Source organism: Salvelinus namaycush, chromosome 20 (genome assembly GCF_016432855.1).
Source record: "Salvelinus namaycush isolate Seneca chromosome 20, SaNama_1.0, whole genome shotgun sequence".
NCBI lineage: Eukaryota > Metazoa > Chordata > Actinopteri > Salmoniformes > Salmonidae > Salvelinus > Salvelinus namaycush.
The window spans coordinates 16,387,238-16,531,416 of record NC_052326.1 but is presented as its reverse complement, the minus strand read 5'-3'; the positions used below and the strand labels follow the sequence as shown (position 1 = coordinate 16,531,416).

The 144,179-nt window shown below is 43.6% G+C and overlaps 6 protein-coding genes and 2 non-coding genes across 10 annotated transcripts in view; 1 reads left to right on the top strand and 7 right to left on the bottom strand.

Annotated features, from left to right (window-relative positions):
• The first annotated feature begins 22,349 nt into the window (after positions 1-22,349).
• Positions 22,350-27,549, top strand: LOC120065609 (netrin-4-like). The gene is made up of 10 exons (XM_039016667.1): positions 22,350-22,365; positions 24,317-24,786; positions 24,887-25,228; positions 25,318-25,444; positions 25,743-25,931; positions 26,198-26,414; positions 26,517-26,644; positions 26,765-26,833; positions 27,075-27,245; positions 27,413-27,549. Exons 1-10 carry the CDS (start codon positions 22,350-22,352, stop codon positions 27,547-27,549), a joined length of 1,866 nt encoding a protein of 621 aa, XP_038872595.1.
• A 4,212-nt stretch (positions 27,550-31,761) lies between these two features.
• Positions 31,762-40,255, bottom strand: LOC120065703 (mitochondrial intermembrane space import and assembly protein 40-like). Its single transcript, XM_039016783.1, has 3 exons — positions 40,109-40,255; positions 37,044-37,142; positions 31,762-32,872 (listed from the first exon to the last, which is right to left on the bottom strand). The coding sequence occupies exons 1-3, from the start codon at positions 40,128-40,130 to the stop codon at positions 32,436-32,438; spliced, it is 558 nt and encodes a 185-aa protein (XP_038872711.1). The 5' UTR covers positions 40,131-40,255; the 3' UTR covers positions 31,762-32,435.
• A 310-nt stretch (positions 40,256-40,565) lies between these two features.
• LOC120065082 (protein transport protein Sec61 subunit alpha) lies at positions 40,566-58,959 on the bottom strand. 3 transcript variants are annotated; one of them, XM_039015791.1, is made up of 14 exons: positions 58,842-58,959; positions 58,369-58,480; positions 52,839-52,947; positions 50,221-50,288; positions 50,073-50,138; positions 49,789-49,867; positions 46,537-46,668; positions 46,311-46,420; positions 45,778-45,931; positions 44,368-44,528; positions 43,923-44,120; positions 41,916-42,107; positions 41,741-41,817; positions 40,566-41,645 (listed from the first exon to the last, which is right to left on the bottom strand). In XM_039015791.1, exons 3-14 carry the CDS (start codon positions 52,843-52,845, stop codon positions 41,459-41,461), a joined length of 1,431 nt encoding a protein of 476 aa, XP_038871719.1. In that variant the 5' UTR covers positions 52,846-52,947; positions 58,369-58,480; positions 58,842-58,959; the 3' UTR covers positions 40,566-41,458. The 3 variants fall into 3 exon arrangements, with proteins under 3 accessions (XP_038871719.1, XP_038871720.1, XP_038871718.1); XM_039015792.1 differs by lacking the exon at positions 58,369-58,480 and having other exon boundaries at positions 58,842-58,915; XM_039015790.1 differs by lacking the exons at positions 58,369-58,480; positions 58,842-58,959 and adding an exon at positions 54,031-56,826.
• A 15,800-nt stretch (positions 58,960-74,759) lies between these two features.
• Positions 74,760-81,378, bottom strand: LOC120065608 (inositol hexakisphosphate kinase 2-like). The gene is made up of 5 exons (XM_039016666.1): positions 81,153-81,378; positions 77,372-77,576; positions 76,637-76,791; positions 76,076-76,251; positions 74,760-75,923 (listed from the first exon to the last, which is right to left on the bottom strand). Exons 1-5 carry the CDS (start codon positions 81,376-81,378, stop codon positions 75,360-75,362), a joined length of 1,326 nt encoding a protein of 441 aa, XP_038872594.1. The 3' UTR covers positions 74,760-75,359.
• A 29,642-nt stretch (positions 81,379-111,020) lies between these two features.
• Positions 111,021-111,093, bottom strand: trnaf-gaa. Its single transcript has one exon. It is a non-coding gene; the product is annotated as a tRNA-Phe (tRNA).
• Positions 111,094-111,203: 110 nt separating this feature from the next.
• On the bottom strand, positions 111,204-111,276 carry trnaf-gaa. Its single transcript has one exon. It is a non-coding gene; the product is annotated as a tRNA-Phe (tRNA).
• An 8,969-nt stretch (positions 111,277-120,245) lies between these two features.
• Positions 120,246-121,729, bottom strand: LOC120065607 (G-protein coupled receptor 22-like). Its single transcript, XM_039016665.1, has 2 exons — positions 120,807-121,729; positions 120,246-120,720 (listed from the first exon to the last, which is right to left on the bottom strand). The coding sequence occupies exons 1-2, from the start codon at positions 121,727-121,729 to the stop codon at positions 120,246-120,248; spliced, it is 1,398 nt and encodes a 465-aa protein (XP_038872593.1).
• A 15,829-nt stretch (positions 121,730-137,558) lies between these two features.
• The window catches only part of LOC120065081 (cell death activator CIDE-3-like), a 7,346-nt gene continuing 725 nt past the window's right edge, over positions 137,559-144,179 (bottom strand). The window contains exons 2-6 of the mRNA XM_039015789.1: positions 144,175-144,179; positions 143,825-143,975; positions 142,615-142,764; positions 141,553-141,740; positions 137,559-138,311 (exon numbers count right to left, since the gene is read on the bottom strand). The exon at positions 144,175-144,179 is cut by the window's right edge and continues 73 nt beyond it. Of these exons, the coding sequence (XP_038871717.1) occupies positions 138,110-138,311; positions 141,553-141,740; positions 142,615-142,764; positions 143,825-143,975; positions 144,175-144,179 (696 nt within the window). The 3' untranslated portion in view covers positions 137,559-138,109. The remainder of the gene's footprint in view (positions 138,312-141,552; positions 141,741-142,614; positions 142,765-143,824; positions 143,976-144,174) is intronic.

The window sequence follows — 144,179 nt, the reverse complement described above, 5'->3', positions numbered from 1 at the left end:
CCTTCTCCCAGTCCCTCTCTCCCTGCAGTCCAGCGCCGCAGCAGCCATCCCCATATTAACCAGCTGGCTTACAATCAACCACGATGCCCCCTTCTCTTGCATCTTTCGCCCAGGCTCTCTCCTTGGCTTCCACCCGCTCTGCTTTATTTCGCCTCTCTCCTGCTTTTACAGCGCTGGGCTGTAGTGGGGGTCATTCCTGCATGAATGTGACTCCCATTTTACAGTAATGAGAGCAGCATGTGCCGCTGCTAACTTTAGCTCCTCCTGATGACCAGATGTTGGCTGGTGTGATCAAACACTGCCGACTCCCCCCTCAGCAGTGTCACATTGTTGGGGGAACCATAAGAACTGAGTGGTCTCAGTTACACACTTACCCACACCTCCTATTCCTTATAAAACCTACATGCCAACTACAACTGTGGACACACCCTTGTGTGTGTGGATGCACATTATGTTAGCATGCATGTGTGTGTAGCAGGACATTAAGGAAATGAGGCATGTGTTTGAGTTTCCCAGTCATTCCTCTTGTAATCCTATAACATAGTATGCATGTTGTTTTAATGCATGTTGTTTTAAATTCAGACCTAAACAATGCTGTTTGTATTTCCAGTCAGGGGAACATTGTGGACAGTTTGTAGGCACCATTTGCATATAAAACACTTCTATACTTACAGACTGAAGCGGAGGGGTTCTTTAGTACTAATAGAGATCCCTTATCTTGGGGGGGTGGGGGGGGGACTGATGGGAATACGTGTGAGCATACCACACCTGGACACACTTTAGAAAATGGTCACACCTTGGATTTTACGACATCTTAACTATTTGCAACACATCATTCTCAAAGTATTTCTTGTCTTTATGAGGCGTGCACTCACAACAACAACACCAAATGCACTAGCTGAATGTCATATATGCTACTTAATAGATTAAATTGATACACCGTTAGAGAAGCAAATGTCACTAACACTGCAGTGTTTTATGGCTGTGGGTTTTAAGAAAGGCTGTCCTGTAGAGTGTTGGTACTGACGACGGGCAGGTTGGTGAGGGGGTGTGAAATGTGACCTCCGTGCCTCCTGGGGGCATGAATTGGTTGCCTTGGGTTGGGGCAGGTCACAGGTGGACGATTGGCATGCTCGTAACCAGAGCATATAATGGGTGACAACGGGGCTTCTCCCAAACCTTGCACCTAGTTCCAAAACAGCTGCGTCAGGTTTCTCCTCTTCCTTTGCCCCTTTCTCACTGTGACTTTTAGGGGGAACCAAAGTCACGTTAAAGCTCAAAGATCAGAAGCATTCAGCGGAGATGGCTGAGTCACTGGCTTGCTCGAGCTCCCGCTCTCCAATGCCGCCTCTAGGGCGCATCACGTCATGCCATGCTTTTTTCGCTATACTCAACTTGAGTGGGTTGAGCCACTGACGTGATCTACCTGTCCGGTTTTGCACCCCCTTGGGCTCGTGCGGTGGCGGAGATCTTTGTGGGCTACACTCTGCTTTGTCTCAGGTAGTAAGTTAGTGGTATATTGATTTCCCTTAGTTGGTGTGGGGGTTACACTTTGGCGAAGTTGGTCGGGTTATATTCTGCCCGGTTGGCCCCGTCCAACTTGAGAGTAACTTTGGATGGGGCCACAGTGTCCTCCGACCCCCCCCGCCCCGTCTCAGTCCGCAGTATCTATGCTGCAATACCCTATGTGCCGAGGGGCTAAGTTCAGTCTGTCCTATTAGGTTACTGTGTGATCTCAAATTCTCCTGTCCTATTAGGTTACTGTGTGATCTCAAATTCTCCTGTCCTATTAGGTTACTGTGTGATCTCAAATTCTCCTGTCCTATGTGGGGTCCTGTGTGATCTTAGGTATGCTACCTATAATTCTCCTTACTCTCTCTCTCTCGCTTCCTCTCTAGGTCTCCCCTCCCAGAGGATCTGAGCCCTAGGACCATGCCTCAGGACTACATGGCCTAACGACTCCTGGCTGTCTCTGTCTCCAGTCCACCCGGACGTGCTGCCCATCCAGTTCTTCTGTTCTGCCTGCAGCTATGGAACTACTTTGTCCCAGACCTGCTGTTTCGTCTCACTCACTGACTCACCTGCTGTCTTGACCTCTGAATGCTCTGCTAGGAAAAGCCAACTGACATTTACTCCTGAGGTGTTGAACTGTGTACCCTAATGAGTACACATTTTGAAGATTAGGCCAGATCAAATGGCCATGTACTCTAATAATCTCCACCCTGCACAGCCAGAAGAGGACTGGCCACCCCTCAGAGCCTGGTTCCTCTCTAGGTTTCTTCCTAGGTTCCTACCTTTCTAGAGAGTTTTTCCTAGCCACTGTGCTTCTGCATTGTTTGCTCTTTGGGGTTTTAGGCTGGGTATCTGTATAGCACTTTGAGACAGCAGCTGATGTAAAAAGGGCTTTATAAAATGCATTTGATTGATTGAAAGTTGTCACTGATCCAAAGTTACTGAGTGCACTTTGTGTGTGTGTATGCATTTGTATGCGTGTGTGTCTTAACTGTGGACATGCTAAATTTATTGATATGCACTCCAGTCTCTGTCCTATCTGACCTCTAACCTAGCACTCATGATGCTGGGAGACCTTGTGCCACTGTTGTCCACTACCATTTATATGACATATCATTTCCTTTTTTTTCACCTTTATTTAACCAGGTTGGCTAGTTGAGAACAAGTTCTCATTTACAACTGCGACCTGGCCAAGATAAAGCAAAGCAGTGCGACAAACAACAACACAGAGTTACACATAGAATAAACAAGCGTACAGTCAATAACACAATAGAGAAAAAATATATATATATCTATATACGGTGTGTGCAAATGAGGTAAGATTAGGGAGGTAAGGCCAGCCATAGTGGCAAAGTAATTACATTTTAGCAAATTTAAACACTGGAGTGATAGATGTGCAGAAGATGAATGTGCAAGTAGAGATACAGGGGTGCAAAGGAGGAAAAATAAATACAATATGGGGATGAGGTAGTTGGATGGGCTATTTACAGATGGGCTATGTACAGATACAGTGATCTGTGAGCTGCTCTGACAGCTGATGCTTAAAGTTAGTGAGGGAGATATGAGTCTCCAGCTTCAGTGATTTTTGCAATTCGTTCCAGTCATTGGCAGCAGAGAACTGGAAGGAAAGGCGGCCAAATGAGGAATAGGCTTTGGGGGTGACCAGTGAAATATACCTGCTGGAGCGCGTGCTACGGGTGGGTGCTGCTATGGTGACCAGTGAGCTGAGATAAGGCGGAGCTTTACCTAGCAAAGACTTATAGATGACTTGGAGCCAGTGGGTTTGGCGACGAATATGAAGCGAGGGCCAGGCAACGAGAGCATACAGGTCGCAGTGGTGGGTAGTATATGGGGCTTTGGTGACAAAACGGATGGCACTGTGATAGCAAACTGGATGCAGTCTGAGTAAAGTGTTGGAGGCTATTTTATAAATGACATCGCCGAAGTCAAGGATCGGTAGGATAGTCAGTTTTACGAGGGTATGTTTGGCAGCATGAGTGAAGGATGCTTGGTAGTTGGTGAACCAGGCAAGGCAGTCGTTTGAGAAACCAAGGCTGTTGAGTCTGCCGATAAGAATGTGGTGATTGACAGAGTCGAAAGCATTGGCCAGTTCAATGAATACGGCTGTACAGTATTGTCTTTTATTCGATGGCGGTTATGATATTGTTTAGGACCTTGTGCACCCATGACCAGCTCGGAAACCAGATTGCATAGCGGAGAAGGTACGGTGGGATTCGAAATGGTCTGTGATCTGTTTGTTAACTTGGCTTTTGAAGACCTTAGAAAGGCAGGGTAGAATAGATATAGGTCTGTAACACTTTGGGTCTAGAGTGTCTCCCCCTTTGAAGAGGGGGATGACCGTGGCAGCTTTCCAATCTTTGGGGATCTCAGACGATACGAAAGAGGTTGAACAGGCTAGTAATAGGGGTTGCAACAATTACGGCGGATAATTTTAGAAAGAGAGGGTCCAGGTTGTCTAGCCCAGCGGATTTGTAGGGGTCCAGATTTTGCAACTCTTTCAGAACATCAGCTATCTGGATTTGGGTGAAGGAGAAATGGGGGAGGTTTGGGCAAGTTGCTGTGGGGGGTGCAGTGCTGTTGACCGGGGTAGTGGTAGCCAGGTGGAAAGCATGGCCAGCCGTAGAAAAATGCTTATTGAAATTCTCAATTATCATGGATTTATCGGTGGTGACAGTGTTTCCTAGCCTCAGTGCAGTGGGCAGCTGGGAGGAGGTGCTCTTATTCTCCATGAACTTTACAGTGTCCCAGAACTTTTTGGATTTGTGCTACAAAAACGCAAATTTCTGTTTGAAAAAGCTAGCCCTTGCTTTCCTAACTGCCTGTGTATATTGGTTCCTAACTTCCATGAAAAGTTGCATATCGCGGGGGCTATTCGATGCTAATGCAGCACGCCACAGGATGTTTTTGTGCTGGTCAAGGGCAGTCAGGTCTGGAGTGAACCAAGGGCTATATCGGTTCCTGGTTCTACATTTTTTGAATGGGGCATGCTTATTTAAGATGGTGAGGAAAGCACTTTTAAAGAATAACCAGGCATCCGCTACTGACGGAATGAGGTCAATATACTTCCAGGATAACCGGGCCAGGTCGATTAGAAAGGCCTGCTCGCTGAAGTGTTTTAGGGAGCGTTTGACAGTGATGAGGAGTGGTCGTTTGACCGCAGACCCATTACGGACGCAGGCAATGAGGCTGTGATCACAGATCCTGGTTGAAGACAGCAGAGGTGTATTTAGAGGGCAAGTTGGTCAGGATGATATCTATGAGGGTGCCCGTGTTTACAGATTTGGGGTTGTACCTGGTAGGTTCATTGATAATTTGTGTGAGATTGAGGGCATCTAGCTTAGATTGTAGGATGGCCGGGGTGTTAAGCATGTCCCAGTTTAGGTTACCTAACAGTACGAGCTCTAAAGTTAGATGGGGGGCAATCAATTCACATATGGTGTCCAGGGCACAGCTGGGGGCAGAAGGTGGTCTATAACAATGGTGAGAGACTTGTTTCTGGAAAGGTGGATTTTTAGAAGTAGAAGCTCGAATTGTTTGGGCACAAACCTGGATAGTATGACAGAATTCTGCAGGCTGTCCCTGCAGTAGATTGCAACTCCGCCCCCTTTGGCAGTTCTATCTTGTCGTAAAGTGTTATAGTTAGGGATGGAAATTTCAGGATTTTTGGTGGCCTTCCTGAGCCAGGATTCAGACAGGGCTAGGACATCCGGGTTGGCAGAGTGTGCTAAAGCAGTGAGTAAAACAAACTTAGGGAGTAGGCTTCTAATGTTAACATGCATGAAACCAAGGCTTTTCCGGTTACAGAAATCAACAAATGAGAGCGCCTGGGGAATGGGAGTGGAGCTAGGTGCTGCAGGGCCTGGATTAACCTCTACATCACCAGAGGAACAGAGGAGGATTAGGATAAGAGTACGGCTAAAGGCTATAAGGACTGGTTAAAGGCTATAAGGACTGTAAAATGAACAGGTTTCTAGGCGTGGAAGAATAGATTCAAGGCATAATGTACAGACAAGGGTATGGTAGGATGTGAATGCAGTGTATTTAAATCTAGGCATTGCGTGCCGATGAGAGAGGTTTTGTCTCTAGAGATATCATTTAGATCAGGTGAGGTCACCGCATGTGTGGGAGGTGAAAAAGGGCTAGCTAAGGCATATTGAGCAGGGCTGGAGTCTCTACAGTGAAATAAGACAATAATCACTAACCAAAACAGCAATGGACAAGACATTAGCAAGAGGCATGCGTAGCCGAGTGATCATAGGGACCAGTGGGAGGCTAGGTGAGCTGGAGACACGGCGATTCAGACAGTTAGCAGGCCGGGGCTAGCAGAAGGGCCTCAGGGGGGACGTCGCAACTGTTGTAGCGCCCTCGGATGGTTAGGTCGGCAGACCAGTCGTGTTGGATTGGCAGGGCTCCGTGTAGGCAGTAAAAGGGTCCAGGCCAATTGGCAAATAGGTATTGTAGCCCAAGAAATTGGCTGATGGTCCTCTTCAGCTAGCAGTCCGATATGCTCTAGAGAGCTGGCTGGCTCTAGAGAGCTGGCAAGGCTAGTTCCAGGCTCACTGGTGCTTGCTTCGGGACAGAGACGTTAGCCAGGGGGGGTAGCCACTCGCATAGTGGACCATTATGGACCAGACATAATCATTAATATCCTGGATATCCTAAAGTCATTGGAACAAAAACTCATTGCTGTGAGAGGCCAGGATAAGAGAGTGTATCTAAATAGATGTGTGTGTGTACAAATGTATGCATAAGTCAATGTGTGCACTGTAGGCATAGTGTTTGTTAACATGTGTGGGCAGAAAAAGTCAATCATGCTCAATCAGACTCAGAATAGACAGCTCAGAATATGTTTGAGTTTGGAAACATGGTTATGTGTGTGTGAGAGAGTCAGTGCATGTACTATGTAGTAGGCATGTACACTGAACAAAAATATAAACTCAACATGCAACAATTTCAAAGATTTTACTGAGTTACAGTTCATATAAGGAAATCAGTCAATTGAAATAAAGGCATTAGGCCCTAATCTATGGATTTCACATGACTGGGAATACAGATATGCATCTGTTGGTCACAGATAACTTTTTTTTAAACTTTTTATGGCTGCAGGGGCAGTATTGAGTAGCTCTGTTTAAGGTGCCCATTTCAAACGGCCTCGTACTCAATTCTTGCTCGTACAATATGCATATTATTGTTATTATTGGATAGAAAACACTCTCTAGTTTCTATAGCCGTTTGAATTATGTCTCTGAGTGGAACAGAACTCATTCTACAGCACTTTTCCTGATATGGAGTGAGATTTCAGAAATCTTGGCCCCTGCTCCCAGGTCAGTTCATAAGTCCCTGTGAATGCTATGATGCTACAAACACTGCCTACGCCTTCCTCTAGATGTCAGTAAGAGGTGACAATTTGAATGGAGTCGATTGCGCAATCAGGGCCTGTATAAAAGGCCAAAGACCGGATGTACCGTTCTTTTCCTGCTGCGCCTGACGCACGATGTACGTCGGACCTGCTCTCTTTCCAAGCTTGGGTTTAGCCAGTAATATTTCGCCGGTCATGTTTTTACTCGTTATAGGTGTTAAAAACATCATAAGGTAGTTAATTTAAACCGTTTTATAGCAATTTATATCCGTTTAGTGCGATTTTGAGGCATTGCTTTGTGTTGCACTTTGAAGCGCCGGGCACATTTCGGGGTCCCGGTCGAACGTTAGTGGGCATTTCGACGGACAAGAGGACATCTTTCGACCAAAAGAAGATTAGACCCAAGAAAGGATACATTGCCCAAGATTCTGATGGAAGATCACCTCATAGTAAGAAATATTTAAGATGATAAATCGTTGTTCTGTCGAAAAAATTTAAACGCATATTCCGCCATTTTCTTTGGTATAGCTTCGCTTGGCGAACCCTGTATTGCACAGTAAGGATAATTTTAGAAATGTAATTCAGCGATTGCATTAAGAACTAATTTGTCTTTCGATAGCTGTCCAACTTATATTTTTTTAGTCAAGTTTATGAATAGTTATGCATGAGACAAGATCACTGTTAAAGATGGCGCCCGACATTTTCAGGCTAGTTTTGCTAGTATTGTCATTGTATAACCACGTTTTTTTGTGGCTAAATATGCACATTTTCGAACAAACTCTATATGTATGTTGTAATATGATGTTACAGGAGTGTCATCGGAAGAATTCTGAGAAGGTTAGTGAAAAAATTAATATATTTTGGCGATGATTACGTTATCGCTCTCTTTGGCTTGAATCAATGCTCTGGTAACGTTTGCACATGTGGTATGCTAATATAACGATTTATTGTGTTTTCGCTGTAAAACACTTAGAACATCTGAAATATTGTCTGAATTCACAAGATCTGTGTCTTTCCATTGCTGTGAGCTGTGTATTTTTAAGAAATGTTTTATGATTAGTAATTAGGTAATTCTCGTTGCTCTCTGTATTTATTCTAGTCGAGTTGTGATGGTGGGTGCAATTGTAAACTATGATTTATACCTGAAATATGCACATTTTTCTAACAAAACCTATCCTATACAATAAATATGTTATCAGACTGTCATCTGATGAGGTTTTTTCTTGGTTAGTGGCTATCAATATCTTTATTTGGCCGAATTGGTGATAGCACCTGATGGAGTAAGAAACTGATGGAGTTAGAAAAGTGGTGTCTTTTGCTAACGTGGTTAGCTAATAGATTTACATATTTTGTCTTCCCTGTAAAACATTTTAAAAAATCTGAAATGGTGGCTTTATTCACAAGATCTGTATCTTTCATTTGGTGTCTTGGACTTGTTAATGTGTGAAAGTTAAATATTTAAAAAAAATAATAATAATTGAATTTCGCGCCCTGCACTTTGAGCTGGATGTTGTCATAGGTGTACCGACCTCGGGCTTGCAGCCATAAGAGGTTTTAAAGTAGGGCCGTGGATCAGAAAACCAATCAGTATCTGCTGTGACCACCAAACATCTCCTTCGCATAGAGTTGATCAGACTGTTACTGTTGTCCCACACCTCTTCAATGGCTGTGCAAAGTTGCTGGATATTGGCGGGAACTGTAACATGCTGTAGTACACGTCGATCCAGCGTATCTCAAACATGCTCAATGGGTGACATGTCTGGTGAGTATGCAGGCCATGCAAGAACTGGGACATTTTCAGCTTCCAGAAATTGTGTACAGATCCATGCGACATGGGTCCGTGCATTATCATGTTGAAACATGAGGTGATGGTGGGGGATGAATGGCACAGCAATGGACCTCAGAATCTCGTCACGGTATCTCTGTGCTTTCAAGTTGCCATCGATAAAATGCAATTGCGTTCAATATTCCGTAGCTTATGCCTTCCCATTCCATAACCTCACCACCATCATGGGGCACTCAGCAAACCGCTCGCTCACACAGCACCATACACGCTGTCCGCCATCTGCCCGGTACAGTTGAAACCTGGGATTCATCCATGAAGAGCACACTTCTCCAGCGTGCCAGTAGCCATCGAAGATGAAGATTTTCCCACTGAAGTCGGTTACAACTCTGAACTGCAGTCCGGTCCAAACCCTGGTGAGGACAACAAGCACACAGACGAGCTTTCCTGAGACGGTTTCTGACAGTTTGTGCTGAAATTCTTCGGTTGTGCAAACCCACAGTTTCATCAGCTGTCCGGGTGACTGGCCTCATAAGATCCTGCAGGTGAACAAGCCGGATGTGGAGGTCCTGGGCTGGCGTGTTTACATGTGGTCGGCGGTTGAGAGGCTGGTTGGACGTACTGCCAAAGTCTCTAAAATGACTTCTGAAGTGGCTTACGGTAATTAATAATCAATTCTCTGGCAAAGCTCTGGTGGACATTCCTGCAATCAGCATGCCAATTGCACGCTCCCTGAAAACTTGAGGCAAATGTGGCATTGTGTTGTGTGACAAAACTGCACATTTTAGAGTGGACTTTTATTGCCCCCAGCACAAGGTGCACCTGTGTAATGATCATGCTGTTGAATCAGCTTGTTGATATGCCACACCTGCCAGGTGGATGGAGTATCTTGGCAAAGGAGAAATGCTCACTAACAGGGACGTAAACAAATTTGTGCACAAAATTTGAGAGAAATACGTTTCTTGTGCATATGGAACATTTATGGGATCTTGTATTTCAGCTCATGAAACATGGGACCAACACTTTACATGTTGCGTTTATATTTTTGTTCAGTATATGTTTGTTAACGTGGCTGGGACGATCAGCAGTGCGTCAGCTGCATTTGTAAAATAAGTCTGCCAATCAACACAAACCTCTTCAATCAAAACCGCTCTTCTTAAATTCCCGTCATTCTTTCTTCTTATGAATTCACACACACACACACACACACACACACACACACACACACACACACACACACACACACACACACACACACACACACACACACACACACACACACACACACACACACACACACACACACACACACACACACACACACACACACACACACAGAGAGTGCAGTATTACTTTGGTAGTATGCCTAAGTGTTCCACAGTGGCCCTAGTCTGTCATCCTGCCTCATCTGGCCTCAATCAGTCACTGGCCTGACAGCTTAATCTGTGTCATTCATTCTCTCAGATCAAAGAACCTCACTGCAATTTCCATCCATTACACCCACGCGTAAAGACAAACATACATGTAGAGTACACACACAGGTAGATACAAACAGACACACACATAAATGTGGACATAGGTAAGCGAGCAAACACTGAATTCAGATATGTGATGCAGGCATCCCCAGGGAAGAGCATTTCATTCACGGAACAGAGGAACAGAGGAAGCACTTGCAAGAGGAGACAATTGACCACTATAAAACAAACCTGACCCACTGGGCACACACTGGTCGAGTCAATGTTGTTTCCACGCCATTTCAATGAAATTACATTCAACCAATGTGGAATAGACGTTGAACTGACATCTGTGCCCAATGGGTAAGAATGACAATTCCCTCTTTTATTGGACCTGAACTAGAACTTTGGAAATGAAACCAAACTTAACAAATCTACTTCAAACCAGGCCCGACTGACACTATGTTAGGGTTAGATATGCAGAGAAACCCTATCTCTAGTTGTTGGTAAAGCCCACCTCAGTGAACTACCTCCCTGCCTGCCCTGACGTCCACTGGTTCAGGGTGTAGGGTTTCACTATAGTGCAGTGTTTAAAGTATCATAAGCTAGATGATAATGAATGCACATGAACCTTTTTGACCGACCTAGGCTCTTAGTGACACCCCAGATAGAACTGTATTGACACCCCAAGAAAATATGACTCTAAGACCAAAGACAATATAGTATGAAGATATGCCAAAACTGCTTCTCCAATAGAAATCCCTGATCACACTTGTAGTTGTAGGCGATGCCATGGAAACGTTAGCTAGCATAGCTCATGCGCAGAAACAGTAATGTACAGGCCATCAAATGAAACCCAGCTAACAACAAATGCTGCCACTTTATATAATGTTTACATACCCTACACTACTCATCTCATATGTATATACTGTACTCTATACCATCTACTGCATCTTGCCTATGCCGTTCGGCCATCACTCATCCATATATTTTTTTTTACATATTCTTATTCATTCCTTTACACTTGTGTGTATAAGGTAGTTGTTGTGAAATTGTTAGATTACTTGTTAGATATTACTGCATGGTCGGAACTAGAAGCACAAGCATTTCGCTACACTCGCATTAACATCTGCTAACCATGTGTATGTGACAAATAAAATTTGATTTGAAATGTTGCCACAACCTTCGAGACAGTTCCCTTAAGAGTATCATTAGGCCATTAACTAACGTTTTCATAGGAATGTTCCCATGTTGTGCAAGGAATGTTTCCAAGAGACAATTCCTTAATGTAAAATAGAACATGGTTGGCATGTTCTCAGAATATAAGATATTAATGTTCTAGACACGTCTCATGATAATGTTGCAATAACATTCCTGTGTCCAGTTTTCTGAAAGCTAGGAGAATATTCCATCAATGTCCCACCAAACATACACAGAACATGGTTTCCATGTACTTAGAACATAAGATAATGTTCTAGACACATTTCATGTGAAAATTGCAAGAAAATTTACTCACACACAGTGCTTTTAACATTGTGTTTTCAATTGACATACTTGACACATGATTACATTGTGCATTTTAACTTATAGAGTAATTATTATGTCCTCTTCTGGGATTTGAACTCACAACTGCTTGGTTCAAGATACTCTGATTCTCCAGCTATGCCACCATGTCTGTGTTAGGTATCAGTTACTCTGACTATTCTCTCATCATTGATTTGATTTACTTATCATTGATTTTATTTCAGCAATTGAAGGTCTTTCTGTATAGTTGTGTAAAGTTGGTGGGACATACAGTGCCTTGAGAAAGTACTTACCCACCTTGGCGTTTTACCTATTTTGTTGTATTACAACCTGTAATTTAAATAGATTTTTATTTGGATTTCATGTAATGAACAAAATAGTCCAAATTGGTGAAGTGAAATGAAAAAAACTGAAAAGTGGTGGGTTCTCATATGTATTCACCTCCTTTGCTATGAAGCCCTTAAATAAGATCTGATGCAACCAATTACCTTCAGAAGTCACATAATTAGTTAAATAAAGTCCACCTGTGTGCAATCTAAGTGTCACATGATCTCAGTATATATACACCTGTTCTGAAAGGCCCCAGAGTCTGCAACACCACTAAGCAAGCGGAACTATGAAGACCAAGGAGCTCTCCAAACAGGTCAGGGACAAAGTTGTGGATAAGTACAGATCAGGGTTGGATTACAAATAAATATCAGAAACTTTGAACATCCCACGGAGCACCATTAAATCCATTATTAAAAAATTGAAAGAATATGGCACCACAACAAATCTGCCAAGAGAGGGCCACCCACCAAAACTCACGGACCAGGCAAGGAGGGCATTAATCAGAGAGGCAACAAAGAGACCAAAGATAACCCTGAAGGAGCTGCAAAGCTCCACAGCGGAGATTGGAGTATTTGTCCATAGGACCACTTTAAGTCATACAGAGCTGGGCTTTATGGAAGAGTGGCCAGAAAAAAGCAATTTCTTAAAGAAAAAAATAAGCAAACGCGTTTGGTGTTTGCCAAAAGGCATGTGGGAGACTCCCCAAACATTTGGAAGAAGGTACTTTGGTCAAATGAGACTAAAAATTGAGCTTTATGGCTATCAAGGAAAACACTATGTCTGGCACAAACCCAACACCTCTCATCACCCCAAGAATACCATCCATTTTTCATCGGCAGGGACTGGGAAACTGGTCAGATTTGAAGGAATGATGGATTGTGCTAAATATAGGGAAATTCTTGAGGGAAACCTGTTTCAGTCTTCCAGAGATTTGAGACTGGAATGGAGGTTCACCTTCCAGCAGGACAATGACCCTAAGCATACTGCTAAAGAAACACTTGAGTGGTTTAAGGGGAAAGTTTTAAAAGTCTTGGAATGGCCTTGTCAAAGCCCAGACCTCAATCCAATTGAGAATATGTGGTATGACTTAAAGATTGCTGTATACCAGCGGAACCCATCCAACTTGGAGAAACTGGAGCAGTTTTGCCTTGAAGAATGGGCAAAAATCCCAGTGGCTAGCTGTGCCATGCTTATAGAGACATACCCCAAGAGACTTGCAGCTGTAATTGCTGCAAAAGGTGGCTCTACAAAGTATCGACTTTGGGAGGGTGAATAGTTATGTACGCTCAAGTTTTCTGGTTTTTTTTTGTCTTATTTCTTCTTCAAAGTGGTAGGCATGTTGTGTAAATCAAATGATACAAACCCTCCAAAAAATCTATTTTAATTCCAGGTTGTAAGGCAACAAAATAGGAAAAATGCCAAAGGGGTGAATACTTTCGCAAGCCACTGTATTAACCTGCTGTAATGGTATTCCTGAATCACTGTGATCAATTAATTATTTTCTTAGAACATACTTTTAACAGAGCTGAGATGTACTTATTTAAGTTCATTCACCCTATTGCTTACACCTATCAAGTTGTTTCAGATTTACACAAGTGCCTAGGGAGGAGGGGTTATGGTTGCTTCTAGACAGGGCCTAACTATACTCGCCCAGTAAGCATATGCCCCCAGAGACACCCCTTATTGGGAACGTGTTTAGAGACTTTGTCATTGGTGCTGGTGACCTGGGTTTGTGACCTGCCAGGGGAGTCACCCTACTGTCACATTCTTAGCAGTTAATGTCATTATTGCTGTTTTTAATTGCATTTATCAGACATTTCAAAGGTTTATATGGAAATGTCGTGAGAACACTTGGAAATATTATTTATGAATCTTCAGTTACTTGAGACATTCACTGGAATCTTGGTTTTGCCTTTAGAATTTGAGAAAATTAACAACTAAGGATGAACTTTTTACTTTTCCCATTGACTTGCTCAACCCCCAAATCCGGTCTGGTGTGTTGAGTCTGCTTCGCAACACGTTGCTGGTTTGAAAACTCTGTGTTATGACCCTCTGCAGCACATATCTACTATGTTTCGAAGGTTACCCATACCCACACAGAACTAAAACATTTCAACAGGATGATTGAACTCTGACCTCAGTGCTCACCCGAGCACAGCCCACAAAAACCATGGTCTTCACATGTCTCCGTTAGGCCAGGAGACATTATGTGGCCACCCACCCAGTCAGCTCAAGCCTATAGGCCTTACCACATTTTACTCTATGGATAGTCAACAGTAAAAATAATAATAAATAAGATGTTTTTGTAGCGTACACCAGATAGGTGCAGTGAGATGTGTTGTACAGTAGAGATGAAAAAATGGGCACAGAGTGAACAGACAGAGCCATTTCCCCTCTTATCTTTATACTGAATATAGTATAGGGAAATGCAGTAACAAAGACCGACTGTTGAGTAATAGATGAATGAATGTACAAACAAGGGGGACAGACAAAAAAATAAAGTCTTTGATAGTGCCACTGACAGGACAGGTAAAGAAAACATCAGAGAAATTGATCCTTAGAAAGAGACAAATGAGGAGACAGAAAGCGAGATGGAGACTGACACCCACTCCCCCGACACATGAATGTATGACCTGCCTGCACAAACATTGATGATTATAGGGGCAGGGAGATCTCTGATTCTCTGACCCTGCGTTGGTGACCCCAGTCTCCAAATAAGAGAATGAGCAGCAATTAGAGGTAGGGGCATTGGTCAGGTAGCTGACCTCTGGGACCCTGCCTGGCTGGTATTTGACTCCTCATAGCTGGGGGATGTGATGAACTGAGAGACATAGAACAAAATGTATCCCAGGAACAAAAGGGACAAAAGAGCATCTACTCCATGTACCATTTCCCCGTTGACTGCTGTCAGAATGCTGTGTTTGCCGGTGAATTTTATTTTTTGCTTTCTCTATCTTTTCACATTGTAAACAACAGTTTTATTGCCTGTGTGCTGGCACCACACTAGTCTCCTTTTTCATAGTAAATTACTGACAAGTCAATTAACATTTCAATGTGTTCTGCATTTCAAGCTTAAATGAGCAGCCAAATATAGATGGCTATACGTGCAGCTTTAAACATAGTTTATAGCTCTCCCTCCCATCCAGTTAAACTCTCTCAGCTGTCACCTCTGTGAGCTGAAATTAACATAAATACAACACCATTCTGAGATCCAAACCATCATTGGATTTACAACAAAACTAGCAGAATTCTGAAGTAATTAATAAACCATCCACATTTGCCATGCAAAACACATCCCAAAATATGACTGGTGTCAAAATGTTTGTTAACATTGCAGTAACATCATCGCAACACCATCAATTCCATTTGCAATGCATCCACTCTCCATTCTCATTCAATTACTTGATCTGAATCTTGGTTCTGTTAAAGAATTGCCACCAAACTTACTCAGTACGTAAGAAAATATAAATATGGAAATGATTAGAGGATATGTGAACATAACACAAATCATCAAATTTGCGCACAAAAAAACTATTAAAGATCACACACACACACACACACACACACACAATCTTACACTCTGTGAGAGAATCTGAATCTCTTTTTATTTAATTTTTTTACAACATAAGCCATTCTAATAGTCTGTCAAAAAGATGACAGTCATCCCGATTCTACATCTGTATGTCACTAACATTACCAGCTAACAGCTAATTCCTCATAAACAGGATTAACACAATCTCTCATAAAGACATTTTTGACACACACTGCAGCTTTGGAGAGGGAACAAAGGAGAAACAATGAGATGTTGAGGATGGAGAGAAATACGCTTTTTGCTGCCTGGCGGGCTGCCAAACTCTATAGTGGGTATTAGAGTGGAGGAGGATGAGAATGAAGTGAGATATTACAAGTTGGGTAGATGAAGAGAACACAAACTGAAAACAAATATTTGAAATGGTGAGATATAGTTAGATGGTAACCACTGAGAAATGTATTGGATGGGTACTTGGAATAAATAAGTTGGGGGAAATGAGCTGCGTTTGAAAACTCAAACTCATAATGAACCTACTGCACAACCACTTTGTCCACAGCTGCCACATAAAGACTTGCGTGCCATTTTATTACTTGATTGCTCTCCAATTATGTCTGAATTACATAACTCAATGATATGTCAGATATTGAAAATTATAGAGGCCTTCATGCACAGCCATTCTGTTTAATATAAATGTCCTTATTATGCCATGTTGGTTCCCATTTGTGTTCACTGCCTGGAAATGCCATCAGTCTGGTCCGTACATAGTTTGTATGGTATTAAAGGCATTTAGAGGAATCAATTCCAATGTTGTGGGTCTATTCAACTTCTACAATGAGCCATACACCTGGAGACATTATGTTTGTTTGATTTACAGTACTGAGCGTGTGTGCCACAGTGCCAGGAGCTAGGAACGTATCAATAAGTTCAGCAGTGGACTGTTCATTTCCTCACATGCATGTGGTTTAAAGGGAATTGTGTATACTTAACAAAAATATAAAATGCAACATGCAACAATTTTTATGATTTTACTGAGTTAGAGTTCATATAAGAAAATCAGTCAATTGAAATAAATTCATTAGGCCCTATGTATGGACGTACTGCCAAATTCTCTCAAACGACATTGGGGCGACTTATGTTATGGTAGAGAAATTAACATTGCATTTTCTGGCAACAGCTCTGGTGGACATTCCTGCCGCCAGCATGCCAATTGCACGCTCCCTCAAAACTTAAGACATCTGTGTGCATTGTGTTCTGCACATTTAAGAGTGGCCTTTTATTGTCCCCCAGCACAAGGTGCACTTGCTAGCTAATTTGTCCTATTTAGCTAGCTTGCTGTTGCTAGCTAATTTGTCCTGGGATATAAACATTGAGTTGTTATTTTAACTGAAATGCACAAGGTCCTCTACTCCGACAATTAATCCACACATAAAACGGTCAACCGAATCGTTTCTAGTCATCTCTCCTCCCAGGCTTTTTCATCTTTGAACTTACATGGTGATTGGCATCTAAACTTTCATAGTATTACCACGACAACCGGCAAAACAGTTTGTCTTTCAATCACCCACGTGGGTATAACCAATGAGGAGATGGCACGTGGGTACCTGCTTCTATAAACCAATGAGGAGATGGGAGAGGCAGGACTTGCAGCGCAATCTGCATCAGAAATAGGAATGACTTCTATTTTAGCCCTTGGCAACGCAGATGCTTGTTGGCGCGCGCGAGCAGTGTGGGTGCAATAATTGAATAACATATATTCCTACATTTATTTTACAACGCGATGCGAGCGGTGTAGTCAGGGTATTAGGCTAATACAAAGTCAGAGAAGCATGTGGTAGAGTGGATAGAGAATATATTCAACCATGCATAAAGTCTAGATAAGTTATTGTAGTAGGCTATCAAGCCCATCCCTCAAACTTGTCTGGTTCATATATATATACGTTTTATTAGTCGTATGTACAGGACACATACTGTACACACCGTCTAATGAAATGCTTAAGAAATAATTAAATATTGAATACGAACATAAAGTTAATGGCTCAGTGGAATAGAATAAACATTTAAGCATAAGTATGATACAGAAAGGGACAACTTATAGTCCAATATTTACACATGTTTTGGGGAAGGGGTGTTTAAATTGTGCAGTATTTAGCAATAATAATAAGTCTGGTAGCAACAGTTGTGATGTGTGTAGCATGAATGTATGTTGTGTGTGTGTGTGTGTGTGTGTGTGTGTGTGTGTGTGTGTGTGTGTGTGTGTGTGTGTGTGTGTGTGTGTGTGTGTGTGTGTGTGTGTGTGTGTGTGTGGACGAGTGAATGTCTGTGTGTGTGTGGACGAGTGAATGTCTGTGTGGGTGTATGTGAGTGAGTGCATGTGTGCTAAGGAGAAGAGACTCAGAGCAGGTGGTCAGTCCAGTTCAAGTCTGAAGCAGTCTAATGGCTTGTACATAGAAACTGTTCCTGAGTCTGTTGGTATCAGACCTCATGCTCCGATACTGTCTGCCCGACGGTAAGGGAGTGAACGGCTCGTGGCTGGGGTGTGTGGGGTCTTGATGCTGCGGGCCTTCCTCAGGCACTGTTTTGAGTACATTTCCTGGATGGGTGGGAGTGTGAATAGCGATGGAAATGGTATCTTCCGTGGATATGTTGGAGCGGTAGGAAAATTCGAGAAGGTCCTGTGTGCCTGGCATACTGGCCTTGATGTGTGCCACCACCAGCCTCTCGAAGCACTTCATGATGTCTGTGGTGAGCGCGACGGGGCAATAGTCATTTGGGCATGTCACCTGGTTTTTCTTGGGCACTTTGACGATGGTGGTCTCCTTGAAACAAGTGGGGACAAACCCTTGGACAGGGACAGGTTGAAGATATCTGAGAAGACGCCCACCAGCTGGTCAGCATATGCTCTGATGACACGGACAGGGATGCCATCTGGGATGGCGCCTTTGTGAGTATTCACTCTTTTGAGGGTTTTCCTCATGTCAGCCTCGGAGAGCGAAAGCACCTGGTCGTCCGGAGCAGCGAGAAACTTCTGGGATGGCTCTGTATTGTCTGCCTCGGAGCAAGCATAGAATATGTTAAGCTCATCTGGGAGGGAGGTTTCAGTGGCCATCACAGAGCTGGATGTGCCTTTGTTGTCTGTGATAGTCTGAAGTCCTTCCCACATGTGTTGCGAGTCTGAGTTGTCAAACCCTAATGTTTTGCGGAGTATGTACCTGCTTGCCTTGTACGCGTCGCATGCCACTGAGTAATCGGGGTTTGTTCTGCTCACAGAATGGTGCAGCATATCATAGTGTGACAATGAGCTATCAAGCCATAAGAATTGAGTGCCCTTGGGTTATTTTCGCCAGCGGTTCAGGTTTCTTCAAACTGGGCATCAAAGAGAACTGTAATAAGGAATTACTGTGGCTGAAAAAAACAGGAGGAAAAAGTAGATAAACTAATTTCCTTCCCTGCCATTAAGGAGGCCCTGGTTTGTGTGCTGTAAGGCTGCTAGCTGGTATGCGCTCTGCGGCTGGTTCACATTAACCATGTTCATGAGCCCTTGCAAATAAGCCAACCTCACACACTCTACTCACGCTCATTTACGGAATCCTCGTGGATGAGTCTGGAATTCAGTCTGTGTGCCGCCAGACGGAAAAAAAAGCCTATCCCATGCAGGGCAATTTTGGTCGATTTTAAAATGTTATTGCACAGCCTGGTCTCACAGACTAGACGTAACATTGTAAACATACATTTGAGACACTAATTAGTATTATATGGTACGTTTGGTATAGTTACATGAGACAGAAGGTTACTTAAGGCAAAAGCAAATGTAGGGTGGATGGTCAAGGTGGATGGGTGGGCGTATAACGCAAACGTCTAGGAATCCAAAGGTTGCTTGTTCGAATCTCATCACAGACAACTTTAGCATTTTTGCAACTACTTACAACTTTTTAGCTACTTTGCAATGACTTAGCATGTTAGCTAACCTTTCCCTAATTAACCCTGATCTTAACACTAACTAAACCCTAACCTTAACCCCTAGCCTAGATAACGTTAGCCATCTAGCTAACATTAGCCACAACAAATGGGAATTCGTAACATATCATAAGCTTTGCAAATTCATAACATATTGTACGAATTGCAATTCGTAACGTATTGTACGAATTGCAATTCATAACATATCATGCGAAAGGAAGATGGACATCCACAAATTAATACAATATGAAACGTAACATAGCATACTAAATGGAGGGAAACAGATTTACATCTGTGTTACATCAAACCCTGAATCCAGGTTGTCATGTTCTGTTGGATGAAGAGAACAGGGTCACTACATGTGTGTGAAAGGGGTTGGGTAAGGGGTTGGGTAAATTACGATTATTCTGCCAGCAGCACAAATTATGATGTCATATTCCTATGGTAATGAGGAAACCTTCAAAATAAATGCCCGCATTTCAAAACATTGCAATCTGGATAACTCATTCAAAATCATTTTAATCAATGACCACTTTAATTGTGCCAACAATAAAAAGCAATACGTTTTTTTATGAACACAAATAAAAAACATGGTTAAAAAACTCAAATTAAGACCAATAATAGAATGCTATGTTTACACTGGTATGCCGAGAATATTGGGCTGTAGAGAGAAACTTTTCTACCCGTCTCAGCTAAGGTGGGGCGGGAAATACTCAGTAGGGTCTATACTAACCAAACATGTTTTGTTTTGGAGGGGGACTATGTAATGCATATTCAGCAGCACTTTGTTCTCCACTCCCCCCATAGCCCCAATGCAATAAACTGTAATAGATTGTACATGGGATATATATTGACTTGTAGAGAGAACTGTTCTACATGTCTCAATTAAAGTGGGGTGGAAAATACGCATTAGAGTCTTTACTAACCATATATGGTTCGTTTTGGAGGAGGACTGTGTCGCAAGGCCTGCGGAAGGCTTTTTACTCTGCCTCTTCCATATCTCCCAATACAATGCACTGTAATAGACTGAACATGGGATACATATTATCTTGTAGAGAGAACTTTGCTACCTGTCTGAAATATGACTTGGTACAACTATTCATTTTTGTACCCCCGGCTATACATTGCTTCCTTGCACTGACTGCAATTTGGAGAGCATAAACATTGAATGTGGAGGAGATCATTGGCAAAAAAAAATGTGCAGGTAGCATTTCATTGACAAAGATTCTATAATTTCACACATATTGCTGTTTTGAACCAATGGTTTGTGTAGTCTGTCCTGTTTTCACTGCCTTTCTTTACATATGGAAAAGTGATGATTCCTAGAAAGAATTGCACAATAGGGATTTGATTCCTTTACTTTTGCTGCAAATAAGCCCTTCCAGCTATATGCTTGAAGATTCCTGACACCTCCTTGTGAATGGACCTTTTCCCATTCATAAAGGGTCAGTGTAAACACTGACTTGGAGTTTCTCGCCTAAATTCATCAATAGCTGCTTAAGCTGACAAAAACACACGGGAGTGTGTCCTTGCTTATTTGGATCATTGGCTGTTTATCTACTTCATCCTCAGAATCATTTGACTCAAGTGTTTCCTTGCTTATCAGTGGTTCTACATCTGTGTTTTGGAGTCATCTTCACAATAATTTAGTGTGTACATGTTCCTTATCGGTTAAACTACTAACTGACAAGTGCTGCTGGATGTGTACTACACAGTCCCACTCAAAAACGAACCATATTTGGTTAGTAGAGAACCTACTGAGTATGATCCACCCCACTTTAGCCGAGACAGCTAAAAACATTCTCTCTGCAAGCCAATATGTATCCCATGTACAGTGTATTGCATTGCAGTGAACGGAGTGTGTGGAGTAAGGGGTCACTAGCACTTTGTATTAAAAGCATTACTAAGCACAAGAGACCAATTTAAGTTTTGCAGACTCTATTGAGTAATTCCAATAACATATATTTTGTATTTGACCTACACAATAGCTTTCAACATTTCAGTATTTGTGTAAACTTTCAATATAAATTGTACGAAAAATACAATATTAAAAATAAAATGTCAAATTATCCATTCATTTTTTAAAGTTGTTAGCATGCTGTGAAAAACAATTGTGCTGCACTAATGTTAAAAATATTCACAAAGTTTAGCATGTCTTTGCAGGGGACTCTTACTATGAAAAAATACAAATAAATCCTCGATCGTGCTGCCAGCATAATATCCGGCTGCTATGAGAACGGTCATGGGTAAATGCTTACCAATCTCAGGGCGTGTGTGAGCCCATTTAAACTCTCACTCAAGACAACACTTGACCGTAGGTGGCTTCGGCATAGGCTACACACATAGGGTCCTGCATAGAGTGTAGAGGTGTAGCAATAACATGACAATGTCTTGTGCGAGGAAACATGAGCTGGTATCGTTGTTGACATGAGGGCATGCCTGACTTGTCCCTAGGTGAGATCTGTGCGACAAGGACCAACCGCGCACGGAACACTTCGTCATTGATTAATGATAATTGTTAATTCTCTGAATGCGAATACAATCATTTCCCCCATCATTATTAATGACAAGATGTCAAACAAAACATTCGGATGACTCGAACTGCGCCTCGATAGGATTTCAAATAACAGGGATTTGGGCAGGTATGCGCAATTTTGATGTTCTCATTGGAATGCGCTCATTTTTGGTATAAACAAAAACATGTGATGCTGAAGCGCATCTGCACTACCGGCGAGAATAATTCGACTATTTGACTGTGCAGTTTTCTTGTCATTGGATTGGTGATAACTCATCCAGCGGGATTCTGAGCCTGTGAAACCACTTACAGGTCGTCTTCGATTTGAGATGCTGGCGATTAACTGCGCTTTAATTTTAGCGCTCATGCAAAGCGGGACAGGTGAGTGGCCATCATCTTGATATTAATTTGATATAACGGGATGCAGCAATAGGCTATCAGCCAACTAGCCATTTTATAGGCTATATCTGGAATTCAAGATCACCATACATAGGCTATTTTGACTCTTATGAATAATATCATAATAGGCCTATGGTATTTCCCCATTTTAGATTCGATTTTTCCCATAATATAGGCCTAATGCTTATGTTGGCTACACCTATATTCGGCGCTATTATGGTGACGACGCAGTGGATAGGAATGTATCATAATACATTCCATTGTGGGATGAATTGGGCACACAGTGCTGTGCCACCAGCTGAAGGTTCCGTAATCTGCCCTGTTCTCTTTACAGTTATGAATGGCACATTTTATCGATAACTGGAAGCCTATCACCCTGGCCCGATCCTTGCTGATATGCTGCCATAGGCGAAGCGCCCAAAAATACCAGAACAGTTTTCCCTCACGCAGAAAAACAGCTGTCTGTCTAGAACTCACGTGCACTGGAAACTGAGGCCCCGGAATAGGCTACAATGTTGCAAGTTTGCTATAGCTACAGCTTCCGGCCTGACCCAGTTGATTGATTTGGTACAAGGTTGCAATTCACTAGATAGTTAAAGTCAAGACAAATAGAAAGGAAGGCAGAGGGGCGAAGTAGAGGGATAAATACGATTGCAAGAACCTGCATTTTCATCAGGATATTTTCTGTTTTTATTTGTCGGCTTTATATATTTTTACTTAGTTGACAATGGCTTACTTATAGGTTATAGGCTTACTGAATTGGCCTAAGCTATCTCTGAGTTCCATGCGCTCATTTCTTTAGCCACCAATGGCCCACAGTGTATCAGTCCATATGGCAGAGAGCACTGCATCAGTGCGTCTATATGTCCGAGGCTGGTGCTCTTGCATTCGTTTAATTTCAACTTGATATATTTATCATTTTAATTCAGATTTGTATTAATAACCACGTGACAATGATTTTGAGAAACTAAACGTTATTATTGAAATGCGCATATGAACATTCTAACTGGCACGCAGATCGGTATAAATGGTAGGATCAAATGTAAGCTTCCCCAAACATGAAACTAAGTATGTTAGCTACCCAGGTTTTCAGGCATGGCATTATCTTGTAAAATGCTGTTCATATTTTATTCTTAGCAATCAACAGCTCATAAAATGACGAATAGGCCTAAACTTGAAATTGCTAATTCTCATGACAATTTAACCCACTGCGCAAACTCTATGATAGTCTTGAGTAGCATAATTACATTCAATTGGCTATTGTCCATTTTACTTTGACCTGTCATGTTTTTAGAATATGGTGTGTCTGTTAACATGTTAATTCATATTCACATCGAAGCGTATTTTTATTTAATGGTGCGCCATTTAGGCTATTTGATCGAAAACACGCATTATGTAAAAAGTGTCTGTTTCATGACATTGTCATAAATCTGGTCGCCCTGTAGTCTACAGAAAAGCCCAAAGAGACTATATACTCTTTCTATTGTATAGGCTATATGATTTATGTTCGATGACGTTGACAAAGCATTGGTGGAGCGCCACAGTGCTGCGTCTCTCCAGCAGCACCATGGAGAGGCACGCTGAGCAAAGACGAGCTATATATTGTGCGCACCAGAGTTTGGCAAAGTGGGCCGATTATCATGGGGCGGCATCTGCGCTCACCTTAATAGCCCATATGCCACTGGGTGAGAGAAGTTTTCATTGTTTTGGGGCAAAATTATGTGAGGGGTTATGTGTTGTTGTGGGTGTTGTTCAGAAAATGCCGCACTCATCAATCTGCTGTCACCTGATTTACTCTGATATTATTGGGTTACCGTGGATGACGCAACCTGAGATGCACCTCTTGTACATTGCCTCCTTTCCTGCTGGACACTCTGAGTGCATTGACACAGATCTCTTATTTTAAATTTCTCTCCATCCACCCCATCTTCAGCCTCCAGGTGTGTAGACCATGCCTGCAGTCCTCCCGTGGGCAACCTGGCCAGTGGCAGGACCCTCACATCCCTCTCAGGCTGCTGTGGGAATGGGTCCCAACACTCCCCATGCCCCACTCCCCTCCACCCCTGTCCAGTTGACCTTCACCCGCCTGCCAACATGGTGGATGATCCCTTCCAGCACCCAGCCACCTGGTGGGCCTCGGGCATGGGCACTGACCAGGAGGAGGAGGTCCGTCTGGACCTGGAGACTCGTTTCTGTCTGACCCACGTGGTGCTGCTGTTCCACTCACCCAGGCCCGCTGCCATGGCCATGGAGCGCTCGCAGGACTTTGGTCGGACGTGGGAGACGCTCAAGCTGTTTGCACAGAACTGCAGTCTTGCGTTTGGTCTTCCTGATGACACCGGTCAGCCTGGCTCGCTGTGTACGTCCCGGTACTCCAGTGCCAAGCCGTGCAGCAGGGGAGAGGTAAGGCGACAGAATGTCTCATTTCTTTTGTGGTGTAAGACACAATTTTAGAAGCACAGTAGACAAACAGTATACAGTAGACCCTTATCTTTCTCAAAAGGTAATATTCCGGATTCTGAGCCCTGGTGGATTAGTTGACCCCTACAGTCCAGAGGGCCTTTCCCAGCTGACCCTCACCAACCTCCGCCTCAGACTTCTCAAGGCCCAGACCTGCCCATTATCTGTCGCACCTTCCACCTCTTCTTCCTCCATTGGACTCTCCTACCCTCCTACGGACCTGAATCTCCCCATCCTCCCTTCCCCCCAGCCCAGCTCAGAGCCCCCTGCCTCAGCTCCCTTTGCCATTTACACTCTCCTGGCTCGAGGGACCTGTCTCTGTCATGGCCATTCAGAACACTGTTTACACAGTGGTGAACAGGACAAACTGAAGGACATGGTGAGTGTGGCCTGCTCAGCCTGTGTGTGTGTGTGTTAAAAATGCTTCATTATCTAAGCTTGTCCTTTGTGTTAAATAGCCCTGTTTTGTTGCAGGTGCCTGGCAGGTGTGTGTGCACTCACCACACAGCAGGAGAACACTGTGAGAGGTGTGCCCCTCTATACAACGACCGTCCCTGGAGGGCAGCCAACGGCAGCAGTGGGGAGCCACACCCGTGCCACAGTGAGTGCCCTACTAAGATGGGTCAATGGCCAGGCAGTGTTGGGTTGCCAACTCAAATCAAGCTCATGTTGAGAGATCATAGAAATACTTCAACACTGTTTATATGTCAGTTATTACGTTTCATTCAAACATGAATAAAATCTCCTGGAAAAGTTTTGCTTGCAGGGAGGTCAAGACTCCAAGCCAAACCGGGAGTGTTGGCAAACCTACCGTTGGGTGTCATCTCATAATCTATCCTTCCAGTTGACTAACCCCTCCGTCCTCTCTCCCATCCCATCGTTGTCTCCCTGTGCTCCAGAGTGTGAGTGTTACGGCCACGCGACGAGCTGTCACTTCTCCCAGAGGGTGTGGCTGTCCTCAGGCGCCACCAGTGGGGGCGTCTGTGACGAATGCCGACACAACACAGCAGGGCGCAGGTGCCAGCGCTGTCGCCACGGTTACCACCGCCACCCGGCCATGCCCCTTGGCTCCTCCCACATCTGCACACGTAAGTCGGTACAACCTATGGACAAGTGAAAGAAATATAGAATAACGTGTGAATGCTACATTTCATCTGTTGTACATTAATTGTTGTCCCACATGTCGGTGAATTCCAGTTATACATCATGTATAACAGTACTTGAAATTGCAGGCATGGGTGTATATTAAAACATCTGTCTCCCTCTAATGGTATGGATTTGTCACAGTAGAGCGAGACGAGGGAGAAATATGTGTGTGTGTGTGTGGTCTTAAGTCTTTTTCTCTCTTTCACAGGTTGTTGGTGTGACCCACTGGGCTCATTACCAGCCAGCTCTGGGGAGGAGGGCCCATGGTGCCACCCGAGGAGTGGACAGTGCCACTGCAGACCTGGTGTGGGGGGAACAGGCTGTAGCCACTGTCTCCCTGGGTACTGGGGCTTTGGGGAAGAGGGGTGCAAACCCTGTGCTTGTCCCCAAAACTGTGACCCCCACACTGGGCTTTGCCTTGACAGGTAAGACATTTTTTTCTCTACTAAATCCAACATTTCTTATGTGGCTTTCTTTCCTATTACCAGTTTCATCTGACCTCCGTATTCTCGTTGTCACATCAGCAGCTATGCAAATAACCAGGTTTTCAATGTCCCAATGGGGGGCAAGATTCCTGACATGGACCATGCCTTGACCAGTGAGGGTGAGGCAGTGTGGTCAAAGGAACTGGCAGTCTCTGCCATGCACTACACAGGTGAATGATGATGCACACTAGCATTAGAGTTATGCACATCACTACTTAAAGCTTGCTGTCATGGGTTTGAGTAAACATATTCATGTACTGCTGACAATGTCTGTCTATGGCTCCTTCCAGGGAAATGCAGCTGTAAGGAAAGAAAGTTGAGGAGTGTCTCGGATCTCTGTAAGACCAAACATGCCTATGGTAAAATATTTTCCAAGGCTCTCACATACTAGACATCTTACAGTATTTTCATTTTTCGCCTCACTCTGTAATGGCCTCTTGACCATTGGTCTAGTCAAGTGATATAAGCAGTGCATATAGTACATGGCGTTTAAATTCCGGTGAGGATTTTTGCTGCATTAGGCATACATTCCACAATTCTTTGATTTAGCTGGGTGTAACTGTTTTCAGTGATGAATGTCTCCATGTGTGTCTGTGGCAGTGATCAAAGCCAGTGTGTTGTCTGCTCATGACAAGGGGAGCCACGCAGAAGTACAGGTCAAAGTTCGCAAGGTCCTGCGGTCAGGACAGGTGCCTCTCTCCCATGGCACACACAGTCTCTACCCCATATCCTGGACTATCCGGGGGTGCACCTGCCCCATCCTTAATCCAGGTAGCCCAACATATACATCACCAAACAGAACAGAGTAGTGTGCTACTATATTCAGTATGTTCTAAATATTGTCCTTATTTTTCCACAAGGTTGGGAGCTACTCTGTTCACTCTGATATAAGTTCTAATTAACAGGATTGAGGCTGAACCCTCTCCCTCTTCTTCCAGGGGTGGAGTACATGCTGGCGGGTCCAGAGGAGGCAGGGACGGGACGGCTGCTGGTCACCATGCAGAGTGTGGTGGTTCCCTGGACCACCCAACTGGGGGCCCACATATCAGAGGGCCTAAGGCAGGGCTGCCCCTGAACACCCTCTCCAAACCCATAACAGAGCACCCTGAATGGAAATGGACCAGGGGAAATCACTGGTTCACTAGATCATTCAGGAAAGGGACAAACTCAGTGGATAAGGCTTGACCAAGTGTCTTGACCAATAATTGCTGTGGAAAATCGTGCCCATATAAGACTACAACCCTGCCATATGATGCAAAGAGGATGGACTGGATACTGGAATCTTTAGAGCCATTCTTATGAAGATGATTTAACTTGAGCCATCCCACATACAGACAGACAAACATCCCCCTGGAATCTACTTGACACAACAAACCCTAGTATACCAGCTTTTCAGACTGGGTATATCCAAAGCCATGCCTTTAAATGCCTACCAGGTTCTCAGTACATTACAGGGCTGCTTTTGACTGCTTTTAGTGTACTGTATTTTTTTCAGTGTCCAGTTCCAATCATTTATTTTTCATGTGAAGTGTGCTAATGAAAAATGCAACAAATACACATACTTATTTAAATATTGAGGCACATAAGGCATCCACAGGAGAGTGCATTGCTTCCAGTCTGCAGCCTTCTTGGTGAGGGTTCCCCAGGTCAAAACAAACTCCACCTTATTTTCTATTGTTCTTCTCCATGTCTCTTTTGGGCGTCCTGTCTTTCTCTTCAGCGTAGTGCAATCGCAGGGTGCACGTCTGAAGGTAGTCTACACACGTCCCAGCCATCGCCATCTTTTCTGCAACAAATAGGGCCTACAGAGTACATAAAAAGATAAACCTGGGAAATGTAAGTGTTAGGAACATGTAGCTAATATCTTAATCTGAAAAGATACAAGGTTCAATGTATGTGGTGCAGTTTTACCGAAGAATGAACAAGATCCCAGAGGAAGAATCACTTTCAAAGCATCATGGTCCAGTCGTATGTATGAAGCTCTAGTTTCATTTGTGTTTGAACAGTATTTAAACATATGGTTAGAAATGTTTGAAAGAAGTAATAAGACATTGTTCAGTAATAACTTTAATCAGGACAGGTAAAAGAGAGTACCAGTGCATTAAGGCTTGAAATTACATGTTTCAAAAGCAGGTGAAGGAAGCACCTTCACTGTGCTATGACTAGAGGCCGCTCTATGTACTCAGTCTTTCTTCATAAGAACATGAGTTGTTGATAATAGCGGCCAGCACCAAACATATTTGGCCTTCCAGGACCTGTGGCACCTAACCAGAAGAGTCATATCTCAAAGGCTCAAATCCTGAGATTTAAACACACTGTATCTCACATTTTCACATGAATCCTGTATTGATGTCACTGCATTACAAACACGCTAGGGCTGTCCCTGACTAAAACAGAATATTGGTCAAAATGTTAAAAGGTGTCTTTTTTTGACACCTTGTTTCAAGTTCCTTGCAGACAGGCCACGTATGGCCAATGTGATTTATAGGATATTTATTTGTATCAAAATACGTTCTAACTGCAGGCTGCAATGTTTTTATTTGTCGGCTTTATGTATGTTATTTTTAGTCTACATAGTTGGCAATGGCAATATAAGTTACTTTTAGAATTTTGATTAACCATATGATAATGATTTTGAGATACTAAGACTTTATTATAAATGAAACGAAACTGTTCCACGACAATGAGACTTCTGAAAATAATAACTGGAAGGCAGATCGGTAGAAATGGTAAGATAAATTGACACTCCAAATTGAAAAGGTTGCTGACCCGTGGTGTAGACTCTTACCGGCAACTTCAGGAGCGACGGTCATCAGCAAGGGGAGGAGGGTTGGGAACAGTTTTTTTAAGACAATCACAAATACTATCAGGTCCTCATATGGGCACATTTATAGGTCTACATTTGTGTGCAAGCCAGGTAGCCTAGGCCTACTTCTATGCATAATCAGGCGCGCATCATTAATGAACATTGACAGGAGCGCTACAAACAAAAGACAATCCAAACATTGATAACTCCGTAAATTGAATAAAATAAACCAAAACACGTTCCTCACAAGTGTAGCTTAGGTTGTGCGGTCCGCAAATAACGTATCCACTCCGACAATGATACATGTAAAATACCTCAATATATTGAATGCATTAACAGAAATTACCTTAACCAAACAAATATTGTAGATTAGAACGGTAAATGTACTATTGGTGAGCCATCCCCGTGGCCTTCGCAATGGATTAGTCCACTAAGGCCAGCGTGAATCAGACGGGTTTCTCGTGTGCCATAAAACAATGTATATTTGCGACTGCTCGACCAACAGCCTATCGACCAGTTGACTAAATGTGGTCAGCCCTAAAACACACATCTCAAGTTAGGATTTCGCCCCAATGTTCCAAAGCGCCCCCTCTGAGTATTATTGTCACTGTCAATGACCAATACATTTCCAACAGCTCCCTCTTTCATGAGACTATTATGCAACCCATAACCAAATCCCAGTTGGCACGCAGTGTTTAATTCTCTCCTTCGAGGAAATTATTGCATAGATAATGGACTTCCACTGTATTCAGGTATATGGGTTAAGAAGGGTGGTCATTGGATGGAAAAATCTATTAAGTAATAGAGGTAAAAATCAAAACACAGGTTGGTGGAAAAACATCATGCCAACAGCAACATTCAGGACTTTTGACAAAACTTAAAATTGAAAAACAGACATGTCACATGATCTTTGGGAAGCAATTTAGTACACAAGAGTAATCAAGCTTTAATCCTATCTCTGTCTCTTACCATGATCTGTCAAACACAAACATGTAGGGTTGGGAGGTATCCAGATCTTCATATCATACCATCCTTCTCTCATAACGGGATATATGGTATTACATGTGTAGCACACAAGGAGGCGCAAAAACAAAGCAAAAAATTAAAAAACATGGGCGTCTAACAAAATTAGCACACGTAAATAGCGAATTTCAATGAGGGGCTGCTGACAAAATCTGCTAACGGGCGCCAACGAAAATAAAGGAATTGAAAAGACAGGCAATCCAGCTCATAAAGTTATACATATATAGGTAGGAGCTACCAAATGTTATTTTTTGTGAGTTTTGACATTTACAAGTGAATGTGAGGCACGGTGCAAGTTAACAAAGTTTTGATGCATGCTTGTCTGAAGGAAGAACAGTACTGTCTCTGAAGCAGCATGTGTAGTCTGCACATTGTGTCTGTGTGGAATCTGGAGTCGCTAGGGCAACTGGCCTGCCTGCTCTGAGAAGAGGGGAGAACACAGCAGAAAGCTAACACAATATGATGCCCCATCACTTTATTAATTCAGCCACTTACTTAGATTAACTAGCAAGCTAAACTTTGGGGTCACTTTAATTTTTTAAATATTTTTTTACCTTTATTTAAACTAGGCACGTCAGTTTAAGAACAAATTCTTATTTACGGCCTACCCCGGCCAAACCCGGACGACGCTGGGCCAATTGTGCGCTGCCCTATGGGACACCCAATCACGGCCGGATGTGATGCAGCCTGGATTCGAACCAAGGACTGCAGTAATGCCTCTTGCACTGAGATGCCGTGCTTAAACCGCTGCACCACTCGGGAGCCAATTTAATGCTGAATTTAAATTTAAAAAAGAAATATCTTGCAGCGTTTTATAAACGCAGACGTAAAATGCTACTTAATGTAATTTCTGCTCGGCATCAGACTCATTTTGTGCTTCAATTGCACTTCTCCACTCGGATGATAATTCACGAATGGGCATTATATTAGCAGACAGTGCTCTGACTGATGTGTAGCTACTTTTCTCGGTGTAGCCAGCCTACTTTTCTTCGGTAAAAGATTAACTACAATATTAACTTTAAGCAAAACATTAGGAAATGTAGCTGGCTACATTCTTTCTATGATAAACAGGCACATGATGGCTATGCATAATTTTTGCAAAAAATACCTTGCTTTTTCATTGCAAGCTCATTTACTTGTGTGGCTGCCAGCCAAATAGCGTTGCACTACTTTTATCATCTGATTACAATTAAGCTTTTATTCTGCCTAATGTGTTGCACTAATGTATTTTTTCTGAAGGAAAACTAAAGTTGCACTTCCCTGATCACTCTATTGAAGCAAAAAAACACGACTTTCAATATAAAACGCGACCCGTCAATACACAGCTGGACTTACCTGCTCCCGCTTTCTCCAGTTGTGCTATTTACAAACAAACAACCACGTGATTGGCTCAACTGTTCTGGGGAACTATGGTAAGCTTCATAATGTGAAATAATGTGACCGGTGAAATGAAGAACGTAATCTGATTTATCTCCAAATGTATTGCACAAGTTGACTGTGGGTATTTACTTACAAGGTAGCAACAAATATTAAACTGTATTGAAAATCGTCAAATAAATAGTTTAAATGTTCAATGCTATTAACAGTATTGAAAAAAACATCACGACTATTTCCAAATACCCTGGTATATGGTATGCCGCCCAAGCCTAACATTAAGTCAAGTGATCACAAACTAGTCTGACCAGTAACATTGACAGTAGGTTACACACCTCCAGTGTAGAATTAACATAGAATGGCACAAATTATCTGATTTGAAGCTTGATAATAAGCAGCTAAATTGTTTTGGATGAGAATCCTTTAACTAAAGTCCCCTTCAGCGAACAAGTCCTCCTCTACAAACTCACCACTGTAGGAACCTCAGGAGCTCAACAACCACTGGATAAAAAAAGCATAATAAAAAGATGTGTATTTCTTTTGTATTGTCGTCCTCCTCTTACAGCATATTCCCTGTAGGAGACTTAACTCCTCTGCAGTTCTAGGCCCCCTTTAAAAGTAATTCTCCCTCGTGATGAATGTTGAACCAAGAAAACAGGTCTGAGGCATCAGTTGACAGAGCTGATCTCCCCAGAGAGTGGTCTGTGCACGGCAGTGGTTTCAGGGAGAGACCGGGGGATGGTGGAAGGTGGGTGATTTTAGCTGGCAGCCTGGCTGTCTGTGGGTGGTGTATTGTCGAATGACGGGGCAGACTCAGGTGTTGGGGAGGACAGGGTAGAGTCACTAGACGCCACTGGTGCTGGGGACGAGTCCTCTGCGGGCTCAGGTGCAGTAGAATCAACGGGGGCAGAGTCCTCAGCGGGGGCAGAGTCCTCAGCAGGCGCAGGGGCTGTAGCATCAGCCCCTCCCGCGGCGACTCCCTCGTTCTCGTCCTCCTGTGGGTAGAGCTCGGGGTACTTCTGCATACACTCCTGCATAGCGCGGAAGTTGTCGATACACTCTGAACCTTTCACCTCCTCATTGCTGTAGTGGAAGCAGGAGAAGGCCTCCTTGAACTGTGTGCCACAGGGCCCGCTAGCCATCCCTCCCAGGCATGGACAGTTCCAGTTGATCTCCCCACTAGGCAGAATCAGGCCTAGAGGAATAGGGATATAAGAGGAAAGGGCAGGGGGATACCTAGTCAGTTGCACAACTGAATGCATTCAACCAAAATGTGTCTTCCGCATTTAACCCAACCTCTCTTAATCAGAGAGGTGCAGGGGGCTGCCTTAATCGACGTCATCGGCGCCCGGAAAGCAATTGCTGTTGAGGGTTAACTGCCTTACTCAATGGCAGAACGGCAGGTTTTTTCACCTTGCTGGCATGTACAGTGCATTTGAAAAGTATTCAGACCCCTTGACTTTTTCCACATTTTGCTAAGTTACAGTTTTATTCTAAAATTGATTAAATAGATTTTTCCCCCTCATCAATCTACACACAATACCCCATAATGATTAAACAAAAACTGGTTTTTAGACATTTTTGCAAACTTATACAATTTTAAATAAATAAATAACATTTACATAAGCATTCAGACCCTTTACTCAGTACTTTGTTGAAGCACCCTTTGGCAGCAATTACAGCCTCGAGTCTTCTTGGGTATGACGCTACAACTTGGCACAGCTGTATTTGGGGAGTTTCTCCCATTCTTCTCTGCAGATCCTCTCAAGCGCTGTCAGATTGGATGGGGAGCATCGCTACACAGCTATTTTCAGGTCTCTACAGAGATGTTTGATCGGGTTCAAGTTGGGGCTCTGGCTGGGCCACTCAAGGATATTCAGCATTTCTCTACGGCTGGCCATGCTTTCCTCCTGGCTACCCCAACCCCGGGCCAACAGCTCCGCACCCACCGCAGCTACTTGCCCAAGCCTCCCCAGCTTTTCCTTCACCCAAATCCAGATAGCAGATGTTCTGAAAGAGCTGCAAAACCTGGACCTGTACAAATCAGCTGGGCTAGACAATCTGGACCCTCTCTTTCTAAAATTATCTGCAGCCATTGTTTCAACCCCTATTACCAGTCTGTTCAACCTCTCTTTCGTATCGTCCGAGATCCCTAAAGATTGGAAAGCTGCCGCGGTCATCCCCCTCTTCAAAGGGGGTGACACTCTAGACCCAAACTGTTATAGACCTATATCCATCCTGCCCTGCCTTTCTAAAGTCTTCGAAAGCCAAGTTAACAGATCACTGACCATTTCGAATCCCACCGTACCTTCTCCACTGTGCAATCCGGTTTCCGAGCTGGTCACGGGTGCACCTCAGCCACGCTCAAGATACTCAACGATATCATTACCGCCATCAATAAAAGATTGTACTGTGCAGCCGTCATCATCGACCTGGCCAAGGCTTTCCACTCTGTCAATCACCGTATTCTTATCGGCAGACTCAACAGCCTTGGTTTCTCAAATGACTGCCTCGTCTGGTTCACCAACTACTTCTCAGACAGAGTTCAGTGTGTCAAATCGGAGGGCCTGTTGTCCGGACCTGTTGTAGTCTCTATGGGGTACCACAGGGTTCAATTCTCGGGCCGACTCTTTTCTCTGTATATATCAACGATGTCTCTCTTGCTGCGATTGATTCCCTGATCTACCTCTAAGCAAAAGACACCATTCTGTATACCTCTGGCTCTTCTTCGGACACTGTGTTGACATACAACACTCCTTCCGTGGCCTCCAACTGCTCTTAATCGCTAGTAAAACCAAATGCATGCTTTTCAACCATTCGCTGCCCGCACCGGCCCGCCCGACTGGCATCACTACTCTGGACGGTTCTGACCTAGAATATGTGGACAACTACAAATATCTAGGTGTCTGGCTAGACTGTAAACTCTCCTTCCAGACTCATATTAAACATCTCCATTCCAAAATTAAATCCAAAATCGGCTTCCTATTTTGCAACAAAGTCTCCTTCACTCACGCCGCCAAGCATACCCTAGTAAAACTGACTATCCTACCGATCCTCGACGATGTCATTTATAAAATAGCCTCCAACACTCTACTCAGCAAACTGGATGCAGTCTATCACAGTGCCATCCGTTTTGTCACCAAAGCCCCATATACCACCCACCATGTATGCTGGCTCGTTGGCTGGCCCTCGCTACATATTCGTCGCCAGACCAACTGGCTCCAGGTCATCTATAAGTCTTTGCTAGGTAAAGCTCCGCCTTATCTCAGCTCACTGGTCACGATAACAACACCCACCCGTAGCATGCGCTCCAGCAGGTATATCTCACTGGTCATCCCCAAAGCCAACACCCCCTTTGGCCGCTTTTCCTTCCAGTTCTCTGCTGCCAATGACTGGAACGAATTGAAAAAAATTGCGGAAGCTGGAGACTTATATTTCCCTCACTAACTTTAAACATCAGCTATCCGAGCAGCTAACCGATCGCTGCAGCTGTACATAGCCCATCTGTATATAGCCCATCCAATCTACCTACCTCATCCCCATATTGTTTTTATTTACTTTCTGCTCTTTTGCACACCAGTATTTCTACTTGCACATCATCATCTGCACATCTATCACTCCAGTGTCAATTTGCTAAATTGTAATTACTTGCTACTATGGCCTATTTATTGCCTTACCTCCTCACACCATTTGCACACACTGCATATAGACTTTTTTTCTCTATTGTGTTATTGACTGTACGCTTGTTTATTCCATGTGTAACTCTGTGTTGTTGTTTGTCGCACTGCTTTGCTTTATCTTGGCCAGGTCGCAGTTGTAAATGAGAACTTGTTCTCAACTAGCCTACCTGGTTAAATAAAGGTTAAATAATTTTTTTAAATTCAGACTTGTCCCAAAGATACTTCTGCGTTGTCTTGGCTGTATGCTTAGGGTCGTTGTCCTGTTGGAAGGTGAACCTTCGCCCCAGTCTGAGGTCTTGAGTGCTTTGGAGCAGGTTTTCATCAAGGATCTCTCTGTACTTTGCTCTGTTCATCTGTCTCTCAATCCTGAGACTCACAGTCCCTGCCGCTGAAAAACATCCCCACAGCATTATGCTGCCACCACAACGCCTCTCCCCTATTTGACCTAGATAGTTTGTGTCTGCATTGATATGTAGGCTACGTGTGCCTTTTTAAAAATGTATGTAGTTCTGTCCTTGAGCTGTTGTTGTCGAATGATGTTCTGTATTATGCCATTCTGTATTATGTTTTATGTTTTGTGTGGACCCCAAGAAGAGTAGCTGCTGCTTTTGCAACAGCTAATGGGGATCCTAATAAAATACCAAAATACCACCAGGCTTCACTTTAGGGATGGTTTTGGCCAGCTGATGAGCGGTGCCTGGTTTCCTCCAGATGTGACGCTTGGCATTCAGGCCAAAGAGTTCAATCTTGGTTCCATCAGACCAGAGAATCTTCTTTCTCATGGTCTGAGAGCCTGGCCACTCTACCATAAAGGCCTGATTGGTGGTGTGATCCAGAGATGGTTGTCCTTCTGGAAGGTTCTCCCATCTCCACAGACGAACTCTGGAGCTCTGTCAGAGTGACCATCGGGTTCTTGGTCACCTCCCTGACCAAGGCCCTTCTCCCCCGATTGCTCAGTTTGGCTGTGTGGCCAGCTCTAAGAAGAGTCTAGGTGGTTCTAAACGTCATCATTTAAGAATGATGGAGGCCACTGTGTTCTTGGGGACCTTCAACGCTGTAGACATTTTTTGGTACCCTTCCCCAGATCTGTGCCTAGATACAATCCTGTCTCGGAACTCTAAGGACAATTAGAGAGTCTGACTTCAACCTCATGGCTTGGCTTTAGCTCTGACATGCACTGTCAACTGTGGGACCTTATATAGACAAACGTGTGCCATTCCAAATCATGTGCAATCAACTGAATTTACCACAGGTGGACTCCAATCAAGTTGTAGAAACATCTCAAGGATGATCAATGGAAACAGGATACCCCTGAGCTCAATTTCAGGGTGTGAATACTTATGTAAATAAGGTATTTCTGTTTTAAATGTGTAATATCTCTCTCTACACACACACACACACACACACACACACACACACACACACACACACACACACACACACACACACACACACACAGTGCCTTCAGAAAGTATTTAGACCCCTTGACTTTTTCCACATTTCCATATTAGATTAAGGCTGTAACGTAACAAAATGTGGAAAAAGTGAAGGGGGTCTGAATACTTTCCGAATTGACATAGTTGTAACTTCAGAATTCACCTCTTTAGTATCTTTGTAATGACTACACTACTGTTGAGTGTTTTATAATCCTTCTACATCCCTGACATGAATTCACAGCCCACTTACCCTGGTCTTCGTAGGGGTCATTGGGGTCATCTGCAATGAGCTCAGCGTTGCTAGGTGCTTCATGGTCTTCCTTGGTAACGAAGATGATGCAATCTTTACCTGGCAAGGTGAACACACAGGTGAGAGGATGGCATGAAAAGATGCCATCTCTAAGGAAACAACGGGCACTGAGCTATGACCATGACATACTAATTGCATTTCCCCTTCCTTGTCTCCAGGCTGGCTTTATTAAAGCAAAGTGGGAGACCAATTATACAAATTCATGGTTATTATGGTCTGACTGACCCAATAAACACACAAATGCATTTATCTATTGGATCAAAGCAAGTGGTTGGCTATTAATATGTTGGCCATAATAGCTGCTAAGTTAACAATTCGACAACAGCTGTTTTTCACCAGAGTTCTGTAAACAGAATGCTGAATCAATGCCCACTAACTATGTTTAACCAGCAGGGTCCAGATATAAACAAACTGAACTGTCACCTGACATGACATGCGCTTCGATTGCCAGAAGATACCGACCCTACTGTTATGCTTGTTTACACTGAGCTGCACTGAGGTCGGAACGCAAATCATGGTTACATTAGGACACCGTAGGGCCGGCGCAAGACGTGGGTCGGAAAACGTACCTCAATGCAGGGATGGGATATGCCACTGTACTCAAATTTGACCTTTATCCACACTGCTCTATCGAGAAGATTTAAATACTCTATTTTCTCTGAAAACCCTTTTCATCCTCATGCTAGCTAGCAGTAGCTACAGCTGCCATTATGGAATGGCATGTTGCGTTAAACAACAAAGGAGATGATTGGCTGACAAAGCCATTCCAAAATGGCTGCGGTGGCTACAGCTAGCGAGCATGAGAATGAAAAGGGCAGTTTTTAGAAAAAAACGAGCAGTATTTCAATCTTCTTGACGGAGCAGTGTGGATTTGGATAAAGGTACAAATTGGAGTACAGTGACATATCCCATCCCTGCATTGAGGTACGTTTAACTATCTAGCATGCTCTGCACATCTGTCTGTAAGTGTAACTCGGGAAGTGTAGTTTCGTTGACTGGAGGTACCCATAGCGGTACGGATATGTGAAACTGCTATAAAGGCCTTTTCACACTGCATTGTTCTTAGCCCCGGGCTATCATAGCCATAGGCTAGACTGGCCCTGGGCTAGCTTAGCCTGTGTTCACACAAGCATTTGTTAACCCTAGGCTAAGCTTTAGCCCTGGGCTAAGTAATCACACTGGTATTCCACAGCCCAGAGCTAACGGACCAACATGTGACCAATGTTATAAGCAATACGGCATTTATTAACACATTATTTCATCTTGCATCTAGCCTAGCATTTGATTTCCAACAGTGATGGTTTGTATAAACTTCGCCATCTGCCTGTCTGACCTCAGAAACAATGTTTCACTTTTGAAATTCAATCTCACCCCTGTACAGAGACTGGTGTGCATGAACGAGGCATCAACTTTTCTGATCTAGGCTGAATCATTCAACAATATTATCATCATGGATATAGCCATTTAAAAGTAAATGGAAAATCTATGAAAACAGACAAATGAAGCATTTGCTGCCTTTCCATTTGTAGTGTTTGTATCTTTAGTTTGATAAGTGAAAAGACATTAGCCAGCCAGCCATAATAACCATGTATGTTAGGCATAGCAACCAATGTTTTTGCATGGATTTGTTTTTTGTCCTCAGATAGGATTAAATTGTATGAATTGACTTGTCAAAATAACAGTGCAGCTTTTTTGATTGGACTGGGCATTCTAGTAGTTGTTCCTGACACTGATTCACACTGGAAAATCCCAAAAAGTCCTCCGGAGCAGGGACAGCTAGTCCTGGGCTAAGGTTGGTGCCCACTTTAGAATGTGCAAGTGTGAAAACCCACTTAGCCCCAGGCTAACATCATCCTTAGCCCAGGGCTAAGGAGGCTCTTAGCCCTAGCCTAAGGTGCCGTGTGAACACACCTTAACATGCTGACCAGACCGTCCGCGTGCATGTTGATTTTCTCCACCCACACCAGACGCGATCAGGACACAAGTTGAAATATCAAAACGAACTCTGAACCAACTATATTAATTTGGGGACAGGTTGAAAAGCATTCAACATTGTCAATTCAGCTAGCTAGCTGTTGCAGCTAATTTGTCCTGGGATATTAACATTGTCCTCTACTCCGACAATTAATCCACAGATAAAAGGGTGAAAGTTAGTTTCTAGTAATCTCTCCTCCTCCAGGCTTCTTCTGACTTTATATGATGGTCGCAACCAACTGTAAGGTGCATTACCACTACCACCCACGTGGGTATATGCTCCTAAAAATCAATGAGGAGATGGGAGAGGCGGGACTTTCCGCGCATCACAAATAGAACTAAGTTCTATAAATGCCTGGCTACGCAGAATATCATGAGCAGTGTGGGTGCAATGATTGAATAACATGTATGTGTACATTTATTTTGCGCACGCAACGCGAGCAGTGTGGTCAGCATGTAAGTGTATCTTTAATTTGAAGGATTGGTTCTTGCTGATGGAAGGTAAAGGGCCATATGTTTCGAAAGCCATATTGCAAGCAATGATTGACATTTATAAATGTTAAAACAGTGTCGGGGATGTAGTTCACACACAGGGTAGTCGTGGGCAAAGCGAATGGCTGATTGCCACCTAGTCATAACTAAATGGAACCATGATTGCGTTCTGACCTTAGTGTAAACAAGCGTAACGGCAGGGTCGGTATCTTCTGGTAAGCGCTTTGACAGCTCTGCCTGAAGTCATCTACTAGCCTTGCAATTTAGTTATCTGGCTAGCGTGGACGTTAATGTGTTCGTCTCGCCTTCCTTTACAAATCAGATTAACCCTGAGAATCTGATTGCCCCATTTATAGACCTCTTCAAACCCTATAACTGACTGCAACTAAGCTACATTAAATTACTGCACCAATAAAGCTGGAACAAGGACCGCTGACCTGCTTCGCAAGCTAACTAGATACCTAACGTTACCATGCTAGCCCCTTCAATGACATTCATTGGACAAGCGAAATGAATGAAAATCTAAGGTGCGCTATTACCCTCTTGCTCACAGTACGACATGACAGACGGTGGTGATATCCGTTGGTCCTCTACTTATATCAGAAGCAACGACGGTTTTTGTACAACAATTAGCTGCAGTGCACATAGCCATGTAATAACCGCCCGGCTTCCGTTTCCTTGACCCCTCTTTGCTTCGATTTCTGGACGCAGTCTCATGACGTCATCTGGGCAGCCACTGGTGATTTGTGCAACAGATCGAGGTAGATCTAGGTTCAGATTACACAACCCCATAATGAGGATAAAAACAATGAGACTGGACCAGTGGTGCGGGAAACTCCTACCCACAGTACCAGATGACTTTGGCAGTACTCTACCAAAGAGAAGTGAAACCTATACTGCACTCATCTGGCAGTATGTACCACAATAATATTGGTATATACCCTGTTTGATGCATATTGTAGTGTGACTTATGCCATGTGAAGGTTCAACACAGAATGTTGTTTTCTAGCTTTTATTGAAAAATATTGGCCTGAACAAAGACATAGGCCCTATGTCCATGGTAGTGTTTTATTTGGGGGTCACTGATGGTTTTCAGTGGGGGATGAGGATCTATAAAATAAAATCCTAGTCAAATGTCATAATTATGTCCAATACAGAAAGTAAAAAACACTAAATGAAACCCCATTCCATTCCTACCAAACCCATCGTCATCCAATGACATCAGCAGTTTCTACCGCGATTGTCTGGGAATAAAAGACCACAACACAAACACTTTCCTTTAGGACCCAGACACAAAGTACTAACATATGCTATTGATAAGACCAGCATGAATACAAATATATTCCATGATTAAACATTTTTTTAAAGTAAATGAAAATCAACAAAGCTCATTGGAGATTCCCAGAGCCATTTAAAGAATGTACAAGTATATTTATACTTTCTTTACCCCAATGTGGCTCTTCAAACCCCATGCACAGCTTACAATGACCTGAAATGAACATGACATGACTTTCTTTCCACTCTCCAAAAATGTCCAAAAATGTCCAGCTTGTTGGTTTAAGAACAGACTCCTTTAAAATGGTGTCAGTCTTCAATTTCCTTGAGCAAGCTTCTATAGAAGAGAGGGTAAATGGTATTGAAAAACAAAACAACGGGACAGAACAGACGCAATTCCATCCTGAACACTGGGTCAAGTACCATCTATCTTTCCCAGTGAGATCCAGTCTGCATGAGCCCTCAAGAGCTTCTGGGAACACAAAGAAGCTGAGAAAGAGGTCGCAGAGGCAGAATGTACTGATTTGTGCGCATTAGATACAATGCAAAATAAAAAGTAAGTAATTTATAAAGGGTGGAGGCTGTGTGTCTGTGGTGCCTGTTGGAGGGTGTTTCTAGAATAGCAGCGCTCCCATGCTGCCCATTTCACTCTGCTCCTTGACGAAGATCTCAAAGTACTGGTAGATGATGGTCACTGCCAATAGAATTCCAGTACCCGAACCGATGGCGCCCAGAAAGTCCGCCATGACGGACAGCCCACCTATGCATAGGCCACCGAAAGCTGCAGCCGTGGGGATGTACCTTCACAAAGAACACAAGATTTTTGAAATGTGTAGAAAAACACACAGCAATTAACACTTGGGCCAGAGTGCAACCAAAGGTGTGTATGTTTTTACCGGTTGAGCTCGTGCACCATGGAGGTCTCTCGGTGTCCCCTCATCACCATCTGCTGTTCCTTCAGCTGCTTAGCCACCTGTCAGACATGCAGAGTTAGCAACTACCACACATACTTCAGTGTACCTACAGTAAGTGCATCTGTAACAGATGAAGCAAATACATCAAGTGACTCACATCTTTGGCCGAGGATCCTGAAACCTCGATCCATGTCTTCGAGAAGAAGGCACAGGAGCCCAGCATGAAGACTATGTAGATTGCAGCATGGATGGGGTCATCCAAAACAGAACCAAAGGACTCCGGGGGAGAGAGGTAGTAGCAGAGACCTCCAACTGGGTAGGCACGAGCTGGTCCTCCAGTGGAAGTATCCTATACAAAACACAATCAATTAAGTATAGATTCTCCATGTAAGCATAGCCCAATCAGGGCTGTTATGAGTAAAACAGGGTTCAAGACTGCGACCATTGAGTCACATTTTGCAACCATTTAGCTGTGCGAGTTACATGTTTTCTACATTGCAACCTCACTCAAAACATCTCTTTTGGATAAAAGAAAACATCAACATTATGCAACCCCAAATTCATGACAATCACTGGAATAGGTTGCACATCAAAATCTTTAATTATGCATTCCTGCTTGGTACTGCTGAGCGATTAGTGCTTTTTGAAGTCTGTTCGGTTTGAGTATTAAAATCCGTTTTCAATTTTGATAGTTTTTTTAAACATTAAATGCACTATGCATTATGTGGGTTGAATACAATTCCCATGATAGTAGTTACTTCATCACTTACTAACCATAATTTATTCACATCACTTTAATAAAATATTTCAGTTGTGTATATTACATTTGTTTTAGTTGATGACTATTTCACCCCAAGTCATCTCTATAGAGCTACTGCCTATGCAGTCTGAAAAAATCACCATCTAAGTCATTCTTCAAAGTAAATCAATAAGGCATACTTTTATGACTGTTGAATACCAACTATCAATCACTTAGATCATGTATTTTTCAGGTCAAGATAGAGCAGTTGCTTAGCGCGCTGTCACTCTCGATTATGACTTCCTGTCTCTTTTACATAGCAGGCGTAAAAGAAAGACTGGACAAATGCAGAATGGACTACTGTATGTTCATTGTAGGTAATTACCAAGTTTTTTTGCACTAAAGTATGTAGAATATTGGCCTGTTGGAAACCACGTCATACAGTTCAGGCTTGATCTGATTTATCTCTACAGAAACTGGCCATTGAGCTCACAGAAAGAAAACCGCGCCCACTAATCATAACTCCTTTCTATGTGTATCAAAATGACGATACTTTCCTTGAATTTCATTGTGAAAGCCTAACACTGAAATATCATGTGTGATGCACATCTCACCCATATTGCGATTTATAATGGACTGTTTTTGGATTGCGTAAACAGTAATTGTGTGATGGTGAGGATGCAGGGTTGTGCTTGCTGTAGTTCCTCACCAGCACAGCTAGGAGAGCTCAAAAGCACCTTACTAGTTGAAGATTCTTGAGTCATAAAAGGGCATTGAAATTACTTAGGAACTGTGCACAATTTGGAGAGGTGTGGCCACTTAGAGATTTTTTGGTCTTACGTTCTACCCTACATTTTCCAGGAATATTCTTATGTTACTGAATGTATCAGGAGTATTTTCAGATTAAAATGCACATAAATACATTTTCCAATAATCGGCAAACTATTCCCTTTCAATTGCTACCATGGTTATGCATTACCCATTTTTTATGGGCGTGCGACCAAATCTTGGGCTGGTGCCACCAACTGAAAAACAGAGGCTTGAGTGCGACCAGGGGAAATGTTAGTCTGGAGCCCTCTTAAAACCTTCCGAAGGCTAGCTCTCTTACACAGGATTGCTGAAAGAAATGTCTGATCTGTCAACACTACCAGTGTGCTGTCATAGTAGTCCAAAACATGTGATCATAACCACCACTATGGCATCAAACAGACTTCATTGTTTACAGTCACACACTACTAGACAACACACAGAAGTATTCAGTACCGTTTTAACCGCATGAAGGTTAAAAGTGATGAGAAAAAAATAACTAAGTGGATGTACATTTTTAAATAGTACTGGTGTAATGAACATGGGTGAGGCAAGTCTCCACCTCTGTGTAATGAACACAGAAGCGACACTCAAAGGTCATTGTGGACAGGTACTTACAGACCAGGTGCCTAGCAGGTTAACCAGAAAGTTGCCACTGAATCGCGTGGAGAGCATCTGAGAGATGACGTACAGGTTGGACACAAGGGCAGACTGGAGGATGATGGGAATGTTGGAGGTGTAGAAGAGCTTGATGGGATAGGTGTTGTACTGGCCACGGTAACGGGCAGACTTGATGGGCAGGTCCACCCTGAAGCCCTGGAAGGAGGAGGCGAGAAGTGTTCAAGACCTTTCAAAAACAACCACGGAAATCCAATGGGATTCAACGTTTGTCTTCAATTATTCTATGCATGCAGCTTTTTGGTCTGAACATTTATGTTCACATTGTCAACAGATCCAATGGTCATAAAGGTCACTCAAGCAATGAATTGAAAGCCATTTGTAAAACCAATCAAATGACAGCCAAGACAATATAGGCTATAAAGCAGGTTGTCTGTCCACTGACCTGGAAGTATATCACTACAGCAAAGACGAAGACTGTGGCGATGAGGTTCAAGAGGTTAGGCAGGTTCTGACGGTAGAAGGCCTCTCTCAGGGCGCGCACCTTGTCTGTGCGGGTTGCCAACAGGTGGAACAGGGCAATGACAGCACCTTCAAACTCCGTTCCTGAGACAAGAGACAAGGTTACCTAACTAACAGCACAGCAGGGGGAACAACCCTGACTGAACAAGAGCACATTGTAAATACACATACACTAGTTACACAAAAGTATGTGGACACCCCTTGAAATTAGTGGTGTCGGCTATTTCAGCCACACCCATTGCTGACAGGTGTATAAAATCGAGCACACAGCCATGCAATCTCCAAAGACAAACATTGGCAGTAGATTGACCTGTACTTAAGCGCTTATTGACTTTCAACATGGCACCGTCATAGGATGCCACCTTTCCAACAAGTCAGTTCATTACATTTCTGCCCTGCTAGAGCTGCCCAGGTCAACTGTAAGTGCTGTTATTGTAAAGTAAAAATTTCTAAGAGCAACAACGGCACCACCGCGAAGTGGTAGGCCACACAAGCTCAAAGAACAGGACAGCCGAATGCTGAAGCGCATAAAAATCGTCTGTCCTCGGTTGCAACACTCACTACTAAGTTCCAAACTGCCTTTGGAAGCCACGTCAGCACAAGAACTGTTCATCGGGAGCTTAATGAAATTAGTTTCCATAGCTGAGCAGCCACACACAAGCCTAAGATCACCATGCACAATGCCAAGCATCAGCTGGAGTGGTGTAAAGCTCACCGCCATTGGAGTCTGGAGCAGTGGAAATGCGTTCTCTGGAGAATCATGCTTCACCATCTGGCAGTCCGATGGATGAATCTGGGTTTGGCGGATGCCAGGAGAGCGCTACCTGCCCCAATGCATAGTGCCAACTAAAGTTTGGTGGAGGAAGAAAAAATGGTCTGGGGCTATTTTTCATGGGTCGGGCTTGGCCCCTTATTTCCCTTCACTAGAACTCAATGCTACAGCATACAATGACATTCTAGATGATTTTGTGCCTCCAACTTTTTGGCAACAGTTTGGGGAAGGCCCTTTCCTGTTTCAGCATGACAATGACCCCGTTCACAAAGTGTCGTCCATACAGAAATGGTTTGTTGAGATCGGTGAGGAAGAACTTGACTGGCCTGCACAGAGCCCTGACCTCAACCCCATAGGGCCTTCCCTTTGGGATGAATTGGAACACCAACTGCGAGCCAGGCCTAATCGCCCAACCTCACTACTGCTCTTGTGGAGTGGAGGCTGTTATAGCAGCAAAGGGGGGGACCAACTCCATACTAATGCCCATGACTTTGGAATGAGACGTTCGACGAGCACGTGTCCACCTACTTTTGGTCATATGTAGCCTTAGTGCTTACCTACCTCTCCCAGTGTTGACAGTAGTGGGACTGAAGGCCTTCCAGACGATGGTCTCACAGATGTTGGTGGCAATGAACAGGGAGATACCAGAGCCTAGACCATAGCCCTTCTGCAGCAGCTCATCCAGCAGCAGCACAATCAGACCTGCCACAAACAGCTGGGGAAGAAGGAGAGAGCTTAAAATAGGGAAGGGAAAGGGTATACCGAGTCAGCACAACTGAATGCATTCAACTGAAATGGGAGAGGTACGGCGCCCGGGAAGCAGTTGTGGGTTAACTGTCTTGCAGAACGGCAGATTATTCCACCTTTCCGGCACAGGGATTCAAACCAGCGACCTTTCAGTTACTGTCCCAACGCTCTTAACCACTAGGCTACCTGACCAGGCGGATGAAAGCAGAACAGACTGTTGAGCATGGCTGATTGACAGATTAAAGAAATGGCTGCCAAAGGGTTTTAATAGTGAAAGTTAGGTCTCTGTACCTAAAGGGTACAATTAATGAACTGTTTATATGAACTGGGGGGGGGATCTAACTAACCTGAATGATGATGAGCAGGCAGATCCCAGCACCCATCTCTGAGGGGTCTCCGTACATGCCAGTCATCACGTAAACAATGGCCTGCCCAATGGTGATGATCATGCCAAACACTGCAGAGAAAAAGGAAGACGGTTGCATTCAATATCCTTGGACTGTTGTGAGTGGAAAAACACTTTGCAATGGGATACTGAATACACCCCAGCCTTATGACAGGCTAGAGACCTACATTTCTGTGCTCCATTGAAGAGTGCTCTGTCCTTGGGGGTGTCTCCAACCTCAATGATCTTGGCTCCAGCCAGCAGCTGCATGATGAGACCAGAGGTAACAATGGGCGAGATACCCAGCTCCATCAGAGTACCTGTAGAATGGTGGAGGATCACAGTACAGTCCAGTCAACCATTATTATGAACCAACACTGTTGTAATGGAAAAGGGGATTCTAACAAAGGCAAAGCTCTGAATACAGTGATATCAGCTAAAGAATGTCAGCTTTTGAAAAGACTGCTTGTCAAAAAGAGATAACATTTAAGTCATTTAGCAGACGCTCTTATCCAGAGCGACTTACAAATTGGAAAGTTCATACATATTCATCCTGGTCCCCCCGTGGGAATTGAACCCTGGTCCCCCCGTGGGAATTGAGCCCACAACCCTGGCGTTGCAAGCGCCATGCTCTACCAACTGAGCCACACGGGATCAGATAAGACCTGATAACATCACAGGGAAGAATTATTTCTCCATGTAAGAGGTGGGAACCAAACAGTGAAGGTGTAATAGATGCTTCTAACATGATCAGTAGCCAAGATTGAGAGCCATTAATAAATGGAGGGAGACAGGTGTCAATATTTGTTTATTTAACTAGGCAAGTCAGTTCAGAACAAATTCTTATTTACAATGACGGCCTACACGGGTCAAACCCGGACGACGCCGGGCCAATTGTGTGCCGCCTTATGGGACTCCCAAGAACGGCCGGTTGTGATACAGCCTGGATTCGAACCAGGGTGTCTGTAGTGATGCCTCAAGCACTGAGATCCAGTGCCTTAGAACGCTGGGTCAATGAAGTGAGCCCATTGTTTAGCTTAGCAACAACCAGGAAGGGTAAAGCTTTAGAACGCTGTGTTTTGTTTGAAGTTAAATGCTATATTTCTTGGTTAAGATCATATTCATGCCATCTTAACTGGCAGTACAATAGATTATTTAGTAAGTACAGCACTTCTAATATCCAACTTGAACTTGAAGAATGTATTTTCTGTACTATAAATCTTTAGTAGTGCTGAGCGATTTACCGTCATTTCCTTTTTTTGGTTATTAAACAGCTAATTAACCGACAGCTGTTCAATTCCTTGAATTCCATTTAGTTGAGGGTTTTGCTGAGCCCAACGCACCATTTCTCTACAGAGAAAAACAAATCATGACAAGAAAGATGTGGCGCACTGGGCTGAAGGAAGTTGTAGTTTCCATAAAGCAAATATTCAACCTAGTTCAGCGCAAGAACGCATATACTTTTAACTATGTTCAGTTCGTTTCACACAGACCTCATGAGGAATGTACACAACAACAGAGGGATGGAGATATACTTACAGGAACTGTCTCATTTACTTTGAAGAACTAGTAAAAGGATTCTCAGACAGCTCTGCAGCATGCTTGAGCAGGCTAGCCTAGCAAAATAGGATGACTAAAGACAGTACAGTATTTGGGGAGCACAGAGCTGTTTGACTGCTACTGCCTGAGCAGAGATGAGATGATGACTTTAAGGAATTAAAAATAAAGTCAAATAAAAACAAAGTAATATACACATCTGAAATATTTTATAGTAATTTCCTATTGATGTCTATCCAATGTGGACCTGACAGAGACAATCAAATATTTTAAATGTTTTGGCAATTGAATGTTAATTATTTTCTGATTAGAAATTTAACATGAAGAAAAAACATTTGAATGTCATTTCATAATGCATTGTGATTTTTTTTTAAATACCGAAATTCGTTATTATTTTTTGTTTAAATCAAACCGAAATGACAAAGCACTAATCACTCAGCACTATTAGCTAGCTGCCTATTACTAGCTGGTTGGATGGGCAGCTAGTCAGGTTGGTACTGCATTGTTAGGTAGCATTAAAGATCGACAAACAAGGCAGAACATTTCATACTCCTTGCTGTCCCCAGTCCACCTGGCCGTGCTGCTGCTCCAGTTTCAACGTTTCTGCCTGCGGCTATGGAACCCTGACCTGTTCACCGGACGTGCTACCTGTCCCAGACCTGCTGTTTTCAACTCTCTAGAGACTGCAGGAGCGGTAGAGATACTCTTAATGATCGGCTATGAAAAGCCAACTGACATTTACTCCTGAGGTGCTGACTTGCTGCACCCTCGACAACTACTGTGATTATTATTATTTGACCATGCTGGTCATTTATGAACATTTGAACATCTTGGCCATGTTCTCTTATAATCTCCACCCGGCACAGCCAGAAGAGGACTGGCCACCCCTCATAGCCTGGTTCCTCTCTAGGTTTCTTCATAGGTTTTGGCCTTTCTAGGGAGTTTTTAGCCACCGTGCTTCTACACCTGCATTGCTTGCTGTTTGGGGTTTTAGGCTGGGTTTCTGTACAGCACTTTGAGATTTCAGCTGATGTAAGAAGGGCTTTATAAATAAATTAGATTTGATTATTTGATATGCAGGCCAGATAAAGCTAGCTTGCAAACTTCGCTAGATTGGGTTATGAAACTAATGCCTAATTCGAAAATAGTTACCCAAATAGATCGCTTACCATCTTTGGGTTGCTTGAAAGTTGTCATGTTCAAAACGCACACACACTTTCTGCAGTGAAGAGTGACAACGCTTCTGCCTAGCTTCAAGCTATATAGCTAGCTAGGTATACATAACACTTGACAAACATTCGTTTCAGTATTCTCTTCTATTAGCTAGCTACTAGTAGTAACTGTAGCTACTTAGCAGCCAATATCATGACTGGCTGGCTATCCAACCAGCTAATCTGCACGATATATTTCCAGTCCAAGCCTCCAGAAATACACTGCAGTGGAGAAGAAGCAAAGCAAAAACTATGATAATGTTCCCACTCACTACAGACCCAGCAAATGTGTCTGTTTTTACAATGGCACGGGACACCAGCATGCATGCAGTTATTGCATTGAATTAGCATTTTACCACCTTGGCATTGTAGCTTGAAATAATTAGACTTGCTGGCTTTACACATCATATATCAGGTATCAACTCGGTTATAGATAGAACACTTGGTTATTTAAAAAATATATATATTTAAGCCATTTAACGCAGCACTAAAATTAATGCATTTCAATGAGAAACCCCTTTTTTTTTTTTTAAACCCTTTGTGGGCGGGGCCGAATCTGTTACTAGGGACGCACAGTTCAAACGTTTAAACTTGTCTTCCTCCATATGGACTGATGATTACAGACACAGGCAAGCATTCAAACTAAGTAGAACCAGATTGTTTGTTTCTCACCTCTGTTGGAGGCCAGGATTACTCTCATCCAGTAGAAGGGATCTGCAGAGTCCGAGGACATGATGCCAAAGAGGGGAATCTAGGAGGACAGGAGACAAAGAGAAAGAATGAACCAATACACTGTACCCACAAGAGTTATAACTACACTCATTGAGTCATCATTACCTGTGGCCTTAACCATATTATCAGCTAGTGATAATAAGACCAAAGACAGGCAGGGCTTCTCTGCAAGAACCATACAATATATAGAATTACACAGAGACAGATGCTCAGCAGATACTAACCTGGCAGCACACCAGGAAGATGAAGAGAGTGATGGCAGTCCATAGTACTTTTTCTCTGAACTGAATCTGTAGAGGTAAAAGAGGGAGGTTTTAGAAACATCACTAGAGCTAAGATTGTGAGGAGAGGAGAGATTGCGGTATACTATACCTTTCTCTCTGGTTTCTGAATCTCGGGTAAGACCGCACAAAACGGCTTTATGACTTCCAAAAATTTGACTGTAAAAAAAAAACACGAGGTTGGTTAGTTTCTTTGGGGGGAAAAACTACATACAACATACAGTAAAATAAGTTGTCCTAACCAGTGCAAGATAGTTACACTTTATCAGGATGAAACGTCATCACTCCCATGCATGCAAAAATTAGCCTCCACTCACATTTACAGACATAGTCAATAAGCTACTAACTAGCTAGTTAGCTAACTAGCTATATTGTATGTGGGAACAAACTAGTGGGCCTATAGCTAGGCTGATGAGAGCAGATTAACAGAGGCAATAGAAATACATTATATCTGCTAGAGGTCGACCGATTAAAAATCGGCATAGCCGATTAATTTGGGCCGATATCCAATTTTCATAACAATCGGTAATCGGCATTTTTGGACACCGATTATATTGCACTCCACGAGGAGACTGCGTGGCAGGCTGACCTCCTGTTACGCAAGTGCAGCAAGGAGCCATGGTAAGTTGCTAGCTAGCATTAAACATATCTTATAAAAAACAATCAATCTTAACATAATCACTAGTTAACTACACATGGTTGATGATATTACTAGTTTAACTAGCTTGTCCTGCGCTGCAAATAATCAATGCGGTGCCTGTTAATTCATCATTGAATCATAGCCTACTTCGCCAAACAGGTGACGATTTAACAAGCGCATTTGCGAAAAAAAGCACGGTCGTTGCACCAATGTACCTAACCATAAACATCAATGCCTTTCTTAAAATCAATACACAAGTATGTTTTTTTAAACCTGCATATTTAGTTAAGAAATTAATGTTAGCAGGCAATATTAACTAGGGAAATTGTGTCACTTATCTTGCGTTCTGTGCAAGCAGAGTCAGGGTATATGCAGCAGTTTGGGCCGCCTGGCTCGTTGTGAACTGTGTGAAGACCATTTATTTCTAACTAAGACCGTAATTAATTTGCCAGAATTGTACATAATTATGACATAACATTGAAGGTTGTGCAATGTAACAACAATATTTAGACTTATGGATGCCACCTGTTCGATAAAATACGTAACGGTTCCGTATTTCACTGAAAGAATAAATGTTTTCGAAATGATAGTTTCCGGATTTGACCATATTAATGACCTAAGGCTCGTATTTGTGTGTTTATTATATTATAATTAAGTCTATAATTTGATAGAGCAGTGGTAGGCAGCAGCAGGCTTGTAAACATTAATTCAAACAGCACTTTCCTGCGTTTGCCAGCAGCTCTTCGCAATGCTTGAAGCACAGCGCTGTTTATGACTTCAAGCCTATCAACTTCCAAGATTAGGCTGGCAATACTATAGTGCCTATAAGAACATCCAATAGTCAAAGGTATATAAAATACAAATGGTATAGAGAGATAGTCCTATAATTCCTATAATAACTACAACTTCTTAACTGGGAATATTGAAGACTCATTAAAAGGAACCACCAGCTTTCATATGTTCTCATGTTCTGAGCAAGGAATTTAAACGTTAGCTTTCTTACATGGCACATATTGCACTTTTACTTTCTTCTCCAACACTTTGTTTTTGCATTATTTAAACCAAATTGAACATGTTTCATTATTTATTTGAGACTAAATTGATTTTATTTATGTATTATATTAAAATAAGTGTTCATTCAGTATTGTTGTAATTGTCATTATTACACACATATTTTTTAGATTGTCCAATAATCGGTATTGGCGTTGAAAAATCATAATCAGTCGACCTCTAATATCTACTGTAGCTGGACAGCTAACCTTAGTTCTTCAAAGAAGTTGACATTCATTGGGAATGCCAGTGGTTTATTCAAAAAAATGTAAGCAAGCTAGAAGCAAACTAGTCATAATTAAGCAATAAGGCCCAAGGGGGTGTGGTTTAGGGCCAATATACCACGGCTAAGGGCTGTTCTTACCCACGACGCAACGAAGAGTGCTAGGACAGACACAGCCCTTTGCCGTGGTATATTGGCCATATATCACAAACGCCTGAGGTGCATTATTGCTATTTTAAACTGGTTACCAACGTAATTAGAGCAGTAAAAATAAATGTTATCATACGGTCTGATATACCACGGCTTCAACCAATCAGCATTCAGGGCTCGAACCACCTAGTTTGTCTGATGTCACTGTCATTGCAAAGACTTGAACCAGGCAGTATCTCTGCGCACAGGTACTGACACTGTTACAGCAGACTATGCTAGCTAGTAACATTTCCTAGAATGACAAAGACTGTAGAGGGTAACTAGTTAGCGAATGTTGAAGGTGCACACAGCAATCTAAAATGTCCCAACTAAGTGCCAAGGGTCAACAATTTGTGGGCACTTCATGAGAAGCGTTAGGTAAAGTCAGCAGCGATTGTACGTTAGCTGCCTCCTGCCGTTAGCTTCCCATTCCGTTAACTAACGTTATAATATTCTTCATTTTACGTTAGCATTGCCATTGGCTAGCTAGTAGCAAGCTACAATACATGTCCGTTCACAGTCAATCTAACTAGCTAAACGTTAAAAATATACATTTAACATGCAATTCACAGATACATCGACAGACGTTAGAAAAAAAATAACTCACTGCCCATGGTGTCCTTTATCCGATTCCTGTTGTGTTAAACTGGTGCCACTTGAAGGATCAGCACAGTTTGCGTGGCACCATTGAACCGTTTTGCGCAGAAAAGAATGCGCTGTAAAGACACGTCATCAATGAAGCTCCTACTACAGGTCAGATCTTGGTGATTCTTATGCCGCGTTCAAGAATGTCTGAATTTGAAACTTGTGGTGCTTTCAATTCAACTGGGAAAAGGGAAAATACGAGGTCAAATCATGATGTCACTGATTTTCAGGTCGGAATGACGGAGCTTTAGAAATATGTCCGATATTCCGACTTCTAATTCCGAGTTGGATGACCGTTCAAAACGATTTTTCCCAGTCGTAGCACGTTTTTTTTTCAAGTTCCCAGTTGTCTTGAACGGACGGAAGTCGGAGATTTCAGAGTTCCCAGTAGTTTTGAACACGGCATAATTCTCATAACCTGCTAAATTAATTATCCTAACCTGCTGCCTAAATTCTCCTAACCTGCTGCCAAATGTCAAATCTGACAAAAATGTATCCCATCTAGTCAAAACAGATAAATCTCAAATATGCGTTTGATTATGATAAAAGAAATTACACATGCAGTAAATGCAAAACTTCAGAATAACTACTGCTAGGTCATTACAATTTATAAATGATCACATGAGACTGCTCATTCAGTAGTTTAATTTACCTTCACTGAAATTAAAATGCATGATCATGAACAAATTAAAATACTGTTTATTTGACTTCAATGATTTGGGAATGCAGAAAATGCTTTAGTTAACACTTACTGCCATCAGGGGTCAGCATTATACAATTTTTTATCACTGCATGTTATTTTTTGTACAGCTTTCAGTTGGCCCTAGAATGACACTGTATCATGCAAGCGCAGAAAAGTGAGCAACTGGTAAAGTGACTAAGTAAATCAATTATGTGCAAAAAAAAAAATTGGACATTGATTAAGTGTTTCTCTATTAGACCTAGAGTCGATTGAGGCACCCGTGAATAGCTCCCTGTGTGTTTATGCTATTGATTTATCTATTGTAGTGGCTGCAGCTTAAATCACCTCTTTCTGCCGATATAAAGTTTGCCCCTTTTCCAAAACATGGGGCTTGTGATATCAGCTTTTTTCTACACATGACACACACGGACAAGAAAATCATCACGAAATCGTGTGTAAAACCCAAACTCACCACCTATCGAAAGATGAGACTCTCAGAGAAGGGGGTAGCTGCATCCCAATATGGCGACCGAAGTATGGGCAAGTGGGTGTGTCGACAGGAAAGTAGTGGGTGTGTCGAAAACGAAGGTTACGTATGTAACCACGGTTATGTGAGCTATATGCACCACTCCAATATATTGGCATCACTCCGCAGCAGAGGGATACATCCGAGGTGAGGATTTATAGATTCACTCGTACACCTGTGTCACGGCTGGGGTACGCCCCTATATATAGACCCCATGGCTGCGACACACATTCTCTACATCATTTCTGAGGCGCCTCGAGCACCGTAGAGGATTGGAGTGATCCATATAGCTCACATAACCTTGGTTACATATGTAACCTTCGTTATGTTTCACTATATTGGATCACTCCAATATATTGGTATACCCGTACCAGATTTATTCGGTGCTAGAGGGACCTGGCCAGCCAGCGGCTAATTCCCAGCGCGGGACCGAGACGCAGGGGCCATCAATGTGGAAGAGGGGTCCTGGCACAGTCCCCGGAAGGGGAGGCGATGCCCAGGACCGCTGAACCAACCTCAGAGGGAGGTGCCACATTTACCCGATAGTACCTAGCAAAGGTACAAGAGGAAGCCCAGCTGGCCGCAGCACAGATATCAGCGAGGGGCACTCCTCTCAGTAGAGCCCAGGATGCAGCCACACCTCGTGTTGAATGTGCCACCACAGATCGCAGCACTGGCTTGCCAGCCAGGCGGTATGCTGTCGTAATTGTGACCACAATCCAGTGAGAGAGCCTCTGCTTTGATAACCCAGCCCCCAGGACTTTCTCATCATAGCGGACTAAAAGCTGGTCTGTTGTTCTCACTGACCATGTCCACTCCACATAGGCAGCCAGTGTCCGCACAGGGCACAGCATGCCGGAGGGAGGCCCAGAGTCCCCTGCCACTCCCGGGGGGTCGTAAGCAGACAGGATAAAAGGGATGTTCACATGCCTGTCTGACAGAACCTTCGGGAGGAATGAAGGGTTGGAGAGGAGAGATATACTCCTCCCCCCGGGGTCCATCCAGTAGCACTCAGAACTTACCGAAAGAGCATGGAGCTCACCCACCCTCTTCATGGAAGTAATCGCTACCAAGAAAGCCACCTTCATAGAGAGGTGTTTCAGGGAGGCAGACTCCAACTGTTCGAAAGGCGGCTTTGCCAAAGCTGCCAAGACCACATCCAGATCCCAGCTTGCCATTGAGCGGGTGCTAGCTGGACACAGGCAATGAAAACCCTTCATAAACCTGGAGACCAAGGGATGGCACCCCACTGGGCTGTCCATCCACCCCACATGGCAGGCAGATATAGCGGTCAAATACCCTCTCAGTGTAGAGGCTGCCAAGCCCTCATCCAAGTGAGACTGCAGGTATTGGTGGACATACTGCACCCCGCATGACTCGGGCACAACCTCAATACCAGTGCACCAAGAGCAGAACAACCGCCAACGCAACTGGTATGCCGCGGTAGTAGCCGGTGCCCTTGCGCTCTGCATGGTGTACATTACGCCCTCCAGTAGTCCTAACATGGACCATTGATGCCGTTCAGCGGCCAAGCCCACAGACTGAGGCGGTGCGGTCTCGGATGCCACAGAGTTCTCCCGGCCTGAGACAGCAGGTCGGGTCTCAGGGGCAGTTGCCTAGGTGTCCCAGACAACAGGGACAGGAGAAGGCTGAACCAGGGTCGTCTGGGCCAGTATGGGGCCACCAGCAGCAGACGATGATCCACCATCCTGGTCCTGTCCAGCACAGCCTGGATCAGGGGAAAAGGGGGGAATACGTAAAGCTCCAGCCCTGGCCAATCGTGAGCCAGAGCATCTAAGCCCAGAGGCCCTGTTTGCTCTGACATGGAGTACCACAGGGACAGTGTGCATTGTCCAGGGAGACAAACAGGTCCACCTGCGCCCTCCCGAACTGGGGATGTAGGCTCCAGTCCCAAGGTGGCGGGCCCTCCCTTGAGAGCATATCCGCTGCACATTCAGGATGCCAGGTATGTGCACTGCGCGTAGAGACGCTAGATGTCCCTGAGCCTAGAGAAGGAGCTCCCATGCCATAAGATTGAGGCGGTGGGACCTCAGTCCACCCCGATGGTTGATGTAAGCCACCACTGTGGTGTTGTCTGTTCTTACCAGGACATGTCTTCCCTTCAGATGTGGAAGAAAAGGCCGCAAGGCCAGTAGTACAGCTTGGAGCTCTAGTGTATTGATGTGCCTGCCGCTCCAAGGGGGTAGCCAACAGCCGCTGGCTGACCTGCCCTTGGTCACACCCCCCCAACCGTTCTGGGAGGCATCCGTGCTGACCAGCTCCCGGCTGCCCAACCTCAGCATCTCCACCCCACCTAAGAGAAAGGAGCGACAGCGCCACCTCAACAATGCCCTGAGGCACTGTGCGGTCACCCGCAGCTGGCGGTGACGCTTCGGGTGCAGCCAGTGTGAGTTGAACTGCCGTTGAAGAGGTTGGAGATGGAGCAGAACCAGGGGAATCAGCAACGAGGCAGCCGTCAGCAAGCCCAACAGGCATTGGCAGGTCAGGGCGGATTCCACCCACTCCTGCCAAAAAGGTTGGCCACCGTGGTGACACGAAGGCCCCTGAAGGACGGGGGCTGGCACCGGAAGTGGAGTCAGAACCCCTCGAGCATTGTGGACAACACCCAGGGGGACTCCACACCCTCATCCCCATTTGCCCTTTGAGACGGGGAGAAGCGGCCGAGGGCTGCCGGGGCTCGCCTCTCTAGCGCCCCGAGCGCCTGGGTCCCCCAGGCACGTCCCTATGGCGGTGACACTTGACAAGTCGTTGCACCACCGCACGCTGTGACACTCCCTGCTGTCGTCCCACAGCAAGCGATGGGGCAGGAGAGGGACACCCCCCCCCCCCCCGTCGTTCAGGTGCAGGTGGGTGGCGAGGGTCCGTCTGCCTTGGACCTGGGGCCTGAGGAGGTGGCATGAACCGTCTCAGGGTCTCCCAGTCCCTACAAACTTTATCGGTCTGCTCCAGAATGTCATCAACCCCTGGGCCAAACGTCAGCCCTGGGGTGATGGGGAGAGTGGCAAACGTGCTCTGGAGAGCAGCTGGTAGACGGGATTCGGCCAGCCAGAGATGGCGCCGGGAGGTAACCACCTGCGCCATGGCCCGTCCACATCCCTCTGGAGCAGGGAGCGCAGGCAAGACACCTCCATCACTTCCTGGAGGAGCTCCTCTGTGTCCTCCTGCAGCCGGGGCAACAGAGTCTGCAGGTAGGCCTGCAGTACCATAGTCGCGTTGGTAAGGCGGCTTTCAAGTTCACATCAAAAACCCTGGGGGGGTCCTGGCTTCAGTTGCGGGTTCCACCCTATAATCTCCCGGTCCGGGAGGACGATGGCAGCTGTCATGGTGTCCATGGTCGGGTACTCCCGGAGGCCGAGTGACTCTGCGCCCGCTACATAACTCCATAGTCCAGTCTCTGCTGTGAATCGGGAGCATCACCTGGCAGAGGCCCAGCTCTCCTGCAAGGCCTCGCGGAACTCAGCAGAGATGGGGACAGATGGAGAGTCATAACTGTCCACCAGTTTGATGTCCAGTGCAGTTGCTACCCGAGTGAGTAGGCTCCTCATAGCCTCTCGAACCGGTGGGGGCGATGAAGCCCCGCTGCCGGCTTCTGATGGCCTGGTAGCCCCGCTGATGGTGGTGAACAGTGCCAGCATCGTTCCCCAGGAACAGCCTATCACTGGCCAAAAGAGAACAGCTGTCGTCTCCATTGAAGCCATCAACCTCCTGTTGCAGGGCATGCGCCCTCCGTTCATGGTGGCCCCGACTCCTGCCCCCGTCCAGGCCTGGCAGGAGATGGGCTCTGCCAGCGGTGGCTCTGGCCATGCTTCCTGGGAGAGGTACTGGGCCCAGTAGAGGGACTTACAGCTCACTGGCGCATCAATCCTTAGGGATGGAGCTCGTCCCCAGCCTTAGCCTAGCCGACCCACTTGCGCATGGCCTCCAATCGCGCCAGGCGCAGGCGTTCTGCGAACACAACACAAAACAGGCATCCAGTAGGGCGCTCCACCGCCCTCTCGGAAGCCACAATCACACCTGTCACAAAGGGAAGCCATAAGCTCAGCCATGCCAACAAGGCCACGGAGTAGGGGTCCGATACCATGGGAGAGCTTATGTCATGACCCATTTGGAGGAATAGGAACCCGGTGAGGGATAAATTATCCAGTACCTCTAGAAAAAACAGGTTAGACCCGCGTGGGAAAAAACGGGCATACAAAAAAAACAGCAACCAGGTAATGGATTAGATTTATTCATTTTTTTGTTTTCCGCCAAGTGCAATATTACCTAGCCGGTTTAATCCAAGCAGTAAAAACAGCCATATGATTGAGTAACTCCGTTAAGGAACTCCAGTTAATGTCTCAACGTAGTGGAAAGCCCACCATGATACTCTTACACTCTGCAGGGGAAAGAACAAGAAAAAAAACCCAGCAGGGTAATTAGCAGAGAACCCACGCCTATTGCGCAGGGAACAGCATGTTAAAGCAATTCACAGCACACACATAGAACAAGCCAGCCGACAAGTTGTGTAAGGTAAATTACAGTTTGTGGCAGCATGAGCCACCATACTAATAGATGCACACGGAGTCGTAGTGTAACACTAACGAAACACAAGTACGACAAACCATGGGCAGAAGATACAGATCAACCGCACACAGCGAGTGGAGCACTCAAGAGGGGCTGGCCATGTGGCATGTGGCCAGCTGCTCCAGGCTGAAAACAGCTAGTGAGTATACTTTCACGCAAGATATTACACTTACCAGTGACACCAAGCGAACTTCAGAAAGTTTGTACCTCAAACCATACGGACGTCTGCCGAGAAAATGAAAGAGAAAGTGTATCACGGCCATGGGGTCTACATATAGGGGCGGACCCCAGTCGTGACACAGGTGTACACGGGAGTGAATCTGTAAATCCTCACCTCGGATCTATCCTTCCGCCGCGGATTGATACCAATATATTGGAATGATCCAATATAGTGAAACATAACACTCTGTTTTGGTTAGATGGTTTTGGAACAGAACATCAACAAGGAGGCATCAGGCGACGTGTATTCGGAACTAGTGAGGAAAGATGGCGGAAGCGGATGATAAAGTCGATTCTGAATAAAATGGAAGTAGAATCAAGGAGAATAGACCTGTGTTCGAATACTCATACTAACAATACTATTTGTGATGTGAATTGAGTATATAGCATGCTTATTGGTCAAAGTATGGATATAGTTAGTATGCCAAAAGTTCCCAGATGTCGTACTAAATTAACCAAAATACGAAGTATACACGCAGAGGACACTATTTCCATACTTTTAAGGCCCATAATGCAATTCTTCAGAAAATGGCCGTGGCTTCACAATGTTTTCAGATTTTAAGAAAATGGCGGAAAATATGCAGCCGAAGTCCGAAGTGAGCGAATACAAATTCATTGAACTAACTAATGACTCCTGAGTGGCGCAGCGGTCTAAGGCACTGCATCTTAGTCCAAGAGGCGTCACTACAGACCCTGGTTTGATTCCAGGCTGTACCATAACCGGCCGTGATTGGGAGTACCATATGGCGGTGCAAAATTGGCCCAGCATTGTCCGGGTTAGGGTTTGGCCGGGGTAGACCTATATCCATCCTGCCCTGCCTTTCTAAAGTCTTTGAAAACCAAGTTAATAAACAGATCACTGACCATTTCGAATCCCACCGTACCTTCTCCGCTGAGCAATCCGGTTTCCAAGCTGGTCACGGGTGCACCTCAGCCACACTCAAGGTACTAAACGATATCATAACCGCCATCGATAAAATACAGTACTGTGCAGCCGTCTTCATCGACCTGGCCAAGGCTTTCGACTCTGTCAATCACCGTATTCTTATCGGTAGAATCAATAGCATTGGTTTCTCAAATGACTGCCTCGCCTGGTTCACCAACTACTTCGCAGACAGAGTCCAGTGTGTCAAATTGGAAGGCCTGTTGTCCGGACCTCTGGCAGTCTCTATGGGGGTACCACAGGGTTCAATTCTCGGGCCAACTCTTTTTTCTGTATATATCAATGATGTCTCTCTTGCTGCGGGTGATTCCCTGATCCACCTCTACGCAGACGACCACATTCTGTATACATCTGGCCCTTCTTCTGACACTGTGTTAACTAACCTCCAAACGAGCTTCGATGCCATACAACACTCCTTCCGTGGCCTCCAACTGCTCTTAAATGCTAGTAAAACCAAATGCATGCTTTTCAACCGTTCGCTGCCCGCACTCGCCCGTCCGACTAGTATCACTACTCTGGACGGTTCTGACCTATAATATGTGGACAACTACAAATGCCTAGGTGTCTGGCTAGACTGTAAACTCTCCTTCCAGACTCATATTAAACATCTCCAATCCAAAATCAAATCTAGAATCGGCTTTCTATTTCGCAACAAAGCCTCCTTCACTCACGCCGCCAAACATACCCTAGTAAAACTGACTATCCTACCGATCCTCGACTTCGGCGATGTCATCTACAAAATAGCTTCCAATACTCTACTCAGTAAACTGGATGCAATCTATCACAGTGCCATCCGCTTTGTTACCAAAGCCCCAAATACTACTCACCACTGCGACCTGTATGCTCTCATTGGCTGGTCCTCGCTACATATTCGTCGCCAGACCCACTGGCTCCAGGTCATCTATAAGTCTATGCTAGGTAAAGCTCTTATCTCAGCTCACTGGTCGCGATAACAACACCCACCCGTAGCACGCACTCCAGCAGGTATATCTCACTGGTCATCCCCAAAGCCAACATCTCCTTTGGCCGCCTTCCTTCCAGTTCTCAGCTGCCAGTGACTGGAACGAATTGCAAAAATCGCTGAGGCTGGAGACTTATATTTCCCTCACTAACTTTAAACATCAGCTATCTGAGCAGCTAACCGATCGCTGCAGCTGTACATAGTCCATCTGTAAATAGCCCACCCAATCTACCTACCTCATCCCCAAATTGTTTTTATTTACTTTTCTGCTCTTTTGCACACCAGTATCTCTACTTGCACATCGTCATCTGCTCATTTATCACTCCAGTGTTAATCTGCTAAATTGTAATTACTTTGCTACTGTAACAGTATAACTTTACGGCCGTCCCCCGCCCCGACCCGGGCGCGAACCAGGGACCCTCTGCACACATCAACAACAGTCACCCACGAAGCATCGTTAGCCATCGCTCCACAAACGCCGCGGCCCTTGCAGAGCAAGGGGAACCACTACTTCAATTCAAGGTCTCAAAGCGAGTGACGTAACCGATTGAAACGGTATTAGCGCGCACCACCGCTAACTAGCTAGCCATTTCACATCCATTACACTACTATGGCCTATTTATTGCCTACCTCCTCACGCCATTTGCACACACTGTATATAGACTTTATTTCTTTCTATTGTGTTATTGACTGTACGCTTGTTTATTCCATGTGTAACTCTGTGTTGTTGTTTGTGTCGCAGTGCTTTGCTTTATCTTGGCCAGGTCGCAGTTGTAAATGAGAAGTTGTTCTCAACTAGCTAACCTGGTTAAATTAAGGTGAAAAAAAAAAAAATCATCATAAAATAGTCCGTCATTGTAAATAAGAATTTGTTCTTAACTGACTTGCCTAGTTATAAAATAAAATGTTGAGCAATGTAATAAAGTAATGACTTTTGAAATAAGTTACGTTACACATTATGTTGGTTGACAATTTGTTAGCTACGCTATCCTTACGAACCGCATAGCATTACAGCAGTATGTACTGGTATGTTAGCTAGTTACCTAACGTTAGTTGGATACTAATACATCGAACTTGGCAGGCAGTATATTTACTATCCAACATTTATTGACTTGATTATTCACATCATTCTTAGCAAAGTGGTATAGTCGTTGTGCGTTTCAATGGACATTGTTAATTCTGGCTATCTACTCCGATTTCAGAGCGCTCTCGCGCACTGTTGAATATGGCCAGTGTCACTTTTTGTCCAAAATACCAAGTGTTATGTTTGGGGCAAATCCAATACAACACATTACTGAGAACCACTTTCCATATTTTCAAGCATACTGGTGGCTGCATTATGTTATGGGTATGGTATGCACGTAATCGTTAAGGACTGGGGAGTTTTTTAGAATAAAAAAGAAACAGAATTGAGATAAAGCACAGGCAGAATCCTAGAGAAAAACCTGGTTCAGTCTGTTTTCTAACAGACACTGGGTGATACATTCACCTTTCAGCAGGACAATGTTTTAACCTAAAACACAAAGCCAAATCTACACTGGAGCTTACCAAGAAGACAGTGAATGTTCCTGAGTGTCCGAGTTACAATTTTGACTTAAATCTGCTTGAAAGTCTATAGCAAGACTTGAAAATGGTTGTCTAGCAATGATCAACAACCAATTTGACAGAGCTTGAATCATTTTTTAAAGAATAATGGGCAAATATTGTACAATCCAGGTGTGCAAAGCTCTTAGTGACGCATCCAGAAAGACTCAGCTGTAATCACTGCCAAAGGGAAATCTAACATGTAGTGACTCAGGGGTGTGGATACTTATGTAAATTAGATATTTCTGTATTCCTTTTTTAATACATTTGCAAAACTGTCTAAATACATGGTCCCTAAGAACACAGTGGCATCCCTCATTCTTAAATGGAAGAAGTTTGGAACCACCAAGACTCTTCCTAGAGCTGGCCGCCCGGCCAAACTGAGCAATCGGGGGAGAAGGGCCTTGGTCAGTGAGGTGACCAAGAACCTTATGGTCACTCTGAAACAGCTCTAGAGTTCCTCTGTGGAGATGGGAGAACCTTCCAGAAGGACAACCATCTCTGCAGCACTCCACCAATCAGGCCTTTATGGTAGAGTGGCCAGACGGAAGCCATTCCTCAGTAAAAGGCACATGACATCCCGCTTGAAGTTTGCCAAAAGGCACTCTCAGACCATGAGAAACAAGATTCTCTGGTCTGATGAAACCAAGATTGAACTATTTGGCATGAATGACAAGCACCACGTCTGGAGGAAACCTGGCACCATCCCTATGGTGAAGCATGGTGGTGGCAGCAGCATGCTGTGGGGATGTTTTTCAGTGGCAGGGACTGGGAGACTAGTCAGGATCGAGGCAACGATGAACTGAGCAAAGTACAGAGAGATCCTTGATGAAAACTTGCTCACGAGCGCTCAGGACCTCAGACTGGGGCGAAGGTTCACCATCCAACAAGACAACGACCTTAAGCACACAGCCAAGACAATGCAGGAGTGGCTTCGGGACAAGTCTCTGAATGTCCTTGAGTAGCCTAGCCAGAGCCCGGACTTGAACCCAATCAAACATCTCTGGAAAGACCTGAAAATAGTTGTGCAGCAATGCTCCCCATCCAACCTGACAGAACTTGAGAGGATCTGCAGAGAATGAGAGAAACTCCCCAAATAAAGATGTGCCAAAAAAAAAAATATATTGTTTAAAAATATAAAAGATTCTTAAGACAATATGTGTGGGCATAGGCAGACGTTGCAATCGGAGTATTTACATTTACATTTAAGTCATTTAGCAGACGCTCTTATCCAGAGCGACTTACAAATTGGTGCATTCACCTTATGATATCCACCTTATGCATTTTATGCATATTCTAATGAGATTCAATAGGCTTCATCTGTCGGTGCTGCCCAAAAAGTTTTCATGTAGGCTACACTGTTGTGCGAATGTCCCGCAAAATCATCCTTTTGTCCCGCATTTGGGTATTTTAAATGTGGTCACCCTAACCCCAATGTATTTTTGTTATAGGGTCTGTGAAAATGCTGGAATCAGGTCTTTAGGTGGCTTTTAACCATGTTTTTATTTTACCCTTTACCCCTTTCAGATATATGGAAAAGCTGGTGTAAAAAAGCTTATGGTAAATTTGTGGGATTTTGGTTTGTGTATGAAATGGATAAGAGACAGTACTGGTGCATCAAAGCCAGGACCGAAAGACTGAGAAACATCTCCAGGCAGTCGGACTCTTGAACAGCCATTGTGCCATCTCCTGTAATAAGACACAAAGATGGACTCACTCACATAAAACACACACACACAAGCTCACACAAGCTCACACACACCTCATACACACGCAGACTCCTGTACTCACGTACACTGTAAGACTTTTCTGTAATTTTCAACAGTTAAACACTGTATAATGCACAGTAAAATACTGTGCATGTGTTTTACAGCAATAATGCTGCATTATGGTTAAAATGCTGAAAAATACCATTATTATCTGTAATTGGAAGCCTACTGTAAAAATGTCACCAACATACTGTATTTCTTTACAGTAATAGCTTATGCCTGCTGTAGATACAAATTATTTGCTTCAGGCGCCAACCTCATGCTGTCAGGTGAGACACATGAAGCTCAGACTATTTGAGTAAATATCTTCTTGAAGCGGCTATGAAGTGGAAGAATATTTTGAGAAGCTGCTGGGTAGGTACCTTGACTTGTTTCCAAGTATCTTTATTGCTAGCCAACGTTGAATTAATGCATCTTTTCTTATTTAACCTAGCTAGCTGGCTATCTGGCTAATATTTACTAGCTAGCTAGTTCAAGTTGAAACAAGCCATTCCGGTCTGCTATTACTTGCTCAAAAATATCTTGCTGTGCGACCTAGAAAAAAAATCACCCAGATAATTATTGATGTGATAATAGGCTTCGCTGTACCGCAGCCTCTGAGTGCCATTGAGAGTAAACTGAGCGCAGATTCGTGACCGTTATGTTTTCACCATTACTACAGAGGAAGTGGCTTGTTTCTAGCAGTTGAAAATATATGACCCACTGAGACACATCTGGCAACATAGCCAGAGTAGGAACGGATATGAGGTAACCCACTGGGCACACACTGGTTGGATAAACGTTGTTTCCAAATCATTTCAATGAAATTCCATGGAACCAACGTGGAATAGACATTGAATTAACGTCTGTGCCCAATGGGAACCCCTTCCATGATTATCATTAGCAATGGACAATGCAATAACAAATGAATAACATTGCAAATGCATTTTGCATAACATATTGCCTTTACAACCCTCAAAGATGTCCCTTGTTCTGTCAGCTATCCCCTCTCCAATCTAACCCAATCTGTATGTTAAGTGATCTGATGGCCTCATCCATCTTGATCAGCTACTGCTGTCACTGTATCTGCCTCCATCCTCTCTAATAGATTAATCAGGGAAAACATATATATTTTTGGAACTTCCATCAGTACAATTCTTACCTGCTTCTCCATGAGCTGATTGATTGAACATTGCGATTATACATAAAATACACGTATATTTATGGCGCATATTGTTTCAAAAATGCATTACTGACAGCAACATAACAGTCAGCAACATGGCAGTCAGCAACATGACAGACAGCAACATGGCAGTCAGCAACATAACAGTCAGCAACATGGCAGTCAGCAACATGACAGACAGCAACATGACAGTCAGCAACATGACAGACAGCAACATGACAGACAGCAACATGACAGACAGCAACATGACAGACAGCAACATGGCAGTCAGCAACATGACAGTCAGCAACATGACAGACAGCAACATGACAGTCAGCAACATAACAGTCAGCAACATAACAGACAGCAACATGACAGACAGCAACATGACAGACAGCAACATAACAGTCAGCAACATAACAAACAGCAACATGACAGACAGCAACATGACAGACAGCAACATGACAGACAGCAACATAACAGACAGCAACATGACAGACAGCAACATGACAGTCAGCAACATAACAGTCAGCAACATAACAAACAGCAACATGACAGACAGCAACATGACAGACAGCAACATGACAAACAGCAACATGACAGACAGCAACATGACAGTCAGCAACATGACAGACAGCAACATGACAGTCAGCAACATGACAGACAGCAACATGACAGTCAGCAACATGACAGACAGCAACATAACAGTCAGCAACATGACAGACAGCAACATGACAGACAGCAACATGGCAGTCAGCAACATGACAGTCAGCAACATGAGAGTCAGCAACATGACAGACAGCAACATCACAGTCAGCAACATGACAGTCAGCAACATGACAGACAGCAACATGACAGTCAGCAACATGACAGACAGCAACATGACAGTCAGCAACATGACAGACAGCAACATGACAGACAGCAACATGACAGACAGCAACATGACAGTCAGCAACATGACAGACAGCAACATGACAGACAGCAACATGACAGTCAGCAACATGACAGACAGCAACATGGCAGTCAGCAACATGACAGTCAGCAACATGACAGACAGCAACATGACAGACAGCAACATGACAGTCAGCAACATGACAGACAGCAACATGACAGTCAGCAACATGACAGACAGCAACATGACAGTCAGCAACATGACAGTCAGCAACATAACAGACAGCAACATGACAGTCAGCAACATGACAGTCAGCAACATGACAGACAGCAACATGGCAGTCAGCAACATGACAGACAGCAACATGACAGTCAGCAACATGACAGACAGCAACATAACAGTCAGCAACATAACAGACAGCAACATGACAGTCAGCAACATGACAGTCAGCAACATGACAGACAGCAACATGGCAGTCAGCAACATGACAGACAGCAACATGACAGACAGCAACATGGCAGTCAGCAACATGACAGTCAGCAACATGACAGACAGCAACATGGCAGTCAGCAACATGACAGTCAGCAACATGACAAACAGCAACATGACAGACAGCAACATGGCAGTCAGCAACATGACAGTCAGCAACATGACAGACAGCAACATGACAGACAGCAACATGACAGACAGCAACATGACAGACAGCAACATGACAGTCAGCAACATGACAGTCAGCAACATGACAGACAGCAACATAACAGACAGCAACATGACAGTCAGCAACATGACAGACAGCAACATGACAGTCAGCAACATGACAGTCAGCAACATGACAGACAGCAACATGACAGACAGCAACATGACAGTCAGCAACATGACAGACAGCAACATGACAGACAGCAACATGACAGTCAGCAACATGACAGACAGCAACATGACAGTCAGCCACATGACAGACAGCAACATGACAGTCAGCAACATAACAGACAGCAACATGACAGACAGCAACATGACAGTCAGCAACATGACAGACAGCAACATGGCAGTCAGCAACATAACAGACAGCAACATGACAGTCAGCAACATGACAGTCAGCAACATGACAGTCAGCAACATGACAGTCAGCAACATGACAGACAGCAACATGGCAGTCAGCAACATGACAGTCAGCAACATGACAGACAGCAACATGACAGTCAGCAACATGACAGACAGCAACATGGCAGTCAGCAACATGACAGTCAGCAACATGACAGACAGCAACATGACAGACAGCAACAGAACAGTTAGCAACATAACAGACAGCAACATGACAGACAGCAACATGACAGTCAGCAACATGACAGACAGCAACATGACAGACAGCAACATGACAGTCAGCAACATGACAGACAGCAACATGGCAGTCAGCAACATGACAGTCAGCAACATGACAGACAGCAACATGACAGACAGCAACATGACAGTCAGCAACATGACAGACAGCAACATGACAGTCAGCAACATGACAGACAGCAACATGACAGTCAGCAACATGACAGTCAGCAACATAACAGACAGCAACATGACAGTCAGCAACATGACAGTCAGCAACATGACAGACAGCAACATGGCAGTCAGCAACATGACAGACAGCAACATGACAGACAGCAACATGACAGACAGCAACATGACAGTCAGCAACATGACAGACAGCAACATGACAGTCAGCAACATGACAGACAGCAACATGACAGTCAGCAACATAACAGTCAGCAACATAACAGACAGCAACATGACAGTCAGCAACATGACAGTCAGCAACATGACAGTCAGCAACATGACAGTCAGCAACATGACAGACAGCAACATGGCAGTCAGCAACATGACAGTCAGCAACATGACAGACAGCAACATGACAGACAGCAACATGACAGTCAGCAACATGACAGACAGCAACATGACAGTCAGCAACATGACAGACAGCAACATGACAGTCAGCAACATGACAGTCAGCAACATAACAGACAGCAACATGACAGTCAGCAACATGACAGTCAGCAACATGGCAGTCAGCAACATGACAGACAGCAACATGACAGACAGCAACATGACAGACAGCAACATGACAGTCAGCAACATGACAGACAGCAACATGACAGTCAGCAACATGACAGACAGCAACATGACAGTCAGCAACATAACAGTCAGCAACATAACAGACAGCAACATGACAGTCAGCAACATGACAGTCAGCAACATGACAGACAGCAACATGACAGTCAGCAACATGACAGACAGCAACATGGCAGTCAGCAACATGACAGTCAGCAACATGACAGACAGCAACATGGCAGTCAGCAACATGACAGTCAGCAACATGACAGACAGCAACATGGCAGTCAGCAACATGACAGTCAGCAACATGACAAACAGCAACATGACAGACAGCAACATGGCAGTCAGCAACATGACAGTCAGCAACATGACAGACAGCAACATGACAGACAGCAACATGACAGACAGCAACATGACAGACAGCAACATGACAGTCAGCAACATGACAGTCAGCAACATGACAGACAGCAACATAACAGACAGCAACATGACAGTCAGCAACATGACAGACAGCAACATGACAGTCAGCAACATGACAGTCAGCAACATGACAGACAGCAACATGACAGTCAGCAACATGACAGACAGCAACATGACAGACAGCAACATGACAGTCAGCAACATGACAGACAGCAACATGACAGTCAGCCACATGACAGACAGCAACATGACAGTCAGCAACATAACAGACAGCAACATGACAGACAGCAACATGACAGTCAGCAACATGACAGACAGCAACATAACAGACAGCAACATGACAGCCAGCAACATGACAGTCAGCAACATGACAGACAGCAACATGACAGTCAGCAACATGACAGACAGCAACATGGCAGTCAGCAACATGACAGTCAGCAACATGACAGACAGCAACATGACAGTCAGCAACATGACAGACAGCAACATGGCAGTCAGCAACATGACAGTCAGCAACATGACAGACAGCAACATGACAGACAGCAACAGAACAGTTAGCAACATAACAGACAGCAACATGACAGACAGCAACATGACAGTCAGCAACATGGCAGTCAGCAACACGGCAGTCAGCAACACGACAGTCAGCAACACGACAGTCAGCAACATGACAGACAGCAACATGACAGACAGCAACATGACAGACAGCAACATGACAGTCAGCAACATGACAGACAGCAACATGACAGTCAGCAACATGACAGACAGCAACATGACAGACAGCAACATGACAGTCAGCCACATGACAGACAGCAACATGACAGACAGCAACATGACAGTCAGCAACATGACAGACAGCAACATGACAGTCAGCAACATGACAGACAGCAACATGGCAGTCAGCAACATGACAGTCAGCAACATGACAGACCAATATTGACACTAAGACTGATGTTGTTGTTATTTTTCTGTTGTATCTGTTTGTCCTTGTGAGGCTGGCCCCAGAGGGGACACGCTTCCCTCAGTCAATGGACAGAGATGTCTGAGTGGTTCACTCAGTGTTGTCTATGATCTTATGAGTAGCTGACCATTACACTCACATACTGGACAAGTAGGCTACCATACAACAAATACATTTATCTCTGCCAAACAATCATACAGGCCCCGAAGAAAAATCTGCATGAACTCTTAACAACAGAGAAACACACATCCATACAGAGAAATGTGCAGACGCGCAGTAGAGACTTGTGGGAACACACAGTAACGGGAGTGGACAGTTAATTTGCAACTGCTCCAGATTAAACTGTTCTTTTCCTTCTTATTTTTAGAGGCAGTTAATGCATGTCAATCCCTGTTCTTTCAGTGTCGTTATTCATGTATTGGATCTATAGAACATCATGTATTGTATCGTTTTCCATGTGATGGAATTTAATATAATATAATTCCTTCAAAAATCAACATTGCCTTTGGCTTCCTACAGATGACACAACGAAACACATCCTTTATCACAGAGAAGTCTTTTGTGTACTCTCTATGAGCAAGAGAGAGGAGAGTTGGAAAAGAGCATCTCCTCTCCTGTCACAGCCTCGTTCTGTTTATGTAACCGACTGTCCCCCCCTCAGGCACTGACTCGGGTTGAATTAACCTCTGTCAAAACTTGCCAAACATAACCACACGCATGCACACACACAATCCATTTTGAGAGGCGAAAGCGGCAGAGCCACAATAAATGTATGTAAGCCGTTGCAAGCCTTCGCATGTCAGACAAATTAGGGATTCTGTGGCTGTCTGTTTGAGAGGAGACAGATGGACTGAGTGGGAGATGGGACTTATAGGGAATCGGTGTGCTTGTGTCTGCCTGCGTCCATCAACCTATATACTCAGTCCAAAAAAGATGAGCTGTACAAACCTGTTTGTGTTTATTTCCCTTGATGCCATTTGACATTTGCATGCTTTTTGTTGTGCCTAGCTTGGTCTTCTCAGAACTCTTAAACACTCTTAATCTGTGTATGCGTTTGTGAGTTCTGGCAGGCTGTTGAAGTGTGTTTGTTTGTGTATGAGATGGGTGTTTGTGTGGGACTCAATTGGAGGGCAAGAGGAATTAAGCTTAAATTTTGCAGCATTCTGGCTCCTTTCGATTTCACCAAACAGAAACCTAAGTTAGCTGGGGTGAGTATTTTAAGAATGGCCTTAGGCCTAGATGCTGAATTTGAGCGCATGCTTTCAGAGGAGACAGAATGAGGTTGGGAGAAAAATAGGAGAGCTAAAACTCTGATTCCAAATATAGGTGAATCACATGGTAGTCACTGGAGAATGACACATAAACAAATAAGAAATAAATACTTTTGTTTGAAATGGAGCTGAGTGTTTGAAGGGGATTGTATTTGATCATTTGGGGTATGATGATCACAAACATCTGAGATTCTTGAACACCATTTTATCCTCAGCTTCAGAGAAAACCTAAAAATACTATGCTGCTGTTGCCATAGTGATTTTGTACCACTGTTAAGCAACTGGACCACTTGCAATGGCAGCCTGAGCAGAGTTAAAAGAAGGGCAAGGGTATGAACAACACACAGTCTAGAAGATAGAACAGTCCACTCAGTGGCTTCACTGTTACATTAACATCAACTACAGTCCCTTTTCAAGAGACTGGAGGTATGACAGTTTATACTATCTCTATCAAATCACTCAATCTCTCTATCTGCAATCTCACACAGGAATGGGACTAGATAAAACACATCAAATATTTTAGTATGGGGAGAAATGGAAAGAGTGATTTCAAGCAGTGAATGTGCTTGTGTTTGTGCGTGTCTGTGTGCATTTGTGTGTACGTGTACTGCCTGTGTGCCCCCTGCCCTGATCCACCCAGCTGTTTACCCTGAGATTGGAGCTGTGTCCTCTGGGTCACATCAGCTCCACATACAGTGCAGAGGTTTAACATGGGACTCCTACCCCACATACAGAGGTTTATTAGCAGGACACTGCCCCTTTAAATTAGTCAGACTAAGTAGAGAAACAAGAGACCTGTAGACAGAAGACGGATGCACTGACCGACACAATGGCTTGTGCGTATTGCAGAAAGCATCTCTGGTTGTCAATGTCCACCATATGTTATTTATTGAAGCACAGCACATAGACAGAGTTAAAGGGGAAGTTGAGCTGCTAGGCAGATAATGGTCTATCACCGCTGCGTACACAGGAGAGAGAGAAGAGCTTTGAGTGCTCAGTGAGTGGATCACATGTCTCCAGAAGTCTGTGACTCATAGCATTCCTCCCGAGACTGGCTGATTGACTCTCCTCTCCTCAGTCTCGTTTCCTCTCGTTCTGCCTCAGACTGGTTAGGACCTGATGGTGGGCTGCCCGAGACACCATCCCCCCCAGCTCTGGATGACATCACTTGACCTCTTACCTCGCACCATCACACACACAGTCTCTGTATTCCTTTCTGGATCATATAGCTGTCATGTGGCGTTTTGTATCATTTATTTAGGTTAGCTCCAGAGAACCCATGTTTCTCAGCAACCCAATGTGATCATGATAAATGTTCATCTGACATTTTAATAAACTGAAAGTGATACTCTGTTATTTAGATGGGATTCTAGCCTCCATTCTTAGATGTGATCTAACAGAGCAGTCTGAGCCCTGTGATCAGGTCTTTCCCCCTGACCCAGCAGGTGGTAGTGGGACTGCATCATGGCTGACATTATGGAGCTGCAGTTCTCATACTTTCCAAGCGAATCATGGATTAAATTGTTTTATAAATACGCTGGCTCTTTGAGAGGCATTCCCCGTCATCATTCACATTAACTTTCCTTCCATCAAATGTGTATAATCTAAGAGCTTTGCCAGCTGTCTATTATAGTCAGGGTTCATTCTAGTTTGCAGGGTAAAAACACGAAGACCCAATACAACCAATTGGACTCGGTGTGCCAGAAGGGGACTTGATTTTGTTGGTGCCAAAAAAGATCCAAGTGACATTTTCAATAAATTATACACGTTTTTCCATCCATTACATGTCAACATTGTATTAGCTGAAAGCTATTTTTAGAAAACATGTGGGGCAAGAAGCAGTTTTAGAAGCAGTAAAAACTTGCAATACAAGTTTTGTTTTTGTACTCTTGTACAATGTTGAACATGTCTGATTGTAGTGAGAATGATCGTAACTGTATAATACAGTATTAGCACACAAAGAGAACAGAGCAGAACAGTACATTTTACCACAACCAAAACAGTTTTTATTTCCCCTCCAACAAACTGTGGACAATCCAGATAATATACAAGATAAAGGTACAGTTGAAGTCCGAAGTGTACATACACCTTAGCCAAATACATTTAAACTCAGTTTTTCACAATTCCTGACATTTAATCAGAGTAAAGATTCCCTGTCTTAGGTCAGTTAGGATCACCACTTTATTTTAAGAATGTGAAATGTCAGAATAATAGTAGAGAGAATGATTTATTTCACCACATTCCCAGTGGGTCAGAAGTTTACATACACTCAATTAGTATTTGGTAGCATTGCCTTTAAATTGTTTAACTTGGGTCAAACGTTTTGGGTAGCCTTCGACAAGCTTCACACAATAAGTTGGGTGAATTTTGGCCCATTCCTCCTGACAGAGCTGGTGGAAATGAGTCAGGTTTGTAGGCCTCCTTGCTCGCACACACTTTTTCAGTTCTGCCAACAAATGTTCTATCGGATTGAGGTCAGGGCTTCGTGATGGCCACTCCAATACCTTGACTTTGTTGTCCTTAAGCCATTTTGCCACAGCTTTGTATGCTTGGGGTCATTGTCCATTTGGAAGACCCATTTGCGACCAAGCTTTAACTTCCTGACTGATGACTTGAGATGTTGTTTCCATATATCCACATCATTTTCCTGCCTCATGATGCCATCTATTTTGTGAAGTGCACCAGTCCCTCCTGCAGCAAAGCACCCCCACAACATGATGCTGCCACCCCCGTGCTTCACGGTTGGGATGGTGTTCTTCGGCTTGCAAGCCTCTCCATTTTTCCTCCAAAAATAACGATGGGCATTATGGCCAAACAGTTCTTATTTTGTTTCATCAGACCAGAGGACATTTCTCCAAAAAGTATGATCTTTGTCCCCATGTGCAGTTGCAAATCGTAGTCTGTCTTATTTATGGCGGTTTTGGAGCAGTGGGTTCTTCCTTGCAGAGCGGCCTTTCAGGTTATGTCGATATAGGACTCGTTTTACTGTGGATATAGAAACTTTTGTACCTGTTCCCTCCAGCATCTTCACAAGGTCCTTTGCTGTTGTTCTGGGATTGATTTGCACTTTTCGCACCAAAATACGTTCATCTGTAGGAGACAGAACGCGTCTCCTTCCTGAGCGGTATGACAGCTGCGTGGTCCCATGGTGTTTATACTTGCGTACTATTGTTTGTACAGATGAACGTGGTACTTTCAGGTGTTTGGAAATTGCTCCTAAGGATGAACCAGACTTGTGGAGGTCTACAATTTGTTTTTATGAGGTCTTGGCTGATTTCTTTTGATTTTCCCATGATGTCAAGCAAAGAGGCACTGAGTTTGAAGGTAGGCCATGAAATACATCCACAGGTACACCTCCAAGTGACTCAAATTATGTAAATTAGCCTATCAGAAGCTTCTAAAGTCATGACATAATTTTCTGGAATTTCCCAAGCTGTTTAAAGGCACAGTCAACTTAGTGTATGTAAACTTCTGACCCACTGGAATTGTGATACAGTGAATTATAAGTGAAATAACCTGTCTGTAAACAATTGTTGGCAAAATTACTTGTGTCATGCACAAAGTAGATGTCCTAACCGACTTGCCAAAACTATAGTTTGTTAACAAGAAATTTGTGGAGTGGTTGAAAAACAAGTTTTAATGACTCCAACCTAAGTGTATGTAAACTTCCGACTTCAACTGTACCTGAACATGTCAAATAATAATATTAATTCATATTATTCTAACAAAATGAATAATATACAATAACATACAATTATTTAAATGCATTTAAATTTTATTTAAGAAACATGTCAAATAAATAAAGACATAGTCCCTGTATGTAATCTAATTGCTATCTGAATATACCATAGTATATTCTATGAATGCAAAAGGAGAAGAATAGAGGGTGGCAAAATAAACTGGTTTAGAAGAAAAATGGAAGATGAGATGTTTTCTCTTTCCTCTCATCAACTTTAATATTTCACACACATACAGCAGTTTCTCTGTTTGCTTTTTCAAATACATCTGCCCGATCAGTAGCACACATCAAAATAAGTGCATGTGTGTGTGTGTGCTTGCATAAGGCAGGCACCTTTACACAGTTGGAATCCATGCTTGCAGTCTTGGACTTAATCTCAAACTTCCTTGTGTGCCTTTTTCCCAAAATAAATAACTGGGTAAAATAACCAACTTCGTAATAGGTAACAGAGTAAGCAGATAATGGCGACAACTCACTGAGTCAACTAAAGAAGATTGCAAATGTCTCTTCAAATGTAACCTTCATGGCCCTTTGTATCCCTTATGGATACAAACAAAAACACCCAAATGAAGGACTCCTGTGGAAAAACTGGCTACAGCAATGTTCAGTGTGCCCCTATGGCCAGCCTCTGTAGTCCAGTGTGCTGCTTCTTCTATGAGTCCAAAAGAGAGAAGAGAAACTGTGTGTGTGTGTTTTAGTCTGTGCAGTGGTCCTCCAGCTGGGATATGATGGTGATGAGGTTCTGCAGACCGAAGATGTAGCCACTGTCCTGGCCCTCGTGCACCACACTGTCCTCCACATAGTCAGGGCACGTGGTGTGGGCAAAGTCAATCATCCTCACGTCCACCGCCGGGCCAGGGCCTGTATCAGATCGGGCTGCCAGACGTCCACCACCAGTGCTACCACTGCTACTGCTGCGGGGAAACACAAACGCACTTGCCTCTTCATCTTTCTTCACTTCCTCCTCTTCTTCCTCCTCAGACAGACCGTCCTCGGGGCCTCTGCGTGCGTGTGTGCGGGGCGGCTCACCGTCGTAGATGATGAGCAGGGAGGAGGAATAGAAGCGGTAGGACTCACAGCCCTCCAGAGCTGCCTGCATCTCCCTGAGCCTCCGCAGCACCGGGGAGAGCAGCTCACGCCGCAGACGCCGCCCGTCATGGAAGAACTGGAACAGAGCCTCCTTGAAGCCCGACAGGGTTAGTTTACGCCCAATGTACTTATCCATGAACATGAGCTGACCCGAATCTGACTGGTATACCTGAGAGAGAGGTAGGAGATGGAGGGGTTCAGAAACACATTTCTTCCCTTTCATTCTGAACTAGAACTAAGCTATGCCTCCCCAATATATAATTTCAGACTCTTCAATTCTGCCCCATCCCCATCAATAACACAAGTTAACATTGTGCCCACCTGCATGCCACAGAGGCGTACTCCGATGGAGGCTGAGGTGCTTTGCTGGCACTTGCGGATTTGCATGACCTTCTTCTCCTCGGACACGTTGTCACCGTGCTGCCGCGTGCCCATCTTCAGGTCCAGCACGCACGGAACCGCGTGACGCCACGTCAGGTTCTCCAGCAAGATGAATTCTGGGAAGGAGTCCTGAGTCAAGGAGCCTCTGGTTACAGGAGAATCACATCATATTCCTAATGCACCTGGTTGGAGACTTAACTCTCCGCTAATGTAGTAGGAAGACCTGAATCCCTATCAGCAGACACTAATTCATCAGATGGACCGGACACCAATCCATCTTGAGCCTTTCCTCACATCAATCCACTTCACTTACAAATACACAGATGTCACAAGTGGATTATCTGTGAGATTGTAAAGCTACTTTGGGCACAAGATTCTGCAGAGTGAAGAAATAGGCAGTACTACACAGTAATACGTTTAGGTACAGTTCATGGACAAACTTTGCAGGCAGGTGCAGGATGGCCTGATGTTCAAAGTGGTTGTTCCACGCTGAAAGGATACTGTACTGGTTGCGGTGCTTGGCGTTCTCCTTCATCCTCTGCAGGTGTTTTTGTTGGAGTTTGAGTCTCCAGGGGTTGTGTTGGATGGCGTTTCTGCTTCCCAGAGGCACCTCCTCCTGCTGCAGCCACTCCAACACCTCCCCCTCGGGCTTATGACTGGGGGAAATAGGAAGAGAGGGGAGTCAGGAGGGGTGGAGAGCATCAAGCTTACATTCTAGAACCTACAATGTGTCTCAACATACAGGTAACAGGTAACTTCCAAAATATAGGAAAATGTGCGATACAAAGTATCTTGAAAGCAGGTGCTTCCACACAGGCATGGTTCCTGAGTATATTAAGCAATTAACTTCCTCATCATGGGCGGCTGGTAGCCTAGTGGTTAGAACGTTGGACTAGTAACCGAAAGGTTGCAAGATCGAATCCCAAAGCTGACAAGGTGAAAATCTGTCGTTCTGCCCCTGAACAAGGCAGTTAACCCACTGTTTGTTCTTAACTGACTTGCCTAGTTAAATAAGGGTAAAATAAACATGTTTATGGTCATGTATAAAAATGCCCAGTTGCTCATTATTTTGACTAGAAGAGATCTCAGTGACTTTAAAAGAGGGGTCTTAAATGACCATTGGGGTTTTAAAGTGTGTGTATTTGTCTCAGTCACCAGTTACCCTGTATGTCTCTTTATTGGTGTATCTCTGTAACAGTGTTTCAGGTGCATCCGTCTCTCTCTCTCATCTCTCACCTCTTGTCCTTGTCTTTGCGTGAGTCCAGCAGACTCTGGGCAGACAGCTGCTTGATGCCCCACTGGAGCATCTTGCTGTTGGGCTCGCCATTGACCGATGGGTCTATATTCTCCAGGTCCCCCACCCCAGAGTCACTTTGCAGGGGATACGCTATGAGACACAGGTTGCCCTCCTCATCCTCCTCAAAATTCACAGATACCACACCTGAGGGACAGAGAGAGACAAAAAGGAAGAAGAAAAACCGGTAAGACATCAAACTCGTAGAAATAGCAAAGCAATGGTTATTTTGACTCTCTCTCTCTGTAATACTGTATTTGAATTCCCAAGCAGGAAATAGAATAAACTGGGAAGTATTTTTCTGGGCAATTCCACGGTAACAGAATTGCGCTGAGACTAAGATTTTTCACTTAAAATATATGCCAAACAAAAACCATTGACTTCAAAGTTAAACAAACCATACAACTCACAAGGACTACTTTTAACACTTTACACTGAAGACTTTACAAAAACACGTTTACTGGAAGAACTGTGCAGATTCAACGTTTGGTCACAGAATTCCGGTAAATCTCCCTCAGTTTTTTATGTGACCACGTTTTCCAAAAACTCTGAATGTCATTCTCTTCATGGTGATGTTTCCTAAATAGGTACACAAAGGTATAAATATGCATAATCCTCCTTTGCATATTTGGGTATTATTCTACACACTATTTGGGTATAGCTCTGCCCCCAAACTAGAACAAATTTGTTTCGGCCGGACCAAATCATAAACCAGGTTTCCATCCAACCTTTTTATGCAAACAAAGTACATGTCGGATAAAAAATGTCACGACAGGCCTGATGGAAACAGCAAATTTGTGGGTGGGATCTTTTTGTGTCGGTAAAATGAATGATGCGAGAAATGATGGTGGAAATATTATATTGATATAATAACCATAATATCAAAGTAAACGTGGAGTCACACGATATTGTGTGGTCCTCCCACTACGACTTTGGGAAAGCATGCAGTTTATTAGGCTACAGATTAAATAAGATATGTGTTGAAAGTGCACAGTGACGAGCTTGACGCTCCTTTCCAATAAATATCGAGGGTCTTATTCTGATGATCGACGCGTGGCTGCCGTTTGACAAATATAAATCATCTCGTACTCATCATGTAGGTAGCCTGCCCGCACTGTATCTGTGAGCTGTTGTCTAGAGCACACTGCCAAGACCAGAGATTCGCTATATAAACGCAACATTTCTTCTGACAAAACCATCAGTGGAGTTTAAATTCAATGGAAACCCATTGTATTTTTTATTCGGTACATGTGAATGTAACCGCAAAAGTTATTTATATGTGCACTACGTCATCACATAACGACTGTTATCTGCAACAAGTCAATTTGATTGAAACATCTCTGGTGGGAAAATGTGCATATTGTTTTTGTGGATTTTAGAATATCAAAATCAGTCACCAATTGGATGGAAACCTTGCTAGTAGAGTCTATGTTTCACAAGTTTGGACATCAAAGTACAGCACAGTAGAGCTCAGTAGAGTATCCAGTACAGTATAGTTCTGTACCGTAGAGTACAATACATTGTACTGTCCTCTACTCGTGTGTTCTACTGAACTCTACAATACTGTACTGAACTCTAATTTTCTTTACTGTACTCTAATGTGCTGTACTGTCCAAACTTGTGAACCCAATTGTGGTTCGTAACTATTATGATTTCCCATTGTAGCCAATTCAATTGCAGAGATTCCGTTACCGATTTTTTCAAAAATTTGTAGTTATCACTTAATAATTCATGAACAAAATTGATATCAGTAAAATCACAATAACTAGTGGATAGGTCTACCTTTACTTGTTAAGTCCGTGAACTTTCATTATCCTCCCTCATGAGAGAGACCAAATTAGATATGTGGGTTTACTTATTTACTTATTCCAATTTTTTGGGATAGAAAATAGCATTTATTTTTTTATATATATGTCTTAATCTAAAAAATATATAGTCTTAGCTTTCATTTGACATGACACTATGAACTTCACATATTGGTGCTCAATGATCCTTTTACATGCAAATGACTGTCTCTTACCCCCAACTCTTCTTACTCTCCTGCCTTTCTAAAGTTCCAGAGCTGTCTGCCCTGGTGTCTCTCAACCTGATAGAGATCAAAGGACCTGGACAACTCCATAACATACACACACACAGATCTCCCAACTCGGATCTTGAGCAAGCGAGAGAGAAAGAGCAATGGAGATATGGGACTTGGGGAAATCAAATTGAGGCTGTGTCTATCTGGAAATCTTGTTTATATTTGTGTACAGTATGCTGTTGTGTAAACACACACAAACTCCCAATATTATACTATCAATCATGCAGAAAAGGAAAGTCACTCCGAACACAAACCACCAAAGCTCGAGCAGATGCAATCAAAAATGCTATTGATTTGAATTGATTTAAACTGGTTTATCAAACCATTATAGCAGTAATATTATTAAACAGTAGACGACAGAGCAACATTTTTAAAAACATCTTAAAAACACCATAGAGTACCAACAAACACAAATCATGTAAACCTATGCATATTGCCTTACAACAACTTGTGCAATAAGAGAACAGAACAGCAGCATGCAGTTTGCAGTCTCTGTAGATGGACCAGATGGATGAAGTGAAAGCCTATTTCAGCCACTCAATCTCTCACGCCATTCTACCCATCCCGCAAGTGCATCATTCTAACCCCCCTCTCTCATGAGTCATGCCCCACCCTACCCTATCCAGAATCATCCCACCTCTCTCACCCAGCCACCCCAACTCTCTGTGGGGATGCATAGGACACAACAGCTGCAAATATTAACATGGAAAGGTACTGTAGCTCAAAGGGAAGATTGAAGATAGAAAAGGGAGATACAGACTGGGATGAATTGGATCTCCTCTTCCTTGTGTACACACACAGGTTCACCTTTCACTTGTCTGTCAGGGACTAAAGACAAACAGCTGCAGTGAACCATAACACAGTGTTAGATAACCCACTGTTAAAGGGCTAGACAGTGGAGGGGAGACGCAGCACTTGTGGTCGAAGGGGAGAGTTAACCAGATTCGGAGGACTTTAGGACCCTGCAGGTCCACACTGCCTTCTGAATCTCAAGCCTTAGATACTGATGTCATGGTATGACAGATTCACCCCTCTCCTGTTAGAATGCATATTTGTGTGTGTGTGCAACTAAACCTGTCTTCAGTTAATGCATACTATACTACATTCTACCTGCTCTGTATGCTCTCTGGGCAGAGAAACACAGCTCCAACCTGTTTCTGTGTGACTGCACAAAGGGGCAGGGCAGGACACCCTGGTGGTGCTCCAATGCTACAGCGCCCTCATGTGGCCAGGTCCAATAGCACCTGCTACCACAAAGCATCCTGGCTGGCCTGCAAAGTCCTACCCTGGGCCTTGGAGAATTTACAAAACCCACCTGATCCTTCTGTGGAGGGGCACAGTCAGACTTCCTGAAAACACCCTAAAACCGTGGGCTTACATGGACTGTGAATAATGAAAATTGCATAGAAAAAAATGCATGCACCTGCAATAACCTACCCTCTTTTCCAACCGCCTTCCATACCAATCAAGAGATAGTGAGAGAGAGGATGGAATATGGAAAGAGAGAGAGAGAGAGAGAGAGAGAGAGAGAACACAGCAGCACAACATTAGCCCAGTCACACAGTAGATGGATGCGGTGGAGGTTGGGGTTAGGAAAGGGAGATGCATTCAACTGAAATGTGTCTTCCGGAGTAGTCTCTTACCTCTGTACTGGGGGGTGAACTTCCTCATGGCGCTGGGTAGGCTCTTGTAGAACTGGTGCTCTCGGGGGATGAGGGGCTTGCAGATAGTCTGCTCCCCGAAACGCAGCACGCAGCAGTGGCCCCCCACCTGGTGCATGAAGGGCTCAAGCGGGACCCCTTTCTCCAGATAGTGTTGTAGCTGCTGCTGCGTCTGCTGCTGCTTGGCCTGCATGGTCTGAGCCTCCATGACCGGACTCATCCTCCACTGACCCTGAGTACTGCGACGCCACATGCATTAGTCTCCCTCCTCAGGGGGACAGTGCAGCAGGGCCACAACGGGACAGTCGGACAACCACACGCAGGCCGCTGGGTATGATGATGTTGTTGTCATTTATTTTGATCCCTCCTTTTCTTTGGTTCCCTCAGAGGAGGCTGTGATTATCTCTCCTCTGTGCAGGAGGGATTTTGCAAGACAACAACAAAGAGGGAAGTAGGAAGAGAGAGAAATATCATCTCGGCGTTTGTTGATCTTAAATCCCTTTTTTCCTCCTGGCCTTAGAAAGTAGGTGGCAGAGAGGTGTAGGAACAGACAGTCCTTTGTGTCCTGAGGGTGAAAGGAAGGTTTGCACAGCTGCTTCTGCTTTCCAGAGTCTGGTCTGCCTGACTCCACTGAAACCCTCCTGACACTGAAAGCCTGCACTTGCTCTGACTGGTAACTCTCACAAGCACAAACACAGACCCGCCCACTCAGCCCACTTCCACCAATCACAAGCAGGAGCAGGTTGTTGGGTGGTAACCCTTCGAGGGAAGAGAGCGTGCAAACAAAGAGGGATGGAGGGGGCTTGGGGAGGGGAGAGAGAAAAAAGGAAAGAAGCAGAAAAACAGAGTCTGAGGAGGGATGAGCTGAACTGAACTCAGCTATTTCTCTCTGTGTAACAGACGTGTTTTAACCTTAACAACCTCACACAACAAACTGCATTTCCTCATTCAGACCAACAACTGAGAGGGTGAGACTGGTGATAAAATAATGCAGAACCAGTGCCCACATATTGGCTACTGCCATTTGACATTCGCAAAGACAGAATGCCACAAACACACTCGTAAACACAGTAACAATGAGTTTTCAATCAGAGAAATAACCTTGAGAGCAACAGAATGTTGATTATGGAACAAACAGCGGTCTGGTATGATGTAAATAACGGTATCCGTTAAGGTGAAGGTAGTCTTGAGGGCAAAATAGAACATGGAATAAAACAGTGTTGTTCTCGTCCAGTTTACTCTGCAGATAAACTGTCAACATTGCCTCAGCTACTAGCTAGGCATAACATGCTAACTGGGGGCCCTGTACAGCAGAAAGAGTCAGTGGATAGAAAGAGAGCGACAGAAAGAGAGGAGATGGGGTTCTTGTGTTTCCTGAGCTGCAAGATGCGGACTGTAATCCTTCCCTTCTTGAAACAGATTAGCGTAGGCTACCACAAAGGGAGAACATACCAACTCCTCATTCACAGAATGGCCAGTCACTACAGGACAGGTAGGGAGTGTGTGTGTGTGTGTGTGTGTGTGTGTGTGTGTGTGTGTGTGTGTGTGTGTGTGTGTGTGTGTGTGTGTGTGTGTGTGTGTGTGTGTGTGTGTGTGTGTGTGTGTGTGTGTGTGTGTGTGTCTGGCCCAGTGGCAGAGGAGAAGATTTACACTGGCTTGTTCTCCTGAGACCACAGGCAGCAGCAGCAATCCCCAAAGTAATCTCTCTAACCCAGCCTCCTGGAACACTCCAGGGAGGAAATGGGCCACAGTAAGAAAGAAAAGGAACTAAAACACACAGACAAACAGAGGCTGACGCCACAGGGCACAAAGGGACTATCAGGTAGGCATTAACTCCTTGCCACCCTCATTGGCACCACACACCCACTGCCTCAGACACATGCATTACCCAACACTGATATAGCAATACGTCTGACACTCTGGCCATGTCTTGACCATTCATCTCTGACCTGAACATTGGTCAATATCCATGCCAATGGTAGCCTATTGCCAGAAGACATGCTGACTTTGGCCTAAACTTTGCAGACACTTGCAAGACTTTAGGGAGGGGCACAAGAATGTCAGAGAGGAAGAGAGAGGTGCCTGTAACCTTGCTATAGAGCAGTAAAGCAAGGTCGTTGGCCGTTAGTGAGGTGGGTAGAGCATTAAACAGCGTGTTCCTGAAGTATGTGCCAGAGGGACACAGAGACACAGAGATCCACTGACAGACCAGGCCATAGGCTGAGAACCAATAAGAGCAGCGGGGCAGTCCTTTTCACCTCCACACATCTCCATAAAACGCACACACAGAGATGTCAGACACAGTCCCAAATGACACGTCTTGCCAATAATGTCTGACTTCCTGGCAAATAACATTCTCACACTAATAGTTATTGCCAGCACTGCAGAGAAGTGCACTTTGGCCTGAACTTGAGAGACTTGCAAGACTTTAGGCAGTGCTACAACAATGGACCCATTTTTGAGGGAAATATCCCCAGGAGTGGTGGGGCAGTATAGCATGCGGTGGGTGAAAGGTGGGTAAGGTTTGTTTCATGCCCACGTCATGCCAGGGCAAGGTCAGTTCCAGGCATTAGATACATAAGCGAACTCAGTCTGGGTCTCAACTTACTGTTGAGAGTAAGAAGAGTAGAATACACCAGCTACAATTTCGAAATTTGGTTGTGCATCAGCAGTTTTCCTCTTGTTATGTCAGTCACTCAATTAGCCATGACAGCTAACAAGTTTTTGATTGGTCAATTAGTCTAGTAGCTAGCCAGCTAAACGTGTACTAATCATGGCTGAATACCGACCGGCACGCAGGGCACGTGTACAGGGACCTTGACCTCCAGGGGGCCCCCGTTTTGCTGGTGGCACATAGCTTCTCATTTCTCCTAAGTGGAGATTTTCTCTTTTCTCCCTCAATCACCTGTCCATCTCCTCATTTGAATTCCATACTGTCACAAGCTTAACATTGTTGCCATCTATCGCCCACCAGGTGTCTTTAGAGAGTTCCTCAATGAGCTTGACACCTTGATAAGCTCATTTCCTGATGATGGCCCACTGCTCATCGTACTGGCCGACTTCAACCTCCCGATGTCTGCCTTCGATTAATTTCTTTCCACCTCTTGCTTTCCCCTCCTTGCCTCTTTTGACTTCCCCCTTTCCCAGTCCCCTCCCACTCACAAGGCAGGCAAAAGGCTTGACCTCATCTTTACAAGAGGCTGTTCACCTACTAATCTCGCTGCAACCCCCCTCCAGGTCTACTACTTTGTTTCCTTTTCTGTCTCACTCTCCTCCAACCCTACCCACTCAGACCCTACACAATGGTCATGCGTCATCTCAGTCTTCGCTGTCTTCGCTCTCTCTCTCCCACTACTCTTCTATTATCTCTCCTGCCAAATCCTTCTCCCTTCTGTCTCCTGATTCTGCCTCCTCGACCCTACTCTCCTCCCTTTCCGCATCCCATGACTCGCACTGTCCCCTTTCCTCCCGGAAGGCTCTGCCCTCCCCTCCTGCTCCGCGGCTGAGTGACTCATTGTGAGCTTACAGAACAGGGCTGCGGGCAGCTGAAAATGGAGGAAAACTACATTTATGGAGGACCTATCATCCTTTCACTCCCTCCTCTCTACCTTCTCTTCCTCTATATCCGCTGCTAAAGCCACTTTCTATCACTCTAAATGTCAAGATTCTGCCTCTACTCGCTCCTTAATCCTCCACCACCTCGCTCCTCACTTTGAAAAGAAAGTTGACAACATCCACCCACACAACTCCCCTACCCATTGACCTCTTTCTCCCCTCTCTATCCAGATAAAATCCTGTGACTAGTGAGGTCCGTCCGCCCAACAACCTGCCCACTCGACCCCATCCCTTCCTCCCTTCTTCAGACCATCTCTGGAGACCCTCTCCCATTCTTCACTTCCCTCATCAACTCATTCTGACCACCGGCTGCGTTCCCTCTGACTTCAAAACTGCCAGAGTCGCTCCCCTCCTCAAGAAACCAACAATCAACCCTTCTGACATCAAAAACTACAGACCGGTATCTCTTCTTTCTTTTCTTTCCAAAACACTTGAGTGTGCTGTCTCTGACCAACTCTCTCGCTATCCCTTTCAGAATGATCTTCTTGACCCTAACCAGTCATGCTTCAATACGGGTCACTGAACCAAGACGGCTCTCCTCTGTGTCATGGAGGCTCTGCCAAAGCTGACTCTCTCTCCTCTGACCTCATCCTCATAGACATTGTGAACCATCAGATCCTCTTCTCCAGCCTCTCAGAGCTGGTCGTCGCAGGCTCTGCTCACTATTGGATTGTGTCTTACCTGGCAGGCAGTTCCTACCAGGTGCCTTGGAGAGGATCTGTGTCTGCATCAAGTACTCTCACGAAAGGCTGTCCCTCAGGACTCGGTTCTAGGCCCTCTCCTCTTCTCTCTATACACCAAGTCCCCTCGGCTCCATCATATGGTTTCTCCTAATTGCTACTACTTTGCTCCTTCCCCCCTTCTGACACCCAGGTGGCGACACGGATCTCTGCGTGCCTGGAAGATATTTCAGCTCGGATGTCGGCCCACCACCTCAAAAAAACATTCAAGAAACGTTAAAGAAATGTTTTTTAAACGACCATACCAAAACTGCCCGCTCCAAGACCTTGGCATCAGGGTTGACAACTCCACAGTGTCACCCTACCAGAGTGCAAAGAACCTTGGCGTGACCCTGGACAACACCCTGACGTTCGCTGAAAATATCCAAGCACTGTCTCACTCCTGCAGGTTCATGCTCTACAACAGTGCTCACCAACCATTTCTGAGTCAAGATCACTTTGAGTCAAAATGCAAGCCGAGATCTACCTCTTAGATTTTTTATTTCTATATGACTTAAACTTAAGCAACATGAATCTACTAAAAATAGTTCTGTAGCAATGAATTGCCTGGCCAATGTTGTTCTTCTCAGACTATTTTGAAATTATATTTAAAATGTAAGGTACATAATCACACTGGTAATAGATAATTTGTTGTATTACTTGTGAGGCACAGCTGAATGAGCATAATAATTAGCTTTTTATTATTTTACTACACTGGGGGGAGGGAGATACTGTAGCAGCGGTAAGACTGTCACTGTCCCGCCACTCTCCCTCCCTCCTCTGAGAAAAGGGGACACAGACTTCCAGTTGCATTACTTCTGCCTCATGCACCATTTCATGTCAAGATAAAGTTAAATATTACTCAATATAAAAAAAGAGACAAGCCGCTAATAATAACAACAACGCAAGTTGATCAAAATTCATTGCAGCTGCAGTGCTTGCAGTAGCGTGAGTGGAAGTAGGGAGAATGCACATTTTATGGCTTATAAAAGTGTTGAACAAAGTGTTGAAAGTGCTGAATAACAACTTACCAATGAATTTACTCATAAAAACAGCAGCGCCTTGCTGTATTTTTTGAGTCTCTCTCTAGTCATGGTTTTAAAAGTTTTTAAATCTCACAGTATCAACTTTGCTGTGCGCCCAAGGCTTCTTTTTACAGTCTATGGCTCGAGGAAACTGTGCCGACGTGGTGATCTGAGCTATCTGATTGACCGGCGGTAGGCCCGTAGGTGCACTTGTTTTCTCTCTGGGCCTGCCGGGTAGGCGGAGTTCTACCTTAAGACAAAACGGTTCAAAATGGGAACGCGTTGCCTTCCCGGTGCTACGGCTGCTGAATCACGTGCACCTACCACCCCCTTTCTTGTTGTTTTTTTTTACAGAACTGTTTGGTTGGTGACCACTGCTCTACAACATCCGCAGAGTACGACCCTACCTCACACAGGAAGCGGTACAGGTCCTAATCCAGGCACGTCATAGCCCTTCTGGACTGCTGCAACTTGCTGTTGGCTGGGCTCCCCGCTTGTGCCGCAGCCCGCCTTATGTTCAACCTTCCAAGTTCTCCCGTGTCACCCCACTACTCTGCACACTCCACTGGCTAGCTCACATCCACTACACTACCATGGTACTTCCCTACAGAGCAGCAAGAGGAACTGTCCCGCCCTACCTTCAGGCTATGCTCAAACCCTACACTCCCAACCTGAATACTCCATTCTGCCACCACTGGTGTCTTGGCCCTCCCACCCCTATGGGGGGGGGGCAGCTCCTGCTCAGCCTAGTCAAAGCTCTTTTCTGTCCTGGCACCCCAGTGGCGGAATCAGCTTACCCCTGAAGCTAGGACAGCAGAGTCCTACATCTGAAATCTAAAATAACCCCCCCCTCCAAAATATCAAATTGGCTTTCGTGAATTAACACTCACTTGACTTCCCCCCCCTACTAGCACTGACTTTGCTGATAACTACTTTATTGAAGAAAAATAAACTTTGACTGAGATATATGGTTGTCCCACCTATCTTAAGGAATGTCCTAATTGTAAGTCACTCTGGATAAGAGCGTCTGCTAAATGACTAAAATGTGAATGTAAAATGTTAATCATTCTCACTCAGATATCATATTAACATGGCATAAGTCATGGTAAAATGTGTAGAAGAAAACTTGCTTTAAAACTGCAAGAATGTCTTTACACCCCATGGGAAATGTGTAGAATTTAAAAAGTAAATTTTTCTCTCCGACATAAAGAGAGGAGACGCTAAAATGTTTTGCCTGCGAGGTGGGAGGCCCTCCAACCAAATCTCTCATAGGGCCCCCAAAAGGTTAGGGCTGGCCCTGGGCCAGGGGCACAGGCAAATTGGGCAGAGCAGAGCAGAGCAGAGGAGGAACTGGAGGGGAGCTAATATGCAGGTGCTGAGTAACTTCAGACAGGAGAGGAGCTACTGTAGTAAACCTAGAGAGCAGCCTAGGGCTAAGAAGGACAGATTAACAAAGGCTGTAGCTCACATACAAGCAAGTTAACACTGTAGGCTAAATGCACCTATCAATCACAGTCACACACATCCCTCTGCAAAGGAAGGCAGGACTGAGCTTGACTCCACAACAACATCCTAGGCTATTTGCATATCTCTAGGAATTTGTGTTAGGCCTATCTTTTAAGTGCTTTAGAAGAGATTTAGAATGGAATCGATAGACTACAGGTTTAGTAGGTGTCTATGGCATCCCTAATATCACAATAACCCAGACTGACTGTACACAAGAACACACACACACAACAAACACAAACACACACAGAACACCTCTGCTGGCCTGTCTTTTCCCCTCTCTCTGGGCTGGTGCATGGAGAAAGGCTCAGCTTGCTCACTTCAGTTTCAGCCTATTCCCCAGACAGACAGATCAGTTCAGATCCGAAACATGCACACTATTTACACACTAACCAGGTTTCCACCATTTCATGCGGATGAATTACCTGACGCATGAAAAAAGTCACGACCGGGCTGATGGAAACAGGAAATGCCGGTACAATTTTAACAATGTTTGACATGGTGAGATCTTTCTGTGTCGGTAAAATGTATTATGCGAGGAATGGCGATGGAAAGTCCTTTATGCACAAATACTGATATAATAACCATCATATCAAAGTAAACGTGAAGTCACACGATGACATGTTGTGTGGTCCTCTCACTACAACTTGGAAAAGCATGCAAGTTATGATGAACTTCACAGGGTGGTGAAAGTGCAAGGTGATGAGCTTGATGCTCCTTTACAATAAATATCCAGGGTCTTATTCTGGTGACATGATGATTGATAATTAGCTGCCATTTGACTAATCAAAATAATCTCACTGTTATCAACAATAATTTCATCATGTAGGTAGCCTACCTGCACTGTATCTGCCAGCTGTTGGCTAGAGCACACGTGAAAGGACCAGAGTGGGCTCATTTGCTATATAACACAACAGTTTTTGTGATAAAACCATCAGTAGAGTTGAAAATGCGATTGAAACCCATTTCACTTAAAAAATATATTTGGTACATGGGAATGTATGCACAAAAGTTATTTTTATGTGCACTACGTCATCACGGACGGGATTTTAGCTGCAATGAGTTTCTTTGATGGAAACTCATTTCTGGTGGATTTTTTGGTGCATATTTTATAATATTTACATAGAAACACAGAAAATCTAGCTAATGACACTAAGTAGGGTCAGAATGCTTTATCTTTTGAATGTACAGTACCAACATTCTCTGTGCACGCTAGAAACATGAATGGGCTACACACACTCACAGACGCTAAAGTTAACGTGAGAGGTAAAAGGTCCATAAACCAGAGTGCAACAGGTGTGACATTAGATCACTTCAGCCTACCTGACACAGCTGCATCACCTTGGCTATAGTCCACACACACTCATTCAAAAACACCACACACAGATGCATCCATCCTCTAAAAACTGTCCACGGCATGGATGGAATATTATCTTACTCACTCTGGAGATGGCAAGTTGCCAAAAGTGATGGCAACCTATTTGACTCACTTCTGAGGGCATCATGCCAAGGCTGGAGGCAAGCAGGAACTTAAAATCCCCCCCTAAATTGACTGAATCTAAATGAAATTCACCCCAACCCTGGATTTCTACAACACATCCGAAACCTTATCTCAACCAGTGTCCCAGCCTCCCTGGGGCCCATCCAAAGCCCCTGTTAATGTATTTTAATCTGAGCCACTGCAGTAGGTGAGTAACTCAGCTCTCTGACACAGATTGATTAGGAAGTGCCAAACACAGTGCAACCAGGACAATAAAGCAGAGGGGGAGATATGCAGGTTGTGACCTTGTTAAGTAACAGCAGTGACACTGTGACAGAGTGTCAGTGATGAGGTCACTGAGGAGGAGTCCCACCCATCCTGGACCAGCCCATCTGGTTCCAGTCCAACAGCCTTTTCCTGTTCCTACCCTGACGTCATATACTGCAGGTAACCAGGAGAGCAGCATTACTGGCTTCAGCTAAGGCTATCTGGAATAGAGGACATACACCTCACTGTTCTTTGGAAGCAGTCCTAGGACCAAAATGTACTGAAAATCAGTGCCCTTCTCACAAGTTTGTTGATGACATTTTCTGAAAGTTTGGACATTTCTCACTCAAGAAGAGCACCTGAACACACTGATCAATGGTGTGTGTGCGACAGAGCCTTTTGTCACTAGGGGTGAATGGGTGTTGGCTCAACACCCCACTACCTGTGTCCAGTCAGTGTCCAGGAACCCAGAGAGCAGAATCTGTTCATAACAAGGCCAAGATCACAGGGATCTAGCCTAGCTGTCAAATGGGAGGATGATTTGTTTGTGTTTGAATGTTGAATCATGCTATTTCCATACAGTGGCCAGGGATGTTCAGCCTCAGAGCGTCTTTGGAAATGAAGGCCTTATCCACAGCATAGCCTGAGCCAGCAGGTCAATAGGATCGTCCTCTGTGGAGAGGCACAATGTGTGTGGACTGGAAGTGGGTGTGTAAGAGAACTTTGAGAATGTCAAGGAGTCCATTAGGATTAAACCAGGTGTCTCTTTCCTGACACCAGGGCATAGCTATTCAAAGGTTTCGTCAAGTTGGTGTACGTGTAGGCCTATGTTTGTCTGTGTGTCTGTCTGTGTACGAGCCTTCCTGAGATTTTCTCACCCAGAGCAGAGTGACGATCTTGTCTCACCAGACGTGCACATGCCTTTTGGTCTTGGCTCATCAACAATAAATAAACCCTCTCAATCATACACCTCTCACCTTAAATATCAGCAGTCATGCAGCTAAACACATGCTATTACAAAGTCTGAGAGGCCTGAGCGCTGACACAAACAAAGAAATGCCACCAACACTGACCAAAACATCCCATAGCCCAGGATTGGCTCTCCTTAAGGCCCATGCACAATAAATACATGCACTTCACATTATCCTGCATGCATGTTGGGTCCTTAGTGTATGACCAGAAAAGGAGAGGCAGCAGTTCAAGTAGCCTATCGACCCACCTACCTGAACCGGACTGCTCTGTATGAGACAGATAGTGACAGGACTAGTCTCAGGTAAACCAAAGGAAACCAACATGGAGAAGTGAAAGGTTTAAAAAGGGAAAAAGGGGCGATTAGTCTACTTCTCTGGAGAGAGGGAGAGGGAGAGAGAGAGGGCGTTTCACGTGGACAACTTGTCTGGACAGCCTACTTGAGAGAAACTCAAGATTGGCTTTTAAAGTTTCACATGGAAATATGATCATTATTAAAATAGGATATTTGATCTTTACAGGGTGACTGAGGGCTGGAATCTGCTGTCTCACCCTGGAAACGTAATACTTACTGTAAATTAAGATCCTACACGCACAGACACGCACACACACACACGCACACACAACGACACAACTAAAAGTAGCCAGACTTCTGACAGTTGAATAGAATATTGAGAAGCAGCAGTTGTCATTGGTGGTCTGATGTAGGGGGCGGGGCCTATTAGGTTCCTGCAAGTTCATGTTGATAATAATCAGTGAGAAGTGCATAATAAGTGTAGTGTGTGTGTGTGTGTGTGTGTGTGTTTTTAAAACAAGTATGATGCAGGCAGTGGATAGAAGTTATTTGGGCAGTAGCACAGTGTATTTTGGTGTCATGACCAACAATTTGTCCCATGGCTCTGCAGTGCTTGTGTGCACGTGAGGGAGAATGTGACGCGTGTCTGCAGATAACAGAGGAACTCATACCTGTCCTCTAATGTACCCCCCGGCCAAAACTATTTCCATCTGCATGCTGAATCACTATCACCCTCTCTCTGTTCCTATCCTCTCCACTCATGCTACCCCACATAAAAAAATACTACAGTTTACTATAGAATACTACAGTACTTACAACAGAATTCTGTAGTAAACTGTAGCATACTGTAGAATACTATACACTGTAGTATCCCTCGATCGTGTGTATGCAGTGCTTAGTATAGAATTGTGTAGTATACTGTAGAATACTATAGCAAATACTACAGTATTATGCACAAAAAAAAACATGTCAGTAAATAATACAGTATGTCCCCAAAAATACTACATTAAATACTACAGACAGCAAAGACACTACAGTAAATACTATAGTATATACTGCTATTTTAACTACATCATTTATACTATAGTTTATACTATAGAATACTACAGTATTCACTGTCAGTCTGCAAAAACACTACAGTGAATACTATAGTATTTCAAATATAGTATACCCTATAGTATTTTTTCATGTGAGACTGCTTGGGCATTCTGTGTAGAGTGCTGTAGAAAGGAAGAGCAGTGTCTGTGATGGATTGAAAGAATACAGACAGGGTGTCTGTCTGGCTGGCTGCTGAGGTGAGCTAGCCAGAAAGTGGATTGGGTGACTGGTCCGATGATGACCCCTGAGTGGGTGCTGATGGGGAACCTGGGCCTGGTCCAATGAATAGGCTACACCTGAGACCCACAGCGGAGATAGTGACAAAGCAGAGCACAATGGAAAAGTACTGCAGCCTGAGCCACACAACACCGTGATCTGACACACACATTCGGTACACACACACACACACACACACACACACACACACACACACACACACACACACACACACACACACACACACACAGAGAGAAACAACCTGCTTACAGGCAGCTCAACAACTACAGATAAATACATAGAGAAGACACACAGAATGTGAACATATGTGCAAAGCAAACAACATACTACAAGTAGACTAGGCAACAGATTCAGATCAGAACACCTAAGAGATGTGCATTTTGCACAGACAGTTCCACATCGAAAACTAATCGAGAAAATAAGGTCTATGCCAATGAGTGGGGAGCTGGAATATGGTCAGCATGGGAGTGTGTCAGACTGATGATGAGAGCGTGAAGAGTAGGCCCAGTAATTTCTAGCCTTTTCTCTCTACCATTATCACGCTCCCACTCAATCCAACCCCTCTGTCCCCATTTAACCCCTTTACAATCCTACATCACTACTTGTACTTCCCTGCTTGCGCAATCTGAGACAAACTCCCCTTGATGCCCCAAATCCCTTCATGCTCTTCAACAGGCCACTCCCAAACAAAACTGCCTTCTATTTATAGTCACCAAAACAAGGAAAACTCCAAACCACACCTAATGCCTGCTCAGCTGTACAGAGAGTGAGAGAGAGAGAGAAAACTCCTAACCCTATGCCCTCACAGTATCTATGTCTCTGCCTGAAGCAGCCTGGGTTGCTTTCCTCCAGAGTCCTCCTGACCCCTGACCCCTGACCGCACATGCTGCCCGTCCCAGATGTCAACTTAGACAACACTTGCTCAGTGTGCCCAGTGGCAACAGGAACAGTGTGTTCCACACACGCACACGCACGCACGCACGCACCCACGCACGCACGCACGCACGCACGCACGCACGCACGCACGCACACACGCACACATATACACACCATCAGCAAAAAAAACTAATCACATCCAAAGTAACGATGGGAACTAATTCTCTGGGTGCTCTGCTGCACGCGATCCCCAGCTGGAGAGAACAGGAGGGATCAGCCTGGCCCTGCCATAGCAAAATGGAAGAAGTGGAGCGAGAGAGAGAGAAAGACACACTAGCCCAGCCACTGTGCTAGCCCAATGTATGTTATAAAAACCCATTGAAAATGAGATCCCAGGTTCAATATAATAGTTCAACAAAAGTGTGTCAGATTTGAATTAGAGTATTAGGGCACCAGAGGGAGAAAAGGTAGAGTAGGGTACGGTAGGGTGGGGTAGAGGGACAAATGTAGTTGGCACCATCATAACCAGTTTTTTTTGTGTGTGTGTGTAACGAACAGCTGACTAAAGATGTGACGGCCGGGCATTCGTGCGGTTGAGTCCATTTCTGACATGGACTCTTAACAACATTATGAAACTTTGTTGCTCAAACAAACAAGTCTTCAGTTGCCTTGGTAACAGCCCCAAAATGCAGCAGCAGCAGCACACAGAAATAAAATGTTTATTATATTTCAATGGTAGCACATGCAGTCAGAAGCACAAGAAAATGTGCGTAAAAGTTATTACTCTAACAGTTACTACGGTGACCACGGTCATTTGGCTGGCCAATTACCGTCATTGAAAATTCCATGACCTTCACAGCCCTACACTCTACCTTACAAAGAAGGCTGCAACGACTCGGCTGTTACTGTGAAACGGAGCCATTCTCTGTGCCCTCTCAAGGACAAATACCAGGGCCTACCTCCCACCCTCCCTCTCTCTCCCATTCACTCAATCTAACCGACTTCCCTGGCACAACAGTCTCTTCATGGTTGTGCCACTTACTGTAGCAAACCATGCTTCTCAACAACTAGGCTAAGAGCTGCAGGCCAGGAAAACAAAAGAGCAAAAGTTAGGCTATATATATGCTTCATGCACTTGACAAGACACCAACACACACTTTCCATGACAGTGACCAAATGACTGACTGTGTGTGACCAACGAAGGGCACGATGGCACTTCATAGGTCACACACAGGCAGTTGGACTGGGGGAGGTATTACTTTTCCTGGCAGTGTCACTCCTCGTCTTAGGTTTGATGGTGCACAAATAAAGCCATGGTGTCCCTCCAGAAGGGCTTTTAGTCTCCCCAGTCCCCTCTCTCCTCTCACTCTCAGGGGGCAGGGAAACCCCCCTCCTGTGCTGGCAGAAGAGTGAATATGTGTACTTTAGAGAATATCCAATATGGCTCCGTTGTCATTTCTGATTTAGTATGATCCACACAGTCCTAGAATAGGCCTATCTAGCCTAAAGAGAATCCCTCCACTCTATTACAGCTTTTGTCTCATCAAACAATCTGTCCATCACTAGTAGTCAGTGCACAAGAGTGTACAAGACTTGAGTTTTGGTAGTATATTCATTTGGATTATGTTGACTCTACCTAACATAGAAATAGGGAGAGATCTCCATCTCTAAACATCGGATTCAATCTTATCTATTAAAGGAGAGTAGTTGATTTTATAGGCCTATATTCGGATGATTATTCCCTATTGGAATTTGGCCTCCAGGTACCCTCTCTAAGGCCAGAGGTCACCATAAAGCAGGTCTTAGTAACTGATATCTAGGCCCTTGAGCCATAAAATCGGCCATGTGTGTCCTTAAGCAATTAAGATGTTTCAAATGTATAGTCTATTCATTCCCTAGGTCTCAGCCTTGATTTAATGTTTTGACCCAGGGAAGGATGAGACAACAAACAGATAAGAGGAGTATTTAGGTCTGCAATCCCCGCTAGAAGGGGAGAGATTTGCTGCGAACCGCTTAGAGGAACGTGTCCGTCTTCCCATATGCATATATCTTTCTATGTTTGTCTATGTCTATTAAACCTTGAAATATAGAAGTTGTTCGCCTTATATTTTGCGTCGAGCATTTCTCCACACCTTGACCAGTTTTCAATTCCTAACAGTATCAACACACCCAGGTATTTCATATGCGTCTTTGTCCATTTCCACTGAAATCTACTTTCCAAGCTTGAAAAGTCATAATTAGTCATTCACTTTGAATCCTGATACAGCACCATGTGTCCAACAGTTGAAAAATAAATGATAGAGAATGTTCTGGTTTAGATGAGGTCAAATGTCATCTGCATACAATGATATCATGTGTGTTTCTCCACCAATCTCAATTCCAAAGATTGAGCAATGGAAAGCTTTTTAAGGATATCTGATCATGTCCACATAACAGCTTGGCTACATATAAATGAGTGTGTGAGCAGGGCCATCTAAGGACAAATGAGTGTGTGTATGTGTGTGTAAATTCATCCTGACAATGTCTCTGCCTTCTTCAACCTGTTACTACGGGTCTAACCCTTGCTCTGCCCACCTCCAAGTATGTTCCCAACACACTCAACCCCAGTAATTACAGTGCCAGCGGGACAGGAGTGTGTAAGTAATCAGAGCCCAAACTTCAGAGGGATCTCATATTAACACGAGAAGAGTGACTCACAGTGTGACGCTGCAAGTCTGGTAGAGTGGAGTTAAGGGGAGGACCAGGGGGTTGCCAAGGGGTAGAGAAGGAATTAAGGATATGTAACCTACCAGCCAACTTTGCAACGTCCCTATCGACATACGAAAGTGCTGCTGTGTGTTTCGTTCCCTCTCATGTCACAGAGTAGAATAAATTCACACAGCTGAGACGTCCAGGAGCAGTGGTGCCTCTAGACAACCCCTGCAGTAATAAAAGAACAAAACAACATGCCTTTGGTTGAGAGGAGCAAAACCAATCATTACTTTATTTAGGACCCACATGGCAAGATTAGCCCCAGTGTGTGTGTGTTCCATCATCAGAGACAAAGTAACAAATTAATGACTATTAAAAAACTGCCATGAAAGATGTGAGGCAGCAATTCCAATGCCACCAACACAACTAATCAGAACATAGCCTAAGGGGAATTTCACGGTAACGGAATTACGCTGATTGTATTTGTCACATGCACTGAATACAACAGGTGTAGGTAGACCTTACCGTGAAATGCTTACTTACAAGCCCTTAAATCAACAATACAGTTCAAGAAATAGAGTTAAGAAAATATAAGTTAAAAAATAAAATAACATCAAAAAGTAACACAAGAAAATTACATAACAATAAAAAGGCTATATACAGGGGGTAAAGTTTGGGGGGGTTGTCAATGTCAATAGTCCGGGTGGCCATTTGATTAATTGTTCAGCAGTCTTATGGCTTGGGGGTAGACGCTGTTAAGGAGCCTTATGGTCGTAGACTTGGCTGTTTAATCAGCTTCTTGATATGCCACACCTGTCAGGTAGATGGATTATCTTGGCAAAGTTGAAATGCTCACTAACACATTTCTGCATAACATTTTTTGTGCATCTGGAAAATTTCTGGGATCTTTTATTTCAGCTCATGAAACATGGGACCAACACTCTACATGCGTTTATATTGCTGTTCAGTATAGTAGCCTAATTTGTCCTCTGTTTGATGCCTGTGGCTGTCCATTGTGCTGTCCATGGAGCTGAAAGGACAGAAAATGTTGCATTGTAGGTATGTATGTACTTTCTCACAGATTATATAACTTGTGTTGTTGCTCTGGTGGTCAATTAAATTGAAATTAGGGCTGTTGCAGTGACCGTATTACCGGCAGTTATGAGTCATAACCACAAATTCCACATGACCATTGAGTCACGGTAATCTCCTCCTATGCACTCGGTACATGAACGGCGCTGACGCATCAGAAATGCACTTTGGTACATAATTGGTCTAGCCTAATCTCCTAAATTAAACAAACTCTATTAATCGTCTATAAGTGGGGACTGTATTATTATGCATACTGGATGGACTGGTTACCTTATGCTACACTCCAAACTTTCTATCCATGAGTCTGGTATAGAACGTAGGCCTATAGGCCTAGGCGATGCTGTTAGTTCATTGACTGTGCAGGGCGGCTTGCAGAGTATAGTTATAACCTACAATTATAGTGAATTTGTATTTGATTTTGAGTAGCCTAGTAATGGGGCATTCTTTATATTTTCATAATGAATGGGCTGACATTACCTTTAGCTACAGAATATCTCACCACCTTGCGTTTCCATCTCCTCCTCCTTCATTCCTTTCTCCAGTTTGCAGAGAGAAGGGCTGTCAACAGTTTAATTCATGAAATATATTTTGTTGTGAAAACATGTTACTATCGATGTTCCCGAACAGATTTCACTTGTTTTCCCAAATTAAGCATTGCGTAGCTTTCGGAACAGGGCTGGAGAACCCGTGGCATACAGAGTTTGGGCAGAATATCAACTGTCGTGTAGCGAGAGACTGCTCCTCAAACAGTGGTTAATGCATGGAGTGAAATACATGTTCTTATAAGCACAGACATTTCTATACGCAATCCCGTGTGAAAGCAGTTTTAATGGTTCCACTAAAAAGAGGAGGATCCTAGCTGCTACTATATTTATTTCTCAGCTGCTAATATTAAGCACATTCGTCAAAACCGGAGTAGCCTACCCAGCATGATTGAAAAATGACAGTGTCAAATGCTGCAGACATGTCCAAGATGATGAGGATGGCAATGTTTCCAGCATCAGCAGCACAGAGGTCGTTCACTACCTTTACCAAGGCAGTTTCAGTGCTATGCATAGCCCGGAAACCCGTCTGGAGCGATTTGAAAAGTTCATGAGAGGTGATGTGTTGTTGGATTTGTGATGCTACCACTTTAGTGAGGAAGGGAGGGGGTTGAGTTTGGTCTGTAGTTGGTGAGGAGCTCAGGGTCCAGGCCCTGTTTCTTCAGAATGGGAGATAGCCGCTGTTTTCCATGGAGTAGGAACAGGGTCAGATGTGAGGGATGCATTTACAATCGTGACCACCAGGGGGCAGAGAACAGGGAGGCATGCCTTAACTATGGCAGTGGGCATGGGGTCAACGAAGCAGGTTGTGGTTTTGAATTTAGAAAATAGTTCAGTGATGGTGGTTTCCTTGACAAGGGAGAAGGCATTAAGTCTGTTCTCAGGTGGTGAGTCAGGCAGTCCTGGGGGGCAGGGCCGGCCCTGGGCTTAAGCAATATAAGGGGTCGCTTAGGGCCCCCGGCCGCTAGGGGGTCGTCAACCCCCCCAATTTGCTTTAAAACCACAACATTTTCCCTATGCCTCAAGGTAAGATGGAAAGAATTGCAGGAAATGTACAAAAAAATATATATTCTCTCTGCCGTCAAGAAGGGGTCCACCAAATCGGACATAGGGTCCCCAAAAAGCTAGGGCCGGCTGTGCTGGGGGGAGAGGGGGTCAGATGAAGGGTCAGACTGTTGCACCTGTTGGTAGATAGCCTCCTGGCCAGAAAACTGTCACAGAGGTCAGTGTCTGTCTGTCTGAGTCTTTCACCAATTTACCTATTGCAGCTTTATCACCAACTTTTTTTGCCTTGAATGCAATGTATTGATTTATGCAATCCTGATGCAATCCTATCAGTCAATATCCTTGACACTTATTGCATTCAATGCAATGTATTGACTTCTATATGTCAATATCCAGTCTGTGGAGGTGGGAGAGGAGAGAGAGAGAGGACAGAGAGAGAGAGAGATCAAAGGAAGGGGGGGTGGAAAGAAGGAGGGAGAGAGAGAAGGGGAGAGTGAGGGGAGATTGACGGAGGGAGGGGAGAAGAGAGGAGGGAGAGAGAAAGCGACAGGGGGATAGGGAAAGAAAGGAGAGGAAAATAGGAGAGAGGGGGGAGAGTGGAGGGGGTAAAAGAAGGGGGATGGAGATAGAAGTGAAGGGGGGATAAAGAGGAGGTAGAAAGACAGAGGTAGGCAAAGAAAGTGAGAGAGAATGGAGAGGGAGAGAGAGACAGAGAGAGAGAAAGAGAGAAAGAAAGAGAGAGTGGGTGAAGGAAGGTTGACACTCTTCTTTTCCCATTTACTACAATGTATTGACAAACATCATCTGTTGTTTTCTTTTCGCAAAAACTTCACAGAATGACGTTTTCCTATGATACCATGTTGCGGCCAGCCCAGTTTAGGTTCAGATCAGAACAAATTAGGCTATTATTTGCCAGGTTTGTCATTAGCCTAGTGAGTGCTTCCTATATCAAATCGTGGTCACCTAAGCAAGCTGAGGCGGTTCTGCATTATAGATGTTTGTTCTGGAGAGAGACAAGGTCAGTCTTTGAAACCAGACACATGCTGTTACCTCTGTGACTCAAAGCCTACAACACCAACAGAGACAAGAGAACTCTCTTATTACACACACACGCGCACACAGTGCTTTGAAGGTTAAATGGAAAAACTACAGACCTAACGTTGAACTTCACTGAAGGAACACATTTGCACACAAGCTACACAAACTCTTGAGTGTTGAAAAATGTCAAACACACAGTGACACTTGGTCCCTGACATTGTAAAACAATGTTAGCAACCTCGGTAGCTGATGCTGGAAAGTGTTGGGAGGGATCCACATATAATGTTCATTTCTGGTTACCGCTAGTGCTAGCGGGGATAGGGTGACGATATTTAAAATACACAAATGCGGGACAACAGGATAATTTTGCGAAGCAGTCCGTTCTCGAGACCACATATTGAGTGTCCTGGTCTCGTCTGGTGTCAGATACATGTGTACTCTGTCTTGACTCAGTCTGGGACAGTGAGGACTCAAATTTCTTCCCGAGACCAGCAGAGTAGAAATCAAATAATTACCAGCTTCCATTCATTCAGCGCATACATATATACACTCCTTTCTTGAAATACTAATATCTTAACAGCGTGTATATATATATTATAGACATGTTTGCCCAGTGGCAAACCTATAGGCCTTCAGTTTGTGACAGGTTCGTGATTCTGAAAGGACAGCCATCGTAATACCAGCTCACTCATGTTGATTTTTTGTAAAACACAAAAGGGCCAGTGGTGTAGTGGAGGGTATACGCAGGTATAAGCACGCAGGTATACTCACTTCTTAATACCTACTGATGCGTATCAAAGTAGTGTAGTGGAGGCATAAGACTTATCAATTATGTAGTACAATGGAGTAATCATGTAAAAAGCAGCCTACACAATCGCAAAGCCTGTGAAATATATTCACATGCGCGCTGCACACAGCCTAGTTTCAGAGGAATATCATCTGCAGGTAGCAAGAGTGTTCAGCTCTCAACTGGTTTTGGCATGGAGCAGCTCACAGAAGAATGACATCGGTAGCCAGTAGGGTAGGAAAGACGTTTCAACTGATACAGTTGAAGTCAGAAGTTTACATACACCTTAGCCAAATACATTTAAACTCTGTTTTCACAATTCCTGACATTCAATCCAGGTAAAAATTCCCTGTCTTAGGTCAGTTAGGATCACCACTTTATTTTAAGAATGTGAAATGTCAGAATAATAGTAGAGAGAATGATTTATTTCAGCTTTTATTTCATTCATCACATTCCCAGTGGGTCAGAAGTTTACATACACTCAATTAGTATTTGGTAGCATTGCCTTTCAATTGTGTCAAACGTTTCGGGTAGCCTTCCACAAGCTTCCCGCAATAAGTTGGGTGAATTTTGGCCCATTCCTCCTGACAGAACTGCTGTAACGGAGTCAGGTTTGTAGGCCTCCTTGCTCGCACATGCTTTTTCAGTTCTGCCAACAACTTTTCTATGGGATTGAGGTCAGGGCTTTGTAATGGCCACTCCAATACCTTGACATTGTTGTCCTTAAGCCATTTTGCCACAACTTTGAAAGTATGCTTGGACCCATATGCGACCAAGATTTAACTTCCTATGATGTCTTGAGATGTTGCTTCAATATATCCACTTAATTTTCCTTCTCATGATGCCATCTATTTTGTGAAGTGCACCAGACCCTCCTGCAGCAAAGCACCACCACAACATGATGCTGCCACCCCCGTGATGGTGTTCTTCAGCTTGCAAACCTCCCTCTTTTTCCTCCAAATATAACAATGGTCATTATGGCCAAACAGTTCTATTTTTGTTTCATCAGACAAGAGGACATTTCTCCAAAAAGTACGATATTTGTCCCCATGTGCAGTTGCAAACCGTAGTCTGGCTTTTTTATGGCGGTTTTGGAGCAGTGGCTTCTTCCTTGCTGAGCGGCCTTCAGGTTATGTCAATATAGGACTCGTTTTACTGTGGATATAGATACTTTTGTACCTGTTTCCTCCAGCATCTTCACAAGGTCCTTTGCTGTTGTTCTGGGATTGATATGCACTTTTAGCACCAAAGTATGTTCATCTCTAGGAGACAGAACGCGTCTCCTTCCTGAGCGGTATGCCGGCTGCGTGGTCCCATGGTGTTTATACTTGCGTGCTATTGTTTGTACAGATGAACGTGGTACCTTCAGGCATTTTCCAAGCTGTTTAAAGGGACAGTCAACTTAGTGTATGTAAACTTCTGACCCACTGGAATTGTGATACAGTGAATTATTTTATATATATATATATATTTTAAAAAATAAAAAATAAATGTACCCCCTTTTCTCGTGGTATCCAATCGCTAGTAATTACTATCTTGTCTCATCGCTACAACTCCCGTACGGGCTCGGGAGAGACGAAGGTCGAAAGCCATGCGTCCTCCGAAGCACAACCCAACCAAGCCGCACTGTTTCTTAACACAGCGCGCCTCCAACCCGGAAGCCAGCCGCACCAATGTGTCGGAGGAAACACCGTGCACCTGGCCCCCTCGGTTAGCGCGCACTGCGCCCGGCCCGCCACAGGAGTCGCTGGAGCGCGACGAGACAAGGATATCCCTACCGGCCAAACCCTCCCTAACCCGGACGACGCTAGGCCAATTGTGCGTCGCCCCACGGACCTCCCGGTCGCGGCCGGCTGCGACAGAGCCTGGGCGCAAACCCAGAGACTCTGTTGGCGCAGCTAGCGCTGCGATGCAGTGCCCTAGACCACTGCGCCACCCGGGAGGCCCCGATACAGTGAATTATAAGTGAAATAATCTGTCTGTAAACAATTGTTGGAAAAATGACTTGTGTCATGCACAAAGTAGATGTCCTAACCGACTTGCCAAAACTAGTTTGTTAACAAGAAATGTGTGGAGTGGTTGAAAAACAAGTTTTAATGACTCCAACCTAAGTGTATGTAAACTTCCGACTTCAACTGTATCTACCAGTAAATGCTAACTAAGGCAACAATGGGCATGCAACCTAAGAATTGAAAAGCTTTAGTCCGAAGTGTTGTTTAATAGGTGATTTGTGAAATGTTGGTTAGTAGGCTATCTGTGATGCGCAATTGTCATCATGCCCTGTTTGCATCAGGGGCGTAGACATGGATGGACCTGAGTGTACAGAGGCCCACCCACTGGGGAGCCAGGCCCTGACAGTCCCACCCAATCAGATTGATGTGGTTTAAGCATTGTTGTAATCTGAAAGCATCACATATTTTTCTATTTAAAAAAAAGTGTGATTTTGAGAGTGAAAATCTTAAAAATCTACAGGAAATCTAGTATTTTTTTACACAGGGAGCCTTTCCTTCGCTGGGCGGGCTGTTTGGGAACTTTTTGACAACATAGTATACCCACTTCTCCAGGCACCACTACACCACTGCATAGGGATGATGGAAACACAGCAGTCACGCACAGCATGATGTTAACCTTTTCACGTGCGAGTTCCAAATATCTCTAACGGTCGCCCCAGCGTGAGTTGTTTTATGCATGGGATGTCAGAATGCCCTCACTGTTCCAAAATATGTTTGTTACGCAACAAGGCAGTTAACACGCGCTGCCTGCTAATTATCTATAGGCTGTGTTTCAACTTGTCAATTTCAAATTATTTTCTAACAAGTTTTATTTTCCAACAGTTTGAATTGAGGTGTGTTATACCTTCTCATTAATACACATAAGGAGTAACCCATTTCACTGTTGCGGACAACTTATGTTTGAGGCTTTGCTGAGTTGGACAAACTTCTCTGTTCAATGAGATCCCAAGAACTTCCCCGGTGTTTCCCCAGATCAAGTATGAAGACATTGCAAATCTCTAGTCAGAACAGGCCTGCACAAACTTTTTCCCCTGGCACATTTTATAGCTGACGCCTGCATTGCCTTCATTATTGTTTTCCAAATCATGCATTCCAATTCTAGATTGTAATGGACACAAACTCAGCAAAAAAAGAAACGTCCTCTCACTGTCAACTGCATTTATTTTCAGCAAACTTAACATATGTAAATATTTGTATGAACATAACAAGATTCAACAACTGAGACAAACTGAAAAAGTTCCACAGACATGTGACTAACAGAAATGGAATAATGTGTCCCTGAACAAAGGGGAGGTCAAAATCAAAAGTAACAGTCAGTATCTGGTGTGGCCACCAGCTGCATTAAGTACCGCAGTGCATCTCCTCCTCATGGACTGCACCAGATTTGCCAGTTCTTGCTGTGAGATGTTACCCCACTCTTCCACCAAGGCACCTGTTCCCAGACATTTGAGGGGAATGGCCCTGGCCCTCACCCGCCGATCCAACAGGTCCCAGACGTAAGCTGTTAGTGTCTTAACGACCGTTCCACAGGTGCATGTTAATTCATTGTTTATGGTTCACTGAACAAGCAAGGGAAACAGTGTTTAAACCCTTTACAATGAAGATCTGTGAAGTTATGATTTTTATGAATTATCTTTGAAAAGACAGGGTCCTGAAAAAGGGGCGCTTCTTTTTTGCTGAGTTTACATAGAGGCTGCTGCCCTAAAGGTGCATGGTAGAGTAACCGAGTAGTAGTGACAGTGACTAAAGTTCAGGGCAGGGTAATGGGCGTGGGGCGGATAGTAATGACTATTTAACAGTCTGATGGCCTTGAGATAGAAGCTGTTGTTCAATCTCTTGGTCCCAGCTTTGATGCCCCTGTAGTGACCTAGCCTTCTGGATGGCTCGGATGGCTAAGGTCTTTGATGATCTTCTTCGCCTTCCTGTGACACCGGGTGCTGTAGATGTCCTGGAGGGCAGGTAATGTGCCCCTGGTGATGCGTTGGGCAGACCACACCACCCTCTGGAGAGCCCTGCGGTTGCGGACAGTGCAGTTGCCGTACCAGGCGGTGATACAGCCCGACAGCATGCTTTTAATGGTGCATCTGTAAAAGTTTGTCAGGGTCTTAAGGGCCAAGACTAATTTCTTCAGCCTCCTGAGATTGAAGAGGCACTATTGCGCCTTCTTCACCACAGTGTCTGTGTGGGTGGACCATTTCAGATTGTTAGTGATGTGTACACTGAAGAACTTGAAGCTTTTCACCTTCTCCACTGAGGCCCTGTCGATGTGGTTGAGGGCATGCTCCCTCTGCTGTCTCCTGAAGCCGGCGATCAGGGGCCGCATCCTTGCAAGGTTTAACAATCTTCACGCCGGCCACGGAGAACGAGAGCTCACAGTCCATGGAGCGGCCTGCATCGGCGGCACGGTGTTTCCCTCAAAGTGGGTGAAGGTGTTTAGCTTATCCTGGAAGGCAGGCAGGCAAGATGTCCGTGTCCACAACGTGGATGCTTTTCCCCTTATAATCCATGATTGTCTGGAGTCCCTGCCACATACGTCTCGTTACAGCCTGAATTCAAAATTGACTAAATGTATATATTTTTTATCTCGCCCATCTATACACAATAAACCATAACGTCAAAGTGAAAACATGTTTTTAGAAATGTTTGCAAATGTATTGAAAGTGAAATACAGAAATATTCCACTAAATGTCAACAGTCTGTAGAACTTTGTCTGATGCCTCTACTGTGAAGGGGGGCCGAATGAGAGGGGAATTAGTCAGGTCTGCCATAACCTGACCATTCTTTGACCATGAACGTTCACATGAGAGGGAGCTCTGTTCCATCGCTCATCTGAAGTCAATGATATTCTCCGGTTTGAACGTTATTCAAGATTTATGTTAACAACATTCTAAAGATTGATTCAATACTTCGGCATGAGTTTTGGACATTTTGTCAGCTTTTAGGGAACGCGCTTCGTGACTTTGGAATTGTTTACCAAACGCGCTAACAAAAGTAGCTAATTGGACATAAATAACAGACATTATCGAACAAATCAAGCATTTATTGTGGACCTGGGATTCCTGGGAGTGCATTCTGATGAAGATCATCAAAGGTAAGGGAATATTTATCATGTAATTTCTGGTTTCTGTTGACTCCAACATGGCGGCTAATTTGACTATTGTTCTGAGCGCCGTCTCAGATTATTGCATGGTTTGCTTTTTCCGTAAAGTCTTTTTGAAATCTGACACAGCGGTTGCATTAAGGAGAGGTATATCTATAATTCCATGTGTATAACTTGTATTATCATCTACATTTATGATGAGTATTTCTGTTGAAACGATGTGGCTATGCAAAATCACTGGATGTTTTTGGAACAAGTGAACGTAACACGCCAATGTAAACTCAGATTTATTTTATATAAATATGAACTTAATCGAACAAGACATATATGTATTGTGTAACATGAAGTCCTATGAGTGTCATCTGATGAAGATCATCAAAGGTTAGTGATTCATTTTATCTCTATTTGTGCTTTTTGTGACTCCTCTCTTTGGCTGGAAAAATGGCTGAATTTTTCTGTGAGTTGGTGGTGACCTAACATAATCGTTTGTGGTGCTTTCGCTGAAAAGCCTATTTGAAATCGGACACTTTGGTGGGATTAACAACAAGATTACCTTTAAAATGGTATTAGACACATGTATGTTTGAGGAATTTTAATTATGAGATTTCTGTTGTTTGAATTTGGCGCCCTGCACTTTCACTGGCTGTTGTCATATCAATCCCGTTACCGGGATTGCAGCCATAAGAAGTTAATGAACTTCTGCCTGTCCTCGACCTGCCTATTGCCTGCCCCTTGTATTTCAATAAATAAATCAGAGACTCTAATCATCTGCCTCCTGTGTCTGCATCTGGGTCTCGCTCTGTGTCGTTATAGTATTGTCATTTTGGAGTCACTTATTGTAAATAAGAATAGAATATGTTTCGAAACACTTCTACATTAATCTGGATGCTACCAGGATTAGGGATAGTCCTGATGAATTGTGAATAATGAGTGAGAAAGTTACATAAGGGCTATGTTGAAAGGTAGCTTGCAAGTAAGCATTTCATTACAGTTTACACCCCGCTGTATCCTGTTTATACGACGAATAAAAATATATTTGATAGTAAGGATGCTTGCCATTTCAGGAGACAGTTCTAAAAGAGTGCACCAGGGCTACATCTCCGGATAATAATTGGGCCAGGAAGGCTGTACTGCTCCGAGGTGACAACCCAGCAACAAGGCACACTTGTTGGGTCAACACAAGATGCAGTTCAGCCTTTACATGAACCAGACCTTCAAGTGGGTAGTTAAAAATGCTCTGTGGTGTGCTGGGTATTTGGTGGCATCAATTAAGAGTGATGCAAAAAAAGTTTAAAAAAACATGCTGCCAATCAGATGACTTTCAAGGAGTACCTGGAGGTCCCACCCCACCATCCAGTCCACACTTCTACCCGCATCAGTCCTCCGCTCCTGTATGTGCTACTCCACCACCAGCTGGGCCTCCGTACGCGCCCCCGACCCCCGGGCACAGGTGTCTCCTAACACCTATATGAGCCTCTGTCTGTGCCCTCGACATCAAATTAAAGCTGACAGTCTGCACTTTGTATCATTTCAAATCCAAATTGCTGGAGTACAGAGCCAAAACATTTCACTATCCCAATACTTTTGGAGCTCACTGTATATTTAGTTTGAATTCCAACCATTTGCTTCTCCTGAGATAGCCGTTGATCATGACTCAGTTTCATTAGATTACACATAAGAATCATTGGACGAAGGAGTCTTCTGTGCGGGGGAGTTTTTCTTAGAGCCCCGACGCTCTAAACAAAAGGGTAAAATTATACATAGCTTTATAGGATTAGTGTTACCTTACCACACGGCCATATCTCCATGTTACAGCGTGTGTTTTCTGAGTCAACTACCTGTGCTAAAAAGCTATCTGCATCTCCTAACACATATATGTAAAACGGAAGATGGACGCCACAAACATGTTGTCAATTTAAAAATAAAGTTGGCTGCAACTGTGTTGAGAATCAATTCACGTTTAGATTGAGTATTTGGCTGTTTTGACTGTCAGAGCCAATTCACACTTTAAAAACAACATTTTTTGGTCCATGGACTAAGGAGTAATGTTAGCCCGTACAGGAACATAGGACTGGGGACTGACTGATGCAGCTGTGGACTAGATGCTGGTAGAGGGGGTGGGAGTAGGACGAAAGGTGCCAACAAGAGGCAGGGCTGTCTCCAGCACTGGAACTGTTCCACAAGCTCGACAAAGCCCTCATCATACTCCCCTTGGACATCAGGATCGCTGCAGCTGTACACAGCCCATCTGTAATTAGCCCATCCAATCTACCTACCTCATCCCATATTGTTTTTAATTGACCTTTTTGCACACCAGTATCTCTACTTGCACATCTATCACTCCAGTGTTAATTTTTTAAATTGTAATTACTTCGCTACTATGGCCTATTTATTGCCTTACCTCCTTACTCCATTTGCACACACTGTATATAGACTTTTTATATTGTGTTATTGACTGTATGTTTGTTTATTCCATGTGTAACTCTGTGTTGTTGTTTGTGTCACACTGCTTTGCTTTATCTTGGCCAGGTCGCAGTTGTAAATGAGAACTTGTTCTCAACTGGCCTACCTGGTTAAATAAAGGTGAAATAAATAAAAAATAAATAAAAAGGATCACCTGTCTCCAGTTTCTCAATGGCAGCCTTGCAATCCTGCAGCACCAAACCAGTCTGATCGAAGAGGTACTCCAAATCCATCAGCCTCCCTAAAAAATGTTTTTTTTTTTTTTATATGAGAATACACCGGACTGAGTATGGAATAATTCTATAACAACATTTTACAAAGAGAAATGTGTTGCAGCTTTTATATTTAAATTTAAACAGCATTAGATTATTAAATACCAGTGTATTTGCGTGGAACAATGTAAGGAACCACTGACGACCTTCCTACTGCACATGGGACATTAAAGGTATTCTGCTGCCACATAGTAGGATCCATCCACAACCTGCCTGATCTTCTGGTGGAGTCCTGAAGTGGTCAGCTCCCCCCTCTCACAGTCAGAATTTGGGCATAGCTTCACCTGCCAGAGCTTCCTGGGCATCCACCGCAGCAGAGAACGGGCGGTGGAGGGTCCCACCACATTTTGTCAACGCTGGCAAAGTCCATTTCTGGAATCCCATTTCCCGACCACCTGAACAATGCCTTGGACACCCACTTACGGTCCACATCTGGCAAAATGTGTTGCCATGCGTCTCTCCATGAAAAGAAAAGACAACATCCCCACACGAGAAATAATGTAAGGATAATACATTCCCCAAATAACAGGTTATCATATCACATGAGACATACTGTGTAGGCCTAGTACATCATTTGAAATGTAAGTCATCACTATAAATACGCCACACATAGAATAAGACTCAGAGGCTGAGCAGTGAGTACTATATGTAATAAACTTGATACTCGTTACACCATTGGTCGTGGCACGTCTGACTCCTGTGACTCAAGCTGCTCTGCTGCCATAAGGAGCTCACCATCATCAGGCTCAGAGGATGGAAGGGCTGAAAAGTAGAACTATAAAATAAATTAATCAATTGATTAAACACCATCAAAAGATGATCCTTTGTTTTACTTATCTATTATCTCCATAAACTAAAGCATCATCATTATGATATAATTTATATTAACATAACATAGAGCTTACTAGGCTGAACCTTCCGAGGAGACATAAGCTTCCTTATTGTCCTGTTGAGATTCTGGGAGGGTCAAAGTTTTCTAACCAGCAATGACCCGAGTGAGGATGTTGAGGACCTCTGGGAACCAGTGGTCATCTGGTCTTTGCATGGCTGGGTGGTGGTAAATGGCAGACTTAATCCTGATAGCCTCCCAGCCCTCAGGGAAGAGCTCCAAGTATTCCTTGAAAGCCATCTTATTAGCAGCATGGTTTTTGAAATCACTTCTTGCTGGCTGAGAGGCAGATTGTTTCTGCATTGATGCCACCAAATACCTAGCCCAGCACATTTTCAACCACCCACTTGAAGGTCTGCTCCTTATAAAGCCCAAATCTCATGCTGACCCAGCAAATGTGCCCTGCTTGCTGGGTTGCCACCTCTGAGCAGTATGGCCCTCCTGGTTGAAACCACCACTTTGTCTGGAGACACAGCCCTGCTCCATGCTCATTTAGTAGTTTTTGTCCCATAAATCCTGGAATCCTTACCGTTAAGACAAGGCTTCCATTTGGCAGTTTTCTGAAGCTGGGCTCCATGTCCGCTGTGAAAATAAAGGGGAAAGTTTGTCTTTAATAAGCATAAATTATTTACATTTTAATCACAGTGAGCCGACTGGATTAATAGATGGAACAATAAAATGAAGTGTATAAACTCTAGCTACCTACGTTGTCATCTCTAGTTACTTGCTAAAGCACCACAGACAGACACACCAGTATAAGCAAGTGCATAGGATATCGCTCATGGCTTTTAATTCATAATTAACATGATGACTAGCCTATTTGATATCAAGACAGTGTTTGCCCTATAGCTATGTCTACTAATTAGCTAAATTAATTAAAAGAGTAAAGAAGAGGTTTGCGGAGTTGAGTGACAAAACACAACTTCACAAGCTATAAAAAAATCCCACTTTGTTTAGATAGCCATCTATGGTAATAAGAAAATAACTCCACATTAGTATGGAAATAGTGGGTTTAACAAACTATTTTAATGGTCAGAGTCATCGGACGTTAAGCTCGCTACGTTACTTCGATAAACTGTGTCAGTGTCAAAACGCCAGTTTACTAACGCGTTAGATAGCGTTACTATAACTACACTGTAAATCTTGTTAACTGTGCTAACATATTACATGCTGACCAAACCGTATGTGCGCGGTGTGGTCAGCATGTTACTGTAGCCTACACTTTACCTGCTAGATATTCCGATCGATGATGATGAATGAAAACAGCAGACAACAAAAAAATGTAACTAACGTTACTTCAGAAAAGAAAGATGACCCGCGAAAATTAACTGAGGAAATAGATTTTTCCATTGTCCTCTTCCAGCGTTTAAAGGTCCCGCCATAGCTCATAGCTAACATTACTTCAGAAAAGAAAGATAACACGCTAACAGAATTACCTGAGAGGAAATATATTTTCCATGGCACTCTTTCTGCGTTTAAAGATCCCGCCATAGCTCTATCCGTATTGGTCAATATTGGTTACCTATTGGTTGCACTGGTGTCTCGGATTGGTCGTGGAGTGCAATTCTTGGTTACTTCTTGGTGGCATACGGCGATATGATTGGTTGTCGCAACCAGACATTTGCTTGACTCACCGTTGTCAGGGGAGGATTCGATGTTTCAGAAGAGTACGACTAGCTAGGTTATCAGGCATTATTAATCAAATAAGTAATCAGAAATGTACATTACTTGGAGGAAGAACAAGTAATTGGCTACTAATCAAACCGATGTATAGCTGAATCCAAATAGTCGTTTTTACCTAGCTTGCTATGTATTTTCAAACAATATAACGTGTCCTTTTATTTGTTAAATTGTAAAAGGACTTTACAGCTCTGCCGAAACCCGGGATCGAACCAGGGACCTTTAGATCTTCAGTCTAACGCTCTCCCAACTGAGCTATTTCGGCTTGCGTGGCGTTTGAAATGTCGTTGTTAGCTAGCTTACTATGTATTTTTAAACAGTACAACGTGTCCATTTTCTTTGTGAAATTGTAAAAGAACTTTACAGTCTCATCTCTGCCGAAACCCGGGATCGAACCAGGGACATTTAGATCTTCAGTCTAACGCTCTCCCAACTGAGCTATTTCGGCTGACGTAAGGTTTCAGAAAACAAGAGACAATTTGAACATCTCCAAGGCATTATGGGCTAGGGTATTTTTTGCATGTAGTTTGACAGATATACCTGCAGGGGTCGATATAACGCTAAAGATTGTAACGCAAAGCATAACTAAACTACTGCACCCCATTACATAGCTACTCAAACGTTTTGTATAATTGTATTAAAATACTGTCTAAACAAAATACTATTGACCAAAAGGCTATGAAATACAATCTGGATATTACTAGATGTTTATGACAGGCATTACCCACTAAGCATTTACCAACGGCACATCTTTTAGATGTATAATTGATTCCGCTTTGGTCTGGTTCAGACTCACCTTGAATTGGTCCAAACAGCTTCTATGATTAATTCAGTTTGAACAACACAGCAGAGTACAGTACATCACAGTATCATCCTAGTTCAGAACAGTAGAATAAAGCACAGTAGAGTATACAGCAGTACTGTATTGTACCTTATTTACTCTAATGTACTCTACTGAATTAAACTATACTGTACTTTACTGAAAAAAACTGTCCTGTACCATACCATATCGTACTGTACTCGCATGTACTACACTCTACTGAATTAACTACTGTCCTGTACCATACCATACTGTACTAAACTGTGCCGTACTGTGCAGTGTTGCCAACTCCTCAGTAAGGACAGTAGCTATTGGCTGTCCTAAAAGTCGCTAGAAGTCGCTAAATGACGGCATCACCTAATTTGCATAATTGGCCATGTGCATGTAATTGTGATGGACGCTGTAGGAGAGAGGACTAACGTTGTGGGAGAGACAAAAAGTGAGCAAAAAACACCCTAAATATGTTTAGAACTACAAATGAGCAAGCTGCAGAGAGTGGCACATACAGCGAATAAAAACCAGATATTTGAGGCCATACTCCTCCTTCAGCACTTTATGGACCCCATTGTTAATCCCCGTCATAACAGAGGCATTGCCAGTCCCTATCCCTAGGAGTTTCTCTTTTTTAAGACAACACGTCTTGAGGAAAGCCACAACAACACGGGCTATAGATTTGGCATCTCCTCCGTCCAACTCAACAAGCCCCAGAAATTTTGATACAATTGTCTGCTTGGTGTCACTAAAGTACCTTATCACAACCCCCAGGTACTTAGAAACACTTACATCCGTGGACTCATCGAGGAGGAGGCTGAAACACTGGTCACCCACATCTGCGACCAACTTTTTCAGAAAGTATGGTGCTAGAACACCATTAATCATTTCTGTGCAATTTAAATGCAGTGATTTATTTTAGGCAAAGAACATTTTACATTTACATCCCGAACTGAATCAGCCAGCGGCGGCTTCCCGCATGCGTGATTAATTTGCGGTCTGGACGCGGAGGGGTGAATATCTCCTGCTCTGACTGCAGCTGGGAGGGACTGCAGCTCAAGGACTGGGCCGCCTGTGAGTGCTTTGGGACGAGGTGGGGCCCACAGCAGCACCCGCTGCTCGTTGAGAAGAGTAAGAACGATATGTGCTTTCACGTCAGTCTCCAAAAGTCTCCAATAACACCAGAAAAAGTCGCTAGATTTGTCGCTAGTCGATTTTTTGAAAATGTGTCGCTAGAGGGGTCTGAATACTCGCTAAATATAGCGACAAAGTCACTAAGTTGGCAACACTGGTACTGTGATGTTCAAACTTATGAAACGTAGCAGCCTCCACTGACTTCTGGGCTGAGGGGAGGATGGCATAATAATGGGAACCATGTGTTTGATGTATTTGCTACCATTCCAAATATTCCGCTCCAGCCATTACCACGAGCCCATCCTCCCCAATTAAGGTGCCACCAACCTCCTGTGCTAGAAGTCTATGATTGATTCAGATTTGGTCTGGTCCGGACCAACCAAATGTGTACTTGTTTGGGGGGCGGAGCTCACTAGCATAATACCCAGCATGCTTTGCAAAATAATATACATTTACATTTTAGTCAAACCGACTTAAAGTCAGTGCATTCAACTAAGGTAGATAAACAACAACATATCACAGTCATAGAAAGAAAAAAAACGTTACTGAGAATGTTAACTGTTCTGTTGGTTTGTACTGTAGGTTGGACTACTTTGAACATGATTGCTGCCAGTTTAAAGCTTTTGAAAACGCTAAGATAACTGCATGTGACAGATGGGAGTAATACAACATATTCTGTTGGCTCCTGTATTAATAGGATTGAAAAAGTATTATTGTGATATTACTTTACTGAGAATGTATGTGCAGTTCAAATTTGGGTATAGAATCAATGACCAAAAAAGTTGCCTGTAAATTACATCTTTTCTACTTACATTCAGAACTGGAAATTAGCTTGATTTCAACGTCCGTAAAATAGGTATTTTCATCTTCCGAATAAGACATTTTCAACATCCATATAAGACGTATTTTATTGACGTCAGGAGAAGGCATCTTTTCACCTTTCATTCAGCACCTAAAATGCACCTGAATTCAACGTCTGGAAAAGACATCTAATGTAATTTTGCTTGCTGGGTAGTGCCTGCAGCTCACTCTGTTGTTGGTTGTTGAACTGTTGCTCCTGTGCTTTGCATGCCCTGCAACAGCTTCAGCCCACACACACAACTTCCTTTGACATGCTGAAGAGGTATTTTTTCCCCATCTCCCACACCACACTTCAGCCTGTACTCAAACTGTAGATCGGCCTATTGCTCATAGCAACAGAGAACCCATCATTTGTACACACACACACTCCCCTTATATGAATAATGCATGTCAGCTTTGTCTTTTATTATAGTATGGGAAAAGGCAGTCTCAGAGAGCCTAGAGTACAAAAAGACCCAAAAGCATTATTGTAAGTCTATTTCAAAGATATACATGGGTGCATGATTACATTCTGCATGTGAGTGTGCCTACAGTATATGTCCGTTTGTGTAAGTGAGTGTAGGTGGCTGTGTATGTTCATCTGCCTCCAGCTTAAGGCCTCACAGCAGGCCTTCCCTTAGCCCATTTTTATAATGAAGGAAATACTTCCATTAAACACTGTAGCTCCCCCGTCTTAAACTCCAAGCAATATTAAACCATGTAGTCTAAGGCCTACATTCAATCAGATCAAGTGTTAACCGGTGATAGCAGACACCCACATAGCGGATGTTTTGGCGGTGCCAGAGTTGGAACTGCATCAGAGCCTTCAAATTGGTGGGCAGATGCTCTCGCGGTCATTGTCACGAAGCCACAGCCACATTAGAAGTTTAGAACGAGAAAGTATAGGCTATAGACATTTTTACGCTCAAATTGAAAAATCATTAAAACAAAATAATGAGGATTTCTATCATGGTGTAGTTTATATCTCACTTTCCGGTGTTTGAACTTGTAAACAAGGCCGCATGGAATTTCTGTTAAAGCAACACCAGGCAGCCAATGGGAATGTCCGCTTTAGGTATAATGCCGTGAGTCACTTGTAGAGCCATAAAGTGTATTTATTCATATAGCAATGTGTGGTACCCATCTTTATTCAGGGATGAAATGTGCTTCCTATTGAAAAACCTATAGATGACAAGAACACGGGAGTAGAGAAGCCAGATAAAAAGGTGACTGACTGCAAACAAAAGCCCCAATACAATAGTCAAATTTATTGATATTGTCAGTGTCTTCTCTCTATATATTCAGATACAAGAAAACACAATTAGAATTTATACAATGAATACATGCGTATATAAACCAGGTGTGAGCATTCAGTAGGCCTACCATAAACACATCAGATTTGTCTCAGGTTTTATGACAATATATCTAAGAGTCCCACAGGAGGATGAAGGTCCTACACCACAGAACAGTGTTGTGCAGAAATCAAACACAAGCCAAGTGTTGTTCAGTTTTGTTTTACCTGATCAACACGTATAGCTTCTTTCAGTCCTATATTTTCATGTATTATTTTTATTTTTTGTAAACAAACAAAAAAAGTAAATATACCAGAAGTGCAAAAACCTACCTTTGTTTCATACAGGACAATTATGGGGAAAACACTTTCCTGTTCAGTTACACCAGCTCTAGGGACCATTGTACCTGCAAAGGTGTTGAATTGGTTTGACACAGGGGCTGACAAGATCACTTACATGACCAAATGTTACATGACCAAATGATTTGGGGATCAATAGACAAGGTGGAAATCACATTGAATAAGTAATGACAATGTCTATTTAATTTACAGCACACCGCAATAAATAAATATCAATACATGATTACAAATTCAGTGCCAAAGAGTGGACACATTTATGAGCTTTATGGAAGTTTGTCAATATTAAAACATCTGTTTACTACAAACTATCCAACGCAACACTGTCTATTACATACAGCAGTAAGTTCTTTAACCCCCCCCCCCTCTCTATTTACATATGAATAGTTGATAGTGTTCACAATATGTACATACAACCTTAGGGGAAAAAAGGTGCTATCAAGAACCTAAACGGCTTCTTCGGCTGTCCCCATAGGAGAACCCTTTGAAAACTATTTTACTCAGAGGGTTCTACATGGAACCCAAAATAGTTATACTTGGAACCAAAAAAAGTTATTCCTGGAACCCAAAAGGGTTATCCTATAGTGACAACCGAAGAACCCTTTTGAAACCTTTTTTCTAAGAGTGTAGTTAAGTCTTATATTATATCAGGAAGGATATACACATGTACTAATATTCTCATTCAGAATCAATTGATCATTCTTAATAGAATTAAGGCATCGGTAACTTTTAGCAGATCCAAAGGATCTGTATTTGTGTATCTATGAGTGTCAATGTTTGTGTGTTGGAAGCTGCCTTCAAATGCTTGAGTTGGTGGCATTCTGATCCTCTGCTGGCTAAATAGACTCATACTGTACAGAAGTTACATAAGCATCTAGGGAGTGTACTCAATGATATACCGTATATGTTTCCATTTGTAAACAGACACTTAAGTATATTAAAGATGACCAATGTTTGACCTGTCATTATCTTGTCTTTTATGCTTTGTTTGTTCTAACAAATAATGTATTAGTATTAGAGGCAGAGTAAGGTGGCTGAGGACACAGAGATGCAACAACATGGTTGGACTATAGTGCTGCAAGAGGTGTTTCTGAAATCCAGCACTGATTTGCTGGTGGTTATATTGTAGTATGTCCCCGAGGTGGATGCTACAGTGTATAATTGACAATTCACTAAGCCCCGCCTCAGATTTTTTGGCAACCAATTGCAGTGCTCCGTTGGATAGCAACTGTCTAACGTTGAGGTATACCTCAGAAATACTTTAAGAAATGAGATGGGAAAATCCATTCGATTCGTATTAACACCTATTGTGTACATTGCCCGTACGTTGTCAAGGGGCCGCGCGGTGCATTCTGGGCGATGTTGGGAGTCGGACAAGGAGTGAATGGGAGTCAATTGGGTGCTAGCTAATAAAACACAACATTTATACATATTTTCCAAGATGGGAGATAATAACCATATAGCTTTGAAATCGTGACATTTGGTACTTTCCAGGAAAATGGGCAGGTTTCTCGACTCATAACATTACTTTTAGAAGGGATGGCGTGGCGATTAGTTTAGCAACGGCATGCAGCTGCATGACAACGTGAACTCAACTGATCAAAAGTCTGCTAAGCGGTGCCTTTTACGATCCTCCATTCATTGGCCATTGAGATTCCCATCTCATTTCTTAAAGTATTTCTGGTATATATGGAGTGGAAACAGCGTCCAAATTGGACGACCGTGGTTTTCAATATAATCTACTCACCTTTGCAATCGCCGTTTTGTGGCTGTTGCGATCTTTCTACATCGGCATTTAGCAGAATGACTATGCCTGCGCACTAAGTGGACAAACAGCAGTGTCACAGATGGATACTTCACCGAATGTATAAATGTGAAGCATCCGCTTAGCGTTTCCACTCACTACCAAATCGTGATATTGGAAGCCCAGTGGCCGGCAGTGAGAGAAGATGGAACGAGATGGATTTTGGCCGACAATACCAAATCGTGACACTGGAAGCCCAGTGGCCGGCAGTGGGAGAAGAGGGAACGAGAATGATTTTGGCTGAAATGTTCTCATCGATTAAACATTTGATCTCAATACAGTTCCCAAAACTAAAATCTGTTATGAACAGAGCGGACGAAGTGTTGTAGACTTTACCCTTTGCCAAAGTTGTAAGACATCGCATTGTTTGGAAGAACGTAAAGACGAATTGAGTTATTGCACATGCGCACTTCAGAGTAGGCGTTCCCTGACGGAAATATGCAAAGGTTTGCTAGAACGCGCCAATAGGAACTGCCCAACTCCTTGCTTGTTCTGCCCACTACGATTAATTTGTTCTCATTGTAAACGACAGGTTGTGGTCTATCTTGGGTCAGTTATAAAAAATCTTTGGCGGTATCAGGTAAACAAACCATCAGGCTCTTCCCCCTGGCCAGCTGGTTCATGATGTCAGAGCATGAATGCAAAATGTTAATATCTTCACCTGTGAGTGATAGAAAAATAAATCGGCCTCAGTGACAATAATAATAATAATTCAATGGATGTTTTTTTTTAACAAAGTTGATGACTAAAGGAATTTTCAAATTTGACTTCTCTATGGGGCTGTCCATGGGAATTGTCTTGGCCAGACTTCAATTAAACTGCAATAACTAAGCAGTCTACATGTACAGTAGTTAATAAATACAAATAAAGTTCTCTGGGAATAGACCGGAACCTATGGGCCTTGTGGTGCATTTAAGACTACTTGGAACTCGGAAAGTGACATTTACGACATGGAAACTTATTATAGAAAGATGAGAACCGAGTTTCCCACTTGGAAAGTATCAGAATTAGGGTTGCAAAGCTACTTGTAGATTACCAAAGTTACTGGAATCTTCAGTAATTAACAGAAAATCTATGGCAATCTATTGTAACTTTGGTAATGTATACTTGAATTTTTTTTTATTGATATATATAGTATTCCTTTTTCATATTTGTGTCCATATTATTCATGAGTTTCTAGTAGATGGTCTATCTACTAGAAACTCATGGACAATATGGACACAGATATAAAAAAGGAATACTATATATGAATACATTTAATATATAAAGAAATGTCAAGACAAAATAGCCTAATTAATGAAAAAAACCATCTAATCAACAATGGCATTATTTTCAATTAACTCTGAAACTCTTCCAACTACTTCTTTACCTTTTTCACATCTGCCACCAATTTGATCCAAAAACATTGGAAAAAAATACATACTTTCATAGCTAAATAAGTGTACATTTCATACTGAAACGCTCATATTAAAACACCAATGGTATTCACTAAGTTGATGGTTTATATTAAGGATAATGTTTAACAGCTGTGTCAGTAATTTTTTTATTTAATCATCTTATTTCATGGTCCTCATGTGATAAGGCCACACAGAGGACCAGACATAAATTATAGACACCTTTACAAATCTAAAGTACCCAAAAGGGCCACTAGATCTCTTGTGATAGATTACATAAAATACTTGAAAGATATCAAAATTCTGGTAGTTTACTGGTAAACTTAGTTTCCAGTAATATACCCTCACTTTGCAACCCTAATCAGAATCAACCAATTGGAAGCTCTACACAAATAACTGAAGTTCATTTTAACTTGGGGGTTTCGAGTTTGACTTGTCATGAGTGCACCATTGGTCTCTAACCAAGCTTGTGTCCAACATCCACGGACAAGCTTTCGTTTCAAACGCATGGAAGTTAATGAGGGCAGTGGAAAAAACAGATAGATTTGATCACAAAATTAATTGTTTAAATGGCTAAATAATTTAACAGTGCACTAGGGGTACTTGCTACTGTGAGTCCTGAAATGCAGAGCCTGTTGGAGTATTTTTCGAATCCAAAAATTATACTTTTGCTGTATTGTTTACTAGCTCTCATCGCCACCATTAAAACACGTTGCTAACACTAGCTAGCTAGCCAGTTAATATAACTTGTTTTCTCCAAATGCATGTCAACTAGCTAAGTTATCTATAGGCCTATTATGAGTACAACTCTCATCTGCTGTCGACATCAGGATACGATCGGGAGCACTAGTTAGCTCCAAAATTGGTGTAAAGTCCTTAAGTAAAAATACTTTAAAATACTACTTAAGTTGTTTTTGGGGGGGTATCTGTACTTTACTATTTATAGTTTGACAACTTTTACTTTATTACATTCCTAAAGAAAATAATGTACTTTTTACTGCATACAATTTCCCTGACACCCAAAAGTACTCATTACATTTCAAATGCTTATCAGGACAGGAAAATGGTCCAATTCACACACTTATCAAGAGAACATCCCATATTGCCTCTGATCTGGTGGACTCACTAAAGACAAATGCTTAGTTTGTAAATTATGTCTGAGTGTTGGAGTGTGCCCCTGGTTATCCGTAAATAAATAAAAACAAGACAATTGTGCCGCCTTGTTTACTTAATAGAAAGGAATATGAAATGATTTATACTTTTACTTTTGATACTTAAGTATATTTAAGACCACATACTTTTAGACTTCTACTCAAGTAGTATTTTACTGGGTGACTTTGACTTTAGTAATTTTCTATGAAGGTATCTTTACTTTTACTCATGTACAACAATTGGGTACACTACTGTCCAAAAGTGGTAGCTGACTGCATGCTGAGTCATGGCAGTGGCTAGCCACACTAACAGCTTAATTTGATCAGGTTTCTGTAAAGCCATTGTGATGAGTCCACCACAACGTACCCGAGAGTCTCCTAATCAGCAAGGGGTAGTCTGTTTCATTTAATTGTGTATAAAAAAACACAGTTTGAGATCATCGTGAAGGGTTTTCTCCAGTGGTTTGAATGAGGAATTTGGCTTCCTGGGAAAATCTTGACCGAGGCAGGAACAATAACTAAGAGGGCGGGGCTTAGTGAAGAGTCAATTACCTTCACACAGACCTGTATAACGAGCAGGTGAATACACCCGTTGTCTGGCTGTTAGTGTTATACACACTCAGTCTGTGCTGTTCTCACAGGGGCTCTGCCAGGCAACGGTCAGTGGCGTCGCTGCCCTCCAGCCGTAACTGACATCCCTTCCTTGGCTTCACCCAGGAGTTGTGTATGACTGTCCCTCCTGGCGAGGGGTCCAACTGCAGCAGGGACACCACCCGCTTCTTTACCTTGGCCCTGAGGGCACGCCGCAGCTTCTGCCTCGTGAAGGCATAGAGCAGTGGGTGGGAGACGGTGGTGCCGTAGGCCAGGGCCAGGAACCACAGGCGCATGCTGACCAGGGTGTCGCTGGGGCCCAGGCCCAGGATCAGCACATTGGCCATAGACAGAGGAGCCCAGCAGCCCAGGAAGGTTGAGATGATGAGGAGGGACATCCTGAAGACGCGCCGCTGGCGCTCCCGCCGGTCCCGGTGACGCCTCACGGCCCGCCGCAGTGCGATGATGGCCGACACAGACGCCTGGACAGTGGGACCGGGGCAGCAGTGGCAGGGCCCTCTAAGCTGACAAGAGGGGCTGAGGACAGGGCTGGGGGGAAGGTGGCTGTGGAGATGGGGGGGGTGCAGGGAGGGTGAGAGAGCTGCTTGCTTGTGTCTGTACACTGCTCTCCTCCCTCTATCACTCCCAGCCCTGCCTTCTGCTTCTGTCTCTTACGGCGCCCCCTACAGGGTGGGCGCCTGAAGCGCTGGCTGTTCTTAATATGGGAGCCGATGCGAATGTTTAAGGCCCGCAGGATCCGTGAGTATGTGAACAGCATGACTGCCACCGTGGTAAAGAAGATGGGCACCTGCAGCAGGAGGTGGTAGTACATGGCCAAGCCTGTGTGGTAGCCCTGGCCGCCCACACACAGCAGCGTCCGGTTACGCCACACTGGCGCCAAGGTGGTGGCGGCGGAGGAGGATGAGGTGGGGATGTGCTTCCCATTCTCCGACCCTCCGGTGAGAAACTCCACCTCCAGGAAAGGGATGAAGAAGACGGCCAGAGACGTGGCCCAGACAGCAGTCAGCAACAGCCCTGCCCTCCGCGGGGTGAGCAACCGGTTGGCGGGTCGGACGGATATGTCGTAGCGGTCCACACTGATGACCAGCACGTTAATGGCAGTAGAGATGGAGGCAAAGGTGACACAGGCCTCGTGGAAGCAGCAGAGCAGGGCCAGGTTTGGCCCTGGGGGTAGCAGCACCACCACCAGGGTCAGAGGCAGACACAGCACACACAACACCACATCCAGCACATGCAGGTTGACCGTGACCATGTTGCTGACCGAGTCGACCAGGTTGGACTGAGAGCAGTAGAGCACCAGCACCGTTATGTTGCTGCTGAAGCCCAGCACCAGCTCCAGCATAAGGAAGGCAGTCAGGGACACCTGGAAGCCCAGGGAGTAGGGCATGTACCAGGCTGTGCTGGAGGAGACACTCCCCACTGAGACCACCTCCAGGGCCCCGACACTCACCACCATCCCAGCCCAGTCGCTAGGGACCGGGGTCGGGGTGTAGCTGTCCGTCTCCATGTTGGTGACCTCTCAGCCGTGATGTGTTCTCATGCTGCAATCTGGCTCCCTGATGGTGATGGAGAACAGTTCAGTGACAGTCCTGCAGAGAAAGGGAGACAGGGGGGATGAAGTGTCTGGCGAGGGTCTGGAAATTCAATGGTTAATTTAAGCTATAAAATGCAAAGGTAAGTAATCAAACATAAATATCACAATCAGCAAACTGGTTATGATCTTTGGCCAGTTAGCTATAACTCAGACTGCTTGCTATATTGTTTTGCGCTTTCACTGTAAGTGCATAGATGTTATGTAATTTGTCGACTGAGTCGACTGCTCTTCAAATTAATTTCAGGACATCATATTCAATGTGAAATCATTTGAACCATGAATTCAGAGAAATGGCAGTCGGTGGTCTAGAAGCGTCTGTATAATCCACTGGAGGTGAAACTACATCATGGCACTCTGACAGAACCGGCCTCTCCTCAAGGAGATTGACTACATCATGACAATGTTTTTTTTACGCAAACTGAACCATTTTAATGTTGACCGCCATATCTTACAAATGTTCTATAAATCTGTCCTGCAGAGTGTGCTGTCCTTTGGTTTGATATGCGTGTTCGGAAACATGCGAGTGCGAGACCAAGTCAAGCTTCAGCGCTTAATTAAGACGGCGGGAAGGATAATTGGTATAGATCAAGAATCAGCCACCAACCTGAACACAAAACTCATCCTCCTAAAACGTGAAAGCATTTTACAGGACAGTACTCATATCCTTCACTCAAAATACAGTCACAGCAGCAGCCGGACAAGGGGAAAGGGAAAACAGACAGATATGGGGACTCTTTTATTCCAACAGCCATTAGGCTGTACAATAAATTGTATGTTGGTCCTCTGAGTATACAATATATTGCACTTTCACTTTAAATGTGTGGCTATAGCACTTGAATTAATTATTTTGTGTAGTTTCTGTGTTATGTTTAATGTACCGTCTTCTTAAGCACATGAACAAATGAATTTCCCCCTGGTGGGATAATAAAGTTGATCTGAATCAATGTCAGCATCAGTCATGGTGGCTTTGGTTTAGAATGCACAGAGCATTTACGGTGCTACATAAGGACATGCATCGAAACAGACAAAACATGCATGAACCTCACATGACACATGAGCATGTTTCATAATAAGATATCATTAGGTATTTAGGGTCACAATTTCCTGACATTGAAACTGTGACGTGAAACTGATAAATGAACATTTGTGTGTGTAAGAGGTGGTAGTACGAGGTCTTAATTGCTCGCTCTAAAATGGAGCCGACGCACCAATCTACTGCATAGTTTGGCATGGCCATGATGAATCACCACTATGCTGCAAAGCTACATTCCAAAATACCCTATGTATAATACACAATCAAAAACACACGTCAGCCAAACAAAGTACTGTGCTAAACCTTGTGTGTCAGTGGAATAAAGACTTCAGAGATAAAATGTATAATCTGTTTACTAACCTGAGCTGCTCTGGGGTAATCAGATTAGTGTCTACAGGCCAGACTATAACCTACTGCTGTATTGACAACATACCAGTGGTGATGTCCTATGACACAATTCCTGAACAGTGATTAGAGTCCAGCTGCTGAGGGCAATCAATTGATTCATCAAAATCACAATGTGTGCTTTAAATCAGGAAATTGGACCAATCAGTAAATTGCGCCTATGCCCGACACCTTCTGCGCTACTTTAGAAATCACACATTTGGTTGAAAGATGGACCAAATTTCATGTGTTGTCGTAGCCATAGCAACTAGTCTGCGAGGGTCTAGAATGGTTAATGAGGGCACACAGATGCTGTAGTACTACTCAGCTACTGTGTGACACCATGTTGGTGGCAGTGAAAGTGTTAACCGACCCACAACAGCTTCCTTGTTGGGGTTTTAGAAAACAAGCAACACTTGTAGAGTTTATTCCAGAACTGGAAAATGGATGAGAACATTAAAACATTTCATGGATGATGAGACAAATGAATACAGAGGCAGATACATTTTCCAGTATATTCTAAAAGAGACGGAAAACATGAGGTGAGAAATGAGGTGAGAATTAAAGGGCTAGGACAAGATAGGGAGGGAGGTGTACAGAGCACTGCAGTCCTACACTCCACTTATCCTAGAGATTTTCAGCTGGCTGGTTTCATGAGCAGACTGCCTGATCACCACTACACTACGAGACGATAAAGAGATAAGAGGAGCGGGACAGAGTCCCTGAACACACAGAGTTGGTGGTAGATATTGAATGAGACCTTCTTCAAACATTGGACCTATTGCAGGCATCTCTGATCTCTGATGTTTTTGTCTTCCTGCATCACTTTCTGATGGGAAAGGAAGGAAGGAGAAAGGAAGGGAAGTAGGGAGGGAAAATTGCAATCATGCTGCAAGGGTAAACAAGGGTAAACAAGCCCAAGGGAGAGAGGATGGGGTTGTTTTTGTTCCACTCCAATCTCTCCCACCAGCCTAACCCTGTTCCTGCCTGGTCTCCTGCTCCCTCTGCTCTGTTTTCCTCAAAGGGCTTACACACACATCATCCACCTTACACACACACATCATCCACCTTACACACACACACATCATCCACCTTACACACACACACACATCATCCACCTTACACACACACACACACATCATCCACCTTACACACACACATCATCCACCTTACACACACACATCATCCACCTTACACACACACACATCATCCACCTTACACACACACATCATCCACCTTACACACACACATCATCCACCTTACACACACACATCATCCACCTTACACACACACATCATCCACCTTACACACACACATCATCCACCTTACTCACACACATCATCCACCTTACTCACACACATCATCCACCTTACACACACACATCATCCACCTTACACACACACACATCATCCACCTTACACACACACATCATCCACCTTACTCACACACACAATCATCCACCTTACACACACACAATCATCTACCTTACACACACATCATCCACCTTACTCACACACATCATCCACCTTACTCACACACATCATCCACCTTACTCACACACATCATCCACCTTACACACACACACACATCATCCACCTTACACACACACACACATCATCCACCTTACACACACACACACATCATCCACCTTACACACACACACACACACATCATCCACCTTACACACACACACACACATCATCCACCTTACACACACACACACACATCATCCACCTTACACACACACACACACATCATCCACCTTACACACACACACACATCATCCACCTTACTCACACACATCATCCACCTTACTCACACACATCATCCACCTTACTCACACACATCATCCACCTTACTCACACACATCATCCACCTTACTCACACACATCATCCACCTTACTCACACACATCATCCACCTTACTCACACACATCATCCACCTTACACACACACATCATCCACCTTACACACACACATCATCCACCTTACACACACACACACATCATCCACCATGTGCGGAGAACTGTATGATATCTACAGGTGCGACACTTACAGTCTCTCTTGATAGGGGGAGACAACTTCATTCCTACCTGGGGACTGCACTCTCTGTGATGATGCTGTTGTGCTGGTGGATCGATGTAGAGAGGAATCCTGTTATACTCTATTAATCCTGGTCTCTATCTTGTTGCCCCCCCACACACGTTGCGCAACAGACACTTGAATAAAACTAGGTTATGTCCCCCTAGGCTCTCCTTGTAAATAATAGGTTCAGGACCAAAAGCAATGAGGCTGGAGACACTCAAGAATGTGTTTGGATTTCTTAGGCTGCATTTAGACAGGCAGCCCAATTCAGAGGTGTGTTCAGTTGCTTGAACGTTTGCTACCTTGTACTGAACACGTTTCCCCAAAACGTTCTTGAACAGACTGAGGTACGTTTGCTCCCATTTGGTGGGTGTGGCTTGAAGCAATGAGTGACGTATTTAAAGGGCAGTGGCCACAACCCACCTCTCCCCGTTTTTCAACTGGTCGTTCAGTACAGCACAGTTCACGTTCAATTGAACGTTCCAGAAGGTAAAAACGTACTGAACGCAGCCCTGATCTTTTTTCCACTAAATTGGTCTTTTGACCAATCACATCAGATCTTTTCACAGTGAAAGAACATTCTGAATTGGGCTGCCTATCTAAACGCAGCCCAAGATACAATCCAATATGATTGTTTTGACCACGGACACAGGGTTTTTGCTAAATGGTGTGCTTGGGATGACCCAACTCTGACTTCACCCCATCAGAATATGTGAGCGGAGCGGAGCTTGACCAATTTGACTGGAGCGAGATTCCCAAAGGCTGGAGCGTCGGCCTTCTCGCCTACTCCAAATCGCTCAGTTCATGAGCTCAGGGCATGCCTGGCCCAGCATGCATTTGTAGTCTACTTGTGTGCTGCTATTGCCCCTTGCTTTAGCTACTGTCATGTAGTTCGCAAAATAGTTTTTTATAAAAAACTGATAAAACACACAGGTGCTAAATCAAGGTGACTTAAAAAGATGAGGACCAAGAGCAAGAGAGGGAGTGCGGTGATGTGGATTCTGAAATGACACCTGAAAGCATGGTGTACTTTACTACATGCACATGATAAAAGAAAGGAACGGGGTGGGTAGATAAGTGCGTCATTGTAGCAAAGTATTTAGAAACAAAAAATCAGATCTCTTAATTAATTTTGTTCAATTGTCTATACAATAGGCCATAATTGATATTGACCCAATAGGCCTGGCATATTCCCACGTTCAAGGAGCTTTCCGTATTGATTGGGTTATTTATTTATTTATTTTTGTGAATTTTACCCCCTTTTTCTCCCCAATTTCGTGGTATCCAATTGTTAGTAGTTACTATCTTGTCTCATCGCTACAACTCCCGTACGGGCTCGGGAGAGACGAAGGTCGAAAGCCATGCGTCCTCCGAAACACAACCCAACCAAGCCGCACTGCTTCTTAACACGGTGCGCATCCAACCCGGAAGCCAGCCGCACCAATGTGTCGGAGGAAACACTGTGCACCTGGCGACCTTGGTTAGCGCGCACTGCCCCCGGCCCACCACAGGAGTCGCTGGTGCGATGAGACAAGGATATCCCTAACGGCCAAACCCTCCCTAACCCGGACGATGCGACAGAGCATGGGCGCAAACCCAGAGTCTCTGGTGGCACAGCTAGCGCTGCGATGCAGTGCCCTAGACCACTGCGCCACCCGGGAGGCCCTTGATTGGGTTATTTTAGGCCTACCTACATAATATATATATAATATATATAAACTGCATCTCTGCCCAGCCTGGCAAGAGTGGCTAAAAGGGTGCTTAGCATCCCCAGTGGCTCTGCAAGTGAGGAGAGGATATTCTCCGATATTCTACGGACTCGGGAGAGGCGAAGGTCAAGAGCCATGCATCCTCCGAAACATGACCCTGCCAAGCCGCACTGCTTCTTGACAGACTGCTCGCTTAATCCGGAAGCCAGCGGCACCAATGTGTCGGAGAAAACACCATCCAGCTGGTGACTGAAGTCAGCTTGCAGGCGCCCGGCCCACCACAAGGAGTCGCTAGAGCACGATGGGACAAGGAAATCCCGGCCCTAACCCAGACACTGGACCAATTGTGTGCCGCCTCATGGGTCTCCCGGTCACTGTCGACTGTGACACAGCCTGGGATCGAACCCGGGGCTGTAGTGACACCTCAAGCACTGCTTTAGAACGCTGCGCCACTCCAGAGGCTGGCTATAATGATTTAATACAAAGAAATGTTGATTAATTCCTGAGTGCGTTATGTCCCTACCAGCCTATTGTGTTGCACTCACAAATGCTTCAATGTATTTCTTTGTAGGCTATAGCCTTGAAATAATTGAAATAATATAGCCTAAATAATTCATTTCTTTTTTAGGCTCCCTGTCTGCCTCCTGACCTATTTAGAGTGTTTATATGCAGTTTAATATAACATGTAGCCTATTTGAAATTATGAGCGCTTCTTACATTCACCTTTTCATGTTTATTCAAATACTTTTCATTCAAATCCACATGGTTTGGTTTAAATACTTCAAAAACATTTTTAGGTCCAGGTAATCACAAAAATAGATGGTTAAATCGAGATTTTAATGAATGGAGCGAAGGACGTTTTTTTCCTTCCTGTGAGTGCGGAGCGGTTTTTAGCAGAGTGGTTGGAAAGGACATAGAGAGCTGGAGCGATGCGCTCCATGATCGGGATTTCCAACTGCTCAACTCTGCTCACATGCTCTGCACCCCATTGAAGTTGAAATTTAAAACGGTTATGGTAAAGGTTAAGGTTAGGTAAGAGTTATGGTTACGGATAAAAGGAGAAGCTCATTTTTTGTTAGCTTTACCCCAACTAGCAATAGTTTTCTTCATGCTCGTTCCGCAGTGGGGTAAGCTTCTCAAAACCAAGTGAAATCGCAAAAAAAAACGGTCTGGATGGACTCTCATAACATGGTAAAAGAAAAGGTTAGGGTTTTGGGTAGAGTCGTCCCAAGTATCCGGAGAAAGGGCCACGGTACATGCTATCCGGAATCCTTGGGACATCCCAACTCTGACGTTACCCCATTGAAGTTGAAATTTAAAATGGTTAAGGTAAAGGTTAAGGTTAGAGTAAAGCTTACGGTTAGGGTAGGGATATCCCAAGGATCCCAGATAGCGCTAACCCAGGGTCACATGGCCTTACAGCCGCATGTCTGATCACAAAACACAGCGAAGCCTCACCTCCTGCCTGTGGAAGACCTTGGTTACCATAGTGTCAAAGTGTTTTTCCCATCACAAGGGGGAGAGCTCAGGTCTGGCAGAGCAGAAGCGTGTTAACATAGTTCCCCTTGTTAGTTCAGTATCTAGACAATCAGTGATGAAAGCACTGCAGTGAGAACAACAAGGGCTCTACCAGTTAATTTTCAACTCAGCACCAGTCCAGCTATGAGCCGTCCATCCTGATCACTCAACAGTTAATCATCAGCATGCTCTGCAGAGTCTGCACCCTCTGGATAGTGTGAAACCCAGGTGCAGCAGCTCTAAAGCGAACTCTAATTAAGTCTTCTGCTGCTTGCTAGAGGAGGCCCACAGGGGAGCTCTGGGGCTCCAGGTAATTGTGTTTTCCACTTCCGACCAGCAGAAAGAGTAATGACTTCAATCCACAAAGAACAATTGAATTCATATGTAGCATCAGAGGAAGAGGTGAAGCGAGAGGGTCCACTCCCGTCAATCTGTCCACGTGGGAATACAGTGATTCTACTTAATAAGCAGACCGCCTGACTTCCCGCCTTTGGGACAATGACTCCCATTGTTAGGGGGAGACAAGACCACCTCGTCATTATATACAGTATCTCTGGTACCATTCACATTTCCAGGTATGGCAGGATATAATCAACACCCAACAGGGCAACTGTTGAGTCACCAGCCTGGAAACAATAACTACTCAATACACTCTGCAGAGTTTATAATGAAGACTGGCGTACTACTTACTGAGAGTTTAAGGGAGAGAGGGGGGATGGAAAAGAAAGTGTATGATATGGCCAGGGATGGAAAATTCCCGACCTAAGGGACAGAGGGAGATGGTGTTTGAATCATAAGGGCTGCGGTAGTCATGAAAGTGGGGTCAGTTTGGAGGAGAAAGCGGATTCTGCTCCATTGCTGTTTGGTGGAATGTATGTGTCCTTTACATATCTTTGTTAACATGTACATACAACAGCTTTATATACTGTAGACCCATTTACCTGATTGCAATGCTGTGAGCACATTATCTTGACACCCATGTAAAATTATTTGATATCCATTGAATTTGCAGCATAATAGAAACTGTCTTCACAGAGTACACTTGAGAGAGTGGCACTAAAAGCCCTCACAACAAACACTGCAGATGATCAGGTAAAGTGCAAGCAGCTCAGTCTTGAAACCGTGTCTGGGCCAAGTAATGTACCCCTGTCATTGCAGTAGGAAGTATGAACAGTCATGCATAATTTTCTGCTTATTCTACTGTTCCCCCTACAGCACCTCAGCCTGGTCCTCTCCCACATCTATCTGCTGCCAGGTGGCAGATCCATCATCCTGATGTGACGCTGGCCTTTAGTGAGTTAAAGAGAAGGCTGGGCCAGCTCCCTGAGACAGACATGGAGAGAGAAAGGAGGAAGGACACACAAGAGAATAGATATTTCCTATAGGGTTCTTAGTGATATACTTTATCCTCTTATCATGCCAAAAACCAGTCTCTAAATATTGATGTAAACAATCTCATTCATCATACTATTGTACTACTATTATACTAGAGGTCGACCAATTATGATTTTTCAACGCCGATACCGATTATTGGAGGACCAAAAAAAAGCCAATACCGATTACATCGGACGAGTTTTATATACTGTACATATCTGTAATAATGACAATTACAACAGTACTGAATGAACACTTATATTTTAAGTTAATATAATACATAAATAAAATAAATTTTGTCTCAAATAAATAATGAAACATGTTAAATTTGGTTTAAATAATGCAAAAACAAAGTGTTGGAGAAGAAAGTAAAAGTGCAATATGTGCCATGTAAGAAAGCTAACGTTTAAGTTCCTTGCTCAGAACATGAGAACATATGAAAGCTGGTGGTTCCTTTTAACATGAGTCTTCAATATTCCCAGATAAGAAGTTTTAAGTTGTAGTTATTATAGGACTATTTCTCTCTATACCATGTGTATTTCATATACCTTTGACTATTAGATGTTCTAATAGGTACTTTAGTATTGCCAGCCTAATCTCGGGAGTTGATAGGCTTGAAGTCATAAACAGCGCAATGCTTGAAGCATTGCGAAGAGCTGCTGGCAAACGCAGGAAAGTGCTGTTTGAATGAATGCTTACGAGCCTGCTGCTGCCTACCACCGCTCAGTCAGACTGCGCTATCAAATCATAGACTTAATTATAATATCACACAGAAATACGAGCCTTAGGTCATTAATATGGTGAAATCCGGAAACTAGCATTTAGAAAACAACGTTTATTCTTTCAGTGAAATATGGAACCGTTCCGTATTTTATCTAACGGGTGGCATCCATAAGTCTAAATATTGCTGTTACATTGCACAACTTTCAATGTTGTGTCATAATTATGCAAAATTCTGGCAAATTAGTTCGCAACGAGCCAGGCGGCCCAAACTGTTGCATATACCCCGACTCTGCGTGCAATGAACGCAAGAGAAGTGACAAATTGCCTAGTTTAATATTGCCTGCTAACATGAATTTCTTTTAACTAAATATGCAGGTTTAAAAAAATATACTTCTGTGTATTGATTTTAAGAAAGGCATTGATGTTTATGGTTAGGTACATTCGTGCAACAATTGTGCTTTTTTCGCAAATGCGCTTTTGTTAAATCATCCACCGTTTGGCGAAGTTGGCTGTCTTTGTTAGGAAGAAATGGTCTTCACACAGTTCGCAACGAGCCAGTCGGCCCGAACTGCTGCATATACCCTGACTCTGTTGCACAGAACGCAAGAGAAGTGACACAATTTCCCTAGTTAAAGAAATTCATGTTAGCAGGCAATATTAACTAAATATGCAGGTTTAAAAATATATACTTGTGTATTGATTTTAAGAAAGGCGTTGATGTTTATGGTTAGGTACACATTGGTGCAACAACAGCACTTTTTTCACGAATGCGCTTGTTAAAAATCACCCGTTTGGCGAAGTAGGCTATGATTCAATGATGAATTAACAGGCACCGCATCGATTATATGCAACGCAGGACAAGCTAGATAAACTAGTAATATCATCAACCAAGTGTAGTTAACTAGTGATTATGTTAAGATTGATTGTTTTTTATAAGTTTAATGCTAGCTACCTTGGCTCCTTGCTGCACTCGCATAACAGGTAGTCAGCGTGCCACGCAGTCTCCTCGTGGAGTGCAATGTAATCGGCCATAATCGGCGTCCAAAAATACCGATTACCGATTGTTATGAAAACTTGAAATTGGCCCTAATTAAATCGGCCATTCTGATTAATCGGTCGACCTCTATATTATACTACTGTATATTTTCACACATACATTTGTGCCTTGCTGCACAAGTGGGTTAAGACAGAGTTAAATATGAATTGCAGTGAAGCATAATTATCATATTCCTTTGAGACTGCCTGATCTAACAGGTTGTTAAAATTAAAAACATGAGTGGAGGGAGGGAAACAGAGAGAGTGCATTGTGATGGTGTTAATTTACACCTGCACTGCTTTATGTATAGTACAATATCTCTAATGTTCCACTTAATCATAGTAATAACACTGCATCTTTCGTGTGGTTTATTGTTTTGTTTTTCTGCAAACACTGTCAACGTTCTCTTTGCCACAATCCACAGAGTTTGAATGTACTGAATACATGAATAATAGAGGAGGAGATAGAATGTGAAAACAAATGGAAGGAGAGACAATGGTCTGGGTTGGAAGAGCAGCACTAACAACCGCTGGCCCTGTCCCTCCATCCATCCATCCATCCATCCATCCCACATGTCAATTGCTTTCTCAATCATGTGTCATAAACAAACCAACCAATTACAATGTCACAGTAAAACACAGGACAACCCTCTATCTACTGTATCACTCACTCCAAGACAATAGGCTTACTAACAACGCAGCGAAACACAAAAAGACTGCTTTATGATCAAATACAATGACAACTTTCCAATGTGAAGCCTCACAACATGACGAGGTGAATAACAACACAACTGAATGGTTCTTTACTGCATTCAGTCCAGCCTCACAGAACTAAGTATGGACAGCATGGGTTCAGAACAGCATGGGTTCAGATGGTGGGAGTGACTAGCTGGCTAAATCTTCATTTGTGTGAGCACCCCACTTAGAAAGCAGATCCCTATTTGAGTTCTCACGCTGTATTCATCACCACATCCTGATTTGGGTGGGTTAGATATCACGTTTACGAAAGCAAAACACAGGCCCCATCTTCAGCACAGTTCTTTGGGAATGGAATACAAACACAGTATCAGTACCACACACACACAGTAAGCAGCCCAGCAGGGCAACGGCTAAGGGTAAGTGGTCTTGTTGGTAAACGTGGAGAGGGAAATAGCTTTATCCCCAGTTGTGTTCCATTGGGGGAGATGTCAGAGAGAGATTGTTTGTTTCCAGAATGTATACATGCAGTTAATGTACACAGTGTGTTATATAAAGTGACATATAGCTTCTTGCACTTGTTTCAGCTTTCTTGGTCCCTACCAGTGCTTCCTTTTGGTACAAAATATTTCCATCCTGCAAACAGAAGGATGTGGCTGAATATACAATATATAGTGAGCCTAATTATAAAGAGCATATTCTCAACTCATTATTCCCACGACTTGAAATGAGAATGATCTGTCCAACCCAGTGCTCTGACCTTCATCAATAGCATAACACAACAGAGCCAGTCGAGGGCCACAGGCCTGTTCAACTGTGATTGGATTACTGACCATGTGTCTAGAATTTTAACAGCCACTCATTCTGTGTTACGGCCTCATCCTTTCTTTTCATGCAGAAATCCAATTACCCTTTCTTTCCAGGTCCTAAATATTTTTGCTAATTTCTTAACTGTGCTAAAGAGCAGTGAGAGATGCAGCTATTCTGGTTGAGAGTGTGGTTGCATGAAATATGAAGAGAACACGGGGAGAGTGAGATGCAAGAGGATGAAAGCAGGAAAAGGGGAAGATGGTGGACTGGTGGTGTGACAGATGTGGAAGATGAGGCTTTCTGTATGTCTAATTTAATATAGCTAGCTCCAAACAATCCATTACAAGTTGCTGGATTTACAGGCCTTCAGGGGGCCTTATGTGAGTGCTATTTAAGGACGGAGTAGGTGAGTAGAATTATATTGAAAATATATTTTTGATATGTGCTTTATCTTTATCAGATTCCTTTAGTTAGGTTAATATTGTGAAGCTCCTTTATTTTGCGGGATAACTGGCCAAACAGCATGTTGGTCAGATGGACTGTTTGACCTTGAGAAGCAGAGACACAACTGTGGGGCTTTATATTGTCCTATTACATTACTATTACATTACAGAAATTTGGACCTGAAATAGCCAGACAGAAAACTTGGGCAAGAAAGAGACAGAGAAAGAAGAGAGCGGGAGAAAGGAGGGAGAAAGAAGAGAGAAAGAAGAGAGAGAGAGAAAGAAGAGAGGGATAAAGGAGAGAGAGAAAGAAGAGAGAGGGATAAAGGAGAGAGAGAAAGAAGAGAGAGAGAAAGAAGAGAGAGAGAAGAGAGAGGGATAAAGGAGAGAGAGAAAGAAGAGAGGGATAAAGGAGAGAGAGAAAGAAGAGAGAGGGATAAAGGAGAGAGAAAGAAGAGAGAGGGATAAAGGAGAGAGAAAGAAGAGAGAGGGATAAAGGAGAGAGAAGGGAGAGAGAAAGAAGAGAGAGAGAAAGAGGAAATGCGGAGGGGGAAGAGCCTTTTGATAGTGTGTGCATGCACATGTGTCCTTGTGTGTGTAACTTTTGTGTGTGTGTGTGTGTGTGTGTGTGTGTGTGTGTGTGTGTGTGTGTGTGTGTGTGTGTGTGTGTGTGTGTGTGTGACTGTGACTGTGTTGAGGGGAGGGGAAGGGCAGAGGATCAGGGATGCAGGACACAAAGCCACTTTGCTAAAAGTATGAGGTTACTTATCTACAGAAGGAGGCAATTAAAAGACAATCCAATTCTCCTCCTGGCTGCAGGGAGACAGAGAGAAGAGTGACTTCATAATGAATGTGTCTCTATGTCTGTCAAAAGGTTGCCCTCTCTTCCTCAAGTATTTCACAGGAGCACACACACGGCAGGAGGTAGAGGAGAGTTCCAAATAATTACATCGAGATCATACCCCTCTCTAATTACCTCCTTCCTCCCGCATTTCCCTGTCTCCATCTCCACCACTCCCCCCATAGACACTATCTCCATTTCTCCTTTCTCAATTTTGATTTCATCCGCTGAAGCGGTCTGCTTTTAGTAGCACTTTTCACTCCATGTCAATAGTATGACTCTCTCTCTCTTAGTACCTTTATTTATCATGTAGTTACTTACATTTGACTGCATAGATGTTTATTCTATTTATTCTGCCAGTTTGAATTAATCTGATGTTAATTAATGAAGACAACTTTCTGGCTAACCTTCTTTCCTCTCTCTTGGCTAATGGCTAACACCACAAACAGACAGACAGACAGACACACACAGTATGTAGAGAGATGTTTTCCTAGTCAGATCTCTGAAGACTGCAGTGGAGGTGTTCCCAGAGGAGTGTGGGAGAAACACAGTCTCAAAGCATGTATAGTGTCAAGCCGTTTCTCCCACAATAAAGCCTGGGGGGGTTGAAAAAAGCCAATATGCATAAAAGTCCATCAATACTATTTTCATACAGATGTGTCACCAAAACCCCCCAAAAGCAAAACGAACACAGTTTCTTGCCAGTTAAAATTATCTAAAAATAACGAATCAATATTCATTTTTTAATGAAAAACAAACGTTTACCTATTTGATAAAATGCACACAATAGGACTCAGTACAGTAAGGGACACCGTGCTTTACACAATAGGCTAATACACGCAAATATATAACAAAATGTAGCTAATAAATGTGCAACAATGAATTTGAATTTTTTTTATTACAATATTATCATAGGGCAGTTGTAAATTGTAAAGTAAAATGTGTTATTGGACTACAAGTAGCCTGCCCTATAGGCTGTTAAACTGAAATGTTTGTTACACTTACACGTGTAGGCCGCATACTTTGTACACTTTATTAAATTCATGCACGGTGTGTTTGCATCTTAGATACCATATGAAGTTAAAATAGGGAAACAGGACTTACCTTGCCTCGTGTCAGTCCCGGAGATTCCCAGCTACATTCTTTTGCAGGTCCGTTTGTCGCGCTCTGTCTTCTGTTTCTTTGACAAATAATCAGAATATTGCAATGTATTTCATATAATGTTTTATGGCTATGTAATATGACTCTAATGATGCTGTTGTAGCCTACATCTCTGCATGTAAAAGCTGTGCTATTGCCTCTGTCTGAGATGATCATCCACCAGTTTTAGGTAGCCGACCGTAAAGAATCCCTACTCATCTCTCACCGTCATGTTGATAATGTCTTCGGAGACCACATGCTCAGCGGAGAGTAGACTACTGTACCTCTGGTCAGGTCAGAGGGAGAGCTGCGTTCCCTCCATCCAATACGGGGCGTGCTTTGCACGTGCTGCACGGTGGCGGTGTAAAATTCAGTAACGACTGTATTTCGCACCCCGAGTGACAGGAGGGAGGTGCTAAATTTGACAGGCAAGGTCATCAGCATGTGGATAAGCATATGGCAAATACAGGATAGACAAGATTTCTGTGATTTCCAATAGGCTATAACGAACGAAAAAAATCACCACCTACAACGAATGCAGTCACGTTGAAAGAGAAAAAGCCGGCTAAACTAGATGCTAAAACAGGCATGGCTGGGTGTGGGATTTTTGCGCTCTCCAATATCAAGAAAGCATCATACAGAGGGCATGGTTCTGTTGCAGGATAGGTTATTCCGTTGACTACTGCAGAATACACAGAGAAAACATACTGTAGGTGCTCCTGGTTCTTCATATAGTGTGAAAACAGGTGCACCTTACCCCTTCATGCGCCAAACACAACAGGTGTAGGTAGACCTTACAGTGAAATGCTTACACTACACAGCTATGTAAGGGCATCAGGTCAACCTGCTTGAAATAGCTATCCAACAACCCACTCACTTTAAATGTTCTGCATATGAGCTGATAAATAGGCCTACAGAAACCATACACGGGTCCACATTATTGCATGGTTTATATTCAACACACTCAAATGTTTCCATTAACCAAATCACATTAAGGCATGCCAGCTGGATGGAGTGAGGGGGAGAGGCGCTCTACATATTGTTTACTGCAACCCTCTCTCACACCACAGACCAATGCAAACAAACAGCCTTGCACTGCTCTCCTGCAGTAACATAGAGGGAAGTAGCTAGACAGTGTAGCATCAGGCCAGGGTTACAGCTAAATCACAATTGCTTTTGAAAATCCGGTAAAAACTGAATGATTCTGAACACTCCCTATTCCCAATTTCGGCAGACAAGTTTCAAATTCTCACTGAAGTTTCTAACCACAAGCATAAACTGTTGTAGCTAGTTGGTGAAGGCTGAGGAAGACTGACTGAACGAACTGAACCAAATCCATTCATCCCCATTCAACTCTCGCTGCATGAAATACGTCATCAATTTTGAGCACCAGGCATGTCTGTATACCCTTTCCCTTATTGACCGCTCTTCAATATTGTACTCAGGACAGCTGGAACATCCCAACATTTGTTGAGTAAATTACAAAAAAATCCGGACGCCATTTAACTTGAGATGAGAGGGAGAGTAGATTGATTGTTGATGCTGCTGCCAAAAGCGTCATCCTCTCTCTGGTCTGTCTGTGTAATGGCTCATTTCCTTGGCCCTCCACTTCAGCCCCTGCAGCTGTGTGCCATTCCCTGGCCCTGGCTTTCTCCCACCCCCTGGCAGGCCAAGGGAAGCTGGGCTCCAGCTGGCAGCACAGGACAGGGGGCAATTAGAGGAGTGTGGGAGAGACAACCAGACCTGCTGCCAATTACTGTGCCCATGAGCCAGACAGACGTCACCCATAATAACATCCAACACTGTGGAGCACAGCCCTGCCATGTGACAATGGTTGGACAACAAAGTTACACAGGTCTCTGCTTTCAGGTGTGACTTCAAGTATGTGTGTGTTTGCTTGTGCGTGTGCATGCGCGCATGTTTATGTTGAGGGGAAATAAAATCTCTCAAAGGTAAATATTCTTGTGATTTATTCATGCTTATTAATATGAAAAAAGCCAAGTGCCTTCTATCAGTTGAAGATACAGACCAGCAGCAGTCACTGCAATAGAAAAGTGCATTCGCTTGTGGAGTGTTGCAAGCCATATAGACAGACAAATGTAACAAAGTGCAAGTGATCATAGCCAAAATGTAGGACAACACAGCATTTCCTGTCCCAAAAGTCAACCGAGAGGAGTGACCTAACCAAAAGGTGTATACCTGCCACTGTAACCATGACATCAGAGTGATGCAGCACTGTGCCATGGTGTTGGTCCTGCAGTTTGCCAGTACCCATTACTTTTAGCAAACAGGCTCTTTTAGAGTGTCTCTCTGAGTAGAGCCCTGTTTGAATATCCTGACAATCCATTCTTCCTTTCCATGAAGTGATTACTTATCAGCCATGACTGGACAGGTGCAAGCTATGTCGTGTAGCATTCCCTTTCACCTGTAAAATCGATTTAGATGGGTGATTACTTCAAGGAAGGGAGAAGGGAAGGATGCATGTTCATAGTATTGGGATAGATCACACAACAGTTTTGCCCATCACAGCCGTCTTGCCCATCAGGATGCTCTGTAGTTGTTTGATCTTTCCATCCTGTGGCAGTGGTGGCAGGCTCAGGTCTGCCCGGTCATCCTCATCCAGGAGCTGCTCGATGTAGCAGGAGGAGCCCAGGAGGACGTGGCCTGTGGCCTGCATGGAGAACAGGGTCCATCTCAGAGCCTCCCTACAAGAACAGGGAAAAATGTGTCAGACGAGAGTTGAAAAGGGAGGTTATCTTACTGGAAACTTTTGGAGTTCACAAGTAAACTACCAGAGGAGGAATTTTATCAGAAGCCATTTAGTTGCCTTTTTGAGTACTTCAGATTACAGGTATCTGTAATTATCTCCGGCCCTCGGTGTGGCCTTATCACATGTAAAATATATAAAATAAGATTATTTAAAAATAAAAAATAGAATGGCCTGTAAAACATTATCATAAATCTAAACCATCAAAATAGTGAATAGCATTGGTGTTTAAACTGACTTGCCTAGTTAAATAAAGGTTAAATAAAATTAGGGTTTCAGCATGAAATATATATATAGATTCATTTTACAATGTCAATATGTATTTCTTGTAAATGTTTTGGTGCCAAACTGCTGGCAGTTGTGAAAGAAGCCAATAGTTGGAAGAGTTGCAGAGTTAATTGAAAATAATGCCATTGTTATTTTCTCTAGAACCATATTGTCTATCCACTAGAAAAACTCATCGACAATATGCACACAGATATACAAAAATATACAGTACCAGTCAAAAGTTGACAAACCCTTGAATTAGTAGGTTTCTTTATTTTTTTATATTTTCTACATTGTAGAATAATAGTGAAGACATCAAAACTATGAAATCATGTAGTAACCAAAAGTGTTACAGAAATCAAAATATATTTTTCAAAGTAGCCACCCTTTGCCTTAATGACAGCTTTGCACACTCTTGACATTCTCTCAACCACCTTCATGAGGTAGTCACCTGGAATGCATTTCAATTAACAGGCGTGCCTTGTTAAAAAGTTAATTTGTGGAATTTCTTTCCTTCTTAATGCGTTTGAGCCAAGCAGTTGTATTGTGACAAGATAGGGGTAGTATACAGAAGATAGCCCTATTTGGTAAAAGACCAAGTCCATATTATGGCAATAACAGCTCAAATAACCAAAGAGAATTATTCATTATTATTCTAAGACATGAAAGTCAGTCAATGCAGTTTTTTTTTTGTTTTCACTATTATTCTACAATGTAGAAAAGGATTGAGTAGGTGTATCCGAAATTTAGACTGGTACTGTATATGAATACATTTTTCAAATACATATTACCAAAGATGATGATCTGTTAATCACCAAAATTACAGAAGATTCCGGTAACATTGGACAATTCCCGGCACCTTTGCAACCCTATGTCAGACAGATACCTGTACTGTAGATAGTGATCTGACAGATATAATATGAACATATAGTCAGGAAGATAGGGAAACGCTGACAGTGCAGGGCTGGAACCTGCATCTCCCTAATCTCTCTCTCCTAGTTGAGATACAAGTTTCATTCTCTCCAGGGACTTTTCAAAAGAGAAAAATATGAGCAGAAAATGAAATCTAGAAACCTGTTATTTGTTGATTCTGCACAATTTAATCCTAGTTGTCACAACCGCTCAGCTAAAGCCGAAAATCAGCAGCTCTCAGCACGTATGACATAACCTTCCTAAATGTATCTGAACATACAGTGCCTTCAGAAAGTATTCACACCCCTCAACTTTTTCCACATTTTGTTGTGTTACAGCCTAAATTTAAGATAGATTAAATTTAGATTTTGTGTCACTGATCTACACACAACATCCCATAATGTCAAAGTGGAATTGTTTTTTTAAAGAAATGTTTACAAATTAATAAAAAAATGTAAAGCTAGAATGTCTTGAGTCAATAAGTATTCAACCCATTTGTTATGGGAAGCCTAAATAAATTCAGGAGTAAAAACATGCTTAACAAATCACTTAAGTTGGATGGACTCACTGTTGGCAATAATAGTGTTCAACAGGATTTTTGGATGACTACCTCATCTCTGTATCCAACACATACAATTATCTGTAAGGTCCCTCAGTCACAGGGAATTCCTAGCACAGATTCAACCACAAAGACCAGGGATGTTTTCCAATTGTTTGCAAAGGGCAAATATTGGAAGATGGGTAAAAATATATATAAAAGGACTGAATATCCCTTTGAGAATGGTGAAGTTATTAATTACACTTCGGATGTGTATCAATACACCCAGTCACTACAAAGATACAGGTGCCCTTTCTAACTCAGTTGCCAGAGAGGAAGGAAACCACTCAGGGATTTCACCATGAGGCCAATGGTGATTTTAAAACAGTTAGAGTTTAATAGCTGTGACAGGAGAAAACTGAAGATGTAGTTACTCTACAATACTAAGAAGGAAGCCTGTGTAGAAGGAAGCCTGTACAGAATACAAATATTCCAAAACATGCATCCTGTCCAAAACATGCATCCAATAAGGCACTAAAGTAAAACTGCAAAAAATATGGCAAAGAACTGAACTTTTTGTCCTGAATACAAAGCGTTATGTTTGGGGCAAATCCAATACAACAAATCACTGAGTATCACTCTTCATATTTTCAAACATGGTGGTGGCTGCATCATGTTATGGGTATCCTTATCATCGGCAAGGACGAGGGAGTCTTTTAAGATAAAAATAAACTTAATAAAGTTAAGCACAGGCAAAATCCTAGAGCAAAACAGTCTGCTTTCCAACAGATCGGCATGAAAATCTATGGCAAGACTTGAAAATGGCTGTCTAGCAATGGTCAACAACCAACAGGACAGAGCTTGAAGAATTATTTAACGAATAATGGTCAAATATTGTATAATCCAGGTGTGCAAAGCGCTTAGAGACTTACCCAAAAAGACTCACAGCTGTATTCGTTGCCTAAGGTGGTACTAACATGCATTGACTCCACAGAAGGTTGGTGGCACCTTAATTAGGCTCGTGGTTGGTGGCACCTTACCTCGGGCCCGTGGTAATGACTGGAGCGGAATCAGTGGAATGGTATCAAATACATCAAACACATGGAAACCATGTGTTTGATGCCATTCCATTTGCTCTGTTCCAGCCATTATTATGAGCTGTTCTCCCCTCAGCAGCCTCCTGTCATTGACTTAGAGGGTTGAATACTTATCTAATCAAGCTATATTAGTTTTTTATTTTCCATCAAAAAAATGTAAAATGTAATAATTTTTCTTGTACTTTGAAATAAGAGTATTTTTTGTCGATAGTTGACAAAAAAATGACAATTAAATCCAACAAAATGTAGTAAAGGTCAAGGAGTGTGAATACTTTCTGAAGGCACTGTATCAACTCAACCTTCTCCTAAATCTTACAAACTCACCTTTAAGTACCCACATCAACACACAGAGAGCGATTACTCACTTCAGCATCTTCTTGGCAGCGTAGCAGCGCACATCGTAGGACACAGAGTAGGTGCCATACAGCGTGGCCTTCACATTCAGACAGCCAATGAAATCCTGAGGGTTGTTCTTGTATAGGTCAAAGGTTATTCGAGCCACATCTTTCCTGCGCTGGTGTTTGAGCTCATTTTGCATTCGGGGATGAGTGTTCTGGGAGCCGAAAGGTGGAGAGAGAGGGAGGGATATGAGAGAGGAGAAACAAGAGCAAATCAATTTTAAACAGTTAACACAAATTAAGTCTAGTCTCCTACAGCTTATTTATGGGAAACTCAAATTGAGTGTGAAGGAAAACTGCATATATAACCTCTGACACTTAGTGTCTGTCAAACTAAGATGGATGAACGCAATACTAGCTAGCCCCCCCTACACACTCCCCTTCCTCCCCTCCACCCAAGAGCGCCAGTCATCTGCAAAGGAAGGTAACAAGCATTGGAATACAGATTAATTCATTCTGAACAGTGGAAGGACAACAGGAGAGGAAATTGTATTATGTTAATGAGACACACTCAGCATGACAGGAGCCAAGTAAACACACAGGGTGATGCCATTCAGGTGGCAGAACATAATTTAATGAATATGGAAATGACCTGCTTTGGACAAACAAACACCCCTCAACTCTGACTCAAATGGTGCTTTAATTGTGGCCAAATGTGTGAGGTAACTAAATGAGGGGGTTATGATTTGCCATATATGTCAGAGATGGTTTCACTCAACTCTTCGCCCAGAATAAGAATGCTTTTGCATTTATCTGAATGGAATCATTTATTGAATATGCTTACTCTATATTCAATCCCAAAAGTTCAGGTCATTCATATACAATATGGGAGTAGATTTTCTTGTTCGTCCCATCTTATCTAAAAAGGCAGGCTATACAACTGCATCTTCATCTGAGAACACGTTGGCACTGATGATGATAATACACAGAAGTGAAGCCTGTTCACCATTCTACCAGAGTAATCCTGTGTAATGGCGCCACCCAGTGGACTCTGTGGTAAGAAGGTCATGCATATGTCACCCTACCAACCTGTGGAAGTGTCCACTTCTGCCCCTTCTCCAGGACCATGAGGACAGCGTTGTCTTGCAGGGTCAGGAAGAACTCCTCTGTATCTACCCCCGTCCCGTCTTCATCCAGCACCAGGGCACTGACGCAGGACACGTGCAGAGAGTCCATGGCCTGAGGGAACAAACTACCCATTAGCCTGGAAGAGATATAGAGTCCAGTAAGTAGGGACTACAGAATCATTCCCCCTCTCAGAAGTAGTTACTTAGCCACTCCATTCTCTTGCGTGTCATAGATTTCTACAGTGAATAATACAAATGGCGAGTGTTAAAAAAAGATTGCATATCTCTGCAGAGTAGATAAGTTCCTGAAAAGTCTCAATATCATGTATTATCATTATGTCTGGATTAAGTTAAACTTTTCAAAGACATGCGTAAGACCGCAGTAGTGTCATAGTTGGAGAACCAGAACAACAGAGACAATTGTCAGTATGTGCATGAGAGCACATACTCCAGCATGCAAGCATTTAAGGAAAACCGTTAGTTCTTTCTGCTTCCCTTTGAAAGCCTCTGACTCACCAATCCTTTCATTCCTTTATCTGAGTCACATTGTTCACTGGATTGAATTTATGATGCCATAAATGAGTAAAGAGTATGTAACCAGACTCTCTCTTCTCCCTCACTCATACACTACTCTTCTCTCATTCAAACTCACTGAAGTTAGACTTATATCTCCCTCACTAACTTTAAGCATCAGCTGTTAGAGCAGCTTACAGATCGCTGCATCTGTAAATATTTAATCCAATCATCTACCTACCTCATCCCCATATTTGTTTTTGTTTTTCTGCACACCAGTATTTCTATTGCACATCCTCATCTGCACATATATCACTTAGGTGTAACAGCTAAATAGTAATTACTTCCCCACTATTGGCCTATTTACTGCCTTACCTCCTTACTTCATTTGCACACACTGTATACAGATTTTTCTATTGTGTTATTGACTGTACATTTGTTTATCCCATGTGTAACTCTGTTGTTTTTGTCGCACTGCTTTGCTTTATCTTGGCCAGGTCGCAGTTGTAAATGAGAACTTGTTCTCAACTGGCCTACCTGGTTAAATAAAGGTGAAATAAAAAAAACGTTATATATAAAAATAAAAATAAACTTGTACTCCTCCCTCAAGCACCCTCTTCCTTCTTCATCCCTCCCTCTTCCTCCACCATTCTCCTCACTTTGTTGACTAGGTCTCGTAGCCCATCAGCCATGATTCCCTTCTTAACGCTGCGATCAGCACTGGTGACCCGGAAGGGCTTAGGTCGAGGAGTCCCGACAAGGAGCTGCTGGGTCATGGAGGCACTGGCTGATACACTGGCTGTCACACACCTGGTGAAGATACATACACATAGTCAAATTATGTCAAATCTATTGGAAAACGATGCTAACTTTGACTCTATGACGTATGTCCTACGATGTAAAAAAACAAAAACAAACATTAAACATTACTGAACGCAGTCTTATGATGACCAATAGTAGTGCTGTCAATAGGGCACATCCCCTTAGTGCTGCGGCATCAGGCTCTTACTTGGA

Bases quoted from the DNA above. Each gene is read 5' to 3' on its own strand.
- LOC120065609 (XM_039016667.1), top strand. The intron at 25,229-25,317 runs GTGGCCTGCTCA...GTTTTGTTGCAG, and splicing joins AACTGAAGGACATGGTGAGT to GTGCCTGGCAGGTGTGTGTG. The intron at 27,246-27,412 runs GTAGCCCAACAT...CTCTTCTTCCAG, and splicing joins CTGCCCCATCCTTAATCCAG to GGGTGGAGTACATGCTGGCG.
- LOC120065082 (XM_039015791.1), bottom strand. The intron at 45,932-46,310 runs GTTAGTTAGATC...CTTCTTCCCCAG, and splicing joins GCCTGCTCATCATCATTCAG to CTGTTTGTGGCAGGTCTGAT. The intron at 41,646-41,740 runs GTAAAAACATAC...TTCTTTGTGAAG, and splicing joins ATGGTGCACGAGCTCAACCG to GTACATCCCCACGGCTGCAG.
- LOC120065607 (XM_039016665.1), bottom strand. From the start codon at position 121,729: ATGGAGACGGACAGCTACACCCCGACCCCGGTCCCTAGCGACTGGGCT. The intron at 120,721-120,806 runs GCAGCTCTCTCA...TTGTCAGCTTAG, and splicing joins CAGTGTACAGACACAAGCAA to AGGGCCCTGCCACTGCTGCC.
- LOC120065703 (XM_039016783.1), bottom strand. From the start codon at position 40,130: ATGTCGTACTGTGAGCAAGAGG. The intron at 37,143-40,108 runs GTAATAGCGCAC...TCACCTTGCCAG, and splicing joins GTCGTACTGTGAGCAAGAGG to GTAAAGATTGCATCATCTTC. The intron at 32,873-37,043 runs GTAAGTGGGCTG...CTATTCCTCTAG, and splicing joins TGACCCCTACGAAGACCAGG to GCCTGATTCTGCCTAGTGGG.
- LOC120065608 (XM_039016666.1), bottom strand. From the start codon at position 81,378: ATGGAGGCTCAGACCATGCAGGCCAAGCAGCAGCAGACGCAGCAGCAG. The intron at 77,577-81,152 runs GTAAGAGACTAC...TCTGTCCCTCAG, and splicing joins GTTCACCCCCCAGTACAGAG to GTGTGGTATCTGTGAATTTT. The intron at 76,252-76,636 runs GTATCCTTTCAG...ACTCCTTCCCAG, and splicing joins CAAGCACCGCAACCAGTACA to AATTCATCTTGCTGGAGAAC.